The sequence below is a fragment of the Nomascus leucogenys genome, chromosome 12, assembly GCF_006542625.1.
Source record: "Nomascus leucogenys isolate Asia chromosome 12, Asia_NLE_v1, whole genome shotgun sequence".
NCBI classification, from domain to species: Eukaryota; Metazoa; Chordata; class Mammalia; order Primates; family Hylobatidae; genus Nomascus; species Nomascus leucogenys.
In genome coordinates, this window is record NC_044392.1 from 30,536,181 (window position 1) to 30,654,037 (window position 117,857).

A 117,857-nucleotide genomic window follows, 5' to 3' on the forward strand; every position below is an offset into this window, starting at 1 on the left:
CAGGCTATTAATTACTGCCTCAATTTCAGAACTTGTTATTAGACTATTCAAGGATTCAACTTCTTCCTGGTTCATTCTTAGGAGGGTGTATGTGTCCAGGAATTTATCCATTTCTTCTAGATTTTCTAGTGTTTTTGTGTAGAGGTATTTATAGTATTCTCTGATGGTAGTTTGTGTTTCTGTAGGGTCAGTAGTGATATCCCCTTTATCATTTTTTATTGTGTCTATTTGATTTTTCTCTCTTCTTTATTGGTCTAGCTAGCAGTCTATTTACTTTGTTAATCTTTTCAAAAAACCAGCTCCTGGATTCATTGATTTTTTTTAAGGTTTTTTTGTGTCTGTATCTCCTTCAATTCTTCTCTGATCTTAGTTATTTATTGTCTTCTGCTAGCTTTTGGATTAGTTTGTTCTTGCCTTTCTAGCTCTTCTAAGTGTGGTGTTAGGGTGTTTTTTTGAGATCTTTCAATTTTCTGATGTGGGCATTTAGTGCTATAAATTTTCCTCTTAACACTGCTTTAGCTGTGTCCCAGAGATTCTGATACATTTTCTCTTTGTGCTCATTGGTTTTAAAGAGCTTCTTGATTCTGCCTTAATTTTATTATTTACCCAGGAGTCATTTAGGAGCATGTTGTTGAATTTCCATGTAACTGTGTAGTTGAGTGAGTTTCTTAATTCTGAGTTCTAATTTGATTGCACTTTGGTTTGAGAGACTGTTATGATTTCAATTCTTTTGCATTTGCTGAGGAGTGTTTTACTTCCAATTATGTGGTTGATTTTAGAATAAGTGCCATGTGGCACTGAGAAGAATGTATATTCCATTGATTTGGGGTAGAGAATTCTTTAGACATCTACTAGGTCCACTTGATCCAGAGCTGAGTTCAAGTCCTGGATATCCTTGTTAATTTTCTGTCTCGTTGATATGTCTAATACTGACAGTGGGATGTTAAAATCTCCCACTATTATGGTATGGGAGTCTAAGTCTCTTTGTAGGTCTTTAAGAACTTGTTTTATGAATCTGGGTGCTCCTGTATTGGGTGCATATATATTTAGAATAGTTAGCTCTTCTCATTGGATTATTCCCTTTACCATTATGTAATGCCCTTCTTTATCTTTTTTGATCTTTATTGGTTTAAAGTCTGTTTTGTTAGAGACTAGGATTGCAATCCTTGCTTTTTTTCGCTTTTCATTTGCTTGGTAAATTTTCCTCCATCCCTTTATTTTGAGCCTGTGTGTGTCTTTACATGTGAGTTGGGTCTCCTGAATATAGTTCACAAATGGGTCTTGACTCTTTATCCAATTTGCCAGTCTGTGTCTTTCAATGGGGCATTAGGCCATTTACATTTAAGGCTAGTATTGTTATGTGTGAATTTGATCCTGTCGTTATGCTGCTATTTGGTTATTTTGCACACTAATTGATGCAGTTTCTTCATAGTGTCATTGGTTTTTATATTTTGGTTTGTTTTTGCATCGGCTGGTACTGGTTTCTCCTTTCCATATTTAGTGCTTCTTTCAGGAACTCTTGTAGGGCAGGCCTAAAATCCCTCAGCATTTGTTTGTCTGGAAAGGATTTTATTTCTCCTTTGCTTATGAAGCTTAGGTTGGCTGGATGTGAAATTCTCGGTTGAAAATTCTTTTATTTAAGAATGTTAAATATTGGCCCCCAATCTCTTCTGGCTTGTAGAGTTTCTGCTGAGAGGTCCACCGTTAGTCTGATGGGCTTCTCTTTGTAGGTGACCTGGCCTTTCTCTCTGGCTTCCCTTAACAGTTTTTCCTTCATTTTGACCTTGGAGAATCTGATGATTATGTGTCTTGGGGTTGGTCTTCTCATGGAATATCTTTGGGTGTTCTCTGTATTTCCTGAATTCGCATGTTGTCCTGTCTTGCTAGATTTGGTAAGTTCTCCTGGATAATATTTTGAAGTGTGTTTTCCAGCTTGTTTCCATTCTCTTTGTCTCCCTCTGGTACTCCAATCAATTGTAGCTTTGCTGTTTTTATAAAGTCCCATTTTTTTTGAGGGTTCGTTTATTCATTTTCATTCTTTTTTCTCTAGTCTTGTCTGCATGCCTTATTTCAGCAAGGTGGTCTTCAAACTCTGATATCCTTTCTTCTGCTTCATCGATTCGGCTATTGATACTTGTGTATGCTTCATGAAGTTCTCATCCTGTGTTTTTCAGCTCCATCAGATTGTTCATGTTCCTCTCTAAACTGATTATTCTAGTTAGCAATTCCTCTAACCTTTTATCGAGGTTCTTAGCTTCTTTGCATTGGGTTAGAACATACTCCTTTAGCTCATTATAGTTTTTTATTACCTATCTTCTGAAGCCTAATTCTGTCAATTCATTCATCTTATCTCCTGTCCAGTTCTGTGCCCTTGATGGAGAGACGTTGTGATTATTTGGAGGAGAAGAGGCACTCTGGCCTTTTGGGTTTTCAGCATTTTTTTGTTGATTATTTCTCATCTTTGTGAGTTTGTCTAGTTTTGGTCTTTGAGGCCGCTGGCCCTTGAATGGGGTTTTTGTGGGGGCTTTTCGTTGTTGTGATTCAGTTGTTGTTGCTTTCTGCTTGTTTGTTTTTCTTTCAATGGTCAGGTTCCTCTTCTGTAGGGCTGCTGCAGTTTGCTGGGGGTTCACTTCAGGTCTTATTCATCTGACTCGCTCCTGTGCCTGGAGATGTCACTCAAGGAGGCTGGAAAACAGCAAAGATGGGTGCCTGCTCCTTCATCTGGGACCTCTGACCTCTAAGGGCACCAACCTGATGCCAGTAGGATTGCTCCTGTATAGGGTGTCTGACAACTGCTGTTGGAGAGTCTCAGTCATGTGGGTGGCATGGGGAACAGGACCCCTTTAATGGAGCACTTTGTCCCTTGGTGGAGGGGGTGCATCTCACTGGGGGAAACCCACTCATCTGGACTGCACGGATTCCTCAGAACTACCAGGAAGAAAGGCTAAGTCTTCTGGTCTGCAGAGACTGTGGCCACATCTCCCCCTAGTGGTTAAGGCCCCAGGGAATCTGCGTTCTGCCTCTGAGCCTCTGGCTGGAGTTATTGGAGTTCCTGCAAGGAAGCCCCACCCATTGAAGAAGGATGGGTCACGGTCAGGCCTGAAGAGGCACTCTGCCTGCAGACTGCCACAGCTGATGTGTTGCGCTGTGGGGAACAAGTCTTGGGAACAAGCTGTCCAGCCTCCCTGGCTCCAGCAGGGGAAAAGCACAGCCTGGGGCTATAGAGATGGGTGCTGCCCTTCCCTCTTCCAGGGAGCTCAGTGTGTTAGGCAGTTATGAGTCCCAGTGCTGGCTGCTGCCCCTCCAGCAAGGAGCTCAAATGGCTTAGACAGCAGGCAGATGCAGCCATGATGCTGATCGGCACTCCCCCTGGGAACTCCATAGGCTTAAGCAGATTCCAGCTGCAAGGCTGTTAAAAGTCTGCGTGTTCTGGGGTTGGGATGCTAGGTCCAGGTGATGTGGGTTCATGAGTGAAATTTTTTGATCCATGGGTTGCACAGTTCCATGGGAAAAGCACAGTTTCCCCAGCTGGGTAATACGCTCACCGCCCCCCTTGGCTGGGCAGAGGGGGCTCCCCAGCCCCATGTGTCTCTCAGGTGGGCCGCCATACTACACTGTTCTTCCATCTCTCAGTGGGTCAAACCAGCATCCTAATCAGTTCTGGTGAGAGAACCTGGATACCTTGGTTGCCAGTGAAGGATGCACATGCATATTTGTTGCGTGAAGTCAGGGACCCTGAACGGTGGGACCAGCTGGAGCTGTGGCAGAGGAACATAAATTGTGAAGATTTCATGGACATTTATCAGTTCCCAAATAATACTTTTATAATTTCTTATGCCTGTGTTTACTTTAATCTCTTATATCTTCATAAGCTGAGGTTGTACATCACCTCAGGACCACTGTGATAATTGTGTTAACTGTACAAATTGATAGTAAAACATGTGTGTTTGAACAATATGAAATCAATGCACCTTGAAAAAGAACAGGATAACAGCAATTTTTATGGAACAAGGGAAGACACCCATAAGGTCTGACTGCCTGTGGGGTTGGGCAAAAAGAGCCATATTTTTCTTCTTGCAGAGAGGCTATAAACGGATGTGCAAGTAGGAGAGATATCACTAAATTCTTTTCCTAGCAAGGAATATTAATATTAATACCCTGGGAAAGGAATGCATTCCTGGGGGAAGGTCTATAAATGGCCGCCCGGGGAATGTCTGTCTTATGCGGATAAGGACTGAGATACACCCTGGTCTCCTGCGGTACCCTCAGGTTTACTAGGGTGGGGAAAAACTCTGCCCTGGTAAATTTGTGGTCAGACCAGTTCTCTGCTCTTGAACCCTGTTTTCTGTTGTTTAAGATGTTTATCAAGACAATACATGCACCACTGAACATAGACCCTTATCAGTGGTTCTGCTTTTTCCCTTTGTCCTGTTCCTTCAGAAGCATGTGATCTTTGTTAGACCCTTATTAGTAGTTCTGCTTTTTGCCCTTTGAAGCATGTGATCTTTGTACCTACTCCCTGTTCTTATACTCCCTCCCCTTTTGACACCCTTAATCAAAACTTGCTGGTCTGAGACTCAGGCGGGCATCATGGTCCTACTGATATGTGATGTCACCCCCCATAGCCCAGCTGTAAAATTCCTCTCTTTGTACTGTCTCTCTTTATTTCTCAGCTGACTGACACTTACAGAAAATAGAAAGAACCTACATTGAAATAATGGGGGCAGGTTCCCCCAATACATATTATGGTTTTTTCAGTGGGAGCCTTTGAATGCCACTGTTTCTTGTTGTCCATCTTGGTCCCACACCCTTGTTATATTTAGAATAGTATAGTATAGTGGAGTGAAGCAGAAAGGATACTAGTGAGGAATCAAAGTTCCTTAACATCCTTATCTGTAGAGGGGGTTAATCATTTTTGCTTTGCCTAACCCACAATGTTGCGGTGGGGATCAGGTAGGATAATATTTATAGAAGTTCTTTGTAAATAGTTGCAGAACTCAATTAACTAAAGCTCAAAAGTTTGCATTTGTTTTTTTCTTGTGCCTCTTGGTATTCCCAGACATAGCACAGTGCCTGGCATGTAGTAGGTGCTTTATAAATGTTTAATAAATGAATAAACTGTAAGCCATATGTCCTTGCTTGAAGAGGATATTTAGGTCTTTCTATGATACTATGAGTCTTGTAAAAGTAACAACTCCAAGTTGGTCTTTTATGTGACACACAGAGTTTTTAGCAACTTTTCTAAGGCTTAGGCAACCTGAGGACTTTTTTGAGATTCATGTAACTTGGATAGCAGCTGGGGTCTCCTTGTACCCAGGCACATGCCATCAATTTCACAGCTCTCTCCATGACTTCTGCTTACTACTTCATGGCTTTCTCCATGTCTGCATTGGCCTCAGATTGTGCTGTTATTGTTTTGCCTCCTATCAATCTATGTATAAAGCTTAGCTCCTTTTCAATTACACAAAAAATCCACCTCCACTACATATTTTTGTGTTTAATAACTTTACTGAATATTCAAAGGGCCACGGGGAGATGTCACTTTGAACCTACATAGCATTCTGTTATCCCACTGTCTCTATTCTTTCTTTTTGTTCTTAATTTCTTTCCTTCATTTCTCTTCTAAATTCTTTGAAAGTTCTTTCTGTTATCATGAGGAATGCAGTTCTGCCCCAAACAAGGCCCTTCAAAGTATCTACTTTTTTCTTCAGGCACTTATGAGGATATTTTTACTGAACAAATGCAGTTCCCTTTTTTATACAGATACCTTAATACCTAAATCATTACAATATTTATGAATGTGGACACAAACAAATTAAAACCATTCTTTGAGGGGGAAACAGGGTCTCACTCTCTTGACCAGGCTGGAGTGCAGTGGCACAAGCATGGCTTACTGCAGCCTCAGCCTCCCTGGGCTCAGGTGATCCTCTTACCTCAGCCTCACGACTAGCTGTGATTACAGGCGTGCACTACCACACCTATCTTAAAATCATTTTTGAAATTTCTTTGACAACTTGTAGTTTGTCAACTTTTCAATACTGTTGAGGATCACTTGTAATTTTTGTATATAAAGAGGGAACAAAACATTAACATAATATTCCATCTGGGATATAAGATGCACACTGAGGAATGCAGAGATAAAACATGATTTACAAAAATAGTTTAATCATCCTATATGCCAGCATTTAGCACAGGGCCGAGAGTCAGACAGTCCTGGCAGTAAACCCCATCTGGGCCCACTTGTAGGCCATATAACTTGGGAAAGTTGTTTACTCTGCATATTAGTCCATTTTCACACTGCTATAAAGATACTACCTGAGATTGGATAGTTTATAAAGACAGGAGGTTTAATTAACTCACAGTTCCAGGTGGCTGGGGAAACCTCAGGAAACCTATGATCCAGGCAGAGGGTGAAGGGGAAGCAAGGCACATCTTACATGGTGGCAGGATACATGGTGGCAGGAAAGAGAGAGAAGGGGGAAGCACCAGACACCTATCAAACAACCAGATCTTGTGAGAACTCATTCACTGTCACAAAAACAGCATGGGGGAACCATCCCCATGATCCAATCACCTCCCATCAGGTGCCTCGCTCAACATGTGGAGATTACAATTTGGATTACAATCTGAGATGAGATTTGGGTGTGGGCACAGCCAAACCATATCACTCTGACTCTCTGAGTTTCCTGATGCACAAAAGAGGATGTCAGAATTAAATATAATTAAATAAAATTGAATTGTTTATAACGTGTGGTGGCTTTTAGTATTTTATCCAGGTTATTTAGGTTGCTAAAACTTGAAATAGCTCAACATCTAGAGAAATCGTTGCTCTTTAATAATCAATTACTCTGCTAGCCAGCAGCTCAAAGTGTAGGGATGTCTAACAATAAAACTTTTTATTAGTTATAATTAAAATCCTTCTCCCAGAATATGTGGAGCATATAGATGGAAACCTAAGTATTAAAGCACAAGTTTTAGATATACAGCTGTCATCTACATGATTTGAGTAGCTAGTTATTACAATGGTTTGTTTGGACTGGTAGTAGAAGAAGCAATAGACAATATTCAGAAGACTTGATCGGTCATGTGACCCTGGGCAGTGCCTTGATTTCTCTCAGCCTGTTTTCTTATCTAAGAGCATTCTGTTCAGTCCCTTCCACACCTAAAATGATCCAATGACTTGTAGTAATGCTTTGATTGCAAAGTATAATTGCTATTACTGTATTGTTAAAATTAATAAATTATTAATCTAATCAATTAATTTAATCAATAAATTTAGTTAATTAAATTGGCCTAAAGATGCCTCTGTAGGAAACTATATTCTAACTTAAAACGTAAACAAACTGTGACCTAACTTGAGAGTGCATTTTTATAATTGAGTTTTGGCCAATTATAGTAGCTGAGCTTTCAGCCAATCACAGGTGAAAACTTCTCAGACATGTCCAAATAAGGCAAATGCTGTTCTGTGACCAATCAGGCTCTTTCTGTATATAACTTCCTTTTTCTTTCTATAAATACTGCCTGCCCATCTTGTTGGGTGAAGCATTCTGGACTTTTAGTGGTTCAGGCAGCTGCCTGATTAATACATTTTTTTCTTTGTTAAAATAAACTCTGCTAAATTTAATTTGTCCACAGCTTTTCTTTGAACAATTGGTGTCATAAGTTGGATTTGGAGTAGACCTTCAGGGACCTCCAGGAGCACTGAGTGACAAAGTAAAAGTACTCACCAGGGCTCATTGTGCCCATTGATCTCTTGTAACAACTGCAGTCATGGGTGAATTCTGTCCTGAATTTGAGCTCCATGGATTTGTGTTATAAACTCTCTAACTTTACTTGAGCACTTTTTAGTTGACTGGGTCTAGGATCAAATTGGACTTAATAATTAACTAGATTGGATCTAGTTAGAGGCCTCATGTAGGTACCTTTCAAATCAAAACGGAGTCTGGGAGTCTAGGAATCTGAGACTCCACTTTCTGCAACACTGGCTACCTTTATGTGCACAAACTCTGGGCCCAGAACCTGCATGTTTTGGGGAAAATGGGTTAACTTTACTAGTGACTACAGTGGGGATGTTTTAACCTAGATAAAATTGTTCACTTGCAAAGTGCATTAGAAAACAAATGCAAAAGCCCAAAAAAAAAAAAAAAATTGAATGCATTCTGTAAGTGGTACAAAGAGGCATCTAAAAGATTAAATGAATCAAAGATTCTCTCATGTTCTCACTCATAGGTGGGAATTGAACAATGAGAACTCATGGACACAGGAAGGGGAACATCACACTCCGGGGACTGTTGTAGGGTAGGGGGAGCGGGGAGGGACAGCATTAGGAGATATACCTAATGCTAAATGACGAGTTAATGGGTGCAGCAAACCAACATGGCACATGGATACATATGTAACAAACCTGCACATTGTGCATATGTACCCTAAAACCTAAAGTATAATAATAAAATAAAATTTAAAAAAAGGTTCTTTACAGAAGGCAAATGAAAAGCATCTTAAAAGTGTTTTTCAAAAATACTAGTCAAAATCTTTAGCCATTGGGCAAAAAATCCTAGTTCTAATGACCAGAAAATATTTGGATTCAGATGTTCTTTAAAAAAAATTGTGTAATTTAAAAAATTCATTTGTAGAGATAGGGTCTTGCCATGTTACCCAGGCTGGTTTTGAACGCCTGGTCTCAAGTGATCCTCCCACCTCAACCTCCCAAAGTGCTGGGATTACGTGCATGAGCCGCTGTTCCAAGCCTAGATCCAGATATTCTTTAATAAATTAGTGAGCTTGTATTATTGCACTGGCACATGGCTAAAATTTTAGAATGAAAGCTGTAAGATCTGTTTCTGTCTATATGTTTATATATGTCTCTCTATACAATATATATGTGTGATATTTTTCTATCTACTTATGATATTGCTAAATTAAGTGGTAAAATAACTCTAATTGGCTTTAAGAAAAATAAGTGTTTACATAAATGAAGTATTTGTTTAGAAAAATAAGAACTAACCCAAGTAGTTTTCAAGTTCACATGATTTGGGTAATCTTTGATAAGTTAGGATACTGTTGGTTTCATTAAAACAGGCATGTCTTCAGATTTTTCAGTACTAAATATAATACAGATGCATGACTTTTCCTACCTAGGGTTACCAATAAAATAAATTCATTTTATGTCTATATTACAAAATTTGTCAGCAAGAAAAATAACTTAAGATGATGACTAGCTGCTTAATATTTAACCTTTACAAGCAATCCAAGTGAAATTGTTAAAAAAGTGAGTTAAATGGATGTAAGACAAAGTTCTCATGTAAAAAATATTCTTTCTGTACCAGAAAGTTTTGACATTCTTATCAAGAAAGAAAAGTTGAGGCTGAGGGTAATCTGTAATAACAACAATTTAATTCTCAGGCCTAGCAAACAAACAAACAAACAAAAACAAACCCTTAGGAGGAGAAACATGCAATTTTGCCTCCTCTACAGTTTCTTATTGCAGAGAGACTAAGGATATTTGGGAATGTTAGTAAATATCTTCTATGCCACACTGACAAATTCTACTATGAGAAAGGATGTGCTTCTAGAAACTATGATCATACATTTGCCAATTTACAGATTGCTGGTGTGACAGACAGTTCACAGCTGCTTGCTTCCTAATGTTCACTGGAAATTAAAGTCACTAGAGATTAAGAATTCTAATTAATACATGTAAGTAAAATCACTAGAACTAATAATGGAACAACTCTACATGCAAGAATACAAGGAAAGTAAGATTTACTTTTGATAAGGAAAAGCTATAAGATATGAGAACGTTATGTTTTGTTAAGGAAAAAAGAATAATTTTTGTACTAAAGTAGAATGACTGGTTTTTCCAAAATGAGAAGAGGTAAAGTACAGGACAAAAGGTGAATGATGAAAAAGTTGTAGAGTTTGTGGAAGATAAATCTTTTTTTTTCTTGTATGTTCTTTCAATGTAGAAGATGAATCATGTGGAATAAATTTTATGTGTGACTAGGCTAGCTAGGATTAGAAAGAACTATTTACAAGTTTTTCTAGAAATTCAGTATTAGTATGAGAAGTACACTGATACAAAACTAGAATTTGGTGTTTCTGTCAAAACAACATTTTCTTGGTCTGCTCCTAACAGGAAATTGTGAAAGGTTTTTCTTTCCATTTTAGATAATTGGTGTAGGAGATAAATATTCTGTATTTTACTAAGATAATGTCCAGTGCTTCATGCTGTCTTTATTAGGTTGATGAGAACTGAGTCTTCTCTATTAAGAGAGCTAAAGTTTTTCTACAACTATGTAACTTTCTATATTTGCCTTTGAAGTCTTTTAATTATCACTTTGGTTAAATAAATTACTACTATTCACAGTGACCTGTGATCCTATTAAATATTTTGCTCAAGTGTTTCAAACCTTTGATATTTTGGACAGACTTCCCAAATGTAAAATGTAAAATTAAACCTTTTTCTTGACCTTGAATTAACTTTGAGATTCTCCACATGGGCCCTTGGAACACATCAAAAGGATATCCATCCTTACAAAGATAGATAATAAGTATTTGGGCTTATTTGATACATTAAATTATATGAATAATACTGTCAAAAATAAGTAATGCTTAACCTTCTTTGGGTTCTTTGTGTGTGTGTGTGTGTGTGTGTTATTACTATATGGTTTGGAAATTGTATGAAATTCATAGACATCAAGTCGTCCTCATATAACGCTGGTATTCATAATTCTAGTTATTATCTTAAAGTGTTGTATGAAACAGAAGTAACTTCATTTCCTTATCAATTCCATCATTATTGTAGTGAATTTTCATTAGGTCTTTTTATTTTTCTTTTCTTGTTTGTCTTTTCTTGCCTTTTCTTATCTTTTATTCTTTTCTTTTCTGTTCTTTTCTTTTTTCAGAGGCAGAGTCTCACTCTGTCACACTGGAGTGCAGTAGTATGGTCACGTCTCACTGAAGCCTTGGGCTCTTGGACTCAAGCAATCCTCCCACCTCAGTCTCCCAAGTAGCTGGACTACTATGTACAACCACACCTGGCTAATTATTTTATTCTTTGTAGAGACAGGGTCTCACTATGTTGCTCAGGCTGGTCTTGAACTCCTAGGCTCAAGCAATCATCCTGCCTCAGCCTTCCAAGGTGCTGGGATTAGAGTCATGTACCACCATGCCTGTTCTCATCAGGTTTTTAACCATGGCAATTTTAAGTCTTGTCATTCACAGATGGTTAATTGTTTACTATGGTACTTTCCTGGGCAACTATAAGCCTGAAGTGTTTCATCTTCAAGAAGATTCATGAAAAGGACACTGACAAATATAGTTTTCTGATAACTTTAAGATCATACCATTGGACTGGGCAAGAATTCTACAATGAAAAAATTGGTTCATAAAACTGTGAACCCAATATATGTCAGGACAAGAATTAATTAGATATCAGTGAAATGATTTGGCAGACTTTTATGCTAAGTCAGCCAGTACTGAAATTGTTAAGATATGCAATTTGAATAAACTTTCAAAGATTGATCACTGTCAAATTACCTACAATAACCTATTTTAATGAGCAGTACTGTTCACCTGAATTGGAGAAACAAAATTGGTATTTAAAAAGATGTAAATGCAATATTAAGCATTAACTCATGAAGAGTCTGGACAGCAGCTTGGTCCTTCCTGAGTCCTTAAAGCTTCCATTATTAAGAGCTCTGATATTCATCATGACAGAGATAAAATGATTCAAATTATGAAAAAATATTGATGGGATGACTTTTAAGATTGCTAAAATTTATAACCAATTTTGGTTATAAATTATCAAGCTCATAGTTCTGATAAGAAAATAAAAACTTCAGGTGATACACACCTGCTGGATCATTTGAACACTTACAAATGGAGTTCCTTCAAGTGACACATTAAATGCATGTTTTCTGGTTGTATTGAAGCTTTCCCATGCAGGAAGGCTGATGTCATAATAATAGCTAAAGTTTATTAGAAAATGTGTTTCCCTTGGCTGGGCACAGTGGCTCACACCTGTAATCCCAGCACTTTGGGAGGCCGAGGAGGGTGGATCATGTCAGGAGATCAAGATCATCCTGGCCAACATGGTGAAACCCCGTCTCTACTAAAAATACAAAAATTAGCTGGGCGTGGTGGTGTGTGCCTGTAATCCCAGCTACTCGGTGGGCTGAGGCAGGAGAATTGCTTGAACCAAGGAGTCAGAAGTTGCAGTGAACCGAGATCGCGACATTGCACTCCAGCCTGGTGACAGAGTGAGATTCCATCTCAAAAAAAAAGAAAAAAAGAAAAAAGAAAATGCATTTCCCTTATCATTCATTCCTGGAGAAATCTTCAGTGACAGAGGTACTCATTTTGTGTCTGGAATTTGTTCCTTCCGGTGGGTTCTTGGTCTCGCTGGCTTCAAGAGTGAAGCCACGGACACTCGCGGTGAGTGTTACAGCTCTTAAAGATGGTGTGTCCAGAGTTATTTGTTCCTCCCAGTGGGTTTGTGGTCTGGCTGACTTCAGGAATGAAGCTGCAGACCCTCACGGTGAGTGTTACAGCTCATAAAGGTAGTGCGGATCCAAAGAGTGAGCAGCAGTAAGAGTTATTGTGAAGAGTGGAAGAACAAAACTTCCACAGCATGGACGGGGACCCAAGCGGGTTGCCGCTGCTGGCTTGGGTGGCCAGCTTTTATTCCCTTATGCGGCCCCACTCGTGACCTGCTGATTGGTGCATTTTACAGAGTGCCGATTTGTCCTTTTTTACAGAGTGCTGATTGGTGTGTTTACAAACCATTAGCTAGACACAGAGCGCTGATTGGTGTGTTTACAATTCTTTAGCTAGACAGAAAAGTTCTCCAAGTCCCCATCCAACTCAGAAGCCTAGCCGTCTTCACCTCTGAATTTCACCGGACAAGTTGTAAAACAGTTAAATAAGATATTATAAATACAATAGCATCAGGTGAAGCTAACTGCATTGATTGGATTGCCTTAGTCAAAGGTATTATAAACTGATGGCAATCACACTCATTCTTACTAGAAATCTAGGTTGACTGCTTATGAAATTAAATACTTGAAATTATGAAATAGTTACTTCAAGACTTATTCCGTTAATAATAAAACCTATGGATCTTTTGCTTTTGTTAACTCTGACATGACTCAATAGTGTCATGCTTTGATGCATTATGCCAAAGTATATTTTCACCAGGTAAGAAAAGCCCTTTGTGACTACAAATTGATGACAAGCAGACCTTTCATGATTTAGAACAATGAGGTTGGGTCTTTTGGAAATGACACCAGAGGAAGACTGCCCTTGATAGGGACTATACCAAGTTCTTCTTTGCAGCAAAACCTCAGGGTCTTGAGTCTTGTATTCACATCTTTTTACTAAGAAGGGCTCCTCCAGGCTCCTGGTGTACACTTGTTGGAGGCCTTAAGGTAAAGATGACCAGGGAAGTTTTTCCCCAGAAGCAGATGGTATCCTAGGCATAGACACTTTCCTAAGACCATGGAATAAGATTTCTCTGTCATCATGAAAGCCTTATTTCTCCCCTTTCCCCCTAGTTTTCTGCTGTCTGAATCCCTTCCTTTTCCTTAAAGGAAAATCCACGGGACCATAATCTGTGTGTGGCTTTTTCAAAAGCTTATGCCCTAGAAAGAAATGAGAGCAATTGTTGGGTTTGTAGGCTAATGCCACCATATCAGAAAAGAATTTCTCTTATGCCAATGTCTGTGTTCCCATTGAAAGTCATCATGAAGCCCTAGAGGAAGAGTGGAAAGCTTTCCTTAAAATTCTAGACATTACTGCTACTGACTTTTCTACATTCACTAGAAATAGTACCATGAACTTTCCAATTAATAACCTAATTGTTACCAAATATAGAAAACGTATCTGAGTGATGTCTGTGAAAGGTATATCACATATTCAAGACCTGGGGACTACCAATGCAGGTATGAGTAATTGCTTGTATGATGTCACTGAATTAAATCTGGAAGCTCCTTTTCCACTAAATGTGGTTATGCACCCTTACAGCATACCCTTTGAGTAAGTTTCTCGCTGTACCTTACTCAGGAGCTATGTGAACTTGTGGACAAATTTAACTGACTTCTGCTCCACCACCACTAGGTGGCCATCTTTCCTAGCCCCTGAGGGCCTACATTGGGACTGCAGAGAATTTACTTACCTCTTCCTCACTGGTTCAGATTTTGCTATATGGCCTGGCTCCCTCCTACCTTCTGAATAGCTTTTCCTGAAAGTTCCCATTGTATCTTTCATAACCAGAGGCCAAAGCAATCAATAACCAAAATTAGCACAAACCTTGAAATAGATGGAGATAAGTTAGTTTCCTTGGAGGAAATGTTCCTGTGGGGTTATTGGGGGCACACTCTTGGCAGTATTGGGGTGCTGGTTGTATAGAATTTGAAGATAGTCTGTAAATTAGGAAAAATCTTAGATTTTGTAGCCAATGTGACCTCCCAAAAGTTCAGATGCATAGAAGCTGCTCTTTGAAAGGTGTGTGAAAACATTCATGTTCAACAAAAACACTTAATGGAGCATCACGCAGATCTCCTCTTTGCCTACATTGAGGACTTGTGTATAGTGCTAAACAAAACTGAATATTGTACTTACCTTTCTCCTGATTTTACTACTACAAAAAGCTTAATTTAAAATGTGGCTGATACTGACGTTTCTCTAGACACTGCCACCAAATACATCAAGGAAATTTCTCAAGGGAAAGGAACACATGATGTGTTTACAGGAGCAGCTAACAGTTGATTTGCAGGTATCCTGAATGGTGGAATGGTGGATGGGAGGCTTGGCTATTGGAAGGGTTTTTAGTTTTTATTTTTAGCCTAATCATTTGGGGCTAATATTCTAAGGTTTTAAAATCTTTATGTGTCTTTTAGTAGGTCTTCAGACTAGTATGACTTGTGTTACCAGGCTAACTACAGAAACAGGCACCTCTTTAAAGGAGGCCATTTTACTACTAACTGGCCCTTAATCACCGTCATGCCCTGAACAAAGACTATAACCAATAGGACTTAAATACTATTGAATTGTCTTTATTATTGCTTGAACTTTAAATTGCTTAATTTAGATTATTTTGGTTTGTAGAGATGCCTGTTAAGTAGTGTACTTTAATTTTTTCTTTAATTTTTTGTATTTTTCCTCCTGATAACCATTATAATATTCTTCCTAATGTATTGTATCCCTTAAGAGTCTTTCTCTCTCTTTTCTTTTCTTTTGACAAGGTCTGGCTCTATCACCTAATCTGGAGTGCAGTGGTATGATCTCCATTCACTGCAACCTCCACCTCCTGGACCCAAGCTATCCTTTCATCTCAGCCTCCAGAGTAGCTGGGACTATAGGTGTGCACCACCATGCCCAGCTAATTTTTGTATATTTTTGTAGAGAAGGGGTCTTGCCATTTTACCCAGGCTGGTCTTGAACTCCTGGGCTCAAGCAATCCACCCACCTTGGCCTCCCAAAGTGTTGGGATTACAGGCATAAGCCACCATGCCTGGTCCCTTAAGAGTCTCAAATGCTCATATGGAGCCATCCGTTGTACATCAACTAATGTCATTATAGTTAGAAAAACAAAAGTATCAGGAAAGCTTAAGGAATAATACAACAAATTCGACATTGTGAATTGTGAATTTTATACTGAGACCAAACAAGTCCATTATGATGGTGAAAAAAATTGGACCTAGGTTATGGTCAATTTCTCAAAATTCAAAGGCTGATAAAAGAGGGGAATTGTTAAATTAAACTTTGGCCTAAAGCTGTCTCTAAATGAAGCAAACTACAACCATATATATATATATATATATATATATATATATATAAATAAAACATGTTACATATATTTTATATATATAAATAAAGCATAATAGATGTTATATATATGTTTTATATATATACATTATATGTGTGTGTGTGTGTGTGTGTGTATATATAAACCTACCTTGAGACTACATTCTTGTAACAAGCAACTGAATCTCAGTTAACTGTAGCAGCTGAGCTTTTGGCCAATCACAGGCTGCAAACTGCTCAGACATGTCCAAATAAGGCAAGTGCCGAGCTGTAACAAATCAGGCTATTTTGGTATGTCGCTTCCTTTTTCTATCTATAAATACGAACTGCCCACATTGCCAGGTAGAGTCTTCTGACCCTTTACTGGTTCAGGGTAATGCCCAGTTCATGAATCATTTGTTTGCTCAAATAAATTATGTTAAACTTAACTTGTCTAAAGTTTTTATTTTAATAGCACTATACTCTTTGAAATGCTTGTTCCTTGGTGCTATAAAGAAATAGCACTGGAACATAAATTCAATTTCCTCAGCAAGGCCATTTCTATACTTTCTGCAGAAAGGGTACACTCACCAGCAGTTTTGCCATGAGAGTACACCGAACAAAGGAGACAGGGTCATTTATAACTTGATGCGTCTACCTTACTGCTGTGTCCTGTTTCCATTGGCTAGAACAGGACCTCACATTCTGTATTTGTCCCGATTGGCTAGCAACTTAGAACTTTTTAAAAGAGGCAAAGGCAGAGGAGAACAAAGGAAGGAGGAAGTAACTTGTAGAATGCTGAGAAAAGTAAAAACACCTTCAAATACGGAAGAGAAACAGGCTATGACCTAATGCTTGCTTGGACTAGTATAAGCATGCCAAGGCAAATATTTAGGCTAAATTGTAGGAGCTAACAACATAAAGTACATTGATTTCTTTATTATGGCTAGCAGATATTTAAGAATGTTAGTATAGGTCTTCGAATAAATTTTGCTTTTAAGGGAAGTTACTATTTATTCCTAGTTAGATGGGGAGACAAGTCTTTCCAGAGGAACCTCTACTTTACTTTTTACAGTTCCTCCTCTTATTTCATAATTCTTCTTCAATCTTGTTTAATATGTTTTGACTTAATTGCTTAGTCCTTTTAAGAGAAGTAATTTTTCTGAATAGGGTGGAGGAGAGTTAGGAGTTGACTCTAAGCATGGCAGAGACAAGTTTCTGTATAAAACTTCAAAGGTAGGAAATAATATAAAGCCTACAAGAATAAGTACACCAATAACAACAGCAAATGAGGTGAGAATTGAAGTTAAAATTTCTTTTTATCTACTGAACAATGCTTTATTATTTTAGAAAAAGGGTTATTTATTATTTTGGGGAAGTTTATTGGATAGGGCTTTTAATTCTTGTGGCACTTTTGTTATAATTCTGTCAGGGGCAGTATTTTTAGGAACAAACCTAGAACATTAAGTTTTAATTATGACACAAACCTCTTCTTTTTCTGCTAATATTATATTTAAAGTTATTTTATTTTTCTAGGCCATCTGGCTGGTAGGTCCTAATTGCTTAGGTATCTCTTTGATGGTGTCCTCAGTGTAATTTATGAATCGTTGCTGATTGTAATAGATATAGTTTATTTAGCCTACTTTTCTTTATAGTTACTTACTAGAACAATATGGATTTAAATTCTGCAGCTAATTGATTTTGTGCTTTAAACTTATTTGGCACTTCTCACAGGACTTTAATAGCATTTATGTAAACCTGAGGATTAAAGGACTCATAAGGAGTTTCCTTTGGCCTGCGGTGTTTTGTTTTTACCTTTTTAGATTGATGAATTGCTAGGGTGAAAGGGATAGCTAATTGGATTAGAGCACAAGTACTGTTCTAATTATTTGGCAGAGTGTCTAATAAAGGTCTTCTACAGTACTACTATGCATTTGCTTGGGGATGGCTAAGCATAGACTGATAGGCAAGCTCTTGGAAAGACTTGAGCTCCTTGCATTTTTTTTATGTTTCCAAGGAACACCAAATTTTCCTCTTGCTGTGAGAGGCATGAAGTAAACTTGGCCTTCTGAGATGGAAGCTGGATTGCCCTTGGGGGCTGACCCGTAGGGTGTTGAATTTCAGGAAATAGCAAATAGAGAGCTCGGCATGATATATTATCCTAAGCCATGGGATTCTGAAAGAGAGCCACCATACAGTCCATATCTGGTTGACAAGGAGACCATCCGCGTGGAAAGGGGACAATCTGGGCCTCTGGCTTACCATGCCTACAAGCATAATAATCGCTTCTGTTTAAAGTGCGAATGGAATATTTAATTCATTCCAGCCAGGCATTTGCGTCTTGATATTTTTGTCTTGATGGCTAAGGTCTGTCTTAGATCTCTTATTTTTACAACAGACACCTTAGTTTTATTATTAGATGTAGGAGGAACCGGTGTGGGATCTAGAACTGAGGCTACTGAAGAAGGGAAAGATGGGAGAATAATGCATACTTTAAAAATACTTAGGAGTCTTTTCCATTTATGTCAATCTTCATACCATAGAAGCGACTAAGGGCTGGTCTAGAGTTAACTAAGGTGGAGGTGGTGACAAAGAGAAGGACAGGGTTTCATAGATAAGGCTGCCAGTTAGAAGGGATAGTCCTTTTAGTGAAATAGATGAGGGGTTTTAGATCTGCACAAACCTTTCTTGTGGAAGTCCAACTTCGCTCCTAAGTAGTTTAAAGGACGTAGTCCTATTTACTACAAGATTGCCCGGCTGCAGGAGCAGAAAATCAGTGTCTTGGCTGCAGGTGATCACAATGATGAGTGCTAGGGGTAACTGTGTCCAGTAGAGAGCCGGGTCATAAATATTTGTGTGAAAAGGTTAGCTGTCATTGATCTTTTACATCTCCACAAGGTATGACAGAGCAAGCATTAAAGGTAATGGTCTGAGGTGAGTCAGACTTGGTGACATTAATAACAAAAAAGCTAGTAACAATAAGGAAAGGAAAGGAAGAAATATAGAAGGTATATGAAAATTAAGCTTTCTTTAACTTTAACTTAGTAGGGCTTGGTCTTAGTACAGTAACATGATTCTGAAGAGGAAGATGTTTTCTTGACTCAAGTATAGTGGGTCCATTCTTTCTCAGCTGTGTGGACAGCAATCTCAGTGGTTAACAGCATAAAATAGGGTCCTTCCCAGGCTGGCTTGAGTTTTTTTCTTTCTATCTTTTGATGAGAACATGGTTTTCAGGCTGGTGCTGGTGTACTGGAAATTCTAGGAATGGTACTTGTGCTAAAATACTTTCAGTTCTGAGGGAAGGGAAAGTGGAAGATAAATAAAGTATGTAATTTCTGCTGCATATCCTGGGGCTTGAGGCCTCATGGTGACACCTCCTGCTCCATCCTTGCTCAGCACTGCCCAGGGGATGCCGTGGCCTTGCCCTCTCTTAAGGTCTTGGCCTTCTTGTGGCCTTCACTGCCCCTGTGCGCTGTGGCCTTGGGGATGAGGAGCCTTGTGACTTACCCAGCCACCTTTGGGCCTTAAGAAAGCTAAACACCATTTTATATTCAACAGTGTTTTTTGTGTGATTTTATACCAGATAAGTTAAATTTGACTTGTATATTAATGTGCTATTAATGTTAAGCTTAATTTGAATAAAATCTTGTAGACATTATTTAATCTATTTTTAATGTCTGACTATAAGGTAAGACTTTTATAGACTCTTTTTAACATTTTATAATTTTTGTTAAAGAGCAGGTTAGTGCTTTAAGAAAAATCTATTGTGCTTTTATTTTAATGCCCAGTTCACAGAAATACTGGATGATACCTCTTTAACTTTAGCCATTATGTTTACACACAGAATTTCCTTTACAATTAACATTTTAAAACTTGCTTAAACTTTTAAAACAAATACATATTTTTAACTTTTTAATGTACGTAAAAATCTATATTTTTATGCCTCCTTATAACCCTGTTATTAAAAGTATATTTTATTTTTCTTACATACCTTGTAAATAAACTGTTTTTTAAATAATTTTACATTCAGGAGGCCTACTTACTTTTTAAATTATACAATATTTCTTGCATAAATTCCTTTTCATATGTTTTCTTACGACTTTCACAATCTTCAACATGCCTTAACTTTCTGCCTTCCTTTTACACTATTTCTTTTCATAGTTTCACCTTCTGTGTCTTTCTTTGATTTCTGTCTCTTGCAGTTTCTCTCTTACTTACTCTTTCCATCTATTTATCTCTCTCTCTCATTTGCACTCTATTTTCCTCTCTCTCTCTCTGTCATCCCCTGTTTCCTTTTCCCCTCCTGAGTTCTCTGGCTCCCACCACCGGCAGGGCCAGGCCATGGCATGGGCCCCACCCCTGCGCACATGCTGCCATTTGTTTCTTCTGTTTTTGTTTGTTTATTTGTTTTCCGATTTCCCTTTTTACTTTTTTTTCCTCTTTCTTCCTACACTTAATTTCTCGGGCTGGGTGGGATTTGCACAGCTGCAGTCCTGGCCCCAGGCAGTCCCCCACACTCTCCTCCTGGCGCCAGTCCCTGCCCTCTTTTTCACAGAGAGCCTGGCTGGGGAGAGGGGCTTAACTCTTGGTGTGCCTGGCTGTCTGGTGTCGCACTTGCTGTTTTTGCTCTTTCTCCTTTCCTTTCCCCTAGGGGAGCAACCGGCAGGAGTGGAACTTAGCCTTTTCTTTCTGGGAGAAGAGGGAAAAGGAGAATTTTGAATATATACATATATATAATTTTTTTTACTGCCAGAGGTTTTTGTGAGGTTCAACCCCCCCACCAATGGGGATTTCTCACTTCTTTTTGAGATTCAACTTCTTATCAATGGGGATTTCTTACTTTTTTTTTGAGGTTCAACCTCCTCTCAATGGGAATTTCTTACTTCTTTTTGAGGTTCAATCCCCCATGGGCATTTTTCACTTCTTTCTGAAGTTCAACTTCTTTCTTAATGGGGATTTCTTACTTCTTTTTAACCTCTTAAGATATCGTGACTAAGGGATACTTCACCACCACCCCTCCCCCCCACGGCTTTCTTTCCTTAGTCCTGACTAAGGAATGCTTTACCCCCATTGTGGTTTCCCTTTTTCTGGAATGTCTTAATTAAGGAATGCTTTACTGCCTTGCGGCTTTTTCTTTAGTTTTGACGACTAAGGAAATACTTTACTGGCTTTTCTTTTTTTTTTTTTTTCTTGTGTGTGTACAGAGTTTCTTCGTTCATGTGCTATGTGAGGATCCTTTATTCCAGGTTGCCAGCCAGTTTTTATTGTTGTTGTTGTCTTTCTTTTTTCTTTTCTTTTATTTGTGTGTGTGTGTGTGTGTGTGTTGGTGAGAGTCTGGGTTTATTCATCACACCGGGTGGGTCTTGAGTCCTTATCCTTGAGGCCACTGCAGAGAGGCAGAGGACCATGCTTCTTCATAAGAGAGGACTGGAGACTGTCTCCAGATGAGAATGTATCACCCTACAGGCCACCAAATTATTTGAAATGCTTGTTCCTTGGTGCTGTAAAGAAATAGCACTTGAACATAAATTTAATTTCCTCAGCAAGGCCATTTTTATACTTTCTGCAGAAAGGGTACACTTGCCAGCAGTTTTGCCATGACAGTACACCAAACAACGGAGACAGGGTCATTTATAAGTTGACATGTCCACCTTACTGCTGTGTCTGGTTACCATTGGCTGGAGTGGGACCTCACATTCTGTATTTGTCCCGATTGGCTAGCAACTTAGAACTTTTTAAAAGAGGCAAAGGCAGAGGAGAACAAAGGAAGGGGGAAGTAACTTGTGGAATGTTGAGAAAAGTAAAAACACCTTCAAATAAGGAAGAGAAACAGGCTATGACCTAATGCTTGCTTGGAATAGTATAAGCATGCCAAGGCAAATATTTAGGCTAAATTGTAAGAGCTAAGAACATAAAGTACATTGATTTCTTTATTATGGCTAGCAGATATTTAAGAATGTTAGTATAGGTCTTCGAATAAATTTTGCTTTTAAGGGAAGTTACTACTTATTCCTAATCAGATAAGAAGGAAAGTCTTTGAAGAGGAACCTCTACTTTACTTTTTACAATACTAAAGAGTGGCAATGTGGCTATTAGGTACAAAATTGTCATCTTGCCATTAGTGTCAGTTACCATGATAAAATGACATTCAATTTAACGATCATAAAAGCATTGACAGTGGATGAATTAGGATTATAGAATATTGGATTTGATAGACTTTAGTCATTATCTTCCCTCTATTATATGCTGAGATGAGAAAACTCAGTCCCAGAAAGGTGAGGTAACTTTTCTAGAGACTACAAAAGTAACCTAAGAGTAGAAGGCAAGAGGGTAAACATTATTGCAGAGTTAAAACAAAATGGTTTGGTAATACAGAAGCAGAGGAGACTATTTTTGGCTGGAGGGACTCAGGAAAGCCTGAGGGAGAACAACATTTGACCTAGGCATTGTAGGAAGGATGGAATTTTAACTATTAGAGGCTGGAGAGGCAATAGTGGAGTAGCATCGAGACAGCCAGGTGCGAGGAGGTCCCCAGAAAAACTCCAACCAGCATGCACACAGGGATGGAGCCTCAAAAATTTGCACCATTTGCAGTGGGGAGGAGCCTGGCCCTTCCTCTTCCTGTGTGGAACCTGGAATTCGAATGGCCAGGTGGGAAGCACTCTAGCAGGGGACTCTGTCCTTGTAGAGAGTCTCTGTTTCCTTTTTTTCTTCCTTTCACCCAATAAAACCCTGTCTTACTCACCATTCAAATTGTTTGAGAGCCTGAACTTTTGTGGCTGTGGGACAAAGAACCCCATCTTTAGCTGAACTAAGGAAAAGTCCTACAACATTTTTGGCACCCAACGTGGGGCTTGAGAAGTGGCGAATGAACTGGGGACTCAAAACCTCTCACCATTGGTTCTACGCCTTTTATCCGCAAATTTCTGAGGGTAGGGGAAACCATTCCCCAATCCTCCATTGCTCCCAGGCCTTTTCCTTCCTTTTTTGGGACTGACCAGCAAGCAGCAGCTCCCCGCTGCTCTCCCCTCCCTTCTGGGGCTGGAACACATGGCCCAAGTGTCCTGTACAGCCAGCTGGCTGTTGTTTTCCACCATGCACCACCAAAGCCTTCACTTTCCCCCACTAAGGGGCTTTACTCCATTGGACAGTAATTAAGCTTTTCTCCTGGTGGAGGAACCAGTTGTGTAAGAATAAGAGGGTCTTTCCCAGGCATTTTAAAACTTTTTTTCTTTTCTCTTCCCCACTCCATCAGCAGCTAACTTTCAGGTTTTTTTTTCTTTTAGAAGACATTTTTTCACTAGGCCAGGCACCACAGGTATCACCGTTTATGTTTTCTGCAAAGCTTTTGTTGTGAAATCAAGCCTCCATTTTGTTTTACATCCTGAGGGCATGGCTGGTAACCACTGCTTAGCAAGGCTTCGCTTAGCAATCCTGCCTTAGGGGATGAGCCCTTTCTGATTTGATGTCTGCACGTTTTCCTAGCCTTGTCTCTTAAAGGTACCCACCCAGTGACTGGGTTTTCTTCTACTTGTCTGCTTGTGTACTGTGTATGATGTCTGTAAAAAGGGCTCTAATTAATCTGGCTCAAAGAAGGACAAACACTTGAATCTAATAGTTTTTAAAGGAAAGATAAAATTTCTGGTACCGTTCAGTTCACTTGACTTTAATCTTTAAGAAATAAAAACAGCCCTAAGGACTATGGTAAAATGCAGGTCAGATGCAAGGTTTGCTAAATTTTTTGAGGTTACAAACTGTTTTTTGGGTTTTGAGACCTGTCTGTCTTGCCTGCTTCACAATTGGTAGGGCCTGGGGATATATGGAACTAAACACACCCTAGATTAAGAAGGCAAACCTTGGGAGCACTTACCACACAAAGCAATTTAGCAGGTTTTACATTAAAGTTAAAAATTGCCAGGAGTTACCATTATGTCATGTAATCTAAAAATAGATTTACACGCAAGATGCGTAAGAACAGTAAAATGTGTTTTTTAGTAAAAGGTTATAAGAAGGCATGGAAATGTAAACTTTTGCCTTGGGTTAAAGGATTCTTTTGAGTTGGATAGGAAAAGTTGAACGTTCAAACAAGTGGTAGAAGCATCGCAGAAGTTAATCTTGCAGAAGAGGTTTTTTATGTGAACATATTGACTAAATTCAAAGGGTTATAAAAGGTTTTGCTTCTTTAAAATTTCTCAGTATCATTTTGGCAGAATAAATAATTTACGGTAACCTGGAATTCTATTTCATAATATCAAGTGCTTTAAACATATTTAATAGGCTTCCCAAAATCAAACTTCAGTTTCAAAATGGTCTTTCCTGACACCTAACTCTTTGGATAGTTCAGAGGGCCTAGAATGTCCAGAAAAGAGAAGTAAACAGGATTATTTGACATGTTTAGGTACATGGTATTGCCAAAATGATGTTCAGTCTTCTTTAGGTTATATCTTGGTAAATAATGCTAATATATGTTCCAATATTGTATGGGATTTCTAAAATTCTAATGTCTAAGTGTATGCTATCAGTCATATTAAGGTTGTGCTGTTATTGTAAACCATGGAGATAACCAAACTTCTTTGTCAATTTTGTTTTTAACTGTAACTACCCTGGACATTTTGTTATTCACAGATAATTGTTGTCTTGTTTTAGTCCTTTTCAAAAGATTGTTTATAATAAGCTATAGAACTTTAACAGGTGCTCTCAAAAACAGATTTCTGATAACTTTAGAGATTGTAACATTGGAATAAAAGAAAATGTACAGGACTCATAAAGAGCTGAAATGTTCACAAATATCAAGCAAAACAAGAGTTAACTAAATGGACTGAACTGAGAAAGCTGAAGCAACCTTTTTGACTTTTGCTTGGAATACTGATGACCCTTGTTTTGTTTTTCAGTCAAGGAAACTTATTTTGAGCTATTTATGGCCTTTAATAATTAAGGAAGGTAAACTGCTATTATCAAAATTTGGAGCATGTTTGTTTCTCTCTCTCTGCCCAGTTCCTCCAGAATTTAGAACCTATCTGTGAGTATTCTTAACTTATGGCAATATAGTTGTTTGCATCCATGCAATAAGAATCCATTTTTTTCCATTGGAGAAAGTGGTTATTTTACCAAGGCTTTGACTGGAAGGGTATGCTTCCTTTTAAGGAGTTAATCTCAACTGACAGAGCCAATAAAAGCCCAGTGGGGAAACTGGCCTCATACCCTTGTCTACACAGTCCCTGTACAGGGTTCCTGACCTGTGGTCAGTAAAGAATGTCACTTTCTAACAGGCCTAGGAGCTCTAAGTTTATCTTGATACCTTAAGAGGAGAGGATCACCCAACATACAGCTGTTTAAGGATACAAACCCATGGATGGGCTCAGTTTTAAAAGGTCTTATCTGAGACTCCTTGTGGAACAGACTTCCATCAAAGCCAATCTAAAAGGCCTATATAAAAATAATTATTCTTGCTGCACTTTATGCAAATAATCAGGCCAATTATAACACTAACATCTATTTAAACAACTAATTCCTATGATTATTTGTTTCTTAACAAAAATGAGGACTGGAGAGACAGAAATTATGTTCCAAAACTTATCATACATTTGTCACTAAATTCTAAACTCATTAGTTGTTTTTGAGTTTTTGCCTATATTTTAGACTAACCCTGCTTGCTTCTGTGAACCAACAAGCAATCCCTGGCTGCAGCTCAGAAAGAACAAAAGGGATGGGTAACATAGAAATCTGGATAAAAAGTCTAGTTCTGAGCAATTATCCTGCAAATCCTGCCAGCTGATGGGAATAAGTAGGATGTCCCAGATTTGGAGGTTTTCTTTTGGGGACAGTAAGACCAAGGGAGCTAACCAAAGCCGAGCATCATGCACCCAAATCCCAGCAAGTGTAACTACAGCCACCAGTTATCTGGGTGTGTCACAAGACATCTTTTCCTCTCCCTTGTTGTAGGAGGACTTAATTCCACAGCCTCACTTTAGCATTTGGCTTATGATAAGGAATCCATGCAACCCCCCAAGATACATTCTTGTCCCAGACTCAGTTCCAAGTGTTGAGTCAAAGCCCTAGGAAGAAAACTGGATCTGAGGAATCCAGAGGCAGATAGCAACAGAGGTTAAAAGGCACAGCACAGGTGAGTGTGGCTCATTCCTGCTGATTAAGCCAAGCCCAAGCTTCCTGTTTCATGGATAAAGGCTATATTAATATCCATAGCATAAATGTGATCTAGGGAACGCCAAGACTACTGACAGCAGGGGAAACGGCATACGTGGGTAAGAGTGGATGACTCCCCTGCGGCCCCCCCCTGCTTCATGGGTGCAAGCCACTTTAAAACCCATGGCAGCACCTGCCAAGGTCACTGGAACTTGGGGATGCAAGGATGGAAGATGAAAAGAGGACACTCTTCCCTCTCTCCCTCACGTATCCTGTGTATCTGCTAGGAAAAGAAGGGAACCAGGGATGTCTGCTCTCCTCTTTCTAGATGGGTAGTGATTCATCTTCAGTCTGTACCCCTTTCGAATGCATCCTGAACCCCTGGGACTCCTTTAAAAAATGCCTTCTTTTTTCCTTTTTCCTCCTCAGTTCTCTCTTCACAAATAGGTAGTTGCATCTCCATACACATCAGATGCGTCCTCCAAACTGTAAAGAGTTAATTTCCCAAACCGTAAACTGGTTGGCTTAGGATTGGGCTCAGAGGAAGGAAACCCAGAAGCCCAACATTCCGGCAAAAAGGTGAAGTTTTTTACTTTAAAAAAAAAATTTTTTTTAACCAGTCGGGCTTTTGGCCTCCCTCTCCCTGTGCAAACTGGTAAAAGACCTTGGAATTTTTGAGCTGTCTTTGTCCCTTCCTTTGTTTTGCTTTGATATATGTTTTCTAATAACCCAGTTTGTTTGTCCTTGCCTTCAGGCCATCAAACTCTAAATGTTCATGCAACCAGAGCCTCTGACAATGGCCCTTTTTGCCAGGAACCCTTAAATAGGCCTCTGAGGAAGCTCTGACTGCCGTTTCCTCAAAACAGCGCCACCTGTCAGCAGGAAGCAGTTAAGATTGGTCTTTGTCCTTATCCTTATTCTAAGGACAGTTAGATGTACTTGTTTAGAGGGGGGAATGAGACAGCCAAGTGGGAGAAGGTCCCTGGAAAAACTCCAACCAGCCTGTGCACTGGGGTGGAGCCTCAAAAATTTTCACCATTAGTAGCGGGGAGGAGCCTGGCCCCTCCTTTTCCCATGTAGAAACTGGAGTTTGAACTCCAGGGCAGGAAGCACTCTAGCAAGGGACTCTGGCCTTGCGGAGAATCCCTGTTTCCTTTTAATTCTTCCTTTTTACTCAATAAAGCCCTGTCTTACTCACCATTCAAATTGTCTGTGAGCCTGAACTTTCATGGCCGTGGGACAAAGAACCCCGACTTGAGCTGAACTAAGGAAAAATCCTTCAACAGCACAAAGCAAGAGCAAGTGCAGCCATCTCTGTAGAATAGTAAGTCATGTGGTTTGGCCAGAAAGCAAGCATGGTGGGCATAGCAGTGGGAGGTAAGGCTGGGAAGATAGGTTACAATCAATTAGAGAGTTTTGAATGACAAAGAAGGTGATAAACCTGTGGTAGCCATGAGAATGTGCCTCATGGATCTCTAATATAGTTAGTATAGGCAGTATAATTGACCAAGCTCTTTAGCTGCTGTACTTGAGATACATTTCTATGCTTGTGCTAAGTCTTGCTTTCCTATGAGCTGTTTTCAGCCAGTGGCTAAGTATGTTAGAGAGACTTGGGACACCTTTGGTGGCTTGAAGACTTCTCAATGGCCCTGATGAATCTTCCTTAGACTGCACAGCAGTCTAAGATGTTTCTACCCAACCTTTCTTCCCTCTCTTTTTCACTCAGTATCAGACTTGTATTGTAATCTGATGACTCTTCCAGCTTTTCACTCCTTTATTTTAGTCTTCTTTCAGTTACTATAGCAGAATATATAAAGCAAAATAAATTTCTTTTACAAAGAAAAGTATTTCTTATAGTTCTGAAGGCTGAGAAGTTTAAGATTAAGGAACTGTCATTTAATTGGCCTCTGGTGAATGTCTTGATCTGCAGTATAACATGGCAGAGAAGTGAAAGCGGAAGTGGACATGTGCAAAAGGAAAGAGATGGCTGCCTGAATTCCTTCGTGATGCTGGAACCTCCCTGACCCAAACACCTCTCACTAGGCTCTACCTCCCAACACTGCTGCATGGAGGAATTAAGGTTCCAACTCATGGACTTTTGGGGGACACACTCAAACCTTAGCATACTCTCTCTTTGTTTTCCTTCATATGGGTATTTTCCTTAATAAAATCCTTGCATATTTAGTCTCATTTTGACATCTGACCTGGATTAAGTAGAATCTAGTCTTAGAAGCCTTTTACTTAGCTTCATTAATCCATTTAGTCACAGGGCATAATGGGCAAGAAAGTGAGTCCTGTTAACACATTCTGCCTCCTTGGAAACAGCCAAAGTTGCAGGTCAGTAGCGGCAGCTTCCAGGATGAAAGACTGATGATACGAAAGAGGCTTCCCTTTTTATCCTCATTATAATGTGGATGCTGGATTCTTTCTGGGTTAAGCATTTGCAATCTTTATTATTTGAAGTTATTGTTTCAAATTTTATTACATACCATGGCCCTAGTATTTTATTTAAAATATCTTTATTTTTCTGTAAAGAACAAGTGTGCCATATTTAGCTTTTGATAGAAAAAATTAAGAAACTATCATAAAGAGAATAGTTAAAAGAAAGGTTAGTAAAGGGAGCCATCACAAGGAGAGATTTTGGAAAAGAGAGGTGTCTTAGTGCATTTTGTGTTTCTATAACAGAATATCTGAGACTGGGTTATTTATAATAAACAGAAATTTATTTGGCTTAGTTGTAGAGGCTAGGAAATTCAAGACCAAGGGGCCAGCATCTGATGAGGGCCTTCTTGCTGTGTCCACCCATGGCAAAGGTGAAGGCAGAAGGGAAAAAGAGTGTGTGGGGAAAAGAGGGAGCCAAACTTGCTTTTATAACCAACACACTCCTGAGATAATGGGATTAACCTTCTCATGAGGGCAGAGACTTCACCTAATCACCTCATTAGGCCCAGCCTCCCAATACTATTGCAAGCTTCAAACATGTAACTTTGGGGACGTATGGAAACTATTGAAGGTGATTGACATTCTTTACAGGAGAAGAACACAAATTGTAAACTGCAGCTGGAGCACCAAGGCTGAACAGAAGGAGGAATTTGTCCTTGAAGAATGGGAAATTTCATGGGCTACTCTCTGAAAGCAGTTTTTATTTTTATTTTTGAGAGATCTCAGACTAATGGTTTCTAGATTTAATGTACACAGGAATCATCTGGGGAGCTTATGAAAACTGGATTTCAGCAGAGATTTCTATTCAGTAGGTTGAATTATTACTATATTTTTATTCAGGAATCTTCACTTCTATAAGCTCCTGAGTTATTGTGATGTAGGTGGTCTGTGGCTAATATTTTGAAACAAACTACTCTAGATGGTTTTCCTGGGATTGTTTGATGTTCAGGATATATGGAGGCAGAAGGATAGACTGATGAGCCTTCTTTAACCTTTGAGTCAACCTCAGAGGCAGGGTTCTCTATAAATAAATTATTTACATTTTTCAAAGATACCAGAACATTTGGAAAGATTTCAAGAGATTTCTAAAAATTTTAGGGATATAAATTTAATAATATTTTCCTAGTGGAGCTGTATTTCCTCACTGATTTAGCATTAACCTGACAAATGCTTTTCAATCTCTTCCACTGTAGAAGTAAGATAACAACCATAGCTACTAAATGGGTAGTGATAATGATGAAATAAGGCAAGTTATGCAAAACAGTTATGCAAGTTATACATATTATAAAGCAGGAATTATCCAACTTTTTCTGTAACAGGTGAGAATGTAAATATTTTAGCCTTGTGGGCCACACGGGTTCTGTTGCGACTACCCAACTCTATAATTGTAGCTTGAAAGCAACCACAGAAAATAAATGAATGAGTGTGGCTGTGTACTATTATAAAATTTTATTTACAAAAACAGATAGTGAGCTAGATTTGGCCCACAGGCAGTGGTAATTCACTGACCCTTGCTATAGAGGCTTGATAAATTTTATTAGTATTATTAATACAATGACTTACAAATAATCTTTAATACTTAACAAAGCAATATATTTTTTAACCAAGAACTAAGTATATACCTCATTTGCAATTATTTTAAAACAAATTTGCTTATGGGAGCAATGAAAAAAAAAATCTTGCCTGTAAATCCTGGTGTAACTTAATTGAATTTTAAAGAAAAAGTTTTAACTACGGAGACTGACTGACATTCCATTGTTCTCCGTCCCTGAGGGAGAAATACGGCCAAAATGAAGAGCAATGTTCACAAAGGCTTGGTAGAAATAAGAGGAGAAATTTGCTGAAATCTTCAACATCTCCGACCTTTGTTCTCTCTTGGAAGGGCTTGGTTTGGACTCAGGACAGAGCTTACCTTGCAAAGCACAGTTCAGGGAAGGAGCAGCTGTAACAAATGTTCCCTTAGGAGATGTTTGTCTATTATGTTGCTCAGTGTCTATTGACATTGAATTGCTTTTGTTTGTTTCAGACTTCAATTCTAAAAAAAGTTTGTCTCTCCTAACAGATCAGTATACTTCCTTTTACCAAATGTTAGAGGTTACATATTGCTTATTTAGCTTTTTGCCTTGGTTATCTGTAAGACTGGAGTTAGATACAAGTGTCAATCATTATAATGCTTTGCATCTACTTGGGAGATACACTTTTTTTCCTCAATTCTTATTTTTCCAAAATGTCAAAGATTATCTTAAATGTTATTGCATAGGTATCTTTCATTGTAAATTCCTTCAGATGCTTTTTAGATCTACCTGAAATATAAATCAAAAATTATAAATAAAAGTAATTTGGTCATATTTGGCAAAAAGAATGCTGTTTTCTATGTAAAGCGCCTCCCAAAGTAGCAGATATATGAGTATAAATAAGATAAACTGTTAGTAAATCTTTATAAATAATGAAGTGTTTTGTAAATAAATATATTACAAGACAACATTATGATCTTTAGTTCTAGAGTTCAAGCAATCTGGGTTCCAATTCCAGCTGCTTCACAAGATCAGCTGCTCTGAATCTTAGTTTCATCATCTGTGAAATGACTATAATAGCTGTAACCATCTCACAGAATTGTTGTGAGAATTAAATGAAATAATACATATGATGTGCACATAGCACAATGTCTGGCCTATGATAAGCATTAAACATATATATTTGTTAGGTAGCTGTTATGGCATCTTAATTTTAATTTTTCCAGCAGTATCTCTGTCAAAATATAGGAAGTGTGGCCATTTGCTTAGCTTTTAATATGAGGTCCTAAAAGTTCATCTGAGCATCACTGATATTTTCTAAATCTATCCTCTCACTTTTTTGTCTAGTAGTTTTGAGTGATCCCCGACTGAGCAAATGAAACATGACCTAACATCTGAGAACTTTGTTACCAAATAGGGTGGATAGAAGACCATCAAAAACATTGTTCAGGAGTTTTAAATATTTACCCAAAATTTAAATTGTCTAATAATTTAAACCATGGGCTGCTTTTCATGCTGTGTAATTCTACTATTTTTCCATACAACTCCCCTATATCAGGGTTGGCAGCACTATTTACCTGAGCCAGTCTTATTTTACGTTTTGGTGACTTTGGTGAACTAAGGGAAGAGTGGAATGGCAAAATTTCATGACAAAATTTTGGTTTTGTACATAGACCTAATTCTGCTAATTCTTTACAATTTCCCCCTCACCTGTACTATCTAACTCTAAAATCTATAATTAGAACATGAATTTAATATTTTTTCTTCTAGTCTTTTTTTTTTTCTTTAAGAGGTAGTGACTGACAAGATAATAAAGCCCAAAGCGTTATGCTGACTAGGACCACTGAAGTTGGCAAAAAAAGGCCACAACAACAGCAAGAAGGCCCAGGATTTTCAACAGAAAAGAAACTGAGAAATTAGATGAATCCTTCAGGGCCCGAGTCTTTAGTGGCTTCAGTATCCTTTGTTTCTGGGTGAAGATGGCACTCCTGGCTCCTTCCCATTGTCCAGGCCCAACCAGGCGATACTGATAGGAGTTGCAGGGTCCGAAATAGAGTCTCACAGCCAGTTTAGGATCTTTGAACAAGAGAGAGCAGAATTCTGGCTTCGCACCTATCTCTAAGGCGAGCTCGTCCAAGTAGTCAACATAATTGATCTGCAACGTCTGGCTCTGGCTTTCTCCAAACCTTAGTGAAGAAAGTAAAAAGGGAATATTCACAGAATGTTCTAAGTTTTCTAGAATATTAGGCATTCAAAACTGCTAAAGGAATGAAGGAATGAGTGAATATGTGAGTGAGTTTTGAATGAATCTCGGTGGAAATTCTGAGTTTATCGTACCAGGAGGCTCGTATCTCAGATTGAGAATACGCCCTCAAATAAAGAGCCATGAATTCATGGATGCTCTAGAAATGTGACAAGATTGGTAACCATTGTTTGGCATTTTATTTTTTTATTTTTTATTTTTATTTTTTATTTTTATTATACTTTAGGTTTTAGGGTACATGTGCACAATGTGCAGGTTTGTTACATATGTATCCATGTGCCATGTTGATTTCCTGCACCCATTAACTCGTCATTTAGCATTAGGTATATCTCCTAATGCTATCCCTCCCCCCTCCCCCCACCCCACAACAGTCCCTGGAGTGTGATGTTCGCCTTCCTGTGTCCATGAGTTCTCATTGTTCAATTCCCACCTATGAGTGAGAACATGCAGTGTTTGGTTTTTTGTCCTTGCGATAGTTTACTGAGAATGATGTTTTCCAGTTTCATCCATGTCCCTACAAAGGACACGAAATCATCATTTTTTATGGCTGCATAGTATTCCATGGTGTATATGTGCCACATTTTCTTAATCCAGTCTATCATTGTTGGACATTTGGGTTGGTTCCAAGTCTTTGCTATTGTGAATAGTGCCGCAATAAACATACGTGTGCATGTGTCTTTATAGCAGCATGATTTATAGTCCTTTGGGTATATACCCAGTAATGGGATGGCTGGGTCAAATGGTATTTCTAGTTCTAGATCCCTGAGGAATCGCCACACTGACTTCCACAATGGTTGAACTAGTTTACAGTCCCACCAACAGTGTAAAAGTGTTCCTATTTCTCCACATCCTCTCCAGCACCTGTTGTTTCCTGATTTTTTAATGATGGCCATTCTAACTGGTGTGAGATGGTATCTCACTGTGGTTTTGATTTGCATTTCTCTGATGGCCAGTGATGATGAGCATTTTTGCATGTGTTTTTTGGCTGCATAAATGTCTTCTTTTGAGAAGTGTCTGTTCATGTCCTTTGCCCACTTTTTGATGGGGTTGTTTGTTTTTTTCTTGTAAATTTGTTTGAGTTCATTGTAGATTCTGGATATTAGCCCTTTGTCAGATGAGTAGGTTGCAAAAATTTTCTCCCATTCTGTAGGTTGCCTTTTCACTCTGATGGTAGTTTCTTTTGCTGTGCAGAAGCTCTTTAGTTTAATTAGATCCCATTTGTCAATTTTGGCTTTTGTTGCCATTGCTTTTGGTGTTTTAGACATGAAGTCCTTGCCCACACCTATGTCCTGAATGGTATTTTTTAAGCAGTGGCAAATCTCCAGGCAAGTACATGCTAGCCAGGATGGCTGCAGGAATTCATAAGATAATGCATATGAAAGCATAGCTTGGTGTCTTGCTCAGAGGAGATGCTTAATATCTGCTTGTTAAATTACTAAAGTACCTGGCAGTCTGGATGGCATATAGTAGATACTCAATCAAAGTTAGGTAAATTTGAATTTGAACATGAGAAAACTCCTTACACCTGATATAAGCCCCAAATCAACTTTCCAAGGGTACTCGATCACTTTTGAACCTCATTTTACCTCATCACAAAGCACAAATCCTTGAACCTTCACACCAACCCCTTCCTAATTTATTTTGATGGGGATTCTCTAAATTTTGACAGCTATTCAAGCTACTATCACCACCACTGTCTCATTCCATTCCCTCTCTAACCACAGAGTGTAGGTGGCTTGAGAAGTTATGGAATCTGACATGGGCATCATATAAAACTGAAATGAAATTAAGCCAAGGAGAAGTGCTCTGATTTGGTACAATTCTTATCTTTAAGTATTTGGTTCTTAACCTAGTATGTATAAGAATCGCTTAGGAAGAAGATAAAAATGCAAATTTTTAGCCTCACACACGGCGTTTCTGATTCAATCATCTGGGCTATAGCCCAGAAATTTGCATTTTACCAGGCAGCTAGGCGGTTCTTGTAAGTAGTTAGATCGCTGTACTTTGAGAAACACTGTTTCATGTAAAGAATTAAAAAAAATTCTTACAGGTCAATTCTTTTTTCATTCCTTTTGATAATGTCCATCATCATAGTTCTCTTTGAGGGCAGGCTACACAAGCCTAAGGAATAAAAGGTTGGTTTGAATAGTAAGTTTGAGTCAATATCATTACTTTATCTAGTTGTTGATTCTTAAAATTAAACTCTGGATGTTGAACCATGTCATACCAGTCAGGGCTTCTGTGCTGCTGAACTTCAGGGGGTGCCACTCCCATAGCACTCTATGTGACGCTGTCCAGGGAGCACAGTCTACGGCATGGACTATGAGATGGAGAGGGCCAAGAGAAGAGGCTGGAAAAGGGAAGCGTGTCTGGGAGCCTGGCAGCCATGACTAGTGGTTTGGGCTCTATCCTGAAGGTGACAGGAGGCCCCAAATCAAATCAGTGGAAGAGTATTCTGAATGAAGTGAGAAGATCAGATTGATTTTTTGGAAAGATCTGTCTGGCTGCTGAATTTAGGAAAATGGATGCCAGGGAGGCAAGCCCAAAGTTGGGGAGACCAGTAAAGGGGCTGTTGAAATAAACCTGGTGAGAGATGAGAGTAGGGCAGTAGAGATAGGGAAAGATTGATGCAGGGGTTATTATCGTGTGCTCATGACTCCATCGCCTGCCCACAAGTGTCCCCTGAGCTTTGGATGTGTTGAAATATGGACAAGTCCCCTTGCCTAGAGTCATCAGACATCTCATATTCAAGTAGTCCAGACCTGAGCTCCTCACTGAAGCCCTCCTGTCCAGACTTACATCATTTTCTGCACACCCCCTCTTTATTCACAGCAGTACTGTCCACCTGGTTTCCAATGCCAGAGATCTGTTAGTCCTCCTTGATTCCTCTCTATTTCTCTGACCTTCCCACATTGAACCAATCATAATGTCATGCTGATTTTTCCCTCAATGATTTCTCACATTTATGGCTTCCTTTCCACTTTGTATCTCTGCCCTGGCCCAGGATGCGTCATATTTTAGCATAGGCTGTTTCAGTAGCTTTCTCTTTCATCCCTGAGGCTGTAGTCTTTCCCAATTTCAAATCTATATTCCACACTACTGCTGAAACAATCTGTCTAAAGTGTAAATCTGCTAATGCCTGTTCCTTGTTTATAACCCTTCATTGGTGCCCCGGGCTGAAGAGCTTTCTAAAATGCAGATTCCAGGTCCCTTGGCCAGTCTTACTTAATCAGGGTCCCTAAGGATCCATCAGATGATTTTCATGTGTGGCCATATTTGGGAAGAACTGATCTATAATTTATAATCTAAGCTCCATAGCTTAGAATTTTGCATGTCTTACAAAATTCCTGTGTCCTGTCTCCTTCTTCTCCAAGAGTAATCGCTCATCTCTCTCTGCCTCATACGTCATGCTCTAGCAATGTCAAATAGCATGTGCCTTTCCATATGGATCATTGCCTGTATGCTTTTGTTCAGGCAATTCCCTTTTTTGCCCCTGAGAAATGCAGTTATCCCGGACATTTTCCTTTATCATGTGCCCTTCCCTTATTCTACCGTGGTAAGTGCCCTTTCTCTCCTTCTCTGAGCACTCCATATATTACTCAATCAAAGCATTTGTCATGTTATGTTGAAATGATCTGTTTAAATTTCTCTCTGTCCCACCAGTTCCCAGCACAGGGCTAGGTATTCAGTAAGCTTTTGCTGAACAGAATTGAACCCTGGAGGCAGGGAGATAACACCGTTCTGAGGAGTATGAAGTGCTACACAGACACTCAGGAACCTTTTAATAATTTTATAACTTGTAGGGATTTGTGAGGTTGAGCTGCTCGGGTATTAAGAGTTAAATTGATTTGCAGATATGCTGAGGAATTTTTAAACAACACATAGGTAAAACCAGGAGACACAGATCTTTTTCTTAAACTTATCTCTCATGATTCAAAGAAAAGTTAACATGCACTTAGCTTTATGCCAGTTGAAATTCTCTTGACTGTCTAATATTTTAAAAGGATGATTGCAGGTATTTATTATTACTAAATTCCTGTATTTGTTATTCTTTGAATTCTCCAGTAACTTTTTAGAATGTTAGTCTTGTGAGAGCAGCCAAGGTTGTCAAACTTTTTCTTGGCAACCTTTTTATCTCAGGCAACCTTCTTATCATTATTGATAAACTTCACCAGATCTGAAATGCTTAGCCACTCACCTGCCTACACACTTACCTTTGAAAACTCTTGTCACCCAACGAGCTTGAAGTTCAGCAGTTGGGAAAATGGAACCTAGGGGCTGGATGAGACCAATGCATGCAAGGGTTGACTTCTCCAGGTGAGCGGGGAATATATATTTATACAGTGAGACCATATTATTCTCTACTTTAACAAGTGAATCTTCAAGGAAGGGAAAAGAGAAACTATATCCTGTTGCAAAAATGATGACATCAATGTTCTCCTCCACTGTTCCATCCTCAAAGATGGCAGAAGTTTCTGTGAGCTCTTTCACTGTAGATTTCACCTTGATGGCTCCACAGAGTAGACGACTTGGGACATCATCATTTAGTACAGGTTCCTTCATAATGTATCTGAGACATACAGAAGAAAAACATTCTGAAGGATCATTTGCTGAGGAATCTTGATATTTTTGGGGTGTGGCTCTGAAAATAAAAGGGCTTTTCAAATATCTGTAAAACTCTAACTTAACTGGTTGTCTGTTCAAATCCTTATTTTCTGACTTAATTCTCATGTCACAAATATCTCCCGTCAATAAATAAGGGAAAACATGTAGGCGATGTGAGTGAAAGAGATTTTAAGGAAGGAAGCATCCCCAAGGGCTTAGACAAAATGCCTGTGCCTATGGTCAATCCCCAAGTATTATGGTGGTTATTATACCATTTCTGTTTTTAACCTTTTTCATGCTATCTAGCTTTTATTATTTTGCTGTTTTGTTTAACCCCTATTTGATTATAAGAAAGAAAAAATTTGCTAAATTTCCACTAGTTTTGAAATCTATGAAGGGATCAATGTGAAAATTAATGTATAAAATTAGGTTTGGTGATATTTGTTAATCCCAAATATCCATGGAGTCTCTGTTAGTAATAGCATGGATGTTGATGCAAAGTCCGCTTATTTTTTTTTGTAGATTTGAGAACATTTTCTTTTTCTTTTTTTAATAGACAATACATGTCACTTATGTCAGATCTTAGAATATGGTAGTTACATGGCAGGCATTTGTTAAAAGATTCTAAAGCTCTTCTGTTTTTTTAAGGGAAGAAGCCTGTAACAACTCAAGCAAAAGAACCATTCATAACATTTGCTTGTGCTTAAATCACTAACATATAACTTTGACGTCAACAGAGATTTGTCTTTTAGCAAAGAAGAAGGAATGTGTTTTCAAAGGTTTCCCATGGGAAGAACCTTCATGCTATAGGGTTAGCAAAGCATAAATTATTAGATGGAGAATTACATGTTTCCCACCACATCCCTCTGAAAGGCAGGTTGTAGTCTCTTAAAACAGTTTTCTCCAATGTTAGATGACTCTGGGCGTTAGAAGTTCTCCCCTAGTTTTGCTTTCTGGAGCAGCTTATAACACTTCTCCTTCATCTTCTTAAGTGTTTTTTAAAGGCATACAGAACAAATTTAGAATCCAAACTCCAGGACCTATAAGGTACTCATATTGTTAGATTGTAGTTTTAACTACCGTCTTAGCAATTTGAATCTTTGTTAAGGGAGACACCTTCAGACAACTTTGCTCACCAACGAGTATACCATTAAAAAAGCAAAATAACTCTACTTGTTTTGAGGCTCAAGGCCGTAATTTTCATGGTTGAACCACCGATTCATCTGTTGTTCTATCATCCATTTTACAGCTGTTCGTGGCAGTACATTGCGGAGCATAGAACGAAAACGGGTGTGGAACACCGAGTCCCAAGGATAGCCATCTTCAGAGATACGGCTCATGACCCAGGTGCCATGCCTGGTGCTGATAAAAACCTGGCAAGCAAAAAGAAATGCAGTTTAAATTAGGGCATTGTCCCATTTAGGAGGACTCTACTATGAAGGTCATGTATCACATGTGTAGCCCCAGAATTTACAGAGGTTCTCTTTTAAAGATGATTGACCTCAATATAAAGTACCTCCTAAATAGGGGTACCCAGTGGCATTTACGCTGATGCAGGAAGACTGCAACAAAGTCTTGAGAACTTCATGGAGACATCAGAAGGTCTTTGGGCTAACTCTGATGACAAAATCCACAAGTCTTTCCCATGTTTACAGTTGTGGTTTGCTGCTCCTTAAGAGAAAGCTCCTCCCTCCCTCCCCTCATGTTTTCCACTCACCTAAGTTTCTTCTATAGTGCAGGTAGAATGATTATAATCCTTGGAAATGTTTGATTATAGCCTAGTGACTACACAAGTATAAGCGTATGCATCTGAATATCCCTGGATGGAGAATAACAAGGGAAATAATCTTCCTTCCATATTTAAAAGACTTTATTATTGTGTGTGTGTGTGTGTGTGTGTGTGTGTGTGTGTGTGTGTGTGACAGGGTCTTGCTCTGTTACTCAGGCTGGACTGTAGTTGTGCAGTCATAGTTCATTGCAGTCTCGACCTCCCAGGCTCAAGTGATCCTCCCACCTCAGTATCAGACAAGTACCACCACATCCAGCTAATTCAAACAATTTTTTTGTAGAGATGGTCTCACTATGTTGCCCAGGTCAGTCTCAAATTTCTGGGCTTAAGCAATCCTCCTGCCGCAGCCTCCCAAAGTGCTGGGATTACAGGCATGAGACACAGTGCCTGTAATATATTTTAAAAGTTAAAAACTCTGAATTTATACTGTGATTCTCTTTCTCTTAAAGTGCACATCTGAATCGTCTTTCAGATGTATTCTTTACCTTGTTTACGAAGATTTCCCTTGTTTCCAAAATGTACATTTAATCTCTTTTCAAATGTATATTTTGCTGTGTTTACTGTTACTCCCCCATTGGCCAAATGCATACTTGAACTGCTTCTTAAATTTTTACATACCATCCAGTAAGTTTTTGTTTAAGGCTGTACTTGGTAAACACGTAAGATTCACTTGCAAGGTAACCAATTTACTTAAGAGGTTTGGATACAGACTGCTTGGGTTTGAATCCCAATCACACTACTGTGGGTGAACTATTTCAATCTGTGTTGCCATGGCTGAATTATTTCAATCTCTCTGTGCCTCAGTTTCTCTCTCTGTAAAATGGGGGTATTAAGAGTACCTACCTCATGGCATTCTTGTGTAGATTAAATGAGGTGGTACATATAAAGTACTTGAAATATTGCCTGGCAAGTGATAAGTACTGCTAGCTGTTATTTTGTAAAGTTAGGCTGGAAGAGAGGAGTTTCATACAATGCCTTATGTCTGGAGTGAACCAGAATTTGGAGACAAATTTTGTGGGGATGGGCCTTACATTCCTTGCTTGTGAAGTAGCACCTATACCAAGCATTCCTGTATTGCTGGTCTGTGTGTGGTATATACCTATGTTGTGAATTTCTCCTGCTGTTGCCCTTGTAGGCTGACTTGGCAATACTTTGATTAGATATTAGATACGAAAATATTTTCATTAGTGTCTCTTCCCATTACTTACTGTCCCCTCCTCTTTCTCAGGGGCCAACCATGTTTCAAATGGAATGCTCTGCCTGTTTGATTCACTCTTTTTCTGTTCTGACCCTCCCTACAGCAGGGGAGTCTAACCTGCCTTAGTGACACTAGCTGCAACAGTGAGAGAAAGATGAGGATGTAGGCTCAGGCTGCTTTCTGTGAGACGCATGCTTTAGGTCAAAGGCCAGAGATTTGGATTTTGGTCAGAAGTATGTAAATGACTAATATGGTTTGGCTGTGTGTCCCCACCCACATCTCATCTTGAATAGTAATAATCCCCACGTGTCAAGGGCAGGACCAGGTGGAGATAATTCAATCATGGGGGAGGTTTCTGCCATGCTGTTCTCCTAATAGGGAGTAAGTTCTCACGAGAGCTGATGGTTTTATAAGGGGTTCCCCCTTCGCTCTCATTCTCGCTCCTGCCACCCTCGTAAAGAGGTGCATTCCGTCATGATTGTTAGTTTCCTGAGACTTCCCCAGCCACGTCAAACTGTAAGTCAATTAAACCTCTTTTCTTTATAAATTACCCAGTCTCAGGTATGTCTTCATAGCAGCGTTGAGAATGGACTAATACAACGATGCAGCACCATCCCATATGATCTTGAGTGGTGCTTTTGGATTGTGGTAGAGGGTGCCGTATCCTTATGAAGGTGAATTTCTTTTAACAGAGCAGTGCACACTCAGAATTTTGGTGAGTTCAGGTTGTAATTTCAAGTTTTGCAGATGCACCTAGTTCCGTTCCTAGCATGTATAGCTCCTGTAAAGTCTCTGGTTAGTCTTTTCACAGAAGGCTTGAGAGTATATTACTCTGTGTAAAAGGTTTTATCATAGTTATAGATTTATGTTGCTACTCTAATAAATATTGAAGAGATTAGTGCAGATGAATGATTATAATCCTGGAAATGTATGATTATAACATTATATTTAGGAGGAATCTACTATGTAGGTGATGTATCACATGCATAGCCCCAGGATTTATTGAGGCTCTGTTTTAAAGATGATTGACCTCAAAGTGAAGTACCTCCTAAAAAGGGGGCACCTAGTGGCATTTACACTGATAGAGGGAGATGGCAACAAAGTCTTTTGCACTCTGTGCAAAAGATTAAGGAGCTGTAAGGCATGCAAATAGAGTCAAGGTAGTTTCTTAATATTGAATCTCACACCATAAGTCTTTCTGTAGGGCAAGACACATACGAGGAACTGGTTCTTGCCATCTAAGATTTGATATCTTTGGAATGAAGAGATCTAAGTCCAAATCACTAGTCTGACAACATGCAGTAGTCTAGGATGGATCTTCACTTGGCTGACTGCTATATTAGCTCCTCACATACTGCCCCATTACACACTGTTCCTAAGGCTTTGCGGGTATTCCTAGCATGAAAGAGCCTAGAGCTGGTACTCTCACTTTCCGGCTCTGCTCTGCTCCAGGCTGTCACAGTTCCTGCCTCCTCACTTGTTCTTCACACTGAGGCGATAAGTGACAAGAGGTTTATTTTCACAAAGTGAAGACTTACTGGGTCTAGTAAGTCTCTTTCTGGTGTTAGTGACCTGCTCTGTTCCCGGGCTGGCACTAACTGACTGACAGATGACTCTGACAGGTTCCAATATAACCCTTTCATTAACCTGCTGGGCAGGTGTCATGTTTGCTTGTAATTTTTGCCACTGGGTATCTAGAGTCCTGAAACTGTAAGAGTCAGGATGGAAATGATTTGTTGGTTGTGCATAAGGCCATGGTAAGCCCTGGGTGGCCAGAGACATCAGGCTGAAAGAGCTAGGGTAAGAGTGATTGGGCATCTGGTTCAGGCCTTCTTGAGAGGGGATACTTTGGGAGAGGACGTTTAGTGATTTTTCCCTTCTTTGCCTAGGTCTGTCCTTGCAGAAGGAGTTTATTTTTTGCTATTCCTGACCACCACTGTCAGCAGCATCATCATGTAATGAATGTTTGACTTTTTGGCAGCTCAGCTGGTGTCATTCCTGAGCAGGTGCAAAGATGACAGTGGTTAGAAGGCCTCAGGAAGCACCTAAATATCTATGATTTTAGTTGAGAGACCTACTATCTATTTAATCTTTCTTTTCATAATATTTGGGTAACTGAAGGTTATCTATATTTCAAATATAATTCAAATATGCACTAAATTTCTAAAAGCCACCCTCCAGAATATGAACAGATTAACCTCTCATTAAACATCCAGGTAGAAACAAGGCCTCTTGGCTGGGTGTGGCTGTGCATGCCTGTAATCCCAGCACTTTGGGAGGCTGAGGCGGGCAGATTGCTTGAGTTCAGGAGTTTGAGACCACCCTGGGCAACATGGCAAGACCCTCATCTCTACAAATATATGAAAATTAGCTGGGTGTGGTGTGGCATGTGCCTGTAGTCCCAGCTACTCAGGAGGCTGAGATGACAGGAAGATTGGAGCCCAGGAGGTCAAGGCTGCAGTGAGCCATGTTGACGAAAGGCCTCATGTATGGAAAATCATCTGGTCAAAAGTTCCCATTTTAAAAATGAGGGAGCCATCGCTCAGAGAAGTGAAATGAATCACTCTAGGATTCATGGCTGGTTAGTGACAGAGCTAGGAGGTAAACTGGTTTCTTGACTTCCAGATTTTCTATGATGCCACAATGAGCTACCAACCAATTAGTTAATGAGGATTGGAGCCACGATTATATGGCTGGGGTTCTCCAGTATGGCATTCCCAATCCTCCCCTCCAGGTACATGGTAAGCAGAGAGCATCACACCTGAGCAGCATTCTTACTCAGCTCAACAGCAATATCTGAGCCCGAGTTTCCCATTCCAATCACCAGGATGCGCTTTCCTTCAAATCCATCTGGATGCTTGTATTGGCGGCTATGGAAATATTGGCCTTTGAACTTCTCAATACCTTCAGGGGGAAGAATAGAGAAGTCTATGAACTCCAGAGCAACTATGTCAAGCTAATTTTCAATAAAATTGCATTGCCAGCTTTTCCTTTCTGGAGTCAATAATTTGTTTTGCCTCTTCTCCTCTATAGGAGTAAAGCACATAAGCAAACTTAGGTACCAGACCAGGTGGGGGCCTGTAATCCCAGCGCTTTGGGAGGCCTAGGCGGGTTGATTGAGCCCAGGAATTTGAGACTAGCTTGAGCAGCATAGCGAAACCCTGTCTCCACAAAAATACAAAAATTAGCTGGGCATGGTGGCGCATGCCTGTGGTCCCAGCTACTCGGGTGACTGAAGTGGGAAGATTGCTTGAGCTTGGGAGGTAAAGAATGCAGTGACCCCTGATTGCATCAATGCACTCCAGTCTGGTTGACAGAGTGAGACTCTGTCTCAATACCAAAAAAAAAAAACACAAGACCAAAGGGGTTGATTTTTGATTTCAGAGGCTGCAACTTAACAGCTGCAGTTTCTCTATCAGAGACAAACAAATGGTGATGAATACAGCAGGACCAGATACTGTCTTCTGGCTTCCCATTATACTATTTTGGACTATATAATGACACTTGACACTTTAATATCACATATTAGGCAGGGTGTGGTGGCTCAAGCCTGTGATCTCAGCACTTTGGGAAGCCAAGGTGGGCAGATCAACTGAGGTCAGGAGTTTGAAACCAGCCTGGCCAACATGATGAAATTCTGTCTCTACTAAAAATACAAAAATTAGCCAGGGGTGGTCATGCACTTGTAATCCCAGCTACTTGGGAGGCTGAGGCAGGAGAAATACTTGAACCTCTGGGAGATGGAGGTTGTGGAGGTTGCAGTGAACCGAGATCATGCCACTGCACTCCAGTCTGGGTGACAGTGAGACTCCATCTCAAAAGAAAAAAAAATCACTTATCAGATACTCTTAAATATTTCTTAAGCACATTATGAAGTGCTATTATAATTGTGTAATGGTTAGAATACAATTTAGCAATCTTATTTTCCAAAAGTAAACTAAAACTAAAAACCAGTCACATAAGAGTTGGTTTCCATATTGTGTAAGTCAGTGACTTGCTGGTGGTTAATCACAGACAAGCTTCTCTGTGTCCTTTCCTAGTTACTACTTTTATGCTTCCCAGAAACACATGACTTTATAAAGTATTTGCCATTGATGGTGGGGTTGCTTGAAAGAATCTTTAGATTATTGGTTCTCAAAGTGTGGTCACATGGCCAGCAATATCAGCATTGCCTGGTGTTAGAAATGCAAATTCTCAGCCTCATGTCAGAGCTACTGTCTTAATTTGTCTTCTATTGTTTTTAACAAAATATCTGAAACTGAATATTTTATAGGGGAAGGAAGTTATTTCTTCTGGCACACAATTGTGGAGGCTGAGAAGTCAAGGTTGAAGGGCTGCATCTGCTGAGAGCCTTCTTGCTGGTTTGGACTCTGAAGAGTCCCAAGGCAGCATAGGGCATTGCATGGTGAGGGAGCCAAGCATGGTAACATGCTAGCTTAGGTCTCTATTCCTCTTCTTATAAAGCCACCAGTTCCACTCCTGTGTAACCCAATAATCCATTAACCCATTTATCCACAAATGGCTTAATCCATTCATGAGGGCAGAGCTCTTATGACTCAATCACCTCTTAAAGGCCCCTCCTCCTCCTACTGCCCCATTGGGGATTAATCTCAATATGAGTTTTGGACAGGACATTCAAGCCATAGCACCTATTGAATCAGAAATACAGAGGGTGGGGCCTAGCAATTTGTGCTTTGAAAAGCCCTCCAGGTGACTCTATTTGAGAACAATTGCTTTAGATGAGCAGGCCTTAATCCTGACTATATATTAAAATCACCTGAGCAAACTTTCATTGCTCTAACCCTACTCCATAGTGTTTGAATCTTTGGGGGTAGGTCCCCAGGCCATCAGGGCTTTAGAAGCTCCCCAGGTGATTCTAATATGAGGCCTGGACTATGAACCACTATATTACATATTTTCCTAAGGGCCTTGGGAAAGAAGTGTGTTCTCTGAGGAAAGACTTGGGTGGACCAGAACAGCTGGATGCAGGGTTCTATTCCTGCACTTCTCTCCCCATCACTAACTTGCAAAGCATTTCTTTCTAGGAGCTCTCCCCTTGTGTGTGAGCATGGCCCTGTGAAAAAGGCTCGGTGTTTGGCAGGGTAGAAAAAGGCCAACGCAGGCACATGGCTAAAAGGGCCTCTCCAACAGAGAACCAGTTTGATGTGAATTCTCTAAAATTATGCCAAGGACTTAGTGACTTCCAAGGAAGTTGGCTCTGAGATCTATGTGTGATGAAGACTCAGAGGCCAATAGAAACAAAGATGGTGTTTGGTGTCTTTCATCTTTCTAGCTCTGTCTCAATCTTATTGAGCCAAGTTGTGCCCAGTTGCAGCAATGAATCCTGCTTGTCAATATAAACTACATATAAAGTACCTGGAAACCTACTCCAAAAAGCTGGGAATCCCAGTAGGTCTCACCTGGAAATGACTTCAGTGGGATATGAGGTAGAATGTGGTGGCCACTGCAAACCATAACTGCGTCAAAGACAGCACTCTGCTCCTTGCCGTTGCTCTGAGTGACAACTTTCCATTGGCCAGAGGATGAGAAATCTGGACATTTTCTCACACTAAGGACAGTTGTCTTGAAGAAACACAGAGAGGGCATCATTGAGAATTACTCCAGGATAACATGGGCCAAGTGTGTCCTTCTCATTGCTGCTTCGTGCAAGAGGCCTGACTCAGCAGTGGGACTAGTCTGTTAAGGGTGTTGAATGCTGAATAAGGACTTGAAAGAAAAAAGCAAGTTCTTATGAAAACTGTCAGAATCCAGATGGAGTCACTAATGTTAAGAAACCCGACAAATAGAAGTGGGAAAGGCCAGAAAGAGCGGATTCTCATGGTGTGTGCCTGATAACAAAAAAGACTACAAAAACCACCACCTTGCACAAAGACCATCATAATCTTACACAAAAATGACTTTTACAAGAACATCTGCTCAGTAACTGTCCAATCTCGGCCTGGCATCACCTCTGTTATTGCTCTTTATATAATTATTTCAAAACAATTATGTAATTATATTTTTTCCCCATTTAAAAACCTTTATCTTCCTTTAACTCCCTGAATACACAAATAGTTTACCATGGCATGTACATTCTCATTACAATGCTCTATTACCAAATAAATTTCTTTTAAAGAACTTCTCTCTGTCATTTGATAGTCTGAACAAGGAAACAAACTAATTCAAGTGATCATGCAATTGGCATATGTCAGGAACGTTTTATGTAGCCGCCTCTTTGTGGACTTTGTATTAGAGAAGATATTTCACGCAAAACACTTTGCAGAGTGCCTGACACATGGTCAGCATTCCACTGAATGATAGTTTTTAACATTTACTATTTTTAAAACAGAGTACATCATGTGAGCAAGACAGTTCATGATCTCGTTTGAATAAAATGATTTATTGGTTCATTGATTTTTTTAAATGTAGCCCACTGGAGGTCTGTTAATTTTTAAAATTGTACATAAATGTTTCATATCTGCTGGATTAAGAAACAACGTCAAGTGGAAGCAAAGTTTATACAAGAGGAATGGCATGCTTCTCATTTGCAAGTATTTTAGTCTTTTATATATCTCAAATTTTCAGACATTTTTCCAACTGCTGTGTTGGTAATTTTTAAGTTGTCTCAATTTAAAAATGTATATGGAATATTAGTAGAAATCTTGTAAAAGGGCTTTAAATATCTGGGCAGTTTTCAGATGAAAGAAAAGATTTCAGATGGTAGTTCAAAGTGGTATATTAACTAAGTGCTATAGATCCTTGCTATTCAAAATGTGATTTGAGGACCAGGATCTTCAGTATCACTTGGAAGCTTGTCAGAAATGCAGAATTTCAGAACTTACCCCATACCTATTAAATTAGAACCTACATTTTTAACAAGATATCCAGGTGATTCATGTCCACATTAAAGTTTGAGAAGCACTGATGTAGATTACATTGACAATCATAAGCAACAGGGCTTGTTACAGTTTGCCTGCTTCTCGAGTTGAGCTCTAACACCTATGACTTACACCAACTCAGAGACCAATAAACGGAAACCAGTCTTCCCAACCCCTCTTCATTCTCCAAAAAACAAAAGTAGCAGTAACACAATAACCAAGAGAAATGACTCCCTTGCAACTCTAACGTGATCTTTAAAAGAATGGAATAGAAGTTATGTATCATAAGAAGGCAATATATTTGTTAAGTAGATTGATAGTTAAGTGCACAAAGTTACAAAACCTTCTGGTATACATAATCTGTTATTCACAAGTTAGATCTACCAGGAATTGGTGAAAAACTACATTAGGAGAACTGGACATTTTAATGGAATTTATAAATACAAATTTTCATCAAAATTTACTATTGTAAGTTGATATTATATAAGCCTAGTATTAGAATTACTAAGAAAATGAGATGTATTAAAAAATAAGCCTCACTAACAGTTATTTATCCAGAAATGTTAGTTATTTACTTTGAGACAGGGTCTCACACTGTTGCCCAGGCTGGAGTGCAGTGGCACAATCACCACTTATTGCAGCCTTGACCTCCCAGGCTCAAGCGATCCTCCCTTCTCAGTCTCTAGAATAGCTGGGACCACAGGTGGGTATCAACATGCCTGGATAATCTTTTAAAATTTTTTTGTAGAGACAGATTTTCACAGTATTGCCCAGGTTGGTCTCAAACTCCTGGGTTCAAGTGACCTTCCTGCCTCAGCCTCCCAAAGTGCTGGGATTGCAAACTTGAATCACCACACCTGGCCAAGAAATGTGATTGATATTTTATTTTCTAAGCATAGTAGCTATTTCTCAAAGTATAGACCATTGATAAAAATTCAGCATGCTTAATGAAAATATTGTTTTTTGTTGATTTTGAGGAAGCACAGGAAAAGGTAATTCCAAGTGTTTTTCAAAATGATCTGGCCATCTTTAGGTTGCAAGAGATTGCATTCAGAAAAAAATGATAAGCAAAAATACTTGCCACAGTCTTCTAGTATGAACAGAGATCAATGAGTTTATTTAATACACATCTAAGAAATCCCATTTCTATGAAGAAGCTAAGAAAACAAAACAGCGATTTAATTTTGGTATATGCCCTTTCAAGGCAAATGAAGCTAGGTGTATTCAATGATAACAGATATTAGTTTAAATGAATTTTTGAGGCTGGGTGCGGTGGTTCACACCTGTAATCCCAGCACTTTGGGGGACTGAGGCGGGTGGATCACTTGAGGTCAGGAGTTCGAGACCAGCCTGGCCCAAATGGTGAAACCTCGTCTCTACCAAAAATACAAAAATGAACCAGGCATGATGATGTGTGCCTGTAATCCCAGCTACTCCAGAGGCCGAGGCAGGAGAATCACTTGAGCCTGGAAGGCAGAGGTTGCAGTGAGCTGAGATCATGCCACTGCACTCCAGCCTGGGCAACAGAGTGAGACTCTGTCTCAGGGAGAAAAAAAAAAAGTTTTGACATCAATATATTATTATTCAAACCTTTAATTTTAACAGATGATTTTCCTCTTCAATTAATGTATATAATCTATAATATCAAGGGTAATGACACTACTTTTTGGGTTTTATATGAGGCTGTTATATTTCAACAAATACTTAGAATGGGATACTTCATTCATAATTGCTTTCATTATCAGAGTCACTTTTCTATTTAAATATGAGCTGAACTAATGTAGAGAAACCCATTTCCCCAAAAATACAATACCTGGAACTGAATATATTTTAACAGATCAAATTTTTTAACAAAAATCCTGAAATATTCCAGAAGTTTAGAATTATGCAGGAAGTTTGGAAAATCTTCAGGCATTGGAAAGTCACTGAAACAGGACATTTCTTTGCTGGTGTTGGTAACGACAGATTGATAGATACTTGCTCGGCCATCTTCCACATTCTCCTGAAGGATCAAATAAAATAATTAGTGATAATGACGCATTCAAAAATTTTTTGTTTGTTTTTTACTCTTCCTACATCTAACCCCTGGGTAATGCGATTGTCTTTGGTTGCTGCAGTGTGACGACAATGTTTAGGTAATGAGTGCAGTCTATGTGTTCCATCAATCATTCTGTGATGACACCAGTTTGTTGCCTGCCTGTGACGCTCACTGTGAGGGGTAGGGGTAATATTGGCAATAGTGAGGTTGGGGACAGGGACAATTATTTTGGCACATTGCAAGATACTAGCATCCTAGGTCTCCACCTATTTAATGCTAGTCTTTGTGACAACCAGCTTACTTCCTAAATTCCCCCTGAGGAGGCTGTAATACCCACTACCTCTTTAGAAACCAATAAACCCTGGGACACTGGGCAGAGAGCATAATAGAGAATTCCAGTGTTATAAAATGAGTACTTTTGGAGGAAGAGAGTTTGCAAATTTTGATTTGAATCCTTTTACACAAATCAATCATTGTCAAGTGATAAAGGTGAGTAGCACTGATACAATCAAATCTTTTTTTTTTTTTTTTTATTTTTTTTGAGACAGAGTCTCACTCTGTCGCCCAGGCTGGAGTGCAGTAGCGTGATCTCGGCTCACTGCAAGCTCCGCCTCCCAGGTTCACGGCATTCTCCTGCCTCAGCCTCCCGAGTAGCTGGGACTACAGGTGCCTGCCACCACGCCCGGCTAATTTTTTTTTTTGTATTTTTTAGTGGAGACGGTTTCACTGTGTTAACCAGAATGGTCTCAATCTCCTGACCTCGTGATCCACCCGCCTCAGCCTCCCAAAGTGCTGGGATTACAGGCATCATCATGCTTGGTTCATCCACTGCACCTGGCCAGAATCAAGATTTAAATGGTAACTTTGCTATAATTTCAAGTAACTTGGTAAAACTTATCAGGTTAAGGTATGCTAGCTTTCTAGGTAGTTAGAATTTAGTATGGTGTTATTGTTAACTATATATATTAAGATCCAAAGAGAGTTTGCACTAGAATACAAGGGGGTTTCTGTCTCATATACAAGGATACAATAATCTGAACTCTGGATAAACAAATCACGGTACAGTGTTTTATTTTCAAACACTGGCTTCAAATGGCATAATACTGATGTCAAACAATGTGTAAACCATTTCTGGATGTTTCAGCATGATTGAATGTAATGTCATTGGCAAGACAATGAGTTTCTTAATCAAGTTCTCAAAATGGGAAATATTTTATGAAGCAAAAAAATACTATTTTTTCTCAAGACCAGATTATTATTGTTATTATTATTTTTGAGACAGGGTCTCATTCTGTGGCCCAAGCTGGAATGCAGTGGCATGATTATGGCTCATGGCAGCATCAACCTCCCGGGCTCAGGTGATCTTCCCACCTCAACCTCCCAAGTAGCTAGGACTACAGCCTCATGCCACTATACCAGCTAATTTTTAGTTTTTTTTTTTTTTTTTTTTTTTTTTTGTAGAGATGAGGTCTTACCATGTTGCCTAGGCAGGTCCGAAACTCCTGAGCTCAAGCAATCCACCCACCTCAACCCCCTAAAGTGCTGGGATTACAGGTATGAGCCACTGTGCCCAGCCCCAAGACCAAATAATTTTATGAGTAGTATAGAGTAAATAGGAGGGTTCTGGAGTCACACTAACTGGGTTGATGTCCTAATTCTGCCACCTTTAATGGCTTTGTGACCATGAGCAAGTTACATAGGTCAGTTTCCTCATTTTCCTCTGTAAAATGGAGCTCATTGATAACTTAAACATGCAACAATTGTTTCAAGGCTTTAATGAGAGTGAATAAAGTGCTTAGCAGAATCCCTGGCCCAAAGTACATACTTACAAATATTTATCCCTTTTCTGTTATTATTGGCCACTAGAGTTAAATTTACTAAGCCAGCCGTAGTTTTGAATCAGTTAAACTAAGACTGTTACACTACAGCCAAAATGCTAGTTTTTGAAAGACCCAACAATTTGGCTTAAAAATGTGGTTGGCTCCTCTATCAGGTCAATTTTAAGGGAATTTTGAGTGATGAGAAGAGCTGATTTGATGTCTGAGGCCCTACAGTAATCTTAGGGCCAGGGCAAAACTCGCCTTTGGGAGATTTTACTTGTGTAGTCTGTCAGCAAACAATAATGACCTCACTATTTTTCTGAAGATCAAATGATAATCCTTTTTTTTTTTTTGAGACAGAATTTTGCTCTTGTTGCCCAGGCTGGAGTGCAATGGCATGATCTCGGCTCACTGCAACCTCCCCATCTTGGGTTCAAGTGATTCTCCTGCCTCAGCCTCCTGAGTAGCTGGGATTACAGGTATGCGCCACCATGCCCGGCTAATTTTGTATTTTTAGTAGAGGCAGGGTTTCTCCATTTTGGTCAGGCTGGTCTCGAACTCCCAACCTCAGGTGATCCGCCCGCCTCAGCCTCCCAAAGTTCTGGGATTACAGGCGTAAGCCACCGCACCCAGCCAAGTGATAAACTTTTATTGTTGGGTTAATTGGCAAATAGCAGCTAAAAAAGACCCCCTTGTCTTTATATGTGCTTCCTTCTACATTTAGTTTGCTGAAGTAGGCATCTGTGTATTTAAACAAATCTGGGTAAAATTGGCGTAGTTTTCCTAGTTATGAAGAGATGATTAACATTGATTTAATAGACAAGTATGTATCAAATGCTTGTCCTGACCAGGGTCTGAGCTTGGAGTTAGGGATAAGATGCTAACAGTACGAACATAGTTTATATCTTTATGGAGCTTATTATTATATCATATTAAAATGCACTTGAACTTTGGAGATCTGAAAGTGGAGACAGAGGGTTTATTGTCACTCAAGAGGAGGACAGAGACACAGTTTTCAAAACAGATAAATTTAACTCACATATTTACTTAAGTACTAGTACTGCCTGGATAATGTATTTAAGCATAAATATAGTCTGAATTTCCTTATGTATAGAATTTGCTATAATTTGTTTAACATAAATTATCACATAATAAAGAATTCTTCTAATATAGAATTTTCAGAATGTCAGAAAACTCTAGCAAACCAAGTTAATTCAGATAGCACTTATTTAGAATTTATGATCTTTTGATCACGAGCTGAATTGAAGTTTATGTTTGACTTCATGACAATAAAAAGGTTGTAAACACTAAGTTTAAAGAAGATTATAAGGGTAATATTTAATCTACTCAAGCAAGGAAATTTATTTTATTATTATTATTTTTTTCATGGAAAAACCCTCTTGTTTATTTGATTAAACAAAATTAAAATAAGCTGCATAGGAACAATTTTAAAGTCCAAAGAGATACCAACTTTGTTTTAAGGCTGTAGTAGCTGATACAGCATCTCCTTGCTACCTCCTCCAGCCTTCTCTGTGGACCACAGTGATACATTCAGAAGCCTGTTAGCTAACACAAGAATTTTTGAACACTTTTCCATTGGTTCTTCACCTGCTCATTGACTGTCATGTCTGCAGCCTGCAATAGTAACATTTAAGATTTAAAATGTGAAAGCCAAGAGGAGGGGCGAAAGAAACCAAAACCAACCAACCAACCAAAAACTCACTTTTGCCTAAAGGTTTGGGGGGAAATCTTCATTTCCCCACCCATCTTCTGAATTGATGGGATTCACATTACCACGGCAATGCCCATTTAAAAGTGGCAAATGGCAGTCAGCACCCCACCCCGTACAGGCTTGCAGTGTGGTTTCTGCGGCCAGGGGAGTTACTACAGTAGTGCATATTCCTTATATCATGTCTGCCTTGGACAAATACAAATTAAGAGGTTTAACTTAGTCATTCTAACATAAGGCAACTTGCCCACATTAATTCCCCCAATTCTGTTCATTAAAAAAAAAAAAAAGACAAAAAGACTCAACCAAGTCACATGTTTTACAGTTAAAAATTAAAGCATTTTGCTGACGCGGCATGAGAGCTAATGGACAGTATTAAGCAAGATTCAGTTTAACAACCCTCCCAGCCACCCAAGTATAACTAACATGCTAGTTAAAAAACAACACCCCTTACCCACCCACCCTTACCTGCATCGATTTTAGGAGAAAAGAGAAAAAAAGAAAGGAATCTTACCACCCTAAAAGCAAGAAAACCCCAGAAATGTGAAAAATCTTCCTCTGAAGAAAGGCAACTACACAGACTGCTAGAAACACAAAGAACTTACAGAGTTACAGAGCTGGTTATTTAAAGAAAGTAAACACTTTGCTACACACTTCAACATTCCGTCAGTGTGCTCTGAGATAGAATCTTAAGAAAAATACTACCTGAGCTTGTAAGTTAATACAATCGTTAAAAGGAGGTCTAAGACCATGTGCATACACAAAAGTTTTAGAACCATTATTGGTTAAATGATGATGGAAAATATCCCACCAGGCTGGCTTGTTAACCCGTAAGATCAGTTTTAAAAATAGACATCATTGAGGTATTTCTTTACCATGACATTTATAAGCCCCTCATGATAATGACAGTGGTCTTAGGACCCTCCTCTCTTACAAACAACCAAAAATTAAGGCAGAAGAGAGGAGGGAGGGTCAATACAGTATATCCTGGTAATGTGCTTCTCAACTTTATCAAGTATTTAATAAACAAGGAAAAAAAACCCGTCAACATGTTACCTTTGGTAGAAAAAAATCAAAACACAAAACAAAAGAGCAATACACACTTCAACAGTCACTGCTCAGTCAAAACAGTGATTGTTGTAACATCATGGTGATGAACGTCCTGCTGGGTCCAGAGAGCTACAAATACAATCATGAAGTCGAGAGGATTCTCATTCCCTTCAAATATTTGATGTTTCCAAGAACTAGAGCTTTAGAATTGCTCCTAAAGGGTATTATTTGCAGACATTCGAAATACAGATAAAATACTTTTCTCTTTTTTTTTTTTTTTGAGACGGAGTCTCGCTCTGTCACCCAGGCTGGAGTGCAGTGGCGCGATCTCGGCTCACTGCAAACTCCGCCTCCCGGGTTCACGCCATTCTCCTGCCTCAGCCTCTCCGAGTAGCTGGTCCTACAGGCGCCCGCCACCACGCCCGGCTAATTTTTTTGTATTTTTAGTAGAGACGGGGTTTCACCGTGTTAGCCAGGATGGTCTCGATCTCCTGACCTCGTGATCCGCCCGCCTCGGCCTCCCAAAGTGCTGGGATTACAGGCTTGAGCCACCGCGCCCGGCTCAATATTTTTCTCTTGAAGAGAAAGAGACCTAAAGGTCTTTATTTGTAGTTAAGTCCTCCAGTGGGTCAGATTAACCAGTAGTTTCATAATACTGAACAACAGTAATGGCATGCATAATTCTTTTTGAGGGGGAAAAGCCAGATTGCTAAGAACTACTTGGATTTATGACTACATTAAGCAAGGAAATTTATAAAGCAGAAACAGATTTACTTATTATAAATATGAATTACAAAAACTTACAAATTTAAACTTTTTCTTTGTGAAACATCATTATATTGACCCTTACCAATCAATATTTTTGCTTTCATCGGTAGTTATCATAAGCAGTTAGAAGGAATAAAATTGCCTTTCTTTAAGAATATTCTGTGATTCTATCATTTCACTCAGATGGACCTTACATCTATCTGCTCTGTTAGTTGAATTGAATATGATTGAAACTCTTCTTACTTCCTTGTCCTACAATTAGAGGCAAAAATTGCAATTCCCAAATGCCAGTCAGTGGACCAGTTGCATTAGAAGATGGGTCCAGATGTGTGGTGGCACAAGGCTGTAATATCAGCTAAATCGCTTGAACTCAGGGGGTGGAGGTTGCAGTGAGCCGAGATTGCGCCACTGCCCTCCAGCCTGGGCAACAGAGCGAGACTCCACCTCATAAAAAAAAAAAAAGAAAAAAAAGAAAAAAGACAGGCTCAGATTTCTGTATTTTAGAAGCTCTCCCTAGCTGCTTCTGCAAAATGAACTTTGTGAACCACATCTCTATTAGAGTATTGCTATCTTCTGTCATCTTTCATTAGGCTGGTGTCTCCCTTGATCACTGGCCTTGATCACTGATAGAGCCCCCTAATTAAGCTCCCTGGCTCAGGTATTTACCACTTTTTTTCTGCTGCTTTCAAGGTAAAGGGTATACACTCATTGGCAGTATGTTTGGAATATTGGATCTTGGGGGAGCCATATTTTAAGAGAGAAAGTGATATTTCAGATTGAACTTAGAGGAAGAAAACCAAGATTGAGATATGTTTAGCGAGTATTACATGAAAATTAAAATAACTAAACATATACATCTGGAAAAGGAGGAGATCCAAATCCAAATATTAAAAGAAAACCCACAGGAAAAAAAATGTACATGGTAACTCCCACGTGAATACAAGGTATTAGGAACAATAAAGGAAACAGAGAAGGTTAGCGGCTGAAAGAAGATCATGTTTTCCTCTATCAATACTTTAGCAAGGTTATTAAGTGTGAGAGCTCCGAAATTGTAAACCCTCATTTTCTTCCCACCACCTATGTTCCCCTGAGCAAATTCTTTATCTGAAAACTGTTTCTTCTTAATATGTAAATAAAGATAATCATAATACATACTTCCTAGCAGTATTGCAAAGAAAAGAAGGCGATGCTTGCCAAGTGCTTCCCGTTGCTGGAAACAGAACGAAAAATATATGCTAATTACCTACCTGTCCCATGGTCCATATGTGCCACTAGGGGGTGCTGGAGAGTTTGGAAGAATTCTGTATTGTCTGGGTTGGGTATAGGACAAGGATTCTTAAATTTATTTATTGTTAACTTGTCACCACCAAATATGTTAAGTAATCTCAGGATTTGTGTAAATACGAAAATTAATAAATAACCAATTTAAAAAATTGCTTCTGGATGGTAGAGTAGTGAAAAGGCAAAGTTTACCAGGGAAGGGCATGGGGCTCCCAGCATCCTTCTTGGAAACTCGAGTCACCTGGTAACCAAAACCCTCACATAGCCCTAGTGCAGGCAGCCTGTGAAATTTTGCTTATTTTATGTTTCACTCTGCAGGGATACTCTTTGGACTCTTTGACTTCGTTGAGTGGAGACAATAGTTTACATTCCTCTTTTGGATATAGTTTTGAGGGAAATTTGAAATGTGATACTGTTACAAGTTCCACAGTTATATACTTAACCTTTAATATTCAATAAAGCCTAATTAATCAGGTTTTAATACAGTTTTTCTAGTGAATAGGAAGGTATCTCTAACCTGAAATTTTACATACAGGCAAAAGGATAGTTGGAGCAATATTTTACCCCAGAAAATACCTTCTTAGAATTCATCAAATCATATTGTTGGCAGACTATTCAAACTAACTCTTGTCTCTTTTGCTGACAAGAAATCTGTGGGATGTGAGTATGCAAGGATTTTGGTATAGTGGGGGAGGGAGGTTGTGGAGCCAATCTCCTGCATATACCAAGGACCAAATGTAATTTCTACATTTCTTGTTTAGGTTAAGAATCTACCCGGGAGCAAAAAAAAAAAAAAAAAAAAAAAAAAATTCCAGCTGAAATCTACATGTGAACCTAGAGTGGACAAAAATATCTTTGGTTAAGACAGGAATGACCATCACATCACCATCCCAGGAAAAACTAAAATGATGTTAATCATCAGCTTTTAATAAGAAATGAATGTTATTTAAGCTGTTTTCCTTTTTGCAAAGCTACCTGTCTTATAGAAGAATCAATTTCTCCCTTCTCCCTCATTAACTCTGAGTGTGTTTAGCTAGTAAAATGATCAGATTTTTAAATTAGGTGTTTGTGTAACAATTACCAAATTTGTCTTATCATAGGACTCATTTGAGACGTTTATTAAAAACCCCCAGAAGATTTTGATTCAGTATATTTGGGATGGTGCCCACAAATCAGTAATTTTTTTTTTTTTTGGTGGCAGGTTTAACCAAAGGAATCAATATCTTTAAGAAACTCTCCATGGCTGGGCATGGTAGCCTGGGCGACAGAGTAGGACCCTGTCTCAGAAAAATATTAAAAAGAAAAGAAAAGAAACCCTCTAGGTGTGGTTTATGGTCATATGTACTTGAGAAGCCTAATGTTACATGTTAAAAAAGATCCCTGTTGGCATGAGATTCAATTTGAACTGACAAAGCACACGCAGGTCCTGGATCACCTTGCCATCCTCCTAACTAGTCAGCCTGCAGTGAGAGCCCTTTGTATGGTCTCTGCTGATATGAGTTTGATTTTCATGTATTCAAACCTTTTGCTCCCATCTGGAATATTCTTATGTGTTTTAATATCTCAGAGATACCTGATTACATAATTCTAAAGTCATTGCTTTTGGGTTCTGAACTTAAACTTTTGTTTAATCTTTTTGAGCAAGAATGCAAGTTAGGGCATGGTTGTAAGTCAGGGCTTATCTGTTTAGAAGTCATGTAGGCCCTGGTTTGGAGGCCAGTTCCTCCAGTGTGTGGCCCTGGCCATCTCACTTAACCTCCCTCACTTTCAGTTTGCTCATCTATAAAATATATAGTTATTATTAGTAGCTAACATTTATTGAACTCTATTATGAGTCCAGAACTTAGATCTAAGTTCTTTATATGAATTATCTCCCTTAATCTTCAAAATAGCACTATGAGGTAGTCACACTTTCCTGTTATTATATCCATTTATAACTGGGTAAATTGAAACACAGGATGTAAATAACTTGTTCAAGATCTCACAGCTAGAAGGTGGTAAGCTACTACCTATTGAGAGGTTGTGGGAAGGAATAATTGTAAATCCTTATAGCTATCTATCTATGCAAATTTCTAATTTTTATACAAATTGTGAAGGACAGTGATATGGTTTGGCTTTGTGTCCCCATCCAAATCTCATCTTGAATTGTAGTTCCCACAATCCCCACATGTCGTGGGAAGGACCTGGGGGGAGGTGATTGAATCAAGGGGGCAGCTACCATCATGCTGTTCTCATGATAGTGAGTGCGTTCTAATGAGATCTGATGGTTTTATAAGGGGCTTTCCCCCCTTTGCTCAGCACCTCTCTTTCCCACTGCCATGATTGTAGGTTTCCTGAGTCCTCCCCAGCCATGTGGACCTGGGAGTCAATTAAACCTCTTTCCTTTATAAATCACCCAATCTCAGTATTTCTTCATAGCAGCATGAGAATGGACTAATATAGACAACTAGCATTATCAATATTTGGTTTGATTAATAGAATAAATTTAATTAATAAAACATTTAACAAAGAGTTTCACCGCAGTTATACTAGAATGTCATTGATAAAGCTCAGTAAACAAACATGGTTCATTTGTCAGAGAAAAATAGTAATGATAAGAGCATGGTCTCTAAGGAAGCATTTGGTTTAATAATTGAAACAGAAGTGATATCTTGAGAAGAATCCCTGTTACTTCTATTTTTGTAAAATGTTCTCTAATATTAGTGTATTAAAGAACGACAAAAGTATGGGCTGTAAGACAATTGCTGAATCCAAAAGAAGAGATCTTTTACATGCCTGGGTCAGCTACCTGGGTTGGGTTAGTATTGACGGGAGGAGAGATGCCAGCCTATGACTTCAGTTCCATTATGGCCACATCAATAAATAGAAATAAATCTGATCAAAGTTGTTTAATAAATTTCTCAATATGACCCATCAGTAACTACGATTCACCCTGAAATAACAACACAACCTGTTCAAGACCCAAGAAAATCTCACTTACTTTGAACCTCCACACTCCTCCAATATCTTCAGTTCTCTCAAAGCAAGTCGGCTCAAGCCCCTCATCCACACAGCACTTCAGAGAAATCAGGCCACTGACCCCAGCTCCGATCACAGCTACCTTCTTTGCCATCAGCTCCTGTCAAGGAGTTGATCAATCAACATTATTTAACTGGGGCAACCGGTAAGAGAATCCTTATGATGTGGTCAGGTAATTGGCTTTAAACATTGTAGCCGTGATAATTTAATAAGCAGCACTATTGAATAAAGAGCCAGTCAAAAATCCTGCCCTCTTCTTGCCTTTGAGAAAAGCTGAGTTGTCTTACGGACTTTGTTGCAAACCTTGCTTACATCTAGCTTTAACATTTAAAAGCAAGCCATTCAACAAAGCCAGACTATGCAGTAACATACTAGGGATGTGAGCCAAATTTCCAGCTAGAGTTCTGAGCTTTTCCTTTTCAGCTTCTTTCCCCAGCAATCATCCTTACCTTTGTTTTTGCCTTTTGGCACCGTCTCTTTGACAGAATAGTTTTCTCCCTTGGTTGTGTGCTGGGAGGCAGTTGGAAGCGTTTTTAAGAGTTGGAGGTGGCTGTGAGAAATGGGAGGAGCTCCATATTCCTCCAGCATTCTTCCAGCTGAAACTCCAAAGACTTAGCTAGGAGTCCTAGAATTAGGCAAGAGGTGCGTGCTCTGAGGTCAACAGTAGTAATACAATGTCTTTACAGTAACAGCATATACTCTTACACAGTAGCAACATATACTCTTACACATACAGTTTAAAAATCCTTTTTATAATGATGTAATAAATATTCATTCACAAATGAACATACAGGGATAAATAACAACCTCCTAACCTCACCACCCAGAGGTAACTGCTGTTGACATTTTGGTATATCCTTCCACCTATTTGTAGATACATACACACAAACAAAAGTGGAATAGCAGTCTAATTTCCAACTTGATTTTTTAACTTTCTAGTATATCAATATTGTGTACCTATAGCAGCATTTTTCATTGTTGCATGAATCTCATTTAGTTGATGGTTTAATTATCTAACAAATATTCAGTTCTTACAGTTAAGCATGATTTCTGGCAGATTACCATGCCTGGATGAACAAGACAGATTATGTCCCTGATCTTATGGAATTCACATTTGTGTTCTGGCTTAGTTTTCATAGACCTGATGATTTCTGGGTCCTAGCATACTGTGTTCATCTTTTCCCAGATTGCTCACCCTGTCCAGACTCATATCTTATTTTGATTTTTCTGCCTATGTGTATGGTGGCTTGGATGAACCTAGTGGGACTTCTAAGATCTTTCTATCCACTGCTCTCTTTTTGCCTTGATATAGAACTGGATAATTACCTCTGCTAACAATTTCAGTTATTAGGGTTAACATTTATTAGCAGACTAACTTAGGAGACTAGCAAGCCCTTGTGTACCTTAGATAGAGTCTAACTGATGAGGTAAAGAACTTTATTCTCCAACCCCAAAAGACCAGTTTCTCTAAGGACTCTGAGACGTTTTACATAAACTTATTCAATAAATATTTACTGAACACTTCCTAGGTGCCAGAAACTTTCTAAGTGATGCAGGTACAGCAATGAATAAAAATGACAAAACTCTCTGCCCTTGTGGAGTTTACTTTGTAGTTGAGGGAGCCAGACAGCCCATCAATAAAATAAAACAAGTGGTGACGACCACTATGGAGAAAAAGAAAACTGGAAAGGGAGGTCTGGAGTGCAAGAGCGAAGAGTTGTTTTATAATGTCAAATAAGGTGTTCTAGAAAAACATTTTCCCTGAAATTTCCTAAAATAAATTGGTCGTGATAAAAGGCCTTCTCTGTGTAATAAGTACATCAACTCTATGACAAGACTAACAGATACAACAAAAGTGATGATCAATGACTAAGGAACAAAAGAGCTGAACACATTTCTCAGTTAAAATGAAAAAAGGTCAGGCACAGTGGCTCTTGCCTGTAATCCCAGCAGTTTGGGATGCCAGGGTAGGGTATTACTTGAGCCTAGGAGTTCAAGGTCAGCCTGGGCAACATACTGACACCTCATCTCTACAAAAAACAAAACAAAATCAGCCAGGCATGGCAGCATGCACTTGTAGTCTCAGCTACTTGGAAGGCTGAGGTGGGAGGATTGCTTGAGGCCCTGGAGGTCGAGACTGCAGTGAGCTATGATTGTGCCATTGTACACCAGCCTGGGTAACAGAGTGAGAACCTGTCTCTAAAAAATAAGTAAATAAAATAAAAGGATACAAAAGAAAAATTTAAAAAAAAAGAAAAAAATCAAGCCACTTCATTGACACTCGGGTACACATTTTGTAAACAGCCTGTTAACATTTCTCCAATATTATCTTTGCAGTGTCTTCTCTAGTTATGATATTGATGGAAGCTCTGTTAAAAATAATTGTACCTGACCAACACACAGAGAAAAGAAAATATCTAGGTATAGAAGCAAAGTTTTAAACTGACTGAACCCTTAAAAGATGATCGAGGCAGATGGCTTAGTTCTCCTCCAGGGATAACTGATGTGGGGATAGTAATGCCCTTTTGCGTCAACTAAACATACATCTGTGTTCACGGCGGCATGCATCAGCAGAGGAGCAGGCATCTTCTAGGTACCAGCACCAGCTGAGAAGAACCAGCTTGCTTTATAGAGTTAGCCTTGGCTGGCAAATGGTGTATCCATAGATGAACTGTAAAGCACCTTGGCCAATTTTCTATAGTGGAATTTTAAGTTCTTTGTAAGCTTTTGCTGTTATAAAAAATGCTGTGTACTTAACCTAATCATTTTCTCAGGATAAATACCTAAAAACAAGGATTGCTTAGTGAAAGTGTTTGCGTATTTTTAAGTTTACAGAGCTCCTCAGACTTTAATGTGCAAATGAAACACTTGGGGATCTTGTCAAAATGCAAGTGGGATTTAATGGATGTGAGGTGGGCCTGAAATTGTTTCTTGCAAGCTTCCAAGTGATGCCAGGTGTACCTTAGACCATATTTTGAGTTGCAAGTTTCTAATATGCTTTGCCAAGTTGCCTTCTATGAAGTAGATATGTTTTAATAGTATCTTATGTTTACAAAGTGTTTTAAGTTGTAAAAATACTTTCATATATGTTAATTCATTTACTAGTTCAGGACCATAGGCCTTACCACCTATCCATCTTTCATGCATGTGGAAATAAGCTTGGCTTAGCTACCAGAGAATTTAAGAATAACCAAGATGGCAATGAATTTTTTAAAGCCATGTCACATAAGGGGCCACTGAAGAAACTTCCGATCCTTAGCCTAGAGGAGATATTGAAAAATCCATGATAATTGCCTTCAAGAAGGTTCCTATACGGAAAAGGTCATACAAGCCTATTTTGGGTAGAAACAAAAGTCTCTCTAGGATTACATATGTCAATGATACAGAAAAACTGAGTTTGTCTCAATGTGAGAAAGAACTTTCTAGCCAACCGTGCTGTACAAATAAAGAGTGAGTTGTTTTGTAAAGTAGTGAACTCCCTATCACTGTAAATATCAGAGGTTAGATGACCACTTGTTAGTGGATAAGAGAGGAATTCAGGCAGCACGTGAAAGAGGAGTAATGTCACTAACTGCAAGAGTCTAGGGTCTGACATGTGAAATCTTATCAATTAAAGTTTTAAGATGGGCATAAAAATGCTGAGAAGTATTTGGATTTGAAAGTACTCCGGTTACTATAGGAGAATAAGAGGGTGTTGGCCCCCTTCACCCCTCTACATGGTTAGGGGTCCCATAGTCACCCCCCTGAACCATTTTTGGATGAGTCAAAGCTCCCTTAATTGTGTATATTATCATAAGAACAATATACATATCAGCCCTGGTATCTCCTCCTTCGTTTTTAACTTTCTGTTACATATTTCAACAGAAAACTCCTTAAAACCACGTTGTACTTTTTGAGAAGCACAGAGTTGTGAGGACAAGTTCTCTCATTAAGTTGCCTTACACCTTAGAGAAATAACAAACCAACAAGTTCTCTCATTAAGTTGCCTTATATCTTAGAGAAATAACAAACCAAACTGGTTTTCTTTTCCCTCGCCTATGACTCAACTTGTTTTGTTTTTTTTTTTTGTATGAACTCGTCTGCATTTCCTGTGTGACATATATAGTTCCATAACTTCTCCGTGTCCTTTATATTTTTGGGGGCAGTTCTTTTTAAAAATAGTCCCTCCAAAGCTTCTGAATCAAGAGTGGACTGAGCAAGCACATTTGCTACCCCTTTCAAAAATCTCATTAAAGTGGTAAGAAAGTTATACAAAAGAACTAAATCCATGACAGCCCTGAGAAAGTGAAGTGTTCTGTGCATCAGATTTTTAAAAAGCAGTTTTGTGATGTAATTCATATACTATAAACTACATCAATTTGAAACGTAAAATTCAATGGTTTGGAGTATATTCACAGGTTGTACAATTATCACCACAATCAACATTAGAACATTTTCATCACCACCCCCTCCCCCGAAAAATCTCCTGTATCTGTCAGCAGTCTCTCTCTATTTTGCTTCAAGCTCCCCTCACTCCCAGCCCTTGGCAACCACCAATTTACTTTCCATTTCTATAGATTTGCCTATTCTGAAATTGTATATAAATGAAATCATACAATTTTTTTAAGACTGGATTCTCTCACTTAGTGTAATGTTTCCAAGGTTCACACATAGTAAGTACAGCATGTATCAGTGGTTCCTTCTGTTTTTATTGTTCAATAGTATTTTATTGTATGAACATCGTATTTTATTCATCCAGTCATCAGTTGATAGACATTTGGGTTGTTTCTACTTTCTGGCTGTCATGAATAATGCTCCTATCTAAATTCTATCTAAATTAATATGCAAGTTTTTGTATGGACATATGTTTTCATTTATCTTGGGTATGTGTTTAGTGGGACTGCTGGGTCATATGGTAATTTTATCTTTGGCATATTGAGTAACTGCCAAACTGTTTATAAAGTACATTTAACATTTTTTATTCTCACCAGCAACGTAGGAGGGATCCAATTTCTTCATCTCCTCTCCAACTCTTCTTTTTGGTTATACCCCTTCTAGTGGATGTGAGGTGGTATCTCATTGTGGTTTTGTTTACATTTTCCTATTATTTACCATCTGGCTAATGATACTGACCGTCTTTTAATATACCTGTTGGCCATTTGTATATCTTCTTTGGAGAAATGTCTGTTTAGATCCTTTGCCCATTTCATCTTCCTATTTAGCTGTGAGAATTCTTTATATATTCTAGATACAATTCTCTTATCAGATAAATGATTTGCAAATATTTTCTGTTTTTTGAGGCATCGTCTTTTAACTTTCTTGATGGTTTCCTCTGAAGTGCAAAAGTTTTAATTTTGATAAAGTACATTTTATTTTTATTTTGTTTGTGCTTTTGGTATCCTATCTAAGAAGTCTTCACCAACCCGTAGACTAGATATCAACAATGTTTCTGAAACATGGAATTTGCATGGGAGCATCTTGACAAACTAGAGGAGAAACCATGCCCCAGAATGGATGAGAGAAGCCTGAAGCAGAGATGGGAGGAATTCTTATCAGTAGAAACTGTGAGAGGCTCCATAACCCCTACCATTTATGTAGTACTTATTATTTACCAGGCACTAAGTTTTACCTAGATTAAGTTGCTTGTTACCACAATCTTATGAAAAGTAAATCTTGTTAGCTGCATTTTTTGAGTGAGAAAGTTGATACCCAGAATAATTAAGCAAAATGTTGAAAACACAAGGAGGAGGGTTTTAAATCTAGGCCATCTATGCACTACATGCTCTTAATCACTGTTGGAAGAGGAGTAGGTTGTGGGATGTTAATCCAAGTAATTAAATAAATGAGAGCTTATGTAACAGCCGGGATTATTTTTCTTCCTTCATGCTTCCACCCATCACCTCCCAGCATGGGGATTGGGAGCAGGAGTATTTGCCTCCAGAATTAGTTCTAATTAACAGAGGAAAAGTCAAAGTCCTATGTATGAATCAAGACATTATATTATTACAACAATTTATTGAGGCGTATGCATTGTTCAGCTTGCTTTTTTGCTCATTGTTGTTTTTATGAGATCTATTTTCTAATTTAAGCAACTTAATTTTATTCTTATTATGTGAAAAACTCTCTTATATAGATATAATTCATTTAGCTCTTTCCCATTGATATTTATATTCTTTCCATTTTTTCTAATACAAACAATACAAAAACATTCTTGTGCTTGTTTACTTGTACACCCATTCAAGAGTTTCTCCAGAGTACATGCCCCGCTGTGGAATGGCTAGGTTGTTGAATATGCATATTTTCAACATTACTAGATGGTGATAAATTGTTTTCTAAAATGTTAGTACCAATTTATGCTCCCTGCAACAGTGAAGGATTCTTTTTGTTCCTCATTCTATCTGATACATGATATTGTCAGACTTTTATACTTTATTTACTGATTTTAAGATGTGAAAATATATTTTATTGTGGTTTTAAGTTGCATTTCCTTGATTACTAGTCAATGCTATGAATTAAGAAAAACTTGGAGATAGCAGTACAATCAGAGAGTAACTTATAGTTGATACAATAATTGGTAGAATGGCTTCTCTCTCTCTCACTTATTTTTTTTTTTTTTTGGAGGCAAGGCTCACTCTGTCGCCTAGGCTGGAGTGCAGTGGAGCCATCATAACTTAGTGCAGCCTCGACCTCCTAGGCTCAAGTGATCCTCCAACCTCAGCTTCCTCAGTAGCTAGGACCACAGACACATGTCACCCTGCCTGGCTAATTAAAAAAAAATTATTTGTAGATACAAGGTCTCCCCATGTTGCCCAGGCTGGTATTGAACTCCTGGTCTCAAGCAACCCTTCTGCTTCAGTGTTGGGATTACAGGCATGAGTCACTGTGGCTGGCCAGAGCAGGCTTTTTTTTTTTTTTTTTTGCCAGTGGAGTCAGTGCATCTGTCCTGCCCCCCCCCCCCCCCCCCCTCCGGCTGGCCAGCCTGCCCAGCCCTTTTTTTTTTTTTTTTTTTTTGAGTCAGAGTCTTGCTCTGTTACCCAGGCTGGAGTGCAAAGGCATGAACTCAGCTCACTGCAACCTTGGCCTCCCAGGTTCAAGTGATTCTCCTGCCTCAGCCTCCTGAGTAGCTGGAATTACAGGCACGTGCCACCACTCCTAGCTAATTTTTGTATTTTTAGTAGAGGTGGGTTTCACCATGTAGGCCAGGCTGGTCTCAAACTCCTGACCTCAGGTGATCCACCTGCCTCGGTCTCCCAAAGTGCTGGGATTACAGGCATGAGCCATGGTGCCCAGCCCAGAATTGGCTTCTCTTATAGCCCATATACTTAAATTAGACCTTAGAGTCTCTCACCAACTTTTTGCTTAGCTTCTAGGAGGCACTAACCTTGAAGTGATGGCCAAATTGCCTGCAAAACGCAGAGACCAAGTTCACCAATGTCCACCTTATGTGCTGCCTGAGGATTATCCCATTTTCCATTCAGCTGATAATGAGAATTTACTATTCTTCAGGGAAAATCCATTCTCATAAAGAAGAATATCTTTGGTCTCTATGGTCAGGGCAGAACATGATAATAGGTTAATAGGATGAGAATCTAATAGAATAACAGTACACCAGGCACAGTGGCTCATGCCTGTAATTCTAGCAGTTTGGGAGGCTTAGGCAGGAAGATTGCTTGAGTTCAGGAGTTTGAGACCACCCTGGGCAACACAGTGAGACCCCATCTCTATAAAACAAACAAAGTGAAGCAAAACAAAAAACTGGTAGACTGTTAGAATGACAGTAGAGATATCCCAAAGTTGGGGTTAGAAAGCCTGAACACCATGTGGGTGACTCCAACAGTTGGGGCATATTGTGCTGCCAAGGCCAATATCATTCTACCCCATTCTTCTCTCAGAGGACTTCCTGCGTATTTCTTTAGCTGTATTCTCAGTTCTACTTTAGTACTCTGGAAGTTAAATTATAAGTAAACACAAACTCACAGAAGTTACTCAAAAGCTGGTTTTAAGCATACATTGGTCTAGCTCCAGATTTATGAAAAAATAGAAAAACAAGGCTAAACATTTTACTGGGTCTGCATGATTATAGTTTTGCTAAAACACTCAAGTTTTATTCCTTAACAAAATATTTGCTTTTTACAAATACAGTTGAATGTGTGTAAACTGGTTCATGTATAAGGTTATTCACTGAAGCAAAATAGTAAGATCGAAAATGTTGAGACTTAGAAACCAATACCCCAAAATATGGCACTTTAACATGCTGAACTGAAGACGACCACTCAGGATCTCTCTGACCTTCCCTCTCTTCCTGTATCTCAATCCTCTGTATCCCCCAAAGCTCTCCCAAAAAACGGTGAAGTTGTTCTCTGCAGTTCCCTTATCTGCCTAAAGTCTAGACTTGCCAAAGAAGAAATCAATTACCTTTGGTATCTTCCCTGAGTTTTCATTAACTGAACTCATACTGCAGGAAGAAAGAGGTCTGTCAACACACCTAGACAGACTTGTTATAAGCCATTGTTTGCACTGCGGGCCCAACATACTTTATTCCTGGCCATTGTATATTCTTCAAGCCCATTGGGTCCCCCTAGAGATCATTTCATAGTAACGCTAAAATCATCCACACTTTCTCATCTCCCTGTCACCTAAGGAAGGGGTATATAAGAATCTGTACCCCATTGCATGCTGGGATAATCATTATGTGATTTTTACCCCAACTCCTGTGGAAGTTAATAAATTTGTGTACATTTTCTTCTATTAATATTCCTTTTGTCAGTAGATTTTTAGCAAATCTTCAGAGAGCAGAGAGGAATTTTCCATCAACCCTCCAAAAACTAACAAAATGTCCATCAATAGAATATTGGTTCCATATCTTATGGCACATCTCTACGATCGAATAACATGTAGCTTCGAAAAGAATGACATGGCTCTCTATATATCAGTTGTCAAGGTATATTATTAAATAAACAAGATACAGAACAGCATATACACAATGCTATGCTTTGTGTAAAAAAACGGAAAATACAATTTATTTTTCTCATACCTGCATAAATAAATTCGGAAAAATATTCAAGAAATTAGTAAGAGTGGACACTTGAGAGGATCAGGGGGTGGGAACTGAAAGAAGAGGGCAGTGTTTAGGCAGATAGAGGCTGGGAGTGAAAGTAAGATTTTTTCACTTAAATTTTTCTTTTGAATGATGAGAACATATAACTGTTAAAACAATAGCACAAACACAGCACTTATTGTTAGCCCATGATCAACAAAGCATTGACATTTGGGTTGATTCTCTGATTTCAGGCTTGCCTAAGTAAAATGTCTGAGCACTTGTCTTACATGGTCATTACTGAAATGATAGAGGAGTGAACAAAGGGAAGATATGCCCAAAAGGCAAATCACAGTTCCCCACTCAGGAAGACACACACTAATTGTGCTTGTCAAAAGTTTTTCAATTTCAGAACATTCTAAGTTCTAGTCTTCACAAAACACTTGTTACAAATAAATGCTCATGATTAATCATCTAACTTAGAATGCCCTGCCTCCATCTCCATCTATCAAATTTCACCCATTTTTTCTGATTACCCCAGCCAGGAGTTAAAGCTCACTGTTGCTACTATTGAAATGTAACCTACAGAAATTCCTCTTATGTGCTGTACCTCTTGGACTTCTTTACGACACTTATCAACTCCAGTTGCTTCTATCAATTTAGTTTGTCTCAAATTTGTCCTCTTATCTCTATTTTTCCTGCTACTATCATGGTTCAGATACTCACCACTTCTTACTAAAAGTCTTGATTGTCTCCTCCCTCTCAGTCTTGACCCACCACCACCTTCCCACTCCAACCACTTCTAGCCCTCCCCCTACAAATTCATTCTTTACACTACAGCTGAAATTGAGAGAACTTCAGATTAAATATGGTGGACTGAACACACATTTTCCTCTGCTTCCTCTTGAAATCTCACGAAAGAGTATTTTAAAAGGCATAAACTTAGAGGATAAATGAAGTAAGAGATTGATTACAGTGAGAAGAAATGTCAACACACTATTTGAAGATGAAAAGTGAGTTGACGAATTATCAGAAAAGAGAACGCTAACACCAAGGACTTGCAAATGGGATGCTAACATGAAAAAAGTGAACGCATGCCAGATGATGTTAAGATAGCTTAGTGAGTGATTGGAGGCATCAGGAACTGCAAAGATGTTGGTAATGGGACATAACAGAGGAATTAGTTGAAAGTCTGTTTATGAAATGGATATTTCTCATCCCCATTCTGCAAACAACTATGAGACTGACCTTCCTTCATCTTAGATGGAGACTGGAGGTTTGATCTTTGTGGAAATTGAACTGGTAAAGTTCCAGACCTGATAATATAGAAAGGACTCAAAACCAGGGCACTTCACCATGAAATTTCAGAACCCCAGAGACAGAGATTCCACAACTTTTCAGAAAAGGAAATACAAGTCACATATAAAGGACAGGAAGTAGAATGAACAATGGGCTTTTAACAATACTGAAGCTCGAAGGCAATGGGGCAATGACTTTAAAAGTCTAAGGTAGTATCATTTTCAGCTTATACTTTTACATTTAGCTGAATTACTAATAAAGTGTGAGCATGGAAGTAATATATTTCAGTTACAGAAGAGGTATAACACATACTGTTTATTGGTTACCCAAAAGTTGCAAAGTTCACTTTTTTCTTTTTACCTTCCACTATAGACTGGGAAAAATTATTTATCATTATTTCAGATGCCCTTGTACTTAGAAGTCACCATGCAATCTCTATTCTGACCAATGAGGTATAAACAGAATTATCCCAGTGGATCTCTAGAAAACCTTTTGATTCCTTCCTCCCTCAGTCCCCTCCCTTCTCCTCCCTCCCTCCCTTCCTTCCTTCCTTCCTTCCTTCCTTCCTTCCTTCCTTCCTTCCTTCCTTCCTTCCTTCTTCTTGTTTTCATCTCTCCTATCTCTCTGGACATAGCTTATCTTTATTTTATTTGTTTTTATGAAATTAGGATATTTTACTAGATTCCTTATTTAGTGGTGCTCTCTTCTGAAAAAGTAGAAAAGTTCAGATATTTAACAGTTTTCCTTTTGTTTGTTTGTTTTAATGATGATGATTGGGGAGGGGTTTTGAATCCTCCAATTTTATGGTTCTTTTTTTGTCTTATAGGACCCTAATTTTTTTCTTCCTTTTTTTCTTCTTTCTCCCTTCACTACCAAATTGCCACAGGGCTTGTCTTCATTCTTTTTGCCTTTTCTTTTCTCACTCAGAGCTATGCATTTCAAAGACCAACTTTTAAAATGTAGTCTATCCTTTTAAATCTCACCTGTCTCTTTATATTGCATCAATCCTTTTCAATGGTGCCTGGTCCTTTAAATAGCAAGTATTTGAAATTACTTTCTAGTAGCCGGTACTCTGACTTGCTTACATGCTTTTTTACAGTTTCTAATGTAAACTAGTTTTATTTTATGATACTTTTTGAATTTACTGTAAAGAGACTCCAGTATGGCCAACATGGCGAAACCCTGTTTCTACTAAAAATACAAAAATTATCCAGGTGTGGTGGCTCATGCCTATAATCCTAGCACTTTGGGAGGCCGAGGCAGGAGGATCACTTGAGGCCAGGAGTTCAAGAGCAGCCTGGCCCACGTGGTGAAACACTGTCTCTACTAAAAATATAAAATTTTGCTCAGTGTGGTGGTGTGTGCCTGTAATCCCAGCTACTTGGGAGGCTGAGGCAGGAGAATCACTTGAACCTGGGAGGTGGAGGTTGCAGTGAGCTGAGATTACACCACTACACTCCAGCTTGGGCAACCGAGCAAGAGTCCATCTCAAACAAACAAACAAACAAAATGTAAAGAGACTGACTAGTATTTACCTTTTAGGATGTCAGTGAAAATTGGTGAAAGCTTTGAATAATGATTTATTTAAAAATAAATGCAGTATGATTACTTTCAGGTGTGGTGAGTACCTTCAGGAGCACTTTCTTTGCAAAGAAGTAATTATTTATAATTGTTATATTTCTTAATTGTACTGATTTTATGTTAAAATGTAACCGATTGCATTTTGTTTTCTTCAGTAGTCTAAGTTCCCCCATTGAAATATTGTTCACTTTATTTATTTACTCTGCAAACTTAAAAACAGAAGTTATAGTTAGCAGAAGTAAATTTTAGCTCAAACTATACCCATGACATTATGAATTTTACATAGAAATTTACTGAGACTTATAAGGAGTTAGTATGTTTATAAAGCTTCCTAGGGAGGGAGATGCTAATTTTCTCTTTATCACTCATTCTTTTAGCTGTCCTCACCACCAGGAAGTTCTTTACTGTGTTTAATCAAATCCTTTAAATCACATGAACAACTGTTAAAACAAACTAAAAGTGGGACGAAGGAGGCCTATGTGTGAGTTCCTAAATGCAGCCCAACTCAGCACTTAAACTGAAAACCTAACTTAGGAACAGAATCTCAGCCAATCACAGACGGCCAATTCTTCAAACCATGTTCAAATAAGACAAATGCGCGCTATAACCAATTGGGCTATCTCTGTACCTCAGCACAGTTTTCTGTATGTCACTTCCTTTTCTCTAGTTACAAATATAACCTACACATTTGGTGGGGTGGAACATTCTGAGCCATTTTTGAACTGAACTGCTGCTCAATTCTAAAGTCACAAATAAAGGCCAATTAATGTCTGTAAAACTAGATTTGTTGTAATTTTGTCTTTTAACACAACATATTTCCAATAAGACTAATGTTTAGGAAAACAACTTGAATTTTTGCTGGCTTCTCTGCAGATACATTCATAACTTTTAATCCTACTATATTTTGTGTGATTTAAAATTATGTTGTTTAATTTTATAAGTCAAAGATAATTTCTGGTCTATTTAAAAATATTTATATACTAGGATTGTAGCTCATATTCTGTGAGAATATGTTATGGATAAAAGACTTTTTTTCCATAGTAACTGGAGGCAGGGTGGTAGGTGGAGGTGGTAAAGCCAGTAAATTGGTGTGATATCTGAATGGGGTGCTATTTTTAAAGAAATGATGAGTGTATGTATTTATTTAGTAAATATTTATTGAGTACACTTTGTGTGCCAGGTATTGCACATACTTGAACTACTGGACAAGTTCTTGCCCAGTGAAAGTCTTTCAAGAACATATTTTCAAAAGCATGTAATGGTTTATAACTAGTACATTAATTGTGGGAATGTGATTGCTTCCACAGTATTTAAAATATTTTGTGTTGTATAATATTTTAAGCTTTCTCTTACAATTTTGTTTATAGTACTAAGTATTCATGAAATATCCCTTTTATAGATAAAAGGAAAGGGACACTTCAGCTGTGTTCTTGTCAAAATTGTCATAACTTCTGAATTAGTGAAATCAGGCATAGATTGTTGCAGTGGCTTTTCAACAGGTGTTCTTGTTTGTAGTCTTTCCCATTTATAATAAATTCTCTGCCTTGAAGGTAAAAGTATTTTCCTATACTGTTAAATCAATTTTTGCTACTTCCCTGCTTAAACACTCCATTGGTTTCCTATTTAAACATTGTTTTGAGTCATTTAATGAGCTGTAGGTGAAGAAACAGGGATTTTCTCTCTACCCTGCATGAGTTCTTAGTTGGGACAGACCTTTGTAATAAAAGACAGATTAATAAGAGAAAAACAAACAGAAGTTTAATCACATGTATATCTTATCTATACGTTTTCAGGGAAAAATGAGGAGTTCTCTGGAGTAGATCTGAAACAGGTGGCTTTGACTTCGAGCTTAAATACCATGGTTCCCTGATACAAAGAAGTATGTGTGAGAGACTCAATTATGACAAGAAAAAAGTTATGCCAAGAAAGGCCTGTTAAACAAGAACAAGGTTTATTATGCAGATTTTTGCTGATGACTTTTCCACTGACAAGAATTTCTAATGATTAAGTAATCCTTCTCTTCCTGGTACAGAGAGGGAGATACTCTCACAAATGAAGATTTCCTTTATAGATATAAATTTTCCTTACAAAAGAATAACTTCTGTTTTCAAAGCTTCTCTTGTGTCTGCTATTTCTCAAAATAATCAACTTTAAATAATTTCTGTGCCAAAGAGGCATTCTTAAGGTGGCATATTTTGGTCTCCTACAGTTATATTGGGGTGGTACGTCCTGAGTTTCCTTAATATTTTATAAATATTTTGAAGCAATCACATTTTTGTTGTGTGTAACATATTTATAAAACAAAACCATTATAATATGTATGAGTGAAACAGGGAGTCTGATCAACAACAAGCTTTGTCACACCAGATATTTAAAAGGAATGCAAATACCTGTTATTCTGCATATGTTAAAAGTTTTGAGATGGGGTATAGAATTATAATCTATCCAGAGAAGAGATGTGGGAAAAATCTCCAAATTTTAGAATAAAATCCAATTTTCTAAATATAGTTTTCTTGGCTCTAACTGTAGAGAAAGCAAAATAACTGACTTTTTCTTCTTTTCTACAACCTCTTTCTGATTGCAGATGCTTCTTTATAGCTTCTTTTACCTTTCAAGCCTGTACTGGATGTACCTGTCACAGGACAAACAATTATGACACATGAGGAAAAGTAGTTGTGTCGACCATTCCCAGATGTTTTCAAAGGATAATCCTTTGTTAACTGAGATAATAGATGTTAGGGTACTGAGTTGGAAAAGCCAGAGATAACTGAATTGTTCAAATGAGAAAAGAGTGGAAGCTTGGTGGTAATGGGATTGAGGATACATTGCTTCAAAATATGACAGCTTGGCATTTGAGAAAACAGCACAAGCAGAAAGTACTCCTTGACTTTCTTGCTGTCTTTCTTCCCTGAAATAGGCCATAAAATAATTCTTTGACCTTGCTCTGAATAGGCAGTTAGTCTGGAACCAAGGATGGAGAAGCTCTGGGGAGGAAGGGTTGATAAAAGGGTGGGGGTGACAAGTCATCTGAGAAGAACTTTGAGAGGAAACAGAGATCTAATGAGGATTTTTTATTAATGTTCTTGTTGTCTTTTGGTGTCAGGTGTATTCCTTTGTCTTCCTATAGAAAAGTTGGAATGATTTGCTAACATTTCATAGAATCAGATGTACTTTTAGGGAATAGCCTAGTCTTACTTTAAAGTGGGAACAAGAACAGGTTGCTAACAGGAGTAACTTATTTACTTTAAGCCCAATGTATTTCATGTTCAAATCTGAGTGTGTGTGTGTGTGTGCATGTGCACGTGCACGAGTGCGTGTGTGTACATGCTTATGTAGGAATTCAGGAAGCATATAGATATCTTGTGGTTTGACTTTGCCTCTTCTATTCCCATAGATGTGTCTATTTTCAGATCTTGGTGACCTAATAACTACAAATAGCTAAGGAGACAGAGACAATAAAGGTTATTTGTAAGATTTTAAGCTTGGTGGATCATGATATACTAGTGTCAGTTGAAGAATGACAAGGTTCATAAATTTGTGAAGGAGAGCTTTATTTCTCATAAATGATTATAGCCTGAAGGGTGGCCCTTCTGATGAGCCTGGAAGCATGGCCTCTGGCCAGAAGCTAGAAGCAGGCACTTTTGTGGGGGGTGGAGGTGGGGCAAAGGGAACATGAATTTATGTTGAACAGGGTGGCTAAATATGCAAATTCAATATGCTATAGGAGGAATCATGAGTATTTATGAAATGAGAAACATTTCTGTGCACAACTGAGCCTCATCTTCCTTCATGGGACCCATGTTCAAAAAATGGCAGGATTAGCATGACCCAAGGGTGGCGTTTTTGGCCCTCTGGTGTCAAAAGGTGAAGCAGAGCACACAAAATCCTCACTGTACATTCTCTGCAGACTGGCCAGAACCACTCTGTGGTCATCAGTGATCTCTTATCAGTCAGGCAGTTGGTTGAAATCCGGCATGGAATCTTTTGAAAGGGCTGGTTTCTACACACACACACACACACACACACACACACACACACAAATATTATTCAGCCTTGAAAGGAAGGAGATCCTGCCATTTGCAACATGATGATCCTAGAGGACATTATGCTAAGTGAAATAAGCCACCGAAAAAAAAGTACTCCACATCTTCCTTATATGCAGCATCTTAAAAAATGCTGAATACACACAAACAGAGTAGAAAGGTGGTTACCAGAGGTAGGGGGAGATCAGGAGATGTGGATAAAAAGAAACAAAGTTGCAGTTTTGTCAGATAAATAAACCTAGAGGTCTGATATACAGCATGTGGACTATACAGTTAATAGTATTTCTGATACAGGATTTTTCTGTCACTTTTGCTAGCTGGAAGTGTCTGGCTGGTGATGCCCCAAACTGGGCCTCACTTGGCCCCAGGCCTGCTGCAGGAGGTACTCTGCCCATTTGCACACTAGCTCACCCCATGACTGGCCCAGGAGTGCCCCAGCCCACTGGTGTTACAGCTCATACCTATGTTCAGCAATTCTTGTGTTCTTGTCCTGCATCCAAGAGAAGTGAGGTTACATTGACAATTGAAGGGTGAGAAGGGCAGAGAAGAGCTTTATTAAGTGACAGAACAGCTCTCAGCAAAGAAGGGCCATGAGGGTGGTCCACCACATGAAGTCAGGTGGTCTCCCCTTCAGTGTGGCTGGGTCCGGGGCTTTTATGGGCTCAGAATGGGGGAGTGGTGATTGGTTTGTGAGTATGCAAAAAAGGTTAAAACAAAGGCACAACTCAGTGGGCATGGCAGTGTAAAAAACCAATTAGGGAAGAGTAGGTATATGTAAAATAGGTGAAGGGTAGGGATCATTCAGAGGAAAGTGCACCAAATGAGAAGAGGGATTCTCAATCCAGTCTGTGGATTTGCCTTGTAGCTTGGCTTTCAGGCTTAAAACTGTCTTTGGCTTGAAGGTGGGGTTTCACCAGGGACCTGCCCCTGTCTGCCTAGGCATTTGCCTGCCTCTTGTGGACATCATTGTATTGTATACTAGAAATTTGCTAAGAGAGTAGATTTTTGGTGCTCTTACCATACACACACACGCACCAATTAGGGAAGGGTGAGATGATGGATATGTTAATTGCCTTGACTGTAGTCATCATTTCAACATGTATATGTAAGGATAGGTACGGGCAAAGAGGAATGAAGACAATGGTCCCCAGGAAAAGCCACTGTGCAGAAAGAATAAAGATAAATAACAAAGAGCAAGAGTTGTCCAAGGCTATGGTTATAGAGATGTGTGTGGGGTGATGGAAGGTATCTGTGACCAGGGGAACAGCAGGAATTGGAGAAAAGAGGTGAGGATCATTATGGTATGAGTTTAGGAAATATCACCAGAGTATTAAGAGGGAGCAAGGAAGAGGTAAAAATGAGAAAGAGTAGAGCCAGATCGTAGAGGGCATCATTTGCTCTTGAGCTTGGGCATTATCCAAAAGGTGATGAGAAGCCTTTGAAGGGTTTTGAGCAGGGCATGCTATGGCCAGACTTGCATCAGAGTTGAGGATAGATGGGGAGGTGGCAGGGCATTATCACAACCTATGGTCATCTCTTTCCAGATCTCAGCATTGATCTGGGTGATGCATTATGAAAAAATTACATACATTACCTGGGGACTTTTGCGATTCCATTATTCTTCCCTTTCTCATGTACAGGGCAAAGAGGCTGAGATCTTTGAACTCCCTTTGAACTTTGAGAATGGTGACTGGAAGATGACAATTCATGTTGTTTTCAGGAAAGGTAAGGAGAAGTTCACAACTTGTGCTCAACCTTTTGTTGGCTTATCCACAACTGTGTATTCTGGTAAAGTGCATTCTAATGAGTGTATACCTCATTAGTCACAGCCCTCTCTGGCAATAGCACAATTAATATTGTTATATAATGCACAAACACAGTCATCTTAACACAGGGAGTGGTAACATGACATACAGGACAAAGTAGTGTCATTGAGAAAGCAGAAAAATAGTTTGCAGTTGAGACTAAAATTCATACACAAAATCTTTCATTTTTCTCTTGTCTTCACAAGGTTCACCAATCAGGCATCTTGTAGGTGCTTTCTAGACTAAATGGTACCTATTTAAAAAATTATTTTCTTACATATAAAACAAGTCATGTATGAAAATGTCTTCATTGAAAAAACTCAAACAATGCAAAAGTATGTAGAAACAAAAGTGCAGTTCTTACTCCTTCCTCCCATTTCCAGCCCCAGTCTAATCTTCAGAGAAAACTACTGATGGCAATTGGCTTTCAGACATTTCCTTCTGTGTATAAATAACAGTTATATACACATAGATGCATGGACTTTACATAAATGAAGAAATACTGTTTACTTATTACTTGCTTTTTTCATTAAACAATATATTTTGAAAAGAGTTCCATGTCAGTATAAATAGGTTGATCTCATATATTTTACTGTATGTGATTTTATACTATTGTAGATATTTGAATTGTTTCCAGGTTTTCATGATTACAAATGAGACTGCAATGATTTTCCTTGTTCATCCATCTTTGTGCATTAATGCAAAAATATCTATATAACAGATTCCTAGAAATAATTATTCCTTTTAAAATATTCTATTAAGTTATGAAGACTCTAGTTTGGAATCAGTTCAGTGTTTTGCTTTGAGTTTTTGAGCAGGTAGCTGTGACTCCCACATTTGAACCTCTTTCTATCTCACAGGGCTGGTGTTTGCCACTGTGAATGAATGGTGGCTGTACTAGGTAAATGCCAGAGGCAGTCAGTTATCTGAAGGCTGCTCCAGAGGGTAATGAATGAATTTTGTGTCCAAAGAGGTGTTAAAGAGGAGGCTGGATATTGTAGAAAGAACACAAATATCAACCAAGGGTTAAATTAGGAGATCTTTACACTCCCTTTGAACCTGGAGAATGGTGGCTGGAAGATGGCAATACATATTGTTTCCAGAGAAGGTAAGGAGAAGGTCTTGAAGTGGAGGTTCTTTGGCTGAAATCTGCCCTTACTGAGTTTTCTCCAGCCCATCTAAGACTTACAAATCTTTTTTTAAAAGTTGTTGCTAAACATTAAAAATCCAGAAAACAACAGATGGAAATATCAATACAAGGCTTCTCTAAAAAGTTTAGAAAATCTGGTTGTCCTGGGCCTGCAAATATCTTTGTGGAAGTAAAGGATGATTTCTCTATGTTTAATGTGCCAACAGAATGGTTAATATGCAATCTGTCTGCTTTACTCACTTATTTTTTCAGTCTAGTCCCCAAAAGTATCTGGATTTGGATGTCTCATATGTGGCCAAAGCCTAATGGAGCTTAAGGATTTTCTTAATACATTAAGAAGGCAGGTATAGAACATGAGTCAGTTCTTAGCTACGAAACTCATTTGATGATTAGTTGGGTGGGGTGGTGATGAATCTGTGATATATTAGTAAACCAAATACCTGAAGATTACATTGTCTTATTTCAGAGAGGAGAAATTAACAAATGTAGTCATAAAGGCTCTGGTTATACTTCTTTTATTATAATATAAGAAAAGGTAATCTGTGAAGCTATCTATACCTTATTAAATCTAAGGAGAGGGCAGTTGAAGGCACCTAGATCACTGCAGTTCAATGTAAGATGTAAATTTTAAATATATGCATAGAAATTTCAGCTATCATTTCCTTGTGGCTTAAATTTCAGCTATCATTTCCTTGTGGCTTCATTTTTTAATCTAATTATTCATTTTGCCTTCAAGTACTTTTTACTAAAAAGCCATATTATGACACTGCATCCAGATATACCTTTGTTAATTATCAAAGTATTATAATCATCAATGTAATGTATAAACCAGATTGTGGTTTATATCCTTAAAGAGATTGGTAGATACAGAGCAAGGTGCCATGTCTAAGGTCCTGCCTTTTGATCTGTGTAGCTGCCCAGTAAGGCCCAGACCGCTGAGTATTTGGTATAAGAATCTCCCTTATCACTAGAGGCATTGCCTTCCTCTCCAGCCTCACTTTTAGCCTTTTCCCTCCCAACTCTGTTTGAAACCATAAAAGGTTTTCTCCATTTCTTCAAAAATGCCATGCTTCCTCTTATCTCCAGAACTTTGCGGATAGGGGCCTCTCAGTAGGGAGCACTCTTCCTGCCCCTTCCCCTTCCATTTGGCTCTCTTTTACTCATCACCATTCGAGAAAGACTACTTTTATCATACCCTGCCAACTTTGCTAATTTTCTATTATATCTGTTTTCCTAATCTTATGGGTTAAAATGGCATTTTATTATTTGAATTTGCATTTTTTATGTTAATTGAGATTGAAATTTCAAAAATATGTTTATGTTTCATGTTTTTTTCCTCCTGTGACAATTTTTTGTTTAAATCCTTTGTCATTTTTCTCCTATCTCTTCTTTCTCATAATTCTTTCAGATAGATTTTGGAATTGTCCTATTGATGGGCAATTTGTTGGGTTTACTAACTCCTTGAAACTCCTTTTTCTATTCCCCTGCACATTACTCTCTCCTGATTTCCTCTTCTACGTTTCTAATTATTCCTTCTTAATTCTCTTTTTTCCCTTTCTCAACTAGGATTCTTTTCCTATTTTCTTCTACAGTTCTTTCTTTCTTTTACTTCTTTCTTTTCCTATTTTGTTCTACACCCTCTCCCTGGCTGGTTTCATCCCTGTCTATGGCTCCAGTGGCTATTTTTAACCATACTAATCTGAAATCTGTCTTTTCTGCCTTCCAGATTCAGATTTCCAATTTCTTTGGGGGCATCTTCACAGGCATCTCAAATTTAGCTCATCCTATTTTCATTACTATTTTGTACTCAAGACCTAGTCCTTTGGGATTACTTAGTTCAGATGGAAGTGTTATGATCTACTCAGTTTCCCAATGGAAACAGTAATGTTTTCCTTGATTCTACCATTCCATTACCCTGTACATTCAGGTAGACACTTGTCCATCCTCCACACTACTGCCAGAGTTTTTGTCCTACAAAATTCAGGTCATATCATTGCCATTTCCTTAAGATCTCTGTGGTAGCACATCATTACAAACTCAGCATGACATGTAAGGCTCTTTATTGTCTGACCTAGGCTTCCTCTTCATCCTTATTTTCTACCACTTGTCGGTTTACATTCTTTACTCTTAGTACTGAACTTGTTTTACCATGGCTTTGAAGAATGTGTTCTTTCTGCTTAGAATACTCTTTTTCATCTTTTCCTGCATATTCACAGTCCAGATCAAATGGCACCTCCTCTGGGAAGCCTTTCTTGAGATGCCAGGACAAATTTCTCTGCTCTCTACATTAGTCCCTTTACATCTCCTTTATGATTTTGGTCAAATTTTTACACACACACACATACACACACACACGTAATATTACTCATTATGAAGTGGGTAATATTCTTTATAGATATGATTAAATGCATTGTGCCCATTGTATATGCATATGCATGTATAGTATATACATAAATATATATTGTGCCCATTTTATGTGCATACATGCATATTTGTGTGTATTAGATACACATATAGATCAATAAAATAGGCACAATGCATTTAATCATATTTATGAAGAGTACTTCCCACTTCATATATGAAAAATATTGCATAAGTAGTAATATAAGTGTGTCCTTCTGGCTCTCAATTCTCTCATGTGCTGTTTAGAGAAAATAATAGCCAAATAGTTATTGGACAGAACCTTGGATTGGAAAGCAAGAGGCTTAGCTCTGCCTCTATACTACCTCAAAGTTTCCATTTCCTCATTATAAAATAGGGCAGAGTGACATTAACAGAGGAAATGCCATATAAGTTAATAGATAAATGTTTGTAAAAGATTCAGATGTGACACTATACAGATAGAAGAGAATCAACATTAATAAATTCCTATGACTACAATGCTGTATCTATTATTTTTATTTCAGTTTTTAAATTTTTGTTTATTTTTTAGAGACAGAGTCTTGCTGTTACCCAGGCTGTAGTGTACACTGGCATGATCATAGCTCACTATAACCTTGAACTCCTGGGCTCAACCAATCCTCCCACCTTAGCCTCCCAAGTAGCTAGGACTGCAGGTGCGTGCCACCACACCTAGTGTATCAGTCCATTTGTAACCAAGCAGCTTGGGTTCAAACTGTGTTTTAAGACTTTTTCTTTCTTCCCTTCTCCCCAGTTTCAAGATATAACTTCTAGAAATCCAGCCTCAGAATGTGCTGTGAACCTCCACTCCTTTTCTTTTCCCATTCTATGCTCCCATGTCTTATGCACATTTAGTAACCCAGATGCTTGTTAAGTGCTCACCAGGCTCACTTATCTGGTCATATATTTCCTTAGAAGCTTTGGGAGCCAGATCCTGACAGGGACCAGATACTTCTGGAATTCTCTTCCTAGTCAAGGCCAAAACTCACCCCTGGCTAGAAATTAATTGCAAAATGGACTGCAATTAATCTGTAACGTGGTTGGGCCCAGGATGGCACCGGCCCCTTCACCAAATGGAACAATAACTCAAGCCATTGGAGCACATCATGCCACTTGACACCCCTAAGCCCTTTTCCTCTCCTGCATTCCAAACCCCTGTCTCTTAAAAAAAACCCTATGTTCCTCCCACAAATTGAAGAGTGGAAATTTTGAGAAAGAATTCTGCCCACTCTTCTGCTTGCTAACACGGAGGATAAAACTCACTCTTTCTCTGTCACATCTCGCTCTTGTTATGTTGGCATCTTTCTACAAGCAGCAAGCAGCAGGACCCTTTTGCCAGTTACACATTTTGTGTTGCTACAAAGAAATACCTGAGACTGGGTAATTTATAAAGAAAAGAGGTTTATTTTGGTTCATCATTCTGCAGACAGTACAAGAAGCATGGTGCCCACATCTGCTTCTGGTGAGGCCTCGAGACGCTTGCAATCATGGCAGAAGGTGAAGGGGGAGCAGGCATGTCACATGGTGTGAAAGGGAGCACGAGAATTGGAGCAAGAGAGAGGAGAGGAGGTGCCAGTCTCTTTTAAATAACTATAATAGCTCTCATGTGAACTAATAGAATGAGAGCTCACTCATTACCCTGGGGAGGGCACCAACCCATTTATGAGAGAATCACTTCCCACAAGGCCCCACTTCCAACACTGGGGATCACATTTCAACATGAGATTTGGAGGGGACACACATCCGAGTCATAGCACCTGGCTAATTTTTTAATTTTAATTTTTTTATAGGACAAGGTTTTGCTATGTTTCTTAGGCTGGTCTCAAACTCCTCTGCTTACGCAATCTTTGTGCCTGGGCCTCCTAAAATGCTGGGATTCCAGGCATAAACCACTACTCTTAACCCTATTTTAAAAATATGTTAATTTATGCTGGGATTTTAGAGGCAAAGTAAAACATTAAAAATATGGTTTCTTCTGTGTCTGATGAAGCAAAACAGATTAGTTTCTTAACTGTGAGATTTGCTATCAATCTGACTGAAAAGCTGTGATTGTCTTTGGGAATCAACTGGTAAAAGGGTTTTATTTAGTTAGTTTATTGAGTTTGTCTAGTATAGTCCTTACACTAGATTCAATTACAGATTGTATATACACACAAACATAGATTTCACAGATGAGCAGGCTACCCAATCAGAAGAATAAGGTGCATGAGTTAGCTTTGAGTCAGCATGCTCCCTCGCCTTTTGTCACTCCTTAACGGCTCTTTGTTCTCACTTTATTTTGCATAGTTGGTAAAGATGATGGGAAGGACCATACTTATGTCTACTTACTACACAGGACCAAATACACAGAGGTTTTAAACAGCATTCCATCAAATTTAATTTAGTGCAAATTAATATTATCCATATGATTGAATAAAATATCAAGAAGTCTGAATTACAAAAAAAGTTTCTAGTTGGCTCAAATAAACTAAGTCTGAAGGGCTCAGCAGTCCACTTAGCCAACTTTCACCACAGTCTTTGTTGAGGAGAACATTCCTCTAGTACTAGGTCTGAGGAGGGAATGAGACTTTCACATCCTGAAACATGTTCCAGAAAAGAGACCCCCACTCAAAATATGATTTTTCTTGTTCTTCCCAAGTGTGTCTCTCCAAGATTCCAGATTAGTCTTCATTGGTAGTCCCCAGATTGAACAGAGGACTCAGAAATATGTGCATAGGATATTTGGAAAATCAGCTTATAATTTTTACAGACTCTTTCTGTTACACAATCTAGCATCATACTAAACACAACACTAGCATGTGTGTACACATACACACATGTACACAAGAATACTTTGGAGGCACATCTGGTTTGAACCAATTTTGATTACTAGGATAAATTATATATATTCTAAAAACAAACTGAGATAGTTTGGTATACATTTTTCTTTTCAAGTCTGAACTTTTTCTACTATGTCCTATCCATCTCTCCAATTAGACAAATTGAGTTAGAATATTCATCCTGCTTTCATTAGATACAAATAATATGGATGTCATAAGCATCAATGTACTTACTATATTCTTTCCTAAAGGAATATTAGAACTGTTCTAATTTTGATGAAGTCCAATTTACACAATTTTTAAAATGAATATTGCGCATTTAGTATTGTATCTAAGACATTTTTGCCTAACCCAAAGATTTTCATTTTCTGCTAGAAGTTTTAGGGTTTTAGTTCTATAATCCTCTTTTCAGTTACTTTTTATATATAGTGCAAAGTATTGACTGAAGGTTTTTTTTTCATATTGCATGATATCCAATGGTTCCAACATCATTTGTTGAAAAGACTGTCCTGTCTTTACTGAATTTTCACCTTTGTCCATATTGTTTGGTTCTATTTCCAGGCATTCCATTCTTTTTTATTGACCTATTGTTTGTCTTCACACCATAACATACTGACTTCATTATTGTAGCTTCATAAAATAAGAAATTTTGAAATCAGAAGTCAGGTAGTGTTAGTGCTCCACATTTGTTTTTTCTTTTTTTTTTTTTTGCAATGGAGTTTGGCTCTTATTGCCCAGACTGGAGTGCAATGGCACGATCTCGGCTCACTGCAACCTCCACCTCAAGCGATTCTCCTGTCTCAGCCTCCCGAATAGCTGAGATTATAGGCATGCACCACCATGTCTGGCTAATTTTGTATTTTTAGTAGAGATGGGGTTTCTCCATGTTGGCCAGGCTGGTCTCAAACTCCCCATCTCAGGTGATCTGCCTGCCTTAGCCTCCCGAAGTACTGGGATTACTGGCGTGAGCCATCGTGCCCTGCCTTTTAGAAGTTATTTTTAACAATTTTAGATCCTTTAAATACCTGATAAATTTTAGAATCAGCTTTCAATTTCTATAAAAAAGTATGTTGGGGATTGATTAGTATTGCATTGAAATTATGGATCAACTTGAGGGTAATTGACATCACCACAATATTGGTGGTTCAACCCAGGATATAGTATATCTCTCCATTTATTTAGACCTTTAATTTCTCTCAGCTATGTTTTCTAGCTTTCAGTGTATAGTTTTTAACCTTTCTTATGCTGGCTTATCCTAAATATTTCATATTTTTGGATGTTATAAATAATAGCTTACAATTTTCTAATTTTCTACTGTTTACTGTTAGTATATAGAAATATAATTATTTGTTCTAGTAATTTTTATGTAGATTTCAAAATAATTTCTGCACAATCGTGTTGTCTAAGAATAAAGAAAGTTCTACTTCTCCCATTCCACTTTTGATATCTTTTATTCCTCTTTTTTTTTTCCTTATTGCACTGGCTAGAAACCCCAGTAGGATGTTGACTAGAAGTGGTGAGAACCAAGACCTTTATGTTGTTCCTGATCTTAGAAATACACATTTAGTTTTTCACCATTGAATATGATGTTAGCTGTAGGTTTTTCATAGATGCCCTTTTTCATGTTGAGGAAGTTTCCTTCTATCACTTTGTTGAGAGTTTTCTTCAGGAATGGATGTTGGCTTTTGTCAGATGCTTTTTATGCATCTATTGAGATGATCATATGGTTTTTCATTTTTAGTTTACAAATGTGGTGAATTACATTGACTATTAAACCAACATTGCTTTCCCAGAATAATTCTTACTTGGTTATGCTATTCATTTTATAAACTGTTGGATTATATTAACATTTGTTAAGAATTTTTGCATATCAATATCCTTCTTCATGAAGGATATTGATCTATATTTTATTTTTTTAGAATGTGTTTGTCTTGTTTAGGTGTCAGGGCTTTGATGGCCTCATACGAAGAGCTGAGGATTATTCTGTCCTCTTTAATCTTCTGGAAAATTTTGCATATAATTGGTATACTGCTTTCTCAAATGTTTGACAGAATTAACGAGTGAAGACATCTTGGCCTGTTGTTCTTTGTGGAAGTTTTTAAACTACAAATTCAAGTACTTTAATAGATTTAGGTTTATTCAGGTTATATGTTTCTTCTTGGGAGAGCTTTGGCAGTATGTATCTTTCAAGCAATGTGTTCATTTTATCTTTGTTGTTGTATTGGTATAAACTTATCTTTCTATGTTGATTTAATGTCAAGAACTTCAGTTAATGTGAAAAATACATTGGTTGATATACTATAATGGACAAAACAAAATGCCTTTACATTTTATTAAACTTTTTCAGCCTGAAAATCCGTGCTCATGCTTATTCGACTTCCTGTCTTACCTTAAGCATCCCCAAATTTGCCAATTCAGCATGTGAAAAGCCTTTTAGAGAACAGATTCCCAACAGAGAGAGAGAGGCTGAGTATTTTCCATTTTACTTATACTTTAATTCAAATGGGCCAAGACTGATTTTCATATCTTCAGCAAAGGAGAGAGGAACTATGTTGTGATTGTGTGTGTGTGTGTGTGTGTGTGTGTGTTGTATTGTGTGATTACATTTCTACGCTGAACTTTGAGACCTCAAAGACTTTCTCCTTAATAAAATGGAAGTGTAACAGCCAGAAGGAGTAATGGGAATGAAAGCATTTTAAGCAAATTGTAAAAGGGGTGGGGTCGCTGAGCTTCACTGACAACTCTTGTCCTGGTTGGCTTCACTGTCCGGTTCCATTGGGTCAGGATGGCATTTCTGGCCCCATCCCACTTCCCTGGTCCCATCAGTCGAAACTGGTGTGGGCTGCAAGGGCCAAAGTACACCTCCAGGGCCAGGCGGGGATCTGTCAGGAAGAGCCATGTTATGTTAGGCTTGGCCCCTATGAAAGAGCCCAGCTCATCCATATATGTGATGTAATCTGTCTGCAAAGTCTGGCTCTGGCCAAACCTGAAGAAAGAAGAGAACACACTGGAATAAGTGTTACAGTTGCAAATAGGAGCATTAATTTCTTATTTTTTCTTTCAGAAAAATAACAATTTAGGTGGCACCTCCATTTATGCCTTTCTTTTCCACAAAATTGATTTTATTGTTTTTCTTTGGCTAAGTGAGCTGCTTTTCTCCTCCTTCCTAATCTCTATTTGAGTTTGATGTAATGTTGGACTTTTGCCTTTGGCCATGTGGCCTGGAGTAAACTGACCCTCTGGTTTAAGGAGACTAATTAACTTAGTTTACTCGTTAACACTTAATTATTCTTTATAAGACATTGCTTAGAATCTGCCCCAATGTTAGACTTTCAGATTGGTTTGTTTAAAAGTGGGATCATGGATGGTTTTAATATTCCTGTAATCTAACAATATAAATTGTTTCATACTAAAGAAAACAAAAAATATTTTACTGCAAAATACATACTTCCTTGACAGATTTTGAGATGGCTATTCAGAAGGCCTGCAGACAGAAACAGCCCTGAAAAGCTGCCTTTTGTGAAGGAGATTTTTATCTGTGGAGAAAATAAAGGGAAGTAAACAGAAGATGGAAACTAGGCTTTCTCGGAGGCCTCCCTTGCCCACTCTAGGAAAGATTAACTTGCAGGAGAGAGAGACTGAGAGTCAGGCACCGCTGAAAATATGACAGAGAAACTTTCATCATAGGCTACTGACTCTGAGAGCTGCTCTCTGTGAGGTTTCGTCTGCAGAACAGGACAGCCTTTGTTTGACACACTTTCCCCCCTTTAGTCTCCCATGTCCTGTGATGTTACCTCTGAAATCACCTTTAAAAAAATTATGACAGTGAAAAAAATGTGAAAAAAAATGTAATCACTCCATCTTTCTTCTAATCTCTAAGCTGCCGTTATTCATTCCTGAGCATAGGCCAAGCTAACTATGGGAGAAATTTAGTTTACGGTTTAACTTTGAAACAAAGATGGTAACAGCCCTTTCCCAAAACAAACCCCCTCCTTGCTTGGAGATCAGACTGCTTTTGTAGAATTAACAAATTAGCCACAAGATAAGAAATTAGGGTTCAGGAGTCATGCAGTCAGAAGTCTGCAATTGCTCCTATGGATAACATCACCATTATAAAACCTAACATTGGTGCTCAAGATATTTTTCAGACCCTGCATTCTGATGGGCCAGCTGGCACTACCCAGACTGGTAAACTGGTTCATCTTGTCATGTGGTCTCCTCCCAGGAAGACCAGAAGACAAGCTTTGACTCCCTGTGGTTTCATCCCTGACCCAGCCAATCAGCATTCCCCATTCCCTAGCCCCTGACTACCAAACTATCCTGAAAAAAACCTAGCCTCTGAATTTTCATGGAGGCTGATTTGAGTAGTAATAAACTCCTGTCCTTCTGTTTAGCTGGCCAGACCCCAAAAGAGGGTTCTTGGACCTCCCACAAGAAAGAATTCAGGGCCAGTCCATAAAGTGAAAGCAAGTTTATTAAGAAAGTAAAGGAATAAAAGAATGGCTACTTCATAGGCAGAGCAGTGGCATGGGCTGCTCAACTGAGTATACTTACAGTTACTTCTTGATTACATGTTAAACAAGGGGTGGATTATTCATGAGTTTTCCAGGAAAGAAATGGGCAGTTCCCAGAACTGAGGGTTCCTCCCCTTTTTAGACTATATAGGGTAACTTCCTGATATTGCCATGGCATTTGTAAACTGTCACAGTGCTGGTGGGAGTGTCTTCTAGCATGCTAATTCATTATAATCAGCATATAATGAGTAGTGAGGACGACCAGAGGTCACTTTTTTCATCATCTTGGTTTTGGCCAGCTTCGTTACTGAATCCTGTTTTATCAGCCAGGTCTTTGTGACCTGAATCTTGTGCTGGCCTCTTTTCTCATCCTGTGACTAAGAATGCCTAACCTCCTGGGAATGCAGCCTAGTGGGTCTCAGCCTCATTTTACCCAGCCCCTATTCAAGATGGAGTCACTCTGGTTCAAATGCCTCTGACAGTTGTGTGTTTGTTAAATTCTCTCTATTGGAAAAACCTGCTGTTCTCAGTGCATCAGCTTTTCTGGGCAGTGAGCAAGATGAATCTGTTGGGTGATACACCTCCCCCAAAGCCCAGAGAAACTTGGTCTGGGCTGCTGTTCTTTGGACTCATTCATTTCCTCTGAAAAATCATTTACTTTTACACTTCCATCTCCCCTAACCCCAGTGAAGAGAATATTTAAACATGAACGAACTGGCCCTTCTTTGAGTTCATGTTTTGTAAGGCTCTCATGCACACATGTGCACATAATCTGTTATGTTTTTCTCTTGTTAACCTGTCTTTTGTTATAGGGGTGTTGGCCATTACCTTTTATGACAGAGAGAAAAGAGATCACCCCCTTTCTGCCTCTATAGTTCTTTTAGTTGGAATGTGGCCTAATTTGCTTTTTGAAACTCTGAAGAGCAGCTTATCATTTAAGCAATAAGATGAACATTTTAACCTCTCTATTTCCTCATTTTTATTCCTATTGGGTGCTAAAAGAAAGGATATCAAGCTGCATGAATTGTTAGCACATAAAAGTGCCCAACTCTGAAAGTTGTTCTGTGAACTGGATGAAGTTGTGCAGATGAGGTTTTGTTGAATCTGAGGGTTCCATTTCTTTTTTTTGTTTTGTTTTTTGTTTTTTGTTTTTATTATTATAGTTTAGGTTTTAGGGTACATGTGCACAATGTGCAGGTTTGTTACATATGTATCCATGTGCCATGTTGATTTCCTGCACCCATTAACTCGTCATTTAGCATTAGGTATATCTCCTAATGCTATCCCTCCCCACTCCCTCAACCCCACAACAGTCCCCGGAGTGTGATGTTCCCCTTCCTGTGTCCATGAGTTCTCATTGTTCAATTCCCACCTATGAGTGAGAACATGCGGTGTTTGGTTTTTTGTCCTTGCCATAGTTTACTGAGAATGATGTTTTCCAGTTTCATCCATGTCCCTACAAAGGACATGAACTCATCATTTTTTATGGCTGCATAGTATTCCATGGTGTATATGTGCCACATTTTCTTAATCCAGTCTATCGTTGTTGGACATTTGGGTTGGTTCCAACTCTTTGCTATTGTGAATAGTGCTGCAATAAACATACGTGTGCATGTGTCTTTATAGCAGCATGATTTATAGTCCTTTGGGTATATACCCAGTAATGGGATGGCTGGGTCAAATGGTATTTCTAGTTCTAGATCCCTGAGGAATCGCCACACTGACTTCCACAATGGTTGAACTAGTTTACAGTCCCACCAACAGTGTAAAAGTGTTCCTAGTTCTCCACATCCTCTCCAGCACCTGTTGTTTCCTGATTTTTTAATGATGGCCATTCTAACTGGTGTGAGATGGGTTCCATTTCTTTTCTTCTTTAGGCCCTGAATGGGTGACTACATTGTGGCATTCAATGTGAGAGAAGAAAAATAGCTCAGAGGAGTCTGTGCTATGTGAGGTATGCAAAATTTATCAAGCTCAGATAGCCATGAGTATGGGACTGGTCATGCTGCCCTCTACCAATGCCTGGGGGCAATTGTTAAAAGGCATTTTTATTCCTGACTAGCTGTCTCACTCATCATCTCCATGTTCCTAGAATTTGTGATACAAAGAACAGTATATAGCCAATCAATAGCTTATATAATTTTAATGTAAGTTCTTGGTAAACAACTTAGAAGTTGACTCTTTTGTTTTTCCTTTAAAAACCTACTTGTAGCTGCTGCCAATGAAGTGTATATTCAGGGCAATTTGACACTGTACTCCTGGGTTGCAGTCCTCAAACTTGGCCCAAATCAATTCTCTTTTTATATTAAGTTTGCCTCAGTGTTTTCCTTTAGGTTGACATATCAATGCCATGTTAAATGTTTGAAAAAGTAAAGAAACTTCCTATATCAGTTGACTTTGGAAGAACTCAGGGTTTAGGGGCATTGAGCTCTCTTGCAGTTAAAAATCCATGTATAACTTTTGACTCCCCAAATACTTAACTGTTAATAACCTGTTGACTGGAAGCCTTACCAATAATGCAAACAGTTGATTAACACATATTTTGTATGTCATATGTATTAAATACTATTCTTACAATAAAGTAAGCTGGAGGAAAGAAAATGTTATTAAGAAAATTATGAGGAAGAAAAAATATGTTTACTATTCATTAAGTGGAAGTGATTTATCATAAACATCTTCATCCTCATCTTTATGTTGAGTAGGCTGAGGAGGAGGAGGAGAAACAGAAGGGATTGGTCTTGCTGTTTCAGGGGTGGTAGAAGTGGAAGAGATGGAGGGGGTAGAATTGGGGGCAGGAGAGGCAGGCCCATTGGTGTAATTATGGAAATACATTATAACTTGTCTGACTTTTGCTTTTTTATTTCTCTAAAAATTTTCTATATAGTAGTAATCCTTCCTCTATCATTTGCTGTAGTTTCAGTGCCTGTATCATAGAAGGATCCATGTTATATAAAAGAAGTCAAAAGAAGTCTTAAATAACTGGAACCCATCTGCCAGATTATCTAATGTCAATTTATTTCTGGCATGGCTTTTTCTATGTCTTCTTTCTCATATGGCACTGCTTTGGAAGCACTCATCTCCATCAAGTCATCTTTTAGTTCCTCTAGTGTGGAATTAAAAGTGTCTATTAGTGGTGTCTATTAGCTGTTGAATTTCTCCATGATCCATATCTCGAAACCCTTCAACCTTGCCTTTTTATTTTGCCATATCCACAATCTTTTTCACGATTTCTGTGACTGGCTCTGTTGTAAATCCTCTGAAGTCATATATAACATCTGGACATAGTTTTCTCCAGGGGAAATATGTTGTTTTAGGATTGATGGCTTTCATGGCTTTTTCTATAACAATTAGGGCATCTTCAACGGTGTAATCCTTCCAGACTTTCATGATGTTCTCTCTGTTGGGTTATCTTCCACAGCATTGACTATCTTTTCCATAGAGTATGGTATGTGATGAGCCTTAAAGATCCTTATGACTCCCTGATATAAAGGCTGAATTAGAATGTTGTGTTTGGGGGAAATTAGATGCCTTTGATGTTGAACTCATGGGGTTCTGGGTGGTCAGGGTCATTGTCTATATAAAAAAAACTTTAAAAGGCAGTCTCTTATTGGCAAGGACTTTCTGACTTCAGGGACAAAGCATTGACAGAGCTAATCCAGAAAAAGTGTCTTGTATAACCAAAAGATAGGAAGCTGATATTCATCTTTTCCCTTCGAGGCTTGAGGGGGGTAGCTTCATAGATAGGGGCTATCCTGATCATAAATCTGACTGCATTTGCACAAAACAGTAGTTAGCTTATTCTTTCGTGCCTAGTCTTGGTGCTCACTTCTGCTCCTTATTAATAAATGGCCTTTGTGGCTTTTTTTTTTTTTCCAGAATAGGGCACTTTTGTCTGCATTAAAAATCTGTTCAGGCAGATATCCTTCCTCCTCAATGATTTTCATAATGACATTTGGGAAATTCATCTCCTTCTTTTTGGTTGGCAGCAAGCATGTCTCCTGTTATCTTGACACTTTTTAAGCCAAAGCTCTTTCTGATATAATCAAATCATCCTTTGCTGGCATTAAATTTTCCAGCTTTAGATCCTTCACCTTCCTTTTGCTTTGTCATATAATGACTTCACTTTTTCTCAAATTATATTAGAGTCTATATGTATAATTTCTTATAGCAATCCTGCACCCACATAAAAAGCTGCATTTTCAATCCAAAATAAAAAGATATTTTACAAAAAGTGCAAGATTTCATGCCTGCTGGCATAGCTGCACTGGATTCATTTATCTTGAAATGGTGGGCAACTATAGCTGCAGACCTTAATGTATAGTATATATTAAGCAACTCAATTTTTTTATTATAATGCCGTAACTTTTCTTTGCTTCTTGGGAGCACTTCCAGCATCATTAATGACACTTTATATGGAGCCCATGGTGTTATTAAAGGCTTAAGGTATTGCACTAAACATGATAAAAATATGTGAGAACCTTGAGAGATCACTTTTTACTGTGATGCAGAATTTACTGGAGCTATGAGCTGCTCAGGTGAAAATTACTAATGTCACACAGCATTTTAAGTAGATACTCAAAACACTTGAGCTCACTGCAATACCAACAGGAGGTGGCTGCAAAATTATTATACTAGTACATTATGTACTAGATTTTATGCAGTTATGACAATATTGCATCTTTGTTTGTTTACATTTTTCTTGACTATGAATGGTGCCATGTATAGTCTGTAAGAGTTTGTATACATTTAGTTTTGATAAATTTTAAATTTTTAATAATAGATTTGTATATATTTTATGGTAGTAAATGATAAAATAGACTAGTATCTACATATATTTTATACATGGCGTCTTTTTCTTAATTTTTTTCAATATTTCTAGGCTACAGAATTCATCTTTGAGGTTTTTTTTTTTTTTTTTTTTGAGACGGAGTCTCACTCCGTTGCCCAGACTGGAGTGCAGTGGCACAATCTGGGCTCACTGCAAGCTCCGCCTCCTGGGTTCACACCATTCTCCTGCCTCAGCATTCTGAGTAGCTGGGACTACAGGCGCCCGCCACCATGCCCGGCTAATTTTGGTCTATTTTTAGTAGAGATGGGGTTTTACCATGTTAGCCAGGATGGTCTCGATCTCCTGACCTCGTGATCCACCCGCCTCGGCCTCTCAAAGTGCTGGGATTATAGGTGTGAGCCACCGTGCCTGGCCTTGAGTTTTTTAAATTGCTGCAAATCTCCAAAAAATTGAATTTTTTTTTTTTTTTTTTTGTGAGACGGAATCTCACTCTGTCACCTAGGCTAGAATGCAGTGGCGTGATCTCAGCTCACTGCAATCTCCACCTCCCTGATTCAAGCAATTCCCCTGCCTCAGCCTCCTGAGTAGCTGGGATTACAGGTGCACACCACCACGCCTGACTAACTTTTTTGTATTTTTAGTAGAGACAGGGTTTTACCATGTTGGCCAGACTGGTCTCGAACCCCTGACCTCAGGTAATCCGCCTGCCTCAGTCCCACAAAGTGCTGGGATTACAGGCGTGAGCCGCTGTGGCCAGTCTGCATTATGTTAATTGAAAAAAATCCATGTATAAGTGGACTCATATAATTCAAACCTGTGTTGTTCAAAGGTCAACTGTAGTCATTTATAGAGTTGTTTCTTAACCTCAGCACTATTGACATTTTGAGCCAGATAATTATTTGTTTTGGTGGACTGTGCTCTGCATTGTTGGATGGTTAGCAGAATCCCTGTTCTCTACCCATAAGATGCTGGTAGCATGCCCTCTCCACTCACAATGACCAAAAGTATCTCCAGATTTTGCCATATGTCCCCTGGAGGGCAAAATTATCCCTGATAGAAAACTTCTATTCTTGAGTTACACGAGAGAAGTGTAATGACTGTTTACTATCTAAATATTGTTTGATTATTGCAAGTGTTTGGAAAATGTAAACTCTGACTAATGACAGTATTTAGAACATATTAATGTTTTTCTACATATAAAGGCACATTTTAGGACTTGCTCTATTAGCAAGTACAGTTGCTTACCACTTGAGTTTTTTCCCCATTTTCTCATCAATGTCATCCGTCATTTCATTCGTGGTTGGCAGAGTACATGAGTCTAGAAAAGAAATGAAGAGAAAAATATTGAAAAACACAAATCAGAAATATATAATGACATATGATGGAAATAATTTGGTTTTTATAAACTGTATTCCTGAAAACTTTTGTATTAAGAGGAGCTGGAGATGTCTTTGATATCTTTAGCAAAATACCAGTTCACAGAAACAAAGACCTGAAAAGTTAATGAACCTTTGGGAATGGCAAAGCTGGCCTGTTGTGAGATAGTGACAGCAGAGACATTCGTAGCTTCAAATCACTCAGTCTCTTATTTCTGTAACATTATGGAGGACCTAATCCTCAAAATATGTGCTCAGTACACTTCATGCATATAATAGCTTAGTAATTTCTTCCTTTTTTATTCTGTATCCTCTTCTTAAAACTTCTCTGAAGAAAGAATCTGGTAAAAGAGTTCCCTTTAAGGTTTCTGGCATTTTAAATGAGGTAATGGAAGGAAGCACAGGATTTTAAACATCTTCTGCAGCTATGTAAGCTGTTTTAAGGGGCAGCAGACAAGTTTTAGCTTTTTGCGAATTTCACTACATCAGTGCAACTTCTTTTAACAGGTGATGGTAGCTTATTTGCCTTTGTAACAGTGGAAGAAAGTTGCTCTAAAATTTGCGGTGCATGAATATTTCCCAGTCATCGTTAGGGTCTTATGTCAGCCTGGTAGTACCCTATGATTGATATTGGCTGGACACCCTGCTAGAAAGTAAGAGGCCAGGATTTTGTTCTGCTTCGTTTGTTGTTGTGTCCTAAGTGCCAGGTTAGAGCCTGACACAGTAGGTGTTCAATAAGTATTTGCTGAATAAATAAATGATACCATTTGCTTCATGTAAATTTCTTAGGTTTATGAACTATATCCAGTCTTCTCATAATACCTCAGGGTCTTGGCATTGTTGTGCCTTTGAAAGGAAAAAGGCAATAGAAGTATTTTGCAGGGAGCACCTTTACAAAAGATTTCATGATGGGGTTTATTTAAATAATGATCTTTCATGGTGTATTTGAAATAGAAATTTATTTATCTACAAAGTTTTAGACAATATATATATTCCATGATTGTAATGTTTTATTAATTACCAATAGTGTAAGTTTTTATGGGTTAGTTATGTTAAGTAAGTTATACCTATATTGGTCAATATTTTGGAGAATACTTGAATAAAAGAACACTTTTCAATAATAATGATAACATTCAGTATGACTGGAGTAAATTAAATCAATATATTTGAGACATTGCCTTTCTCCATGTAATCCTCATATTCTTGATTTCCTCACACAAGCATACTTGTGGCCCCTGGAGACCATGAGGTCTAGAGTAGAGGGAGAGAAGAAGAAGATTGTCACGAGAATCAGAGTGGCCTGACTTTTTCTGACAGAAGTTGACACCAGTGAGGTTTCTGGCACACCTCCAACACTCACCAGGGCCCTTCCAGTCTTCATAATGTAGCCTGACATTGCAGTTATCCTCTGCTATTTTTTTCTTGCTTAAAATATTGCAAAGTCCTTAATCCCTATGAGAAATTTAAGCTCTTTAACGTGGCTTACAAACCTGTATTTCTTGCCACTCCCTGCCTCTGCTTTATATTCCCTTTCACCAAAATGTTTCTGGGTCTTTACGCTTTTCATGCTTTTCCTCACCTTTATGACTTCTTGTATACTGTTTGCTCTGTGCGAAATAATTTAGTGTCCAACTCCCCTCACTAGAGCCCCCCCAACAAATTTCCCCTATTATGGCATCCCCCACACCCCATTTTAAGCTTTGAGAGGCCAAGGAACATGTTTGTCTTGTTCTCATTGTATCCCTAGCCCAGTGCTTTGCATATAGCAGGTGTTCAGTACATGTTCATTGATAAAATGAATGAAAGACAGAATGGCCCACCTACTTGCAAATACTTTAGCAGCCCAGCGGGCTTGCAGGTTTGCTGTGGGGATGGCAGCTCCAAGGGACTGAACCAAGCCAATCACAGCCAAGGTTGGCTTCTCCATTAGTGGGGGGAAGATGCCTTTAAACAAGGTAACCTCATTGTTTCTGCTTTTCATGATGGTCTCATCAAGGAAGGGGTAGGAATAATCATAGCCTGTTGCAAAGATGACGGAGTCAATAGCCTCAAACACGGCCCCATCCTCAAACACAGCTGAGGTTTCCGTGAACTCCTTCACACTGGGCTTGATGGACAGAGTGCCACACAGGATGCGGGATGGGAGCTCATCATTGAACACAGGCTCTTTTCTCAGGGAACTACAGAAATTAGAGGCAAACACCCTTGCTGTAAATAGCTCATTTCCAAGAAATACCTGCAACAGCCCATATAACATTGAAATGACATCGAGCAGTTAAACATCAGCATGAGTGCCATTGAACTCTCTTCTCTCATGGCAATTCATTTCCTAAATGAGACTAAAACTAATTTACAGACCTAATAAAGTGGTTAAGAATGCCAACTCTGGAAGCAGATGGCCCAGGTTCGTAACCTAGCTCCGTCTCTTACTAGTTGTTACTTTTCTGTATTTGTTTCTTTATGTGTAAAATGGAGATGATGGTGGAATCTTCCTCATAGGTTGTTGTGAAAATTAAATGATCAATTATCCTTAAAGCACTTAAAACAGTTCCTGGCACATGCAAGCACTGTTGTTATAAGTGCACTATTATCATAACTTTAAAGTCTTGTCTTATATGGGGAAATCAGACCTGCAGTGGTGGGAAGTTTTATTGCCATGTTTGGTTTTCTTTCATCAGCTGTGTCCACAAAAAAGTGTAACAACTTTGATATTGCATTTTAGTTGCCAAAATTCTAGGAATCATATTTTTCAGGATGATATATTTCATTTTAAGTTTCCTTTGAGATTCTGGAATTTCCTGCAAGTATCTCAGACACAAAGAAACCTTGAAAATCCTGAAATTTGTCTCTATACTTCCACATCATTTTCTATCTAATCCTGCAACCTCTTCTTTTACCTTACAAGGTAGCAAAACATAGACCGCAATGAAACCTGTTTTTCCTCCCCCTTTCTCCCTCCAGAAACTTAGGGTAATTGGAACCCTTTCCAAAAGGAAGCTTAGTTTTTAGAATGAATGAATTTCCAAAACTGTGTTTTATTGTCTAAATGGCAAGGCCAAAATATAATTTATAGTTACGCTTACAAGATAAAAAATCTTAACCAGCTCAAGCTATGGGACTTATTATATTAAACATAATTTTTAAAAACTTTTATTTTAGGTTTGGGGGGTCCATGGTTTGTTATATAAGTAAATTGTGTGTCACAGGGGTTTGGTGTATAGATAATTTCGTTGCCTGGGTAATAAGCATAGTACCTGATACGTATTTTTTTCTGATTCTCTTCCTCCTCCCACCCTCTACCCTCAAGCAAGCCCCAGTGTTAAACGTAATTTTAAACGCATAAAATCAACATTTTTTTAAAGGGTTATAGCAGTCTGCAAGTCTTGGTAGTGTAAGTGCTTTGGATTGACAGTTTAGCTCCTAAATCTGGCATTTGCTCTTTTGATTTACAGTTCCTCCTTTTTCTTACCCTCTTTCTCTAAACACAATGAAACATTTTGGCTAGCATGGGCCAGGAGATAAAATTTCTCAATTCTTTCTTTTCTTACCAACTTAAATATTCTTTTTTTCTATTGATATGCTGATTCTTCTACCTGGAATGACTTCCTAATTAGTAAGTGTTGGGCCCTGTCTCTGTAAAGAAGTAAATAAATGAATCTGACTAATCTTACAGGCCACGTTAGTTGTGACTCTCCATTACTTTACATGTTCCATGCCTCCTGATGGTTCTGCAAAAATGTCAACATTTCAGGGGTGGAGGAAGTGTGCATTTTTGTTTTGAGACTTCCTACTTGCTGAGACATGTTGATTAACACTATTTTGTTATTTGCGCCTTTGAAGCACATTAGAAAATTTGAGACTAAGGAGAACCATTTTTTTTTAAAGCTTTATCATTTATGAAGCAATTTTTATATTTTTATATTATTGAATACCACAACCGTCTTGAGAAGCAGGTATTATTATTGATGTCTTCGTTCACCCATAAGCATGGACAAGATATTCTTCCAAAAAGCCAATCTGAGTTTGTTCAGTCTTCAAAGTTCTATGCTATAGCTTGTAGCTACCACAAATGAGTCATGCATGTCAGGGTGATTTATCTGTCTGCATCATCTCCATTTCAGATTTTTCCATACCCTTTCTGTACTGGACTAATTTCAATAAGTTTTCTAAGCCATACGTGGTCTCTGGGTATATTCCGTCACCTGTGAAACCTTGAGTTTAATGTTTCTAGGCTCAATGAGACAACAAAAGTAAGTTCTAGAGAGAATAAATTCATTAAATGAGTGCCCCCCCTTTTTTGAATAAAAAAATTTCCATTTCTAAGTACCCATTTAAAGGCATTAGGCCATAGTTCTCATGCTTAAGCCATGTGTTCATCTTCTGGACATATAACCAGTCAGAGACGAATGAAGGAAGGACATTCCAGAGAAAGGATGCAAAGCGGGTAACGTATATCATATCCGAAGGATAGCCATCATCCCAGACCCGACTCATGACCCAGGAACCACTTCTGGTACTGACAATGACCTGGTGGGGAAAGGCAACACAGATTTCAGTATTACTCTGTAAGAAATAAGCAAACACAACACACTTCTTTGGGCACTTCCATGCATTTTCCTCAATATCCAAGTAGGAACACTTTTAAAAGGCAGGTTTAAATAAATTGTCTAGCAGCCATAAAAAAGAATGAGTTCATGTCCTTTGCAGGGACATGGATGAAGCTGGAAACCATCATCCTCAGCAAACTAACACAAGAACAGAAAACCAAACACCGCATGTTCTCACTCATAAGTGGGAGTTGAATAATGAGAACACATGGACACAGGAAGGGGAACAACACACACCGGGGCCTGTCGGGGGGTGGAGGGCTAGGGGAAGGAGAGCATTAAGACAAATACCTAATGCATGTGGGGCTTAAAATCTAGACGAAGGGTTGATAGGTGCAGCAAACCACCATGGCATGTGCATACCTATGCATGTTCTGTACATGTATCCCAGAACTTAAAAAAATTTTTTTAAAAAGTCTAAAATTTAAACTAGTAGAGACAGGATTCTTTCACTACCCCTGAGGGCTGGTGTGTAGTTGTTGAAAGGATTGGAACCATACCTCTAGGAACAACAGGGCTCTGTGTTCAACTGTGATGGTTTAATCTTCACATACTCATAGACTAAAATGGCAAGTCTGGTAGGGACCAGATGATCCAGTGAGCCCCAGTGGTTGTGGCTGGTGATAGTGGACTAGGTGGGGGAAAAGTGTAGCTAAATCTCTAGCTGAAATTAGGCTGACGAGATGTCAAGGATTTAATTCTATTCTCTGTCTCCGGTTGTCTTTTCCAGTTCTCCCTATACACATACCCCAAGGACTTCTCCTGAGCAACCCAAACCATGGCAACCGCCTCAGCCCTGAGACGAGTCTGGCTGCTTATCTATTTTACCATCTTTGCAAAATAGACTTTAACTTTGTGATAACTGAAGGGAATTTTTAGTTTAAAAAATTTAGGTTTTATTTACATCCATTTAAGAATTTATTTATTGAGAACCTGTTTTCTTAAAAATATGTTGTTTCTTTAGGGTCTATCAGTGATACATGATTCAGCTTGGAGTCCTCTGGGAAGTCTTCCTTGACCTCATCCAGGCTAAGTTAGATTCTCTTTTCCCTGTGTTCCTATTGCCACACCTAATTCTACTGGAAGACTCACCATCTCCTCTGGTGATAGTCTGTGTGTACCTGTCAACTCCATCTCCATCCATTGACTCTTCCTTGAAGTCAGGAACTAGTCTAACTTATTTATGCATTTATTTTTAGTTTATCATAGTTCTGACACATAGTAAGCATAGTAAGTGCCCAATATTTGTTGAGCATCTGCTGCTGATTGAATTAATGTTAGTAAATACCAAGTCATGCATATCTTTCAGACCTTCAGAATGGTAAACACCGTGCTTTTTGCATGATAGGTTATAATAAATACTGTTAAATAAACAAAGATTAAGCCTGACCAGGAGCTAGTCTATTTGGAGGTGATCAGAATATAAAATGAAAACAAGAAATACACACATACACACTCATCTATACATACACACACTCATGCACTTACTTCTGGATTCAATGGAATGTACTTCCTTACTAGCTTCACATAGAGGATGTCTCAAGTCCTCCTTGATTTAAAGGGCCACATACAAGAGGTGAATCTCTTGTGGTGTGACATTGAAGTACCATCCTCAGTGCCTTGGCTGCTCATTTAGTAGCACAGCCCTACCTTAGGTTTATTTCCCAAAACCTTTATGTCATGTACCTGTGTAGCCAGACGGCTGAGCTCAACAGCAATGTCAGATCCAGAATTCCCCAGACCAATCACGAGGACCCTCTTCCCCTTGAAGGCTTCTGGATTCTTATAATCCCAGCTATGGAAGTAGTTGCCTCGAAACTGGTCCAGGCCTAAGTGGGACATGGCAAGTGGTTTGAACTGATTTTCAGAAATTATGAAGACGTTTTCTTTGTGTCTTTTTAAACCTATTATCAGTTGTAATTAAAAAATTCCCTAGTTGAAGTGCATTTATCCATTTAGCATTTTTTGACATTAAGCCTGTTAAAACTTACTTTTAGTTCCTTAAAAAATCTTAAGGCATGAGAATGTATGTTTCGATAATAATAATAGTTAATATTTATTGAGTTAACTCTGTGGGCTAGATCCTCTGATAAATGCTTTACATGTTTTAACTATTTAATCTTGATAACATCCCTGCATGGTGGGCTATTGTCCTTATTTTAAAAGAGGAGGAAATTGAGACAAAGAAGTTAAGTGGTAAGGAACTAGTGGAATAATAAGTTGAGTCCAGGTGTTCTGATCCCATGCTCATAAACATTAAATATGCTGCCCGTTAACATTAAGAGTTTTAATCTTATATTCCTCCTGAACCTTCACTCTTTAATTTGCCTTGGCCTATGGACATCATACCTAGACATGGGAACTCTAATATCTTTGAATAGATTGTGTTCCTGTGGCAAGGAAGGAAGGAAAAATGGAAGGAAGGCTCCATCTATATTGCATTTCTTTGAGGTTTGCCACTTTTGGATGGTAATGAAGTATGCTGCTATACACACACCCATGTGTGTACCCACACACAAATCACTGAGATTTCTAAAGTTTATTTGCAAATTGTGGATGAAGATGAAATTAGAAACTTAGGAGTCTCCAATAAATAACAAAAGTAAACGTGTCTTTCTTTAAACCATTTCGCAGTTGGACTCTACTTTTTTTTAATGTAACTGTGCTTGAAGACCCTGCGTGCTGTCAGAACTTATATTTGAGTTACGGTCTGTAAAACAGGAACTCGTGTTTGTCTGATCTCTGGCTTGCAGTCCTTGATTATTTTAATATAAGGACTTATGAGGCTATTTATTACTACATCCTATCATTAAACTTAGTTTTTTTCTTTTGAAATCTAAGAATAATCATTATGTAATATCTACAGAAAGATATGTTTCTAACTCTTGATGTTTGCCTATAAGTCCTTAGATTATTATGTATTTTCCAAACTTACCAGGAAAGGAATCAGTTGGCAGATTGGAGTATACGTGATGTCCTGAACAAATCATTACAGCATCAAAAATAGTCGATTCCTGTTTCCCATCCTTTTCAGTAACAACAACCCATTGGCCCATGACTAAGAAGCTGGGACATTTCTTTCTACTGGAAACCAGGGTCTTTAAGAAAACCAGAAAATTTATTTTTCTATTTACAATTCTACATGTGAAAGTTTTTTTCCTTCTTGCATTGTTTCTGTGGAGGAAATAATTGTTACGAGCTCTCTTGGTCATTCAGAAATGTATAGAAAGATATTAAAATTGGAGTCACAGTGAATCTTCAGTGAGTCTTTGAATCTCACAAGAAAAATTACTCACTGGAGTATATTTACTTTTTGACATCAGGTTAGTTGATTTAGGGGTAAATCACACTGAATATTTTTGTGAATGATGTCATATAACAAATCTGTGTTATTTTCTTATGGCTACCCTCTACTGACATGGCTTCCTCCTTTTCTGACCTCATCTTCCACCTACTCAATAAATATGGGAATATCTCAAGGTTTGATCGTTGGCGTCTCTTTTGCTCTGCATAAATACTCTATCTTAGAAATATAGCAACTTTACGGACAGGCACGGTGGCTCCTGCCTGTAATCCCAGCACTTTGGGAGGACGAAGCGGGTGGATGGACGAGGTCAGGAATCAAGACCATCCTGGCTAGCATGGTGAAACCCCATCTCTACTAAAAATACAAAAAATTAGCCGAGCGTGGTGGCGGGCGCCTGTAGTCCCAGCTACTCAGGAGGCTGAGGCAGGAGAATGGTGTGAACCCGGGAGGCAGAGGTTGCAGTGAGCCAAGATTGTGTCACTGCACTCCAGCCTGGGTGACAGAGCGAGACTCCGTCTCAAAAAAAAAAAAAAAAAAAAGAAATATTAGCAACTTTCGTGGTATGAATATACAAATACATCTGTCCTTGGTCTCTCTTCTGTCCAGTTTAGCTTGACCTTTCCAACTGGAGGGCCACCTAATACTTCCTCGTACGTAGCAGGTTTTGATTGACCTACTTAAATTTCCTTTGAAACTGGCGTCTGACTTTCTTATTTCTTTGAATGATGACATGAACTTCCCAGCCACTTACGCTTCAAATCCATGACTTGTTTTCCTTGTTATTTCTCCATCCTTGCCTCATGTTTAAACGATATTTCTCTCCCAATCTCATGCTTTCTTTCCATGATTGCTAACACTGCCTTCATTCAAGTCCTTATCACCCCCTTGCATGGACTACGGCAAGAACCTATAACTAGCCTGTCTTCAGCCTACCATTTCCTACAAGCCATCCTTTGTCCTGCTTGTCAGATTAATCTTCCTAAAGGATCATATTCATTTCATGTCTCCTGCTCAATTTCTGTTACTTCACAGCCTCTAAAACTTATTCTACATTTTGAATGCGATTACTATTAAGTCCATACAATTTTGTTCCAATTTACTCTTTTAGTTTTATTTTCTGTTATTCCCACAGACTTTTCTGGAACATATTCTGCAAATTGCTTCCCTAACGTCCATTCTCCCTTCATTCTTACTAACAGAACCCTGATTTTGTTTGGAGTGACAACATACCCAGAAAAGGGATGCATTTTCCAGGTTCCTGTGCAACTAGGTTGGCCTGTGAGATATAAGCAATGTTGTACAGTTTTTTCAGGAGAATTTGTAAAAGGGGAGCTGATTCAGCTGAGAGAACATCCCTTTGCCCTTCATTATTTTCTTTCCTTTTTTTTTTTTTTTTTTTTGCCTAGAAGGCAGATATGATGGCTCAAGCTTCAGCAACTGTTTTGGACCACAAGGCAAACCTCATGATGTAAGCCTCATGCTAAGAAGGGTGAAGCTGAATCTTTGATGACTTTGGTGCCATCACATAAGCCCTGGATGTCCCTTCTTTGGACTTCTTTTACATGGTTGCAAAATAATCCTCTATTTTTCAAAGTCACAGTACACACTAGTTTACTGATATATGTGGCCATATCTCATCCTAGCAGATGTATCTCCCTCTTAACCAACTTGGTTTGCCTACTGTTCTCCAAATGAGCAGGGCATTTTCCCACCTCTCTAATTTTACTCATGCCACTCATTTATCTAAAACACCTACTAAATACAACTAAATTTTACCTCCTCTAGAAAATAACTTCCCTCAAAGTGTTGCCTCTTGCTTCATGATCTCCATAGCATTGTTTTATTTATAAACAAATCATAGATACGTTTAAAAAATTTTCTCTTTGATTGAAATTGTTACTGGAATCTTTTTACTTACTCTTTATATATTTATTTTGAAATAACTTCTTGAGAGCTAAGTCTTAGACCTCTTTTTCTTTTACATATAGCACACAGCACAATGCAAGTACACAACAGGAACTTCATTAATGTTTGTTGATATTAATACCATAATGGAAGTAAATGAATGTAATGAATGAATGTAATAAAACGACTATTGGAAAATTTTATTTTAACTATACATTTGGGGCTACTCCAGGTAAAATAATGATGTAAATATCACCACGGTTCATAAGTTTGCTGATTGTTTTTCCCACTATATGCATGTGTTCTGCATTTAGCAGCAGTTAATTGAGGTTAAGAGTTCCAAACATACAGACAGAAATGCTCAATAAAGAGTCCCAAATAAATGTAAAACATTATTCTCACAGAAACGATGCTGAAATCTCAAGTTTTTTTAATAAAAAAACTAACTGAGTGGGTAAAGATAGGGGCAATGACTATATTTCCCATTTAAGTTGTTAACCTTTTCATAATGTAATGGGAGAATTCCTACCAAATGCTATGGTTTTTTGAACCACAACTCATTGGCATTGAACTGACAAAATTCCTAATATATACTAAAGCAGTTTGGATTATTTCCAAAACATCAGAGCATGAGGGTGGAAAGTGGACAATGATGGGATAGCTGCCTCCATTTTCTAAGGTAGTCTGAAAGCTCTCAGAGACTAGTGAACTAATAAGTCTAGGAGAAAAAAAATCAATGCATGAATGCTTTATAATCAGAGCCAACATTTGATGACTGAGGTGCCCAAACATTTGGCTCTAATTTTGATAATAGTTTGCTGCCTCCTTTTTCTCTAACCCACACATATCTTAATTTCAACAGTACAAGTTATGAGACCCCTCCCTTCAGTGAACACAGTGGTTCAATTCTTGGTTGACTAAAACCCTTTTAATGTTTAAAAGCATAAACAAAAATTAAAAGCTCTCAGTAAGATATGGAATGGAAAGCCCTTCGCGTAGCACCTGGCACAGAACTGGAGCTCTTTCCACGTGAATCCTCTTACTGTAATTACCCTCAGTGTTAGCTCTGTCTTTATAGTCACTTAGTGGTTTTTGCTTTCTCCTATGCCATCACTGGTTCTGATCTTATACTCAGGTTAAAAATAAACAAACAAAAAAACAAAAAACAAAACTGTCTAGAGGAGGCTCTGACTTCTAGCCTATTTATTTGCTTTTGGAGTTTAGCAAACTCTTCATTGGCAACAACCCAATATTGAAGTGGTTTCCCAACTTTGGCGTAATGAGAATCACCTGGAGGGCTCCTTCGACTGTAGATTCTTGGGCCCTATTCTTAGAATTTCAGATTCAATCTGTCTGGGGTGGAGTCTGGGGTGGTTTGCATTTCTAACAAGTTCCTGGTGATGCTAATGCGGCTGGTTTAGGAACCACACTTTGAGAACCACTGCTCTGTTGTAAATGAATCCTATTCTTTGGCTCACCAGTTGCTGGCCTTCACTCCTCACCAAAGAAACACAGGAAACCAGAGCCCTTAGAACATGTGTTAAATCTTGGCGCTTCATTTTAAAGCCTCTGTGTAATTGAAAAGTGGCTTATTTTTTAGAAGCAGTCAAAGGCTAAATTGAAAATAAACATTTCCTCTCAGTTGCGAGGTTAGGGTAAAAGTGCACACAATGTGCTGCCTTGAAAATACATTTCAGAGCTGGCAGCTTCTGCTTCCCAAGGTCTGGAAGGGACTCTTGTGCAATGGGGGAAAGAGATGGAATGTCACGTTGCTGCTGGATTCAAGATGTGTATCTCCCTCTCACACCAGATGACCTCTGGAAGAGGGAGACAAAAAGTGCTGGAAAGGGTTGAGAGGATTGTGTCCCAGTGGGGAAGTGGGGGGCTGCCCAAAGCCTCGGTATTTTTTCTCAAGTTGAAAACATAATCTTCCTCTATTCATGGTTGCTGTATTTCTCATAAGCGTGGAAGCACAGGAATTTAAACTTTTTAAAATTTTTGTGGAGGTCAGAAAAAGGGTGAAGGCTCATGTCCAGCAGTTTGGCAGGCTGAGTGCTTCCCTTTCACCCACAGCTAGTACCTTCTACTGATGGTTGTGAGAAGAAGGAGAGGTGGGAAGGAGGTTTTTTCAGCTGCCTATTGAAGGAGGCAGGGCTGAACTGTGGGATGGAGCCTGGTTAAAGAATGTAAGACTCTGTTCTGGGAAACAGATGCTAAGGCCTTGGAATATTTCCATTTTGAATGAATCTCTGCTTTTTTGCCCCTTGACCTCAGCCAATTATAACACAAGGAGAGAAGAGTATGTACACTACAGCTCCTTGGAATTTTTCCTAAAAGACTGTTCTCCAAACAAACACAAAAAAGCAAATGTATTATATAACAAGTCAGTTGCTCCAGGGAGCATGCATTTTTATTATTTCAGTATGAGGTGTGGTTTGAGCCAGTAAGGAGGAAATTCAACTTTGACTCTGCCTCTAGCTGAGGGAGCTTACCCTAGAACCAGAGATCTAAGGAGCTGTGGGCACCATCTGTCTTGGATGATAACTGTGTTCATCTCTCATCTTTCTCATGAGAACATAAGTAACTTGAGGGCAAAGTCAGAGGTTAATTTCAGAATGTTGTACATGCATCTAAGCAGTCTACCTTGATCTTTCCTATTCCAGCTCTGCTTATGAGTCCCATATCTCCTTGTCTAAATATGCCCTTGAAATATGCTCAAAAGTTGCCTTCAACTTTCTCATGCCTTTCTTTATCTTCCCTCTCAGCTACTACCAAATCATCTTTAGCTTTACTAAGCTCCCATTATCCTTACTGCCCTAATTATATAGTCACTTATAGTTATTCTAATACTTGTTTTCTCACTGCTTTTAAAGTGCTGGCTGGCCTCTTGTCTGCAGCTATGCTTAATATAGTACCCTACACATAAAGTACACAGTATGTATTCATTGAATGAACAAAGGAATAAATGAATGGGAAAAAGTTCAAATAGTCCTGGTTTCAGCTTTTGCAATCAAAATGCTACTAACCTATTGTTAAGCATTTTTTTTTTTTTTTTTAGTGGAGTCTTTCTCTATTGCCCAGGCTGGAGTGCAGTGGTGTGATCTCAGCTCACTGCAACCTCTGCCTCCTGGGTTTAAGAGATTCTCCTGCCTCAGCCTCCTGAGTAGCTGGGATTACAGGCACCCACTACCACACCTGGCTAATTTTTGTGTTTTTAGTAGAGCTGGGGTTTTTCTGTGTTGGTCAGGCTGATCTTGAACTCCTGACCTCTGGTGATCCACCCGCTTTGGCCTCCCAAAGTGCTGGGATTATAGGCATGAGCCACCGCACCTGGCTGTTAAGCAACTTCTTATTATAGCAGTAATAAAATCTTTTGAGGACATGAGGCCCTATTTAGGAGTGGATGAAACTTAAAACACACTCACATTCAGCCTGCTAGTATTTAAATCCCATTTGGTTTTCATTTCTCAGAAAAAGCAAATAGTGAAAAGTTCAGAATTATCAGGTTTCTGTCTGCTAGAACACCTTCTAAAAAAGGCTTACAAGATAAAGTATTATGTAACACATAAAAAAAATCCCTCTCTGATTATATATTGTGCCAAGCGACTTTTCTAAGAAAAGAAGGAAGGGTTGGGGTATGTGGAGGGGGCTAAGGTTTTGAGTATTTGTACGGGTCCATGTCCTCACCAGGCCTTTGAGTAGAATTTTGCTTATAGACATGACCTTATGGAAAAGAAGATTTCTTCTTGTGGATAACTCAGAATCCAACTTTGAATCTTATTGATAACTCAGAATCCAACTTTGTATCTTACTGATCTTTGTATCATATTATTGCTTCCTTAAGTAAACTTTCTGATCTGGCTATATTGGCTAACTCATGGATCCCTCTCTGCACACACCATGTTCATTGCTTTTTCTGTGCCTTTCACAGATTGTTGGTCTCTCTTACCTGGTGCTGGCACACTGCCAATGACTGCATAGGCCTATGGAGTGCCATTCGCAGACTTTGTTGGGAAATGCACTCTCTAGGAGTTGTGCCACAGGTGGTCCTCTATTTTGCTTGTCTGGGATTATCCTTCAAGGCTAAGTGTCATCTCTGTGGGAGGTTTTCTTTGACCTACTAAGATTTCCATAGTCCGCCCTCTTCTAAAAGCTCGAGGCACTCATCCATTGAATTGATGGTGACAAGGTCTATCTTGTTGTTGTAGTTATATAATCTCTTATTTAAGTCTTAGGGCCAGATATATTTTGGAATGTGTACATTTTTGGATTTTGCTCCATAATACTCCTAGTCAGATCTGGGGCAGCAATCTGTCAAATGCAATAAAATTTCTGCCGTGCAACAGAAAGTGAGCCTTAGCTTCATGTCCATCCAATTCACGATATTTAACCTTATGATTTCAGAAGAGGTTCTGCTATCAAATGAGTTTTTGCCCATTTGCTATCAAAGGCTTGTGGAATTATATTATGGCTTGCTTAATCAAATGAAATGGAACCATTTACAAAGAGTGATTATATTCCATATTTGTCATCCCAGTACTTAGCACAAACTACCAGAATAGATGTTCAAGCATCATTTAATTGTTACTAGGGAGATGGTAGAAAGCCATTTTATGATTTACTCTAAGCTGTCCACATTTCCCTGAGCAAATGTAAATAAGGAAAATCAAATTCTTGAAAAATATTAACTCTTGATTACCCCTTACTGGGAAATAAAAATGGAGTGCTTTCAGGGTTACAAAACCAAAACTTTTTTAAAAAAAGGCTTGGAGAAGCATAAAAATGTGTTCTAAGTTAGCACTGATATACTCTATTGGAGGAGGCTATTGGTGCAGGCAGAGCAGTAACTGAGACCAGGACAGGAAGTAGTTACAATATGAATGATGTGAATATAATGTTTTCAAGCCAAATATGTATCATCGACAACTGATTACAATGGCTGGGAAATTCAGGACAGAAGAACTAGAAGTTTCTCCAAACTTGGCTTTGAAATTAAAAAAAAAAAATGTGTTTACGAGGACTATTTCCTAATTATATTATTTCTACAATGATCCCAAATGGCAAAGACCATAATTTTTCTCTCTGGATTTGGAGCTGATAGGCTATTCAACAGCTGCACACACATCACACACAATCATCATCTATAATAATTTCTATCTGCCCAATAGACATAAGTTAATTATAGAATCATATCCTCTGCATTTGACAAATGAGCATTTGAGGTCCAGGGAAACAAAAGCAACTGGCCTGAAATCTATCTGCCTAGAAAACCTACAAGTTGAAATTAGAACTCAGGACTTCTGACCTCAGGATCTCAGTCCAGGTTTGTTTGTCTCTTTTCTAATCGTGTTCCTGGCATTTAAGAGCAATAAAGAATAGAATTGTTTCAGTTACCTGGGAAGGCCATGGTATATTTTTGACTAATTACTAACGTTAGTGCCCTTTACAGCTTGGAGATCTGGATTTCACCATGCAGGTGATGGTGTTTAATGAGCTGAAAATGTCCTTTTCAGGACAAATTTTGCTGGTGTGAAATAGTTTTCTGGGCATTAGTATGATTGGAGAGGTAAGATTTTACTTTCCAGATTTGGAGCTTTTGTGATCTGCCTTCTAAATCTGAATTAGAACTGACCAGATTTGATTTGCATTGGAACCCATCTCCTTCCACTGGTGTTCTAATGATGTGCCACTCACCGAGAATTTCCACAGGCCTCCAACATCATTGCTCCTTTCAAAGCAAGTGGGCTCCAGCCCCTCCTCCAGACAGCACCGTATGGCAGCCAAGCCACTGACTCCAGCTCCGATGATGCCAACCCTCTTGCTCATGATTGCCTGTAGGAGAGTGTGGAGAGAACATCTTCAGAAGAGTGTCTTTAATACTTATGATTTTTTTTCAGTAGAAATTATCAGCCAAGGTTTATGTATCAGGATCCTCACTCAAACATAAGAAGACATAGATGCACATTGATAGTATATGCTCATTATTTTTACTGCTTTTGCTATAATAAGATACTAAAACTGGCTGCTTCTGATTATTCAATATGTCGAAAATAGCAGATTCAGTGAATGCTAGAGCAGGAAGGACCTTGAAGATCATTAATCCAATGCTCTCAATTGCAGATGAAGCTTTGGTCTGCCGAGGCTAGAAACTACTTCTTCAAGGTCTCAGAGGTAACAAATAAAGGAATTGGAACTAGACATCCAGCCTGCTGCATGATATCCTCTGTACAAAATCACTCCTCATTTTGAATGCTCTAAGGGGCTTCACTTCTTAAGCAATCACCTTTCTATCCTCAGAGAATCAGCAGTTCTTGAAATGTGGAAGAGAATGGCATTTAACAATATCTTTTGATGTAAAAATTGGGGAAGGGGGAGGAGTTATTCTTAAAGTAAAAATTCCTTTTTTTTCTTGTATTTTTAATGGTATAGAGCCATAGTAAAATCTGAAAGAGAAGGACTAAGTGTGGTAGGGATAAGAGAAGAACAGGGGAGGGGTGGGTGGAGTAAAAAGAAAGGGATAGGAAAAAGGCAAGAATGAAGTCTCTGGTTCTTGTTACAAAAAGTATAAAACAGTGACTGCCATGGCCACTGGAGCTTTAAGGTGAAACTCCTGGGAGATTAGGGGAACAATAATTCTTTTATTTATTTTTGCTTTGGAAATATAGAATATATAAATAAAGGCTATGCACCTGGACTATAATGAAACGTTTTGTTGTGCCAACAGTGAAAAGTAGCTCAAATTTCTGGAAACTTAGGGCCTGATCTGAGTTGCTGAACTAACCCTTGTAGAGGAGCTTGTAAAACTAGTGAACTCAAAAGACAGAATTATGGTCTCTGAACCTTGTCTCTGGCTCCCTTCGGCTTTTATACCTGTCCTTCCTGCTTCTGTTTCCTTCCTTTCCTTCTGCTGGCCATTCCTTTCATTGTACTTACAGCCTACTATATGTCATGCATTATAATAGTCTTTTGGGGGATTCAAAGGTGAGAAGACACAGTGCTTTCCATCTGGAACCATGAAGTCTAGTGGTGAGAGAGATGATAAATGTCACAGTGGAAGTGTGGTTCAGTGTAGTGCTAGCATGTAGGGAGAAAAGTCTAGGTCCACTTGCAGGAAGAAAAAGAGAGGCTTCAAGGAGTGTGAGAAGACAGCTGAGTCTTGAAGGAAGAATAGATGTTTTCCAGACAGATAAGGGACTAGAAATAGAAAACAGGCAGAGAGAAAAATATGTGCAAATGCATAGAAAAGTAAGAACACGTGACAGGGGAACTACAATTAGTTCAGTTTTGCTGGACCATAAGTGATGGGAATAGCAGAATATGGGTTAAACATGCAGGACATAGGTTATGAAGGATACCAAAGTGCCACAGTAACAGGTTTGGATACCATCTTCTGGATTACGGTTGTTCATTTGAGAATTTCGAACAAGGAAGTGACAACATCAGACAAGAACAGATTCACATGGAGGCTAGAGCAGATGGTGACTAGAACCAAGGAGACCAAAAACCCAGGATGTTATTTCAACAATCTAGGCCAGAGAGACTGAGGACTTAAATTAGAGTAGCATCAGAGGAATGGATAACAGAGACAGGATATATGAGATATTCAGGAATTAGATGTTTGGGGACCTGCTGACTGATTATATGCTTAATGCCTCAGCAAAATACTTCTGTTTTTAAGATTTCATATTATGATTTATATGCATATGCTCATGATTTAGTGCAGGAGATAAAAAACTATATTTCATGAAGAAAGGTATATAATACAGGGAATTAGGTGCTTACAAAAGGTCAAAGAGCTGAAAGAGCAGGAACTAGGAGGTTGCTGCAGGACTGGTGAGGTCACACCACTAGAGCTACTATCCAGAGGGCAGGAAACTGCTTCTATCACCGCCGATGCCTCCAACATACAAACTGGGGGGCTAAAAGGTGGAACATGGAGTTCAGCTGATGTAAGCACACCTATTGGAATACATTTGCCCATCAACATTGTCACGAAAATTTAGCTTTTGCTTCCCTTTGCCTTCTGAGCCTAGATGTCTATCTCACTGGCAAAACTAATTGCATCCAATCCCTAACTGCAAGAGAGTCTTAGAAATGTGGTTTTTAGCTTTCCAATTCTTATAATACATATGATATTAAATGAAAGCCAGTTCTGCCTTCTTATAAATTTAAAAAATATTCATACTGTTATCTAATAGTTAAAAACTCAGTGATTCGTCTCTTTGGCTGTATATTTTGGGATAACTCTTGCAGGAATTTAGATCCCTCCCCTGTAAGATAAGCAAATTGGATTAAGTAATTACTAATATCCCTTCAACATTTTACAAATCTCTTAATTTCCTGCATACGCCTCAGTGTATTAAGAAATTAAGAGATTTGTAAAATGTCAGCTTTTCAAAGACAGAAAATAGAATTTTCTGAAGGGGTTAGAAACGTTTCCGTCAGCATCATGGGGAGGAGGAGTGCAAGCATAAGGCGATAAAGGAGAAAAGCCTCATGCTTCCCTTCCAGGACCTCAGGCTTCCCCTGGCTGCAGGCTCAGCTGAAGGTAATACCGAAAAGATTATAGCTGAAAGTAAAGTCCAAGGTTTTGATTATCACATATGATGGGATCTATTTTCTGGACTGAGACTGTGTTTGTGATTTAATGAGATCACAGAAAGGCCTGTTACTCAAAAATGATCAGGAAAATCAGACCTTGTGGATCTCCTGCCTCCCACTGCGTTCTCATAGCTTGGCAGTGTCTTTAGAGCTATAAGAAGGTGGTATCCCAGGTACTTAATAAACTAAAAGATGAAGTCCCTGGAGTTATTTGATAGGCCAAAGTGAGCAAGATCATGAAACAAGGGGAGAACATTGTCCACAGTGTCTTGTTCTTCTTCCTCAGCGCCAGCAGTTCTCTACTGGAGAACCTTCTTCCGGCTGGCCCTGAGCACTATGGAGGACCCAGGAGGAAGAGATATGTTAAGGCCAGGGAGAAAGGTGATCATTTCCAGAGCTCCTCTACGCCCCCCTCAACTGGGAATCTACCTCTTTGTGGCCTTTCCGTGTCTCCTTGTACTTAAAGTTCCATGCTTTTCCCTTATAGCTCAGGGCTCTCTAGGTCATACCACTGAGGCTTGCAGCCCCCAGTGGTTCACACTAGCTACTCCAAGAACAGGATTAAGAATAGATTGAGATTAATAAACATCTTCAGAATGCTGACAAGTATTTAAAAGTGCTTTTCATTTATTTTCTTCCATTAACCTTGTGAGGCAGGTATTATTATCCTCAATATACTAATGAAAAACTGAACTGTTCAAATTTGCTAAGCCAGCAAAAATTGATGACTTGATGCTATGTTTTTTCCAATACCCTATAAACGGGAATAGTGAGAAGACATACTTTAGAGAATACGAAGAAGATACTCTTACTTTAGAGAGTATGGAAACTTCAGAGGTTATTCAACAAGTATTAATCGAGCATTTACTGCATGCCAGGCATTGTTTGCAATATTACAGATACAGCAGCAACAAAAAAAGGACAGAGTACCATCTCCTAGGAAGCTAAGTTCTAGTGCAGACTCTGGGACATGGTATGTAAAATGCTTCAGACTGTGCCTCACAGTCAGGAAATGATGGGGGAAAATACCCCTAAAAATAATCACTTTAGAATGTGCATTCACTGGGTGCCAGGCACTAAGCTAAGCACTTTAGACACATTATGTTATTTGTTTTCAAAAGTACCTTATAAGGCAAATATTACTGTGGCCATTTTTCTGAAAAAAGACTGGGGCTTAGCAGGTTAACCTGGCACAATCATACAACTAAGATGTGGCGGGACTATGAAGATATGCTGCCTCCCCTTAAGAGAAAGAAAAGAAAAGGAAAAGGAATTATTATGTACCAAATATTTAATAGGTATCAGTCACAGCATTAGGCCAGATAGATGGGAGGAAGACACATACATTGTTAACTATGCTACAGTTTTGACCATGATTCACATAGTAACAAAGGCTTAAAAGGGGCTATTTAAACCTAGAAAAGTGAGAAATTTACTCTGTGGGAGGGAACTGGAGGAAGATTTGCATTTGCATCAGTGTTTGAGAAAGGACTTGAAGAATGAAGAAAAATATGTGGTTTGAAATGGGGGGAAAGTGTTGTCAGCTACAGGGACCATGGGAGCAAGAGCACATACCCAAGAGAGTGCACACAGAGAGTTGGGCGGAGTGCAGAATGCAAACCATGAGGTGGGGTGTATGACAAATAAAAACTGTATATATTTAAGGCACAAAACATGGTATATATATATATATCCCCATTGTGAAATGATAATCAAGCTATTTAACATATTTGTCACCTCACTTAATTACCATTATTTTTGAGTGAGAACGTTTAAGATCTACTCTTTTAGCAAATTTGAAGCATACAATACAGTATTTTAACCATAGTCACCATATTGTACATTACATCTCCAGAACATATTCATCCTGCATGACTGAAACTTTGTACCATTTGACCAAGATTACTCAATTTACCCCACCCTCAAGCCCCTGGCAAGCACCCTACTACTCTTTGCTTCTGTGAGTTTATCTTTTTCAGATTCTGCACATAAGTGAGAATGATCAGTATTTGTCTTTCTGGGCCTAGGTTAATTTCACATAGCAAAATGTCTGTCAGGTTTATCCATATTGTTGCAACAAGATGTTTTCCATTTTTAAGCCTGAATAATATTCCACTGTAGTTAAGTGCCACATTTTCTTTATCCATTTGTTGATGAATGCTTAGGTTGATTCTATATTTTGGTCATTGTGAATAATTTTGCAGTGAACATGGGAGTGCAGACATGTCTTTGACTTACTGATTTCATGTCCTGTGGATATATACCCAGAAGTAGGATTGCAGAATCATATGGTAGTTCTATTCTACTTTTTTGAGGAACCTTTCCATAATGGCTATTCTAATTTACATTCCCATCAACAGCGTTCAAGGATTCCCTTTACTCCACATCCTCACCAACACTTGTTATCTTTCATCTTTTTGATAATAGCCATCCTAATAGGTATGAGGTGATATCTCATTGTTTTGATTAGCATTTTCCTGATGATTAGTGATGTTGAGCATTTTTTCATATGGCCATTTTTTTGAGATATTTATTCAGGTCCTTTACCCATTTTAAAATCAGGTTATTTGTTTCCTTGCTGTTGACATGTTTACATTTCTTATATATTTTGATATTAACCCCTTATCACATGTATGGTTTGCAAATCTTTTCTGTCATTCTATAGGTTGTCTCTTCACTATATTGTTTCTTTTCCTGTATAGAAGCCTTTTATTTTGAAGCAATCACATTTGTCTCTTTTTGCTTTTGTTGCCTATGGTTTTGGGGTTATATCTGAAAAAATCATTGCCCAGACAAATCTCAAAAAGCTTTGTCTCTATGTTTTTTTTTCAGTAGTTTTACAGTTTCATGTTTTATATACATGTTATACTTACAGTTTAAGTCTTTAATATATTTTGAGTTAATTTTTGCGTATTGTGTGAGCTAAGGGTCCAATTTCATTCTTTTGCATGTGGATATCCAGTTTTTTCCAACACTATTTATTGAAGAAAACTATCCTTTTCTCATTATGTGTCCTTGGCACTTTTGTCAAAGATTAGTTGGTTGTATATGTGTGGGTAATTACTTGGCTCTCTATACTGTTTCATTGGTCTGTGTCTGTTTTGGTGCCAGTACATTACTGTTTTGAATACTATAGCTTTGTAATATATTTTGAAATCAGGTAGTCTGATGATTCCAGCTTTGTTCTTTTCGCTCAAGATTGCTTTGGCTATCTGGGATATTTTTGGTTCTATATAAATTTTAGGAATGTTTTTTCATATTTGTGTGAAAAATGCTATTTATATCTTGAAAGGGATTGCATTAAATATGTAAATTGCTTTGGATTATATGGACATTTTAACAATATTAATTCTTTCAATTAACACAAAATATCTTTGCATTCTTTTATGTCTTCCTCAATTTCCTTAAAGATTATAGTTTTAAATGTCCAGATTTTTCACCTTATTGGCTAATTGTATTCCTAAGTATTTTTTCTTTCTGATGCTATTGTAAATGGAATTTCTTTCTTAATTTCTTTTTTGGATAGTTTGTTGTTGGTGTATGGAAATGCAATCAATTTTTTAGTGTTGATTTTGTATCCTGCAACTTTACTGAACGTGTTTATTAGTTATAAAAGTTTTTGGTGAAGTCTTTAGGGCTTTCTATATAAAATATGATGTCAACTGCAAATAAAGGCAATTTACCATTTTCATTTATGATTTGATTTTTTTTCTCTTGCTTGATTGTCTGGCTAGGACTTTCCATTCTACATTGAATAGAAGAGGTGAGAGTTAGCTTTCTTGTTTTGTTTCTGATCTTAAAAGAAAAGCTTTCAGCTTTTTACTATTTTGCATGAAGTTAGCTGTAAGCTTATCATATATGGTCTTATTATATTGAGGTACATTTGTTGTATATGTAATTGTTGAGAATTTTCGTCTTGAAAGGATACTGAATTGTCAAACACTTTCTCTGCATCGATTGAGATTATCTTCTTTTTTGTCTTTCTTTTTGTTAATTTGATGTATCACATTTACTGATTTGCATATGTTAAACCTTCCTTCTATCCCAAGGATAAATCCCACTTGGTCATAATGTATAATCATTTTAATGTGTTGTAAACTCAGTTTGCTAGCATTTTGTTGAGGATTTTTGCATCTATGTTCATTAGGGATATTGGCCTAGAATTTTCTTTTCTTATAGTATCCTTGTCTGGTTTTGTTTTGAAAATAACACTGGCCTCATAAAATGAGTTTGATTTCCTCTGGTTCAATTTTTCGGAAGAGTTTAAGAAGGACTGATATTTATTTCTTTGAATGTTTTCTAGAATTTAGCTATGAAGTCATCTTTTCCTGGGCTTTTTTTCTTTATTTTATTTATTTATTTTTTATTTTTGAGACTGGGTCTAGCTCTGTTGCCTACGCTGCAGTTCAGTGAGGCTATCTCTGCTCACCACAACCTCCACATCCCTGGCTCAAGCTATTCCTCCCACCTCAGCCTCCTGAGTAGCTGGCACTACCGGTGCACTCCACCTAACCTGGCTAATTTTGTATTTTTTATAGAGATGGGGTTTTACCATGTTTCCCAGGCTAGTCTCAAACTCCTGGGCTCAAGCAATCCACCTGCCTCAGACTCCCAAAGTGCTGGGATTACAGGCATGAGCCACCATGTCCAGCCTGGTCCTGGGCTTTTCTTTATTGGAAGATTTTAAATTACTACTTAAATTTTTTTGTTTATCTGTTCAGGCTTTTTATTTCTTCTTGACTCAATTTTGCGTTGTTTTATGTTTCTAGGAATTCATATATTTCCTCTAGGTTATTCAATTTGTTGGTATATAATTGTTCATAATAGTCCCCTATCATCTTTTTTGTTTCTGAGGCATCTGTTATAATGTCTCTTCTTTCATTTATTTTAAAATGTAGGCATTTATCACTGTAAGGTTTGCTCTTAGAACTGCTTTTGCTGCGTCTCTCAGTTTTGGCATTTTTTTTTCTCTCAAGATATTTTAAAATGTTCTTTTTGATTTCTTCTTTGTCCCAGTCATTGTTCAGGAGAATGACTCAATAATGTAAATTTACATGTATTTGTAAATTTTCCAAAGTTCTTTCTGTCATCGATTTCTGATTTAATACCATGTGGTCAGTAAAGATACTTGATATGATTTCAGTATTCTTAAATTTGTTAAGACTTGTTTTGTAGCCTAACATATTATCTATCCTGGAGAATAGTCTATGTGCACTTGAGACAAATGTGGGCTCATAGGTGAAAGGGATTCATTTCCAGATAAGACGTTGGAGTTGAGACTCGGAACTTGGGGCTTTTAAGTTAATACTAGAATGAGTTAAGACTTTGGGGACTATTGGAAGGGATAATTATATTTTGCAATGTGAGAAGGACATGAGATTTGGGGGCTAGGGGTGGAATGATGTACTTTGGGTGTTTGTGCCCTCCAAATCTTAAGTTGAAATGTAATCCCCAATATTGGAAGTGGGGCCTGGTGGGAGATGTTTGGATCATGGGGCCATATTGCTCATGAATGGCTTATTGCCATCCCCTTAGTGATGAGTAAGTTCTTGCTCTGGTAGTTCACTCAAGATCTGAGTGGCACCTCCTCTCTTTCTCTCTTGCTCCCCCTCTGGCCACATAACATGCTTGCTTTCCTTCAGTTTCTGCCGTGATTGCAAGTTTCCCAAGGCCCTTACCAAAGGCAGATGCTGGCACTATGCTTCCTGTACAACCTGAAGAACTGTGAGTGAAAAATAAAACCTCTTTTCTTTATAAATCACCCAGCATCAAGTATTCTTTTATAGGAATGCAAGAACAGACTAACATACCACATATAGTATTCTTGATTGGCATTTTATTTTTCTTTCAGCATGTTGAGTATATCATTCCATTTTTGCCTACAAAGTTTCTACTGATAAATCTACTGATCATTTTATGAGTGTTCTCTTGTATGTGATGAATACTTTTTTCTTGGTGCCTTTAAAATTCTGTCTTTTGACTTTTATGAATTTGATTATGTGTCACAGTGAAGATCTCTTTATGTTTAATCTAACTGAATTCTTTGGGATTTATGGATTTGGATGTTTAGTTCCCTTTCTAGATTTGGAAAGTCTGCTATCATTGTTTCTTTATATAAGCTTTCTACCTCTATTTCTTTGTTCTTTGTGGGGCTCCCATAATGCATATATTGGTTGACCTGATGGTTTCCCATTTGTCTTGTAGACTTTCTTTACTGTCTGTCATTCTTTTTTCTGTTTCTCTCACTGGGTAATTTCAACTGATCTGTCTTAAAGTTTGCTGATTTTTTTTTTCTGCTTGATCAAGTCTGCTGTTGAAGTTCTCTG

The 117,857-nt window shown here is 38.5% G+C and overlaps 2 protein-coding genes across 3 annotated transcripts; both read right to left on the minus strand.

The window, feature by feature from the left end:
• Positions 1-31,665: 31,665 nt before the first annotated feature.
• On the minus strand, positions 31,666-58,828 carry FMO2 (flavin containing dimethylaniline monoxygenase 2). Of its 2 annotated transcripts, XM_003258868.4 has the most exons (9): positions 58,769-58,820; positions 58,282-58,419; positions 48,429-48,617; positions 45,158-45,320; positions 42,499-42,641; positions 37,924-38,123; positions 36,360-36,715; positions 34,194-34,266; positions 31,672-32,068 (listed from the first exon to the last, which is right to left on the minus strand). In XM_003258868.4, exons 2-9 carry the CDS (start codon positions 58,411-58,413, stop codon positions 31,717-31,719), a joined length of 1,608 nt encoding a protein of 535 aa, XP_003258916.2. In that variant the 5' UTR covers positions 58,414-58,419; positions 58,769-58,820; the 3' UTR covers positions 31,672-31,716. The 2 variants fall into 2 exon arrangements, with proteins under 2 accessions (XP_012366426.2, XP_003258916.2); XM_012510972.2 differs by lacking the exons at positions 42,499-42,641; positions 58,282-58,419 and having other exon boundaries at positions 31,666-32,068; positions 58,769-58,828.
• Positions 58,829-85,075: 26,247 nt separating this feature from the next.
• Positions 85,076-108,756, minus strand: LOC100605282 (putative dimethylaniline monooxygenase [N-oxide-forming] 6). The gene is made up of 7 exons (XM_030823631.1): positions 108,625-108,756; positions 100,654-100,816; positions 99,405-99,547; positions 97,439-97,638; positions 94,936-95,291; positions 92,981-93,053; positions 85,076-85,418 (listed from the first exon to the last, which is right to left on the minus strand). The coding sequence occupies exons 1-7, from the start codon at positions 108,754-108,756 to the stop codon at positions 85,076-85,078; spliced, it is 1,410 nt and encodes a 469-aa protein (XP_030679491.1).
• Positions 108,757-117,857: the final 9,101 nt, after the last annotated feature.

Bases quoted from the DNA above. Each gene is read 5' to 3' on its own strand.
- FMO2 (XM_003258868.4), bottom strand. From the start codon at position 58,413: ATGGCAAAGAAGGTAGCTGTGATCGGAGCTGGGGTCAGTGGCCTGATT. The intron at 42,642-45,157 runs GTGAGACCTACT...TTCCCCCTGAAG, and splicing joins CCCACTGAAGTCATTTCCAG to GTATTGAGAAGTTCAAAGGC. The intron at 36,716-37,923 runs GTAGAGTTATTT...TGTATGTCTCAG, and splicing joins GGCCTTGAGCCTCAAAACAA to ATACATTATGAAGGAACCTG.
- LOC100605282 (XM_030823631.1), bottom strand. From the start codon at position 108,756: ATGAGCAAGAGGGTTGGCATCATCGGAGCTGGAGTCAGTGGCTTGGCT. The intron at 100,817-108,624 runs GTGAGTGGCACA...GTTTTCTTAAAG, and splicing joins GAGGCCTGTGGAAATTCTCG to ACCCTGGTTTCCAGTAGAAA. The intron at 97,639-99,404 runs GTACATGACATA...TTTCCCCACCAG, and splicing joins TCAGCCGTCTGGCTACACAG to GTCATTGTCAGTACCAGAAG.